The sequence below is a fragment of the Heteronotia binoei genome, chromosome 16, assembly GCF_032191835.1.
Source record: "Heteronotia binoei isolate CCM8104 ecotype False Entrance Well chromosome 16, APGP_CSIRO_Hbin_v1, whole genome shotgun sequence".
Lineage (NCBI taxonomy): Eukaryota > Metazoa > Chordata > Lepidosauria > Squamata > Gekkonidae > Heteronotia > Heteronotia binoei.
In genome coordinates this window covers 22674040-22805794 of record NC_083238.1, presented here as the reverse complement: position 1 = coordinate 22805794, position 131755 = coordinate 22674040, and the positions used below count along the sequence as shown (strand labels likewise).

The 131755-nt window shown below is 42.9% G+C and overlaps 2 protein-coding genes across 2 annotated transcripts in view; both read left to right on the top strand.

Annotated features, from left to right (window-relative positions):
* The first annotated feature begins 19926 nt into the window (after positions 1 to 19926).
* On the top strand, positions 19927 to 117117 carry LY75 (lymphocyte antigen 75). Its single transcript, XM_060256886.1, has 35 exons — positions 19927 to 20075; positions 32227 to 32598; positions 46028 to 46201; positions 46855 to 47019; positions 48949 to 49059; positions 50547 to 50690; positions 51725 to 51913; positions 54989 to 55146; positions 56184 to 56294; positions 57830 to 57918; positions 58400 to 58569; positions 58682 to 58878; positions 63876 to 64018; positions 65826 to 65907; positions 66940 to 67011; positions 67854 to 67974; positions 68706 to 68741; positions 71661 to 71836; positions 75385 to 75449; positions 78204 to 78280; positions 81142 to 81278; positions 82333 to 82438; positions 83929 to 84089; positions 85727 to 85856; positions 86717 to 86949; positions 90676 to 90844; positions 92572 to 92736; positions 94655 to 94777; positions 100813 to 101007; positions 101463 to 101683; positions 103733 to 103907; positions 104894 to 105058; positions 107670 to 107786; positions 115370 to 115537; positions 116755 to 117117. The coding sequence occupies exons 1-35, from the start codon at positions 19985 to 19987 to the stop codon at positions 116937 to 116939; spliced, it is 5193 nt and encodes a 1730-aa protein (XP_060112869.1). The 5' UTR covers positions 19927 to 19984; the 3' UTR covers positions 116940 to 117117.
* A 10955-nt stretch (positions 117118 to 128072) lies between these two features.
* Positions 128073 to 131755, top strand: part of CD302 (CD302 molecule) — a 19205-nt gene continuing 15522 nt past the window's right edge. Inside the window, exon 1 of the mRNA XM_060256884.1 lies at positions 128073 to 128243. Within this exon, the coding sequence (XP_060112867.1) occupies positions 128162 to 128243 (82 nt within the window). The 5' untranslated portion in view covers positions 128073 to 128161. The remainder of the gene's footprint in view (positions 128244 to 131755) is intronic.

Here is a 131755-nt window from a genome sequence, read left to right as displayed (position 1 = left end):
GGGGCTGTAGCTTGGCTCCCCAAAATCCAATTTTCATCAAACTTGGAAAGCATGTAGAGGAGAGTCCACTGAAGAGTTTGCCACAAGTTTGGTGTCTCTAGCCCATTCGGGGGCTGTTCTAGTCCTTCCTGAAATGAACCAACAAACCATGAATTGTTTGGGAAACTGAAAAAAACAAATGAAACGAACCACCTGACTAGGCAACCCAGCAAACCTGTGCCCGTCCCTAGTGTCAACCCAGTGTGCTGCAGCAGTGAAAAAGGCAATCTACATTAGGGATTATTAAGAAAGGTACTGAACATAAAACAGATGATATTGGATGTTTTTACACTGACAGTTTGTTGCTCTCTATCTCCACATTGGAAACTCACCTTTTACACTACAGAACGTGCTCACAACTGTCTTGCATCGTTGCTTCCCGAAACATCTACATTTGTTTAGGCAAAATGGGTGCTGACTTCACTGTTGCCTCGTTTTTCTTGAAACTAGTTTTGATCTGGACATTTCTCAAGAGGTGTATCAAATGAATGGTTGTAGAAGTTTTCCTCTGTATTTTCAGACCCCACTCCCTGTCCCTTCGAAAGCCACAAGGTGCCACCAATTTGCATGAAAATTGACAGCACTTGAAATTTTTACATCTCATTGCTTGCCTCATCATGTTATTTGCCTCAATTTACATTTGCATGGTGATGATTTCTAAGCAATTGTATCCCTGTAACTAAGCACTGATATTCTGGCTGCCCTGATCACAGCTCATACTGTATCATACTCACTTGGATGTATCTCACAAAGTTTAATTTTTGCTCACAATAATCCGCATCATAGAGTAATAAGGAAACTATGAACATTGGAAAGATCTGCAGAATGTAGCAATCAGGCTTCAAGATAAAATGTGATGTCTCGGAACCATATATCTGCAGTTCCTGTAACTGACATCAGCAGTCTGTGCATGAGCTGCAATACAGAAGTTTAGCTCCGCAAAATGAGCACAGCAAATCCATAAATGTAAAAAAGAAAATAATTAAAGTGGAACAGTGGCAGGCGATTCGAATACTCAATAACTGGATCAAAACTGAATGTAAAAACACCCATTGTAATGCTCATGTATAGATCTACAGTGCAGCCTCATTTGGAATCCTGTGTACAGTTGTGGTCACCGTATCTCCAAAAAGACATTGTAGAACTGGAAAAAGTACATAAGAAGGCAACCAAGATGATTGGGGGTTGCAGCGCTTTCCCTCTGAGGAAAGGCTGAGGAGTCTGGGACTTTTCAGTTCAGAAAAGAGATTATTATGTGGGGGCATGATAGGCGTTTATAAATTATGCATGGGGTGGCAAGAGTTGACAAAGACAAATTTTTCTCCCTCTCCCCAAATACTAGAGCACAAGGACATTTAATGAGGCTGATAGGCAGCAGATACTGCACAGACAAAAGGTAATACTTCTTTACACAGAAAACAATTAAAACGTGGAATTTGCTGCCAGAGGATGGCTGCAGATGGACTGTGGATAGCCACAGGAATGGACAGTTTTAAAAAGTAATTGGACGGATTCATGGGGGCTAGGTCTATCGGTAGCAGGACCAAGAAGAAGAAGATATTGGATTTATATCCCGCCCTCCACTCCGAAGAGTCTCAGAGCGGCTCACAATCTCCTTTACCTTCTTCCCCCACAACAGACACCCTGTGAGGTACGTGGCTCTGGAGAGGGCTCTCACAGCAGCTGTTCTTTCAAGGACAACCTCTGCCAGAGCTATGGCGGACCCAAGGCCATGCCAGCAGGTGCAAGTGGAGGAGTGGGGAATCAAACCCGGTTCTCCCGGATAAGAGTCCGCACACTTCACCACTACACCAAACTGGCTCTCCACACCAAACTGGCTCTCCAACACTGCCATTAGACAAACTAGGTGATCGCCTAGGGGCACTGGCCTTCTGGGGCACCAAATTGGGTGCCCCGGTGTGATTCAGTGATGTTATCAGTGCAAGGGGGGGGGCACCAGAAGTTAACCTTGCCTAGGGAGCTAGACAGTCTAAGGCTGGCCCTGATCAGTGGCCACTAGCCACCAGCTGATTGAGGGGAAGCTCCATATTCAGAAAAACTAATCCTCTGAATCCCAGAGCCAGGAGGCAACATCAGGGGAAAGTCTCAGCCTTTATGTCCTGTTGTTGGCTCTCCAGAGGAGGTTAGCCATTGTGTGAGACAGAATGCTGGACTAGGTAGACCAATAGTCTGACCCAACAAGGCTCTGTTGTTCTTTATGGGGCTTGTTCCCAGCAAAGTGTTTCTAGGAATGCATAGTACAATACTTTGTCCCAACCAAACTCCAAATGAAATGAAATAAGAAGAAGACAGAAGAAGATATTGGATTTCTATCCCGCCCTCCACTCCAAAGAGTCTCAGAGCGGCTCACAATCTCCTTTCCCTTCCTCCCCCACAACAGACACCCTGTGAGGTAGATGAAGATATTGGATTTATATCCTGCCCTCCACTCCAAAGAGTCTCAGAGCGGCTCACAATCTCCTCTACCTTCCTCCCCCACAACAGACACCCTGTGAGGTAGATGAAGATATTGGATTTATATCCTGCCCTCCACTCCGAAGAGTCTCAGAGCGGCTCACAATCTCCTCTACCTTCCTCCCCCACAACAGACACCCTGTGAGGTAGATGAAGATATTGGATTTATATCCTGCCCTCCACTCCGAAGAGTCTCAGAGCGGCTCACAATCTCCTCTACCTTCCTCCCCCACAACAGACACCCTGTGAGGTAGATGAAGATATTGCATTTATATCCCGCCCTCCACTCCGAAGAGTCTCAGAGCGGCTCACAATCTCCTTTACCTTCCTCCCCCACAACAGACACCCTGTGAGGTAGATGAAGATATTGGATTTATATCCTGCCCTCCACTCCGAAGAGTCTCAGAGCGGCTCACAATCTCCTCTACCTTCCTCCCCCACAACAGACACCCTGTGAGGTAGATGAAGATATTGGATTTATATCCTGCCCTCCACTCCGAAGAGTCTCAGAGCGGCTCACAATCTCCTTTCCCTTCCTCCCCCACAACAGACACCCTGTGAGGTAGATGAAGATATTGCATTTATATCCCGCCCTCCACTCCGAAGAGTCTCAGAGCGGCTCACAATCTCCTTTCCCTTCCTCCCCCACAACAGACACCCTGTGAGGTGGGTGGGGCTGGAGAGGGCTCTCACAGCAGCTGCCCTTTCAAGACAACCTTTGCCAGAGCTATGGCGGACCCAAGGCCATGCTAGCAGGTGCAAGTGGAGGAGTGGGGAATCAAACCCAGTTCTCCCAGATAAGAGTCCGCACACTTAACCATTACACCAAACTGGTTCTCCCTAGATACAAGCAAGATACAAGCAAGATACATTACACATATGACCTAAAGAAAAAAAGCCATTGTCCTTAGTAAGTGCCCTTTAGCATACAGGTTCCATGGATGTTTGTTTCATGGTTAATTTCAAACAGCTTGATGCTGGCAAGCTTAGCATGACTATCAGATAGCACCAAGCTGAAGCCTTCATAACTAATGCTGACACCTGGATGAAACATGAACATATAAACATTACATACTGCAGTGGTAGAAATGCTTCGTTTCATAGCAGCATCAAGGATAATAACAATTAGCTATACACAAAGTGCGCTACATTGGTAATTGCTCCTCTCATCCTATAAGAGTCACAATTAAAACGAACGCAAAAGGGGCAATTGAAGAGAGACAGAATGTTTTTTTTCAGTAATGCCAAAAATCTCGGTCAAATTAGGAGAATTGGAATATTTGATGCTAAAAGGGAACAAAAAAATATATTTGGCCTATTGGAAATCTGGTGGAACACTGGGCATCACTGGGATATGGTAACGCTACAGGAGAATGGAGAATGGTGGCTTGAGGGAGGAGAATTCTCTCTGTTTAAAGAATAGAATCCAACAAGTGAGGACCAACAACATCCTCCTCCCCCCACTTGCCTACCAGACCAACCACTTGCTAGGTAGAGCCGCCTGCCAGCAGTACCACTGCCTCCTCACATATGTGCCACCTGCCCAGTTCACTCATCCACTGACCAGGTTCAGGGGGCAGGAGGTATCTCCATCATTGGCTGCCTGTGTGGCTTACACAATGGTTGTGTTGGCCTGCTCTTGCACTTCCTCCATCCATCCATCCAGCTGCTTGACCTCAGTGGTGTGTTGAGGTAGCAGCAGCTCATGATCCTCCTGCCGTCCGGGGCAGAGTATTGAGTGGCAGTAGCTCCTGCTCCTCACTTGCCATTTCACTGGGTTTTTTGCTCCCTCCCCCCACGCATACCGGCCAGTCTGCAGAGAACCAGTGAAGGTGAGCTGAGTCAGGGCACATGGGCTCACCTGGGTCTTCCTCTTCTCCCCACTGAGGTAAGTTGCTATATTCTGCAGTTGCACAAACATGTTTCTTTATTGGGGGGTAACCTCCATTTTTGTAAAGTGTTCAAATTTGTCTGCAGACCTTGAGGTCCCCCAGGCTTGTACAAAAATGTTTGCACGCTTTTTGCATCTGTTTAGAAAAAAGGTTAAGGTCTGGCTTGCTCCCAATAACCACACTGGGCGTTTTCGCACAGACCTTAATCAGCAGCGACGCCCCTCTTCACCACACAGGATCGGCGCGGATTTCGCACTAATTGCCGCGGAGCACCCGGAAGAGCCGGAAAGTCCCGCAGCTTTTGCGGCGCAAACGGAAACCGCCAAAACCCAGTTTCCATTTGCACCGCAAAAGCCGTGGGACTTTCCGGCTCTTCCGGGTGCTCCGCGGCAATTAGTGCGAAATCCGCGCCGATCCTGCACGGTGAAGAGGGGCGTCGCTGCTGATTAAGGTCTGTGCGAAAACGCCCACTGAATTGTAACAAGAGGCTGATAACTTTGAAGTGAATAGGAATACTCCTGAGGAAGACTTTGACTAAATGAGCTTGTATCCGGGTGCTCACTGGATGGACTTTTCTTTGTGATATTGTAAGGCTGGACTTCTTTATATGTGACAAAAGATTTGTATGAGTTTTCAAAAAAAAATTTACTAAATGTGTTAGCCAGCATATCACCGTGTTTGTTTGTATTTCCTGTAATATGAACTGTGATCCCATGTTGTTGTTGTTTTTACACTCTGAACTGGCCCAATTTGCTGGCTGTCAATCTGCACAGGGGCCAGGTTGAGAAACAGAGATATTGATAGACCAGGTTTGGGGGGTTGGGCGAGAATAAACTCCCTCAAAGAATCGCTATGGTTGGATTTTTTGTTTTTGCTGTCAAGTCACAGCTGGCTTATGGTGACCCCATAGGATTCTCAAGGCAAGAAACATTCAGAGGTGGTTTCCATTGTCTGCCTCTGTATCACTGGTATTCACTGGAGGTCATGCACCTAAAGACTGGTAAGGCCAACTCTGCTTAGTTTCCAGTCCAGCAGAGGCTCATTTGCATATTAGGCCATACCCCCTGATGGCAAGCCAGCCATCAGTCCAGCAGAGGCTCATTTGCATATTAGGCCATACCCCCTGATGGCAAGCCAGCCGGAACTGCGTTCCTGTGTGTCCCTGCTCAAAAAAAGTTCTGACGTGCCCTATCATCACATTGACTCGGTAAATGTACAGTTGACTCACAACAAAAATGGCATTTCCAGATGTGATAAATCTGCTGTGCTTTGCAACTGTCAGGCATGCAGTTGACAAGAAGGGAAGCAACAGCTGGTTTAAGAAGAAGATATTGGATTTATATCCCGCCCTCCACTCCGAAGAGTCCCAGAGCGGCTCACAATCTCCTTTACCTTCCTCCCCCACAACAGACACCCTGTGAGGTGGGTGGGGCTGGAGAGGGCTCTCCCAGCAGCTGCCCTTTCAAGGACAACTTCTGCCAGAGCTATGGCTGACCCAAGGCCATGCCAGCAGGTGCAAGTGGAGGAGTGGGTTCTCCCGGTTCTCCCAGATAAGAGTCCACGCACTTAACCATTGCACCAAACTGGCTCTCCTGAATCCTGAAGAATGATTTGTCACTCTGAATGGGAACCACTGACATCAAATTCAGTATGCAAGTAAGTAGAAATGTGACCAAAGTTCAACACATTCTCAATTAATTTGACTGCCAGGGAACACAGAAAAAAAATGGCAGGGACACTCTGTGCTCTGTCACCGGCCACAGTTAGCTGATGCACCGACTCTCTTCCAGGAAGAAAATCTTAAGTAGAAAGCAGCCTGTCTTCAGCCAAGAACTCGCTAATGAGCAGCTATAGGTACTTTTCTTCGTATCTGCAATGAAGGTAAGTAAACAATGGATCTGATTGGGACTAGTGCCACTAAACATATTCCTGAACAGTCTGAATCCTGGAAAGAGCAGTAAATTAGTCAAGTTTAAGGATTACACCAAATTATCCAAGATGGTGAAAAATCCAACATTGTGAAGAGCTTGAAAAGAACTTCTGCAGACTAGCTGAATAGGCAGCAAAATAGTAAAGGAAATTCAGTGTTAATGTAAAACACATACTGGGGCAACAAAATCCTGAACTTTACCTACACATCAATGGTATCTGTTCTGAAGCAGCAGAGATTCTTTGGGACAGAGAACATGACATTGTCACACTTTATTTTTTTTTAATTTTATTTATACCCCGCCCTCCCCGCCGAGGCAGGCTCAGGGTGGCTTACAAGGTATGGCAAAAGCCATGTTGAACAATAAAACAGTTATACAATTCAATACAATTTACAATTTACCATTAAATTTTTACATAATCTAAAACAAGTCTAAAATCAGTCTAAAATAGTCTCATCTCACTGCTATCTCAGTTATATTAATGTTAATGATGGTGTGATGTTTATTTCAAGCTCCATCTTGGAAAGCTAGCCGGAAGAGGGCGGTTTTGCACGCCCTACGGAATTGGCTAATGTTACCTTTGCACTCATTCTGGCTGCATGTCAAGGTTTTCCAATGTAGGGCTACTTATCCCCTGTGCTGCTAGCACTTCTACATACAGAAGATCGGTGTTTTTCAAGGAGCTCTTAAACACGGAGTGATACAGGAAGCGAGTACTGGTAGGGCTTTTTTTGTAGCAGGAACTCCTCTGGATATCAGGCTACATCAGGCCCTACTGTAAACTCTTGGAGGATTGGCTACATCAGGGGGGTGTAGCTTAATATGCAAAGGAGTTTCTACTTCAAAAAAAGTCCTGAGTGCTGCAGTGGAAGAAAGCCTCCATAGCATCTGAAAAGAAACCTGTAGGGAAGGAGTGATGTCACAGGATCCAGGCCATTGTGTATAGCACAAAGGAAATACTGAGTGTGTGGCTGCAGATTAAAAGGGCATTCTGCACTACTGGTTACTAGGAAAAGAATCAAAAATAAAATGTCATCATATCTTTGCATAAATCTCTGGTGTTGCCCCATTTGGAATGCAGTGTACATCAGGATACCCCATCTCAGAAAGGAGATCATAGGGCTGAAAAGGTGTTGAAAAGGTACAGCCAAATGAATCTAGAGGTTGGGTCACTTTCCATACCAGGAAAAGGAAAAGCAGTTGGAGCTTTTTCGCTTAAAAAATATGACTGGGCAGCATGACAGACGTTTATAAAATATGAATGATGTGGGAAAAGTAGATGGAGAAATTTCTGTCTTTAACTTGCGGTCATTGAAGAACGATCGATTTAGCAGTTTATTGAAGAAACCATCTACTAAATGGCATGAGAATTGTTCGCTGGAGCACAGGGGGGAAATAAGCTGTTATGAAAAATAACAAGGCTTAGCTAAATATTGCATAAATATGACCATTTCACAAGAATATCCCTGAAGATAAACAAGTTTGTGTATTTACTTCATTTATATTCATTTTCTCCCCAATGTTTACAAGTTTCCAATATTCTCCTCACCTCTGTTTTAGCCTCACAATAACCCTGGAAGGTAGGTTAGACTGAGAGAATGTGACTGATTTGCCCAAGGTCACCCAGCTAGCTTCCATGACACAGTGGGCATTTGAACCTGGGAGTTGCCTTTTTTCAGATGAATCTTCATTAAATTCAAGCTGATCACATTTCGCCTCTAGAAACAAGTTGGGATTGGTTATGTTAACTGTGAGAAAAAGTAGGCTTGCCTAACCCTAACCCCAATGAGGGCAGGATATCCCCTACTCTAGCCCCCATTCCCAGTGCAATCTGCTGGCCAGTAGAGAACTGACTTTACTTTAGTAATTTATACCACACCTTTATCCCAATTAGAGACCCAAAGTGGCTTAGATCTCCTCTTCTCCATTTTATACTCACAACAATCCTGTGAGTTATGTTAGGATGAGAGTGTGACTGGCCCAAGGTTACCCAGCAAGCTTACCAACAGCAAAAGGAGGCCTATGCCTTTGTCACTGGCAATGTGGTAATGTCAGTGCACACCAGAAATGGCATCATCATGTCACCTGCAGTGCAAGGATGCTCTGATACTAGGGTTGCCAAGTCCAATTCAAGAAATATCTGGGGACTTTGGGGGTGGAGCCAGGAGACACTGGGGGCGGAGCCAGGAACAAGGGTGTGAAAAGCATAATTGAACTCCAAGGGAGTTCTGGTCATCACATTTAAAGGGACAGCACACCTTTTAAAATGTCTTTCTTCCATAGGAAATAATGGATAGGGGCACCTTCTTTTGGGGCTCATAGAACTGGACCCCTGGTCCAATCGTTTTGAAACTTGGAGAGTATTTTGGGGAGAGGCACTAGATACTATACTGAAAATTTGGTGCCTCTACCTTAAAAAATAGCTCCCCCAGAGCCCCCAAAACCTCCAGATCAATTCCCCATTATACCCTATGAGAAATATTCCACATAGAGAATAATAAAGACGTTTCCCTCTCCTCCACACACACCCCTTCTCGCAAATCTGATGTAGGGGATTGGCTCTCTACTCACCAGCCAGCTTCTTCACAGTAACAAAGACACAGACACAGACACAGAAAGTTGAAGCCTTTCACCACCTCCGGAGGTGCAAAGGCACATGGTCCTTTGGGGAGGGGCAGGAAGCTGCCTGGGAAAGCTCCGGCTGCTGCGATGGAGCTGGGTGGGAAGGGGAGGGGCAAGGAGAAGCTGCTGCGATCCGAGGTGAGAAGGGAAGGGAAGGGAAGGGAAGGGAAGAGGAGAAGCATCAGGGATTGGTGGGAAGGGGAGAGGAGAAGCTGCTGGGATCTAGGCTGCATGGGAAGGGCCGCCATTCCCCCCGCTTTCTGGATTTTTGCCGAGCGGGGGGAGGAGGCTCCAAATCGGGGGTCCCCCGCTCAGGCAGGGGACCCCCGCCTATCTGATTTGGGAAGCCTATCTGATACTTGGAAAAGATTCTGTTAAAATACTTCTAACAGAGTTTTTGCTCAAATACCAGAGGGCCCTGCATCACAATGACATCACTTCTGGTGCATACCAGAAGTGATGTCACTACTTTGCTGTAAATAAGATTGGCCTAGGCCTCTATTTGGTCCTGGTAACTCCCTACCCCCTCCACCTCCACCAGTTGCCAGGGGGTACGACTGCTTCTGAAATGGGCATCCCATAAAACCATTAATGTGTGGTTCAGATCTTTATAGAACATAATTCACAGTAAGGAGAAAAAACAGTACGACGCTTTACAGTCACAGAACCTTTATTGGCATAACGTATGATGCTTTACAAGAACAGTACATAAAACTCTTCTGTGGTTAACAGTAACATGTTTAGTAACACAAGAAACGACTAAAATGCTGGCAAATTTAGAATGTGCAAAGAAACTTAACGCTTATCTATAAGCTGATTTATGGCCTAGTTCCTCCTGATTCAAGAACCCCTCAGATGAACTATTGCAAAACTGAAAGCAGTTTGTGCCTGCTAAATTAGGGTGAGGCAACGGCTGGAAGACTTCCAAGAAGGAAGGCTGAAACTGCAGCAGCAAACCATTACAGTAGTCCGTTCCATTGTTCAATTTCTTACAGCACAATCCTAAGCAGATCTATTTAGAATTCTACTGAAGTCTACTCAATGGAGCTTACTGCCAAGAAAGCATTCTTATTTTGAGTTAATGAATTGTCCTTGTCCATTCACAACTTCATCTGGTTTACCAACAGAACTAGCTTCTAATTTCAATAATTTTGAAAAGCCTAAAAGCCTAAAAAAACCTCAAAAACCAATAATATCATTTATTATTTATACATTATTTATTAAGTTTCCTTAACTTTCAAGAACTCAACCAACTGAAGCATCATCGGCAAAATACTTTTTTATGACCCGTTTTCAACAGCAGTTTAAATAAATACATTAATTCTGGATTTTATGCTCTGTAATTTAGTGGTTTATAATCATGTTGTTCTTATTTAGCTGATTACTTATAAGATAAATGGTATTCTGCCCAGTTTATTTTTATAGATTCGGTATATAGATGTTCAGGGATCAGCTTAAAGTGTTAAATGCCATAAAAGCAAAATATATGAATAACAATGTATTCTGTTTACCAAAGATTTCAGGTTTTCACGGCTGGCATCATCATTAGGGTTTGTAGAATCTTTCGGGCTCAAGTGCCGTGTTCTACTGGAGAAAGTTTGGAAGAAACGTCTGGAAGAAAAACTTTCTCCAGTAGAAAACGGCACTTGAGCCCAAAAGATTCTACAAACCCTAATATTCTGTTTACGATCAGTTCATCCCACCTTGGGGACTCTGTGGGAAGGTGGCAAAGAAATGTTTTAAATGTAGATAGCCCTGCATGCTGAGAAATGCGATTGCCCAGGTAATGCTGGTACTTCTGAAAAATACATTTTGAGGAAAATAATTATCTGTGGACTTTCCTAAATATCCTCTATCCATCATCCCGTTTTGGCCAAATGCTCCTTCTATATTATATTTTGAACTTTTTATCATTTTCATCCTTTTCTCCTTCACATAAAGTTTCTCCTTGTTACCTTTGTCATGCTTCTCTGTAGTGCCTGACAATACCTATTCATGGTGATAGACTGGAGCAATTATATCTAAGTCATCTCAAGAATATGGAAATGACTCAGATTCTTCCTCTGAGTTGATGAAATATGGTACCATCACCTTTAATAATGTTGTCAACACTGAACAATGGAGGTTAAATAAGGATGATTGGAATCAGGCTCGGCGGGGGGGGGGAGGTTTAACTGTAAGACAGAACTTCCTAGAACCTGGTCTGAGGGCTAGGACTCTCAGTCCTAGAGCTTGACCAGAGATGTGTAATGGTTGATCTGTGCCACAGTAATCTCACAGCCCCCACCCTGCTGATGGGGGAGGCACAGGCTGCATACGCACAAGACGAGCATTCAAACTGCTCATGTGCATACCGGATGGGTTCAGGATGGGTGCCGCATGTGCTCAGCTGTTCAGACAGCTGGGAAATGTGCTCTGCGTACATTTTAGAGGTTTGCTACTGGGGAGTTCCTGGTAGCTATTTAATCTGGTTCCAGCCTGTCTTCAGACAAGGTAGGTACAGGTGGGACTTGGTGGGCGGATGTGCATGTGTAATTGCGCACATTAAATCTGGAGGGGAGGCATGGCTATGTCAGGCTAAATCTCTCATGTGACTGCTCCCACTGATTCTCAACCTAATTTACCTTAACAGGGTTTTTGTAAGGAGAAATAGTATCAAGCAGGGATTGAGTACCAATTCTATTTTTACTAAGTGCTAAGAAAGGGGGTCTGCCAGTAACATGTTTCTGAAAGACCATGTTACATCAAAGCTGTTTAAAATTTTGTGAATACCTAACTCAGTAATAGTCACTGTATTGTACAGGGTGTCAAACTCATTTGTTATGAGAGCTAGATCTGACATATATGGGACTTTGTAAAGTCAGGCCATGCATGTCATAAAATATAATGCCAGGTAGCAGAGATACAAACTTAATAAAAGCTACAGACAAACACAATTAAAGATATTATTTTTAACTTAAAATACAAACATGCTTCAAACTCTTCCAATATTTTGTTTTAAATGGAAAGATGGGGGAATAGTGGGATTTGGCAATGCAGTTCTAAAAATAAAATATAAAGAAAAAGCACAACGATCACAGCAGAAACTAAAAATATAAAATGCCTTGAGCCTAGGAAAACATGAAATGGCTGGGCATTGCAAGCTCCCCCCTCCCCCCCCCCCAGTCTACTCAGACTGGCAATGGCTCTCCAGTGTAATATATCCCTTTGGTTGTGGGTTCCCAGATTAGAATACTATCTAAGCACCAGTTCTCAGGTCCATTCAGCAGAGACAAGCTGGCTCAAAGCATCAACCCTTTATTTGCAAGGAGACATACATATACTGGAAAGTTAAACTACTTGAACTCCATTGAAATACACTGCAGCACAAAGTTGTAAGGAAAACATGGAATGGATTTTCTATTAAGGTCTTTGTACCCAGATAGACTATTGGCACAGAGACTTTAATGGAAAATCCATTCCACATTTTCTTTGCACCTTTGCAAGCCCAGAAGAGCTTCCTGCTGAAGCAGGCAAAGACAAGGCAGAAGGAGCTGGGAACTTCAGCAGCCTCAAAGCTTCAAAGGGTGAGAACAGGAGGGGGTGGGAGGGAGAAAAGAGCCGCTGACCTGATTAAAGCCCTGGCCATGCTCGTTGCAGCCTGCAGGTTGTAAACTTGACACTGCTGGTATTATAAGTACTATTTATTCCCCTCCAATCTGGAAGGTACATGATGTTGTCATTGACTGCTCACTCACTCCACTACTTGAAGAAGACTCACAAACTATCCACCTCTTGAACTAGAAATAGAAACATCCCATCATTTAGAAACAGGGACGGAACCAACAACTGGTGATGGGGAAATACATTGAACCAGAGAGAACCATGCATAGAATCAAGCATCTTCACATGGATCTTTTTCATGGATTGGGATCCGCACATATTTGGCTTGATGCCTTTATGGACACATGAAGCTGCCTTCTACAGAATCAGACCCTTGGTCCATCAAAGTCAGTATTGTCTACTCAGACTGGCAGCGGCTCTCCAGGGTCTCAAGCTGAGGTTTTTCACACCTATTTGCCTGGACCCTTTTTAGTTGGAGATGCCAGGGATTGAACCTGGGACCTCCTGCTTCCCAAGCAGATGCTCTACCACTGAGCCACCGTCCCTCCCCAAAAATCTTTTATGAACATATGAAGCTGCCTTATACTGAATCAGACCCTTGGTCCATCAAAGTCAGTATTGTCTTCTCAGACTGGCAGCGGCTCTCCAGGGTCTCAAGCGGAGGTTTTTCACACCTATTTGCCTGGACCCTTTTTAGTTGGAGATGCCAGGGATTGAACCTGGGACCTCCTGCTTCCCAAGCAGATGCTCTACCACTGAGCCACCGTCCCTCCCTAGCAATGAAAGCTGCACAAGCAGTTCCTATTGCTGGAATGCAGCCACATGCACAGCGTTGCCTAGATGGCTAGCGATCTAGGATTTGACAGCGCCTATCAAATCAAATGAGAGTGCTGAAACCAGCCACCACTTTCCCTGTCAAAGAAGGGCTGGCAATGGCTGACAGCACTGATTATCTACGCTATATAAATAAGCCTTTCCATACTGAACTTCTCTGTTTTGTTTATTTATATATCGCTTTTATCCTCATGGGGACCGAAGGTGGCTTACAATACAAAACAGAAAGGAGGGGAAAGGCTTCAAAAAGCAAAGCAGGTCTTTCTCTCCTCATCTGCAGGCAGACCTTCCTCCTCACTCTAGTCTACAACCATCAAGCTAAAGCGGAAGGACAAGAGCCCTTTGCAGAGGTGTAGCCAGGATTTTAAAAGCCGTGAGGCTTTTTTAAAAAGTTGGGGAGGGGGCAGCCTTTCCCATCCACTGTGGGGCTTGCCACTCCTCAGAAGCTTTCTGGGGCAGGGGCAAAAGCTGGAGGCTCTGGAAGCGGCCAAGTCAAGGCAGCCAACCCTAAAACTTCGGGACTGCACCTTGCATGCAAGCAGGGGGGTTTCCTTCCACTTCCCTCTCCCCCATCCCAGCACTTTGCAGCCAGCAGCTCCATCTGTCCCACCCTCCCTGGCCCATTCCATGCGGCTTCATCCGCCTCCCACTCCTCCACCCTCTTCTCTCCACCTGCTGCTATACTGCTTCAATGCACTGCGCCCTGCTCAGCTCTCCTGGCTCCAGCTGCCGCTGATGATGTTTCACTGGCTCAGCCACGACAAGAGAGAGAGAGAGAGAGGCAGGCTGCACCCAGGAGGCCCCCCTGGAAGTGCCCCCACCAGCCCACCCATTGCGTTGGTTTGCACCTCTGGACACCTTTGGCCATAGCCAGGCCTTAAAAAGATGTCAGAAATTGAAGAGAAACAGTGAGACGTTGTCCAGCAGCTGCTAGACAGCTTGCTAGTATGATCTGCCCCTGTAGTACATGTTAGGGGTGGGATTAAATGCTAATGCAGACACAGTGCAACAAATAAGTCAGTTTATGGCTAAAAGGAAATGCAGAGGTAGGAATGTCAACCTACAGGCGGGATGCCAACCTCCAAGTGGGACCTGGAATTGCAGCTCACCTCCAGACCACTGAGATCTGTTCCCTTGGATAAAATGGATGCTTTGGAGGGAGGAATCTATGGCATTTTACCCCACTGGAGCCCCCGTCCTGTCCAGGCTCCATCCCCAAATCTCCAGTAGTTTCCCAACCTTTATCTGGCAACCCTATTTTCCCATCCCCCACTGGTGGCCAGGAAGGAGCTGGCTGTTAAGTAGTGAGTTCAGCTAGCATAGCGATTCAGCATCTTTATTAAGTGACTACATCCTACTTACAAGCCCTCAAAACATGCAGCAAGCAATATATCCAGTTGTGGCAGGGCCATGCAGCAGAAAACACCCTGTGATTGCACCCTTTTTAGATCCTTCATTAGAATATGCATACCCACTGGCAGATCATAGGATTCCCTGATACTGCCTCCTGATTGGTCAGTTTGAATTCTGCAGCCAATCAGGATGCAGATCTTTGGATCCTCTCAGTCGAGCCTCAAGCTCAGGACACAACACTGGCAACCCTACTTCTTCTAAATAACTGTGAGTCAGGTTGGTTAGTTGAAATGAAGGGTTGATTTAGCATGGCTGCTGTCTCAGCGAGGCCCAATGCTGCACCTTTGGTGTATGGAACTCACAAGGCATTGCAGCAGAGAGAGAAAATTCTTTGTTATGCAAAGAATGTTTAGTAGATTCTAGCTTTTGAATTATTATGAGAGTAGACATGCCACACGTTATACCTGTATAAATGAACACCACCTTGTTACTGATAAATGGCATCTTCCTCTGAATTCTTTTTTAACGTGTTTTAATTAGATTATTTTATAATTTTAAATGCATTTTAATTGCTTAAGAGTTTTAATGTAATGTTCGCCATGACCAAGTGGAAAGGTGGCATTAAAATGTTTTTAATTAATTAATTAAACAACATAATCATCTGGCCAGAATATTCTGAGAATTCAGTTTGATTAAATAAAATCATTAGCTTAATGGCATCTTTCTTCCTTTAGATCCCAAATTTAAACAGCATAACCGTTTGGTTAGAATATTCTTAGGATGCAATTAAATTAAAATTGAAGCTTGTTTTTTGAAGTCTATAAGAATACACATACATTCTATTGAGGCATGAATCTCTTAAGCTTTGAAACGTTTTTGCAATACAGATTCCTAAAGCTTATCAAACCTGTTTCTTGCTGATGCAATAAACTGTACAGAATACAGCTTAATGTCATTTTACCTTCCTCTTTTTCCAAGTCCCAGTCTTATGCAACTGAGAAGTTATAGAGAGAACAGTCTGCAGAATCACTGTAGCACTGACAACACAAAAACATATATTATTCTGAAATGCATAAATCATACCACTGCATTTGTACTTTTCAGTAAGTTTTTGTATGCTCTTTTTCTCATTACTTACCGTACTCATATTAGTAAATGATCATCTTGTTCCTGGTAGGTTTAGCTGTTCCCCACCCCTACATACCACAAACAAAGCTTCTGCTTCAAAGCCCCTTCTGATTTAATTTTATATCAATGCAAATGGTCATTTCCGGGTTTGCATTTTATTACGAGCTCCACAAAGAATAGGATGTTTTCTCCATTAAGTGCACAGATTTCATTATTAGATTTTTCTTTTCCATCTTGCAAAACTAATTGTGAGTTGATTGTAGGATGGAAAAGAAAAATCCAACAGACTGCTGAATGTATTTTAAAATTATGGAGCTTTTTAAAAATGCTTATGTTGAGACCAGTGTTCCCTTCTAAGCTGAGTTAGCGTGAGCTAGCTCATAGATTTTTAGCCTCCATCTCACACATTTTTGTCTTAGCGCAGGAAGGATGGCTCCAGAGCACACTAATTTATGCAGCAGCTCACAACTTTAATGCCAGTAGCTCACAACTTTAATGCCAGTAATTCACAATGTAGAATTTTTGCTCACAAGACTCTGCAGCTTAGAGGGGACATTTGGTTGCGACATGTTGTCCTTTCAAGGTTTACGGTTTTAATTAAGATCCTGGATCAATAAGAGATCAATCATATTATCTATTAAATCAACCAATGATTTAATTCAATTAATTTTTCAGATAGACAGTTTATTCATAGCCTAAGTCTACATTTAAAACAGTAAAATCATACAAAATTAAAGCTGAATGACCATAAAATCATACATAAAAAGGCATGATACTGCTATAAAACTACAAATATAACAGAACACGGCAGTTACAGCAAACAGATTTGCAAAGGTGTTTAGCCATTTCCTGACTGAATTGTTAAGAGTTTTCCTTATTCTTGTGGCAGGTCAGCCCAATTTTGCAAATTTGTACGTAACCTCAGGGTTCTTATCATCAAGGAGTTGCAGTTTTTGACTACTGGCAAAAGGTATGGCTGTGGAAAATGGAAGTACTTCGCGATGATCATTATAAGCCAAGTCAAATATGACGTGGACTAAAGGTTCGATACCATCATTGCAGCAGGGACATAGTCGTTCTTGGAACGGCACTTTTTTGTACCTCCCCTCCACCGTCGCTGAAGGGAGAATGTCCCACCTCGTAAACGTTCTTCTATATTAACTATTTGTTAAGCGGTATAGGTAGGGCATTGGGGTCACTCTGTTGATTGGTTCTGTCAGAGCTCGCCATTTGGTTGTGCTATTAAGGTCATTTTGATTCAATAAAGTAAATATGTACAGTATATAATCCTGGGGGAGGGGAAATGGTAAAATGTTCACGGAGATGACCAGCTATTATGCCGGTGTAGCTCAATGATGTAGTACCCAGCAACAGTGGCCAGCCACCGGCACAACAATGTAGGGGGCCCCTACGGGAACGCCACCGGTGGAACTCTTTGTACCGGCAGGGAAGGGGTGGGCCTTGGGATGTGGCAAGAGTTACTCTTCTCCTAAGCCACCCCATCCTAGAAACACCCTCCAGAACTGCCAAAAAGGACTGGTGATGTGTAGGCCACTATGAGCATTCATATGTTGTAGACAGCTCCAACAGACTGACAAATTCCTTTGAAGTCCCCATCAGCTTCCCGCTCGTTCATTCTTCTGGCTGTTGTGCGCAGCTCGTATGGGAAGTGGGCTTGGGTGGTCTGGAGGGAAATGCACCCGCTCCAAAAGGGGGGTGGTCTCATTGGTGTTGTGGGAATGATGGAGGGAGAAAGACAAAGCTCCTTGGGAAGAGAGTTCCGAAGTTTTGGTGCCACTACAGAGAAGGCCATGTCTTAGGTTGCCACCTGTATAGCCTCAGATGGCAGCCACCAAACAAGGCCTCCAAGGATGACCAAAGTAGGCTGGCAGGTTCATATAGGAAAAGGATTTGTCTTTCGAATCCTGCTGGAGTTTATTACTCTTTTTACAGTTGCTCCATGTCAAATTGCTCACCTTCTCCTCCATATTCCGGCAGCAGCAACTAGGTCGCCATTAAGGCTTTTGTGGCTATTGGGGCTTCAAGACATGGGGAATTTCAGAGTCCACCACCACCTCACGCTGGCCTCCCCGCTTTCCCCTCGCACCCTCTGCAAGCAGTGCTCCTATCTGGAGCTCTGCAGAGTCTTCGGAAGTCTGGAGACCCCCCCGAAAGCGCCCAGTCCGGCTCACCCTCACAGACGAAGTTGCAGGATGCATCTGTTGGTGCTGCGCTGAAACTGGAAGTGGTCCTTCAGGTATGCCATACAGGGCATTAGAGTTCAATACCAGCACCTTGAAGCTGGCCTGGAAGCAAACTGATAACTACTGTAGATGGAACAAGACCTGAGTGATATGACCTACTCCAGACAACCTTCCGGCACTCTGTATCAACTATAGCTTCTGAACAGTCTTCAAGGGCAGCCCCACATAGAGCACACTGCAACAATCTAATCTAGATGTCACCGAGGTGTTCACTACATGGCAAGATCTGCAAGAAAGCTGCAGCTGGTTCACCAAGTGAAGCTGGTGAAAATCACCCTGGCTCCCACTGCCATTTATTTATTCAACAAGAGACCCAGGAACATCCCCAAGCTATCAACCTGCTCCTATAGGGAGAGTGCAACCCCATCCAGAAAGGAGATATACCAGATCCTGGATCAAACTTTCCCCCCCACCAGTAGTACCTGTTTTTTATCAGGATTGTTTCAGTTTATAGCCCTCATCTATTCACAAACTGCCTCCAAGCATCCATTCAGAGTTTCCATTGTTTCCCTGGGATCTGCTGGAAGAATGAAGCAGAGCTGAGAGTCATCTGCATACTTGTGGGTAACTCAGTCCAAATCTCAGCCCAAGCTTGCGTATGAATCATATGTCTAATACCCATGATGGCTCCACCATGAAGATCAAAAAACATGCAAGGGGGGAGCTGTGGGGCGATAAGCAAGTCATTTATACAAACTGGCAGAAAAATCTGAAAGTAGAAAAATGGGAGGGGGGGAGGTTGCTACAAAAGTACAAGGCTAAAGGGTGGACAGTGTTATTTCTTTGGTACTTGGGCCCCCAAATACCTGTTTTGTGAGAAATAGGAGGTAAAGGGGTATAGTCAGAGAGAAAATATGGGACTACAGTGAAAAGACAATGCAAGGAGAAGACGTGGGATTTTTTAGGGGAATGCTACAGTGCAGGCAACTAGGTATAGACTGTAAACTTACTCTGGAGAGAGTCCCACAGAACACAAGAAGATATTCTTCTAAATTAAGCATATGTGTAAATTGAAGTTTTTCCAGTTTAATTGAGTCGTAGCAAATCTTGAGTATGTTAAAGTAAAAACTTTACTTTTACTTTTAAGGTGCCATGGTGGGTGACCACCAAGGAAGTCCTGAGTTGCCACACAGGGGCAGGCAATGGAAGCCTCCAAAGTCTCCTGTCTGGGAAAATTCTTGGGAGTTGCCACCACTCTCAGTTCCTAGAGCACAGTTTAGATATGTGCTGTTGGTGTCTCAAAGCATTTCCCATGTCTAATTCTTTCCGTGAATGGCTCTGAACTTTGCAGATGGGTTAGCCGCCTTAGTCTATAGCTGCAGTAATAAAACCAAAGTCCACTGGGGCCTTAACGACTAGCCCATGTATATTTGATTAAGTGACTTTTGCCCAGGAAACCTTATGCCAAAATGCATTTTTACTAGCCTCTAGATTGCTGCTGGATTCCTGTTTTATTCTGAACGCTGCAGCAAGCGGTTGCCTCTTTCAATTCTTGCATCAAAAAGCCCTACTGCCCTGAGTGAGCTTCTACCACAGGAGCCGACCTGCGACCCAGTAAGGCCCCAGAACTGATGAGCTCGTAGGAACTCTGTCCCTATATTAAGGCAGGAACACAAACTCCTCGCCTGGCAACCGCCTTTCAAGACAGGAGCAAGGCAAAAAAAAAAAAATGATTGGCCCGCGCCTCCACCAATAGGCTGCGCTCGCTGTCCTCGGCACTAGAGCTGGCAGCAGGGAGCGTAACAGAGAGTCTGGGAAGCGCCCGAGGGGGATTTCTCTTGAGCAGGCGGCCGCCCCTGCCCTGGTGATTGCCGCTGCACACTGGCCCATCTGCTTCCCGAGGATGACGAGGGCGCTCCGGGGCTGCCTGCTCACCTGCTGGGCGCCTCTCCTCGCCACTTTGTGCTGCTGCGGCGCGCGCTGGGCTGCCTCAGGTAACACCTGCACCGCGCCTCGCGCGCGCACCGAACCGGGTCTCTCCCTGGCGGCCGAACCAGAATAGGGGCGGGGAAAGAGAACACCCCCCCCCCCCCCGAGTGAGTTTTAGACGGGATAGGAAGCCGTTCAGCCTCTGGGGTGGGGATGGGAAGACGTCGGGGATGCATCGGGGACGGGGATTGCAGCGCAAAGGAATCCGTCCAGGGGTATTGGCTGCAACTTGCAAGTCACCCCTTTGCCGAGGAGGCGCGACGCGTGGCTCCGGGCAGATGCCAGGAGGGTGGGGGGGGGGGGGGAGAGAAAGCCTACCGGAAGGTGAAAGTACGCATTTCCCCCTTATGCGAAAGTGAAACGACGCCCTGTACCCCCTTTGCAGGCGGCTCCAACGTCCCCGGGGGGGGGGGGCTTCATGGGCGTCCCGTTCCCAGGCGGCGGGAGGGGTGTTTCTTTCACACCTCCCCTGCAAAGAACCTCCCTTCTCCTGAAGCCAAGCTGAAACCTGGAATGAGCGGGGGGGCTTCTAGCGCCGCAACTTGGCTTGGGAAGCCGAGGCTCCAGCCCGGGAAGTAATAAAACCTGGGAGTGAGCAGGGCATGTGCAGAGTGCCATCGCAAAAGGATAGGAGCAGCAGCCAGCTCCGTCTGTTGAAGGAGCAGCAGCCAACTGCCCTGCCAAAAGAATCCCACCCACCCCGGGGCGAAGGCGTCGTGCAGGGAAGGAAGCGCCCGTTCACCTTGCAGGCCTTGGCGAAGCGCCTCCCCCCCCCCCCCCCCCGGGCTCCAAGCAACCAGCTTTCCACCACCCCGCTTGTTTATCTGGAAGGCGGGCAGCCTCTGGAGCCCGAGTTTCCTTGCAAGCGCCCGAGCAGAAGCTCTGGAGCAGCGCGGTCCCCACCCACCGGAGTGCAAAAAGGAAAGCGCGCGGGCCGTGGGCGGAGGCGGGGGAATTCCACAAACTGGTTTGCGGCCCCTGGCGCTGTCCGGGAAGTCCGACGCGGAAAATAGACAGGTGGAGCGCGTGGTTCTCTTCAAGGCCTGCCCAAATGACCCAGCACTCCTGGAGGGAAAATCGATACTTCCTCCTCCGGTTTGCGGTTAGGAAAAAAAAGAAAGCTGCGCATTTGGGCAGAACTTCAGGCGTCCCGTCCGTCCCCCCCCCCCCCCTTCCTCTAGGTTGCATTTCCCTACCGCAAATAGCTGCTGAGCCTGTTTGATTTCAGCCTGAGGCTGAATTTAGGGAGAGGTTGGTTGAAGAAGAAGAAGATATTGGATTTATATCCTGCCCTCCACTCAGAGCAGCTCACAACCTCCTTTACCTTCCTCCCTAGGGTTGCCAAGTCCAATTCAAGAAATATCTGGGGACTTTGGGGGTGGAGCCAGGAGACATTGGGGGTGGAGCCAGGAGCAAGGGTGTGATAAGCAGAACTGAACTCCAAGGGAGTTCTGGCCATCACATTTAAAGGGACTGCACACCTTTTAAAATGCCTTCCTTCCATAGAAAATAATGAAAGATAGGGGCACCTTCTTTGGGGGCTCGTAGAATTGAACCCCCTGGTCCAATCCTTTTGAAACTTGGGGGGTATTTTGGGGAGAGAAAATAGATGCTTTACTGAAAATTTGGCACCTCTACCTCAAAAAACAGCCTCCCCAGAGCCGCCGATACCTGCAGATCCATTCCCCATCATTCCCTATGGGAATTGTTCATAGAGGTGCCTAATGGCTGTGGGGGTGGGGCTTCCCCCGTCGGCCAGCTGACTGGGAGAGGGGGAAGCCTGTAAAACCGGGGGATCCCCTGCTGGGACCTGGGGCTTGGGAAGCCTATTCCTCCCCCGCAACAGACACCCTGTGAGGTAGATGAAGATATTGGATTTATATCCCGCCCAGCACTCCGAAGAGGCTCAGAGCGGCTCACAACCTCCTTTATCTTCCTCCCCCACAACAGACACCCTGTGAAGTAGATGAAGATATTGGATTTATACCCCGCCTGTCACTCCGAAGAGTCTCAGAGCGGCTCACAACCTCCTTTCCCTTCCTCCCCCACAACAGACACCCTGTGAAGCAGATGAAGATATTGGTTTATATCCCACCCGTCACTCCAAAGAGTCTCAGAGCGGCTCACAATCTCCTTTCCCTTCCTCCCCCACAACAGACACCCTGTGAGGTGGGTGGGGCTGGAGAGGGCTCTCACAGCAGATGCCCTTCCAAGGACAACCTCTGCCAGAGCTATGGCTGACCCAAGGCCATTCCAGCAGGTGCAAGTGGAGGAGTGGGGAATCAAACCCGGTTCTCCCAGGTAAGAGTCCGCGCACTTAACCACTACACCAAACTGGCTTCAGTGCACGGCTGACCTCTGCTGCTCCAGATGTTATGAGATCACAGCAGATAGCAAAAAGAGCGGGAAGGCCAAGCAATACTCCTGTATAAATTGGGGCCTGACATTTCCTCTGAGTGTCTCTCTCCCCCGGTGGTGCTGCAGCAGCAGAAACTCAAGAGAGAAGCTGTCCCGTGATTATGTCCAAGGAGAATGGAAAGGCAGTTCTTAAGCTTAGAAAGTAACAGGCCAGAGGGCAGGCATCCGACTTTGCATTTAGCTATGAATGTAAATGTGATATAATCTGAATGTATAGCCAGCTTTGGCAGTAATATGGACAGCAGGTCTTATCCAGAGTATATATATTTTTTAAAGACTCAGGTACATTCATGCATATTTAGATAGAGTCCAGAGGTACTCTAAAGGCCAACAGAATTCAGCCTAATATGATTTTTTTTTGTGAGTGAACTTCTGAAATGGATCCTGTCTAGGGTTGCCAATCCCCAGGTGGGGGCAGGGGATCCCCCGGTTTGGAGGCCCTCCCCCCGCTTCAGGGTCGTCAGAAAGTGGGGGGAGGGGAGGGAAATATCTGCTGGGAACTCTATTATTCCCTATGGAGATTTATTCCCATAGAAAATCATGGAGAATTGATCTGCGGGTATCTGGGGCTCTGGGGGGGCTGTTTTTTGGGGTAGAGGCACCAAATTTTCAGTATAGCATCTAGTGCCTCTCCCCAAAATACCCCCCAAGTTTCGAAAAGATTGGACCAGGGGGTCCAATTCTATAAGCCCCAAAAGAAGGTGCCCCTATCCTTCATTATTTCCTATGGAAGGAAGGAATTGAATAGGTGTGCCGTCCCTTTAAATGTGATGGCCAGAACTCCCTTTGGAGTTCATTTATGCTTGTCACACCCTTGCTCCTGGCTCCGCCCCTAATGTCTCCTGGCTCCACCCCCAAAGTCCCCAGATATTTCTTGAATTGGACTTGGCAACCCTAATCCTGTCTCATGAAAGCCTATGCTGGAATCAGTTCTTTTACAGTGCAGTCCTAAAAGCACTTTCCTGGGAGCAAGTCCCATTGAGCAGACTTTAATAGAATTCTGAGTAGACCTGTTTAGGATTGCACTGTTAATCTCCAGGGAGCCACCAGCTGATGCCGCTGATGTGGAATTCTATCATTCATGCATATGGCAGTTGTGCTGTTCGACCTGATGTCTGCTGGTTTCCAAAACAGATAAGGGAAATGTTGCACTCAGCACAGCCTGTATGAAAGAAGGTTCTGTGCTGCATGATCCCGGGGTGCCATTTTCTTCACTGTTGGATTAGTACTGAAGCACTGAATCTGCAGAGCATACTAGCTACTTCATAGTCATGCCCTGAGGGCTTATTTTTTTTCCTATTCATTTGTTGTTGTTGTTGTTTGGCTGTTATCCACACTTCAGGCATGTAATATGTGGGCTAGAACTCGATTCCTTTTGGTCTTTATAGTCTTAAAGCTAGGTTTATAGAACCAAATAATATGCTGCCCTGACTTGGATGATCCAGGCTAGCCTGACCTTGTCAGATCTTGGAAGCTAAGCAAACTCAGCCCTGGTTGATGCTTAAATGGGAAACCTCCAGGGAAGTCCAGGCTCACGACACAGAGGCACACAGTAGCAAGCCACCTCTTTTTGTCTCTTGCATTGAAAACCTTACGAGTTTGCCATACGTTGGCAGCACCCTCAAACGATGTGCCTGCAAAAATCCAGATGCAAGAGCGTGCGCGCAAAAATTGCCAAGCCAGACATCAAACTGGAGTGTGCCGCTAGTCCCAGAGCCACAGTCATACCACCTGGTAACAAATCAGTTGAATTTACAGCGTGATGAAATATCAGGCAACCTTGACAACTTCTGAGACTCTCCTCTATCCAAGGAGCTGGCAAATAACTTGCAGGACTGTAAGAAGGTCTGTATCATGGGCTGGTGTCTATCTTTAGGGCTTATAGCCAAAGGTTGTTTACATTTTTTGCTGTGCTGCAGTTGTGGGCTCTAGGTCCTTTGTTAGGTATAACCAAAACCCACATCCTGCTCTGGGAGAAAGGATGCTTTCTAGCTGAAAGTGCCTTTGAGCATGTAATGTGGTAGAAAGGGTGTGGGGGGGGGGGGGGGGGCTAAAGAAAAAAGGGACAAGGGGAAAAGACATGTTGACAGCTGGTGAATATGTACTCCCAAATAACTCCTACGGAAAGAAATTACGACGCTGTATCTCTGCATATATAAGTACAACCAAGGGTGTGAAGTTCTGCCTTGCAGATCTCACATGCAGATAAAACTGTGTTTGCCAGACACGGTTCTTATATTTGCAGAAAACATGCCTTTCTCTATATGACACATCCTAAAAACTAAACATGTTAAAAAGGGTCCTGTGTCTGGGTGTTTCCCCATAATTTCTGGCTGAAGTTCCCTTTGGTTGCAAAAATAGATAACAAGTATGCTAATCAGATACTCTGTTCTCTTTTCTTTAGATGTGCTGCTGCCAGTGGTACTAATTTTGACCACCAGGCATACCAGATATAAGCAGTGTTCCCTCTAAGCTGAGTTAGTGTGAGCTAGCTCACAGTTTTTTAGCTTCTGACTCGCACATTTTTGTCTTAGCTCATGAAAAATGGCCCCAGAGCAAACTAATTTATGCAGTAGCTCACAACTTTAATGCTAGCAGCATACAAAGCAGAATTTCTACTCACAAGACTCCACAGCATAGAGGGGACATTGGATATGTGCCTTTCCTGACTCATGGCAGACTGTGTAGCTACAGTCACATTCAGGGAACAGCTGGAGTGCTGGTATGGCTTACTGGTAGAGTATTTGAAAGGAGGTTAGACATGAAGAATAAGTCGGACAATGCCTACTAGCCATGGCAACTCAGGGGAACCTTGAGATAGAGTAAACCTCCAAATACCTTTGTCTTTGACTTTGTGCCCTGTTTGTTGGCCCACCAGAACAACTGGTTAGCTGCTGTTTGAGACAGGATGCTGAATTAAATGCACCGCTGGTCTGATCCAGCAGGGCTCATCTTTTGTGTTGCTGCCATCACGCTATATATTTCATAGCACAAAAAGACTTCTTCGTTAACAACCGCTATTTATACACCAACGACTGGTTCTCCTTTTAAGAACTTAGGGGGTGGGGAGAGAAAATTAATGAGGCTTGGTTGCAGGCTATGCTTTTGCACAACAGAAAGCAAAAGCTGCTGCCGGATATGTAGTTCTAAACAGTGCCAAAAACAAGGATGCTGCGCAGTTACCAAGTGATGTTTTGTTTACTGTTTAATGGATACATTTATTTATTTTTGCTCTGATAATGGCTGAAGCATCATGAAATCAGTACATTACAATGCTGTGGTCTAATGAACCATTTGACTGTATAGTAAAGCTGGTACAGCATAACAAACAAGCCATAATCTCTCTGCTTAGCTGAATCCACTGCCAATCAATACATTTCATTGTTTTATTCCATCTTCTAGAGTCCGCAGAGTAACATAATAATTTATTTCTTTGCACATCTCTCAAATGTTAACACTGGTCTCTCTAAAAATGGATGCATTGATTTTCAGTGCGCAGCTAAACTAATCTTTTCAATGAGCTTTTCACTGTGAGCTTAGGCTGTTCCCAGGGCTTTTTTTTTAATTGAAAAAGCCCAGCAGGAACTCATTTACATATTAGGCCACACCCCATGATACCAAGCCAGCTGGAACTGTGTTCCTGTGCATTCCTGCTCAAAAAAAGCCCCGGCTGTTCCTAAAGATCCCTTCTTAGAGTTTTTCAGTCTGCTTAGAGTAAACTTGGTTATTTTATTGTTTGCACCTGATATCAGATTAGGCTTAACAGCAAAGATCTTAACACGTATCCTTTGGGAATGCCCCTGTTTGCATCCGTCTTGCCTCCGTGAAAATTGGTTAAAATAGCAGGAGCAAAACAGACATAACTGATATGCTTGCTATGACTGCTGCCTTTAAATGAGAATCGATTAAGGATTTCGTTTTTAAAAACTTCTTTGGAAAATCCAAGTATATAAGGGAGACAGGAGATGACTCATTACCACAAAGGGTTGCAGGGGGGGGGGGCGGAGCGTCGCGATTTAATGGCGGACGCAAATTAGGCTAGCTCCAGCCTTCTCCTTCCCCAGATCGTATTTAACTCAACGATTTAAACTCCGATGCCAACCACAAAGGGTTGCCCACCTCCAGGTGGGAGTGGGGGATCCCCTGATTTGCAGGCTTCTGCCTGCTGCCAGCCAGCCTCACCCCAACAGCCATGACCTTTCTCAGCATCCCCCAACATGATGATCTCATGTGTAAGTGACATCATGCTGTGGATGTTGCATGATGACACTCTGGTATTTTGGGCAAAACACATTTTGGTTACCATAGAGTTTTGCCCAAAATACCAGAGCATTGATGCATGACATTGCTAGCTTGTTGGCATCACTTCCACGTGATGTCAGCATGCCAGCATCACCCCTTCCTCCCGGATACTCCCTCCCATCCACTCCCACCGTCAAGCAGGTAAGTCCTGGCAACCCTAGTCCTAGATTATCTATTTGGATGCAAAGGGTCCCATAACTAATCTCCAACTGGAGAGAGCCAGCATAGTATAGTGGTTAAGAGAGACAGACTCTAATCTGGAGAATTGGGTTCAATTCCACACTCTTCCACATGAAGCCAGCTGGGGGATCTTGGGTCAGTAACAGCTCTTTCAGAGCTCTCTTAGCTTGCCACCTAGTGTTGTATAATACTAAAAAGCTAGAACTTTAGGCTGCCAGACGATCTTAGGATCTCCTGACTATATTACACAGAATTCCATACAATAATTATTATATCCAGCTAGAAAAGGATCAGGTGGCAGGAAATGCAGAAAAACCTCTTCCTGGGATCCTGGAAAGCTACTGCCCTTTACTTCCACAGTTACTTGCAAAGGAGCAATGGCTGTGAGTCCTGTGTATGCAAATATTTATTTATAGCCTGCTTTTCTCCTCGATGGGGAATCAAGGTGCCTTACATCATTCTCCTCTCCACCATCTTATCCTCACAGAAGCCATGGGAGGTAGGTTAGGCTGAGTGCGTGACTGGCCCAGGTTCACTCAGCAAGCTTCCGTGGCAGAGAAGGAATTCGAACCTGGGTTTCCCCAAATCCTAGTCTGACACTTTAACCACTATACCACAGTGGCTCTCAAAGACAAATTGCTTGGTTCAGTAAAGAAGTCTTCCACCTCAATCCATCTCTTGCCTTGTAAACTCTATGGGGTCAACATAAGTTGGCTACGACTCGTCAGTGCTTTCCTCTACTGTTAGTGCTTTTGCATACTGGCTTAACTCTATTTTAATGCTTTATTGGTTTTAACTTGTTGCATACTTATGTGGTCTGCAGCTTCTGCTGTTTCATTAGTTGCCTTGAGTTTGTGGATATACAGGGAAGCCATACGTATTGGAAACAAATGAATAACACTTATTGGGTGACATTGGGCCAAACAGTGCCTCTCAGCCTAACCTATTTCACGGGGGTTTTGTGAGAAAAATGAAATAGGGGTTAGCAGGACTTTTTTTCTGTCAAATCCCACAGGAGCGGGGCTCTGCCTGGGCTGGCCAGGGCTCTGGCTGGCCCAACCCACCATGCAGCAGCCACGTGCTCCCAGGCCAGGAGGTGTGGCCTAATATGCAAATGAGATTCCGCTGGGGTTTTTTCCTACAAAAAAAGCACTGCAGGTTCACGAGCTCTTTGCAGGGACAACAACATAATAAATCAGAAAACTAGATTCTTTTGAGGCAGCAGAAATATCACAATGGTTAATATGAACTTGATGATGCTGTTCTCTGCCTTTGCGGGTGCCCTTTAATGATCATATTGCCAGCCGCAAGAAATTTTAGGAGCTGTATTGCAAATTTTTTTTTCCGTTTGCATTTTTTCTTCATTCAATATTAATAGAGGAAGCCCTTTTGTTATGCGCAACGTGAAGGATAGGATTGTGTAATCAATAAGAGGTTTTCTTTTTTTATTGCTTCCAAAACACATTCGCTTTCAGCTTTTTAAAAAAAGGAACCATCATCTGTTGCAAAACGGGAGCGATGTATCTTAAGTCAGTGTGGTTGCCTTGTTCCAAAATAGAAATATCTGATAGGCTGAGAACAATAAATCAGAGATAGAACTAACAAAATGGTTGCTTGCTTAATGAGACAGCACTAGTTTAAGCTTGTAAATTAGGGTTGCCAGTTCCCCCACACACTGCCACTGGAGGGGAGGTGGGGTGCCAGCTCCAGGTGGGGAAATTCTGGAAATTTGGACTGGAGCCTGGGGAAGACAGGGACCACAGTGCGGTACACCATAGAATCCATCTTTCAAAGCATCCATTTTCTCCAGGGAACTGATCTCTGTAGTCTGGAGATCTGTAATTCCAGGAGATCCCTGAGCTCTGCCTGAATGCTGGCATCCCTACTGTAAATGCATTTTGGGTTGGAAGGGCAAGGTAGGTGAAAGCAGTCCACCCTGGTCTCTTAGTTTTTTTAAAAAAAACCCGTCCAATTCCGTGCCTTCTGCATTTCAGTCAAGTTAACAGCCTGAAATCTGACCACTTTTAAACTCCGCAAAGAACTATCTATGAGGGTTCAATGGATGATGGGTTGTTTATTCACGGGAGTGTTTCAAGTGGCTTTAGCAGTGGGTGAAATTTTTCGCATTAAATGGAACTTGCATAGTGCATTTTAGCTGAACTCATTCAACAAAGCACAATTGTTTTCTTCCTGAAAATTGCCAGAGAGTGTGACTCTCGGGAATATGTCCTGAGTGGGCTGTGAACTCATAAACATCTCCCCCCCCCCCCCCCCCGTAGCTACCAGCTTTGTGTGCAAAACAGCAGCCACTGAGGCAATATATTTTAATATATATTTCAAACCCCAGTTAACTTTCTATTTTAGATGGTTAAAAGATGCCCTAGTTAATATTCCATGGCATCCTTTAACAAGGCAATTAACACTATTCATTGCATACATTTTTTTCTATTTAAAAACGAAAAATTTTAAATTATTCTTATGAGAAATTAGCAAAACCCACCTTTGATTAGTTTTACTAAATATTTGTCAAGCAGTGCTGTTTAAAACTAATGTATCATGCACACTTTTTGCCTATTTAATTCCCTGCCCTTCCATATAGCCCACGAACGTTTAACTCCTTTAAGAACGTTCGTCTTTACTAAAAAAAAAAAAATTTGCTTTTTGAGACTTTTTAAAATACATCCAAATGCCATGCGTACCTTGATACATACAAAAAGACAAATAAGCAGGACAGCAGAGTTGGGGAAGAAGAACAACATATGTGAGGAGGAGGAAAGGAAAAAAGAAAACAGCCATATGAGTCTAATGCCTTGTTATTTGGGAGGCATATATTTATAAAAGATTTTTTTAAAAAACACTCATGTCTTTATATATTTTTTCTGTACTTTGCTTTTAAATAATTTTATTTGCTGCAATACTCATAATTGTGATATCCCAGGGATTATTTCTGTTTCAGTTTTATCTTTCTGTTCCCAGACTATCTGCCTCTTTTACTGGCCAAAACTGCTCTTCTATTGTCCTTTCTTTATTTTCCAAGAGTAACAGGGCCACATTAAAGTTGTATTATTTATGTTAATGTGTAAGTTGTTGTTAGCCGCCCTGAGCCGCCTAGGCGGGGAGGGCGGGATAGAAATAAAAGTTATTATTATTATTATTATTATTATTATAAGACTTATTTATTTATTTATTTATTTATTTATATTTAGACTTATATCCCGCCCTTCCCACCGAAGTGGCTCAGGGCGGCTTACATGGGCCTTAAGCACTTTTGCCTTCATGGGTCTTTCCCACCAAAATAATATCAATATTAAAAATTATTTTGAAATAACTTTAAATACGTCAACATTTTTTTTTCTTGTTTTAGGCAAAATGTTAGATTTCCGTGAGCCCTAAAATTTCCTGTTTTCTGATGTGAGAAAAAAAACCCCGTTTGTTTGACCCTTAAAGTTCATTTTTCCCCCTTCTGATTTTAAAAGAAATTAAAACGCATTTGTGGGCTCTAGGCACCTAATGGATAAGTTGGCCCTGAATTGTATCCTAATATGAATACACTAAACACCATTGCCCATATATTCCTAGAACCAGATAAATATTTCTGTCTTCCCCTTCCCAGTACTGACAACTATTAAGCAAGCTCTACACCAGTGTTTCCCAATCTGGCTCACGGCCTAGAAGGGAATTGCAAAGCCTCTGGAAGTGTGTTGCAAGCAATGTTCCCTCTAAGCCAGGGGCCCTCAACCTTTTTAAATAGGGGGCCAGTTCACTGTCCCTCAGACTGTTGGAGGGCCGGACTGCCGTTACTGTACAAGGCCGCGGCCCGTCAGTTCTCCGTCTTCTGCATCTCTCTCCCTTCCCCACACCACACACCCCGGCCTGGGAACTCACCTCACCTCGGTATCGCCTCACACTCTGTCTCCGCCGCCTCAGCCCAGTGCCGGAAGGGTGCGTTGCTAACGCGAGTTTAGGTCGAACGTCACTTCCGGTCTGATTTTGCCATAACCGGCGGGCCGCATAAACGTCCTCAGCGGGCCGCATCTGGCCCGCGGGCCGTAGGTTGAGGACCCCTGCTCTAAGCTGTGGAGTCTTGTGAGCAAAAATTCTATTTTATGAGCTACTGGCATTAAAGTTGTGAGCTGCTGAATAAATTAGTTTGCTCTGGAGCCATTTTTCCTGAGCTAAGACAAAGATATGTGAACCAGAGGTTAAAAAACTGTAAGCCAACTCACACTACCTCAGCTTAGAGGGAACACTGGTCGCAAGGTAACCCCTCCCCCTTATAACAGCTCCTGCCTTTTGCATTGTTCTCATTTCTCATTGCCAACTTCTCACATTCTCATCTCCCCCTCGCTCAGTGTATTCCATGACGCTCTTTCTATTGTACCACATTCATACCTAGAATTTAAAGATTTTAATATTTGTTAGTGCTTCCTATCACGGTGAAGGAAATACTACAAGTTATTTATTATGCTTTCCTGTAACTAATTCGGTACTCACTTTGTTGTTAATCCCCAAGAATGTAATTTGCACAGATATTTACACATCACAGACTAGAAACTGATAATCTCAATATGGAGGACCTGTAGACATGTCCGCCAAATTTAGTAATTATGGGTCAAAACATCACTTAGAGATAGAGGTATGTTCTTTGATGTCATCTTGACATACATATATATATACCACTTTAGCATATGCTTGCAATATGTATTAACTTTTGCATCAAAGTGCTTGAGACTGTCTGGGTTAATGTCACAATTAATCAAGGGTTTTTTAGAACTACTTTTAATGCAAAGACAGTGGCAGTTTTTTCTGGAGAATCAAAGGTGCGTTGATTAATTTAAACTCTGATTTGGAAGGCTGCTTTACAGAATTTGGGTACTTGCCAATTTACCCTAAATTAAACTGTCTTTTGAATCAGAGTGTCAACGGTAAATGTACTCCAAACAAGAGCATGTTTAACTTGGAAGTAAAATCCTTTGACAATCAGTAGAATTTATTTTTAAGTAGCTACATTTCTGAAGTCAGTGAGCTTAGTAGGGAATAACTCTATTTAGGATTGCAGTGTTAGTGTGCTAAGGACTATTTGTGTAGTCATTTACAGGGCTAGGAGGGTACCTGTTATGTTGCTGAATACTGTGAACTGAAATGTCTTACAATACTGTCAAGTATTATCTGGAACGGTTTCACTATAATATTGTATGGTCTTAGCGCAAACCACAGAAAACAGATAGCTAATACATATTTCTCTCTTCTGTGCAGATGACAATGTCTTCACCATTCAGCATAAAAAGAGCAACAAATGCATCCAAATTAAAAACCTGCAGATATTGGCAGGGGAGTGCCAACAGTCAAAAGAGGCCTTATGGACTTGGGTCTCCCAACATCGCCTCTTTAACTTGGGATCCGGACGGTGCCTCGGGCTAGATATTACAAGAACCAGTAAACCTTTGAAAATGGTAGAGTGTGACTCAAGCCTTATTCTATGGTGGCGATGTGCTGATGACTTAATACTTACTGCAAATGAGAACAAATTGGCCTTAAAGGAGGAATACGTTACTGCAAGCAAAGATTCTTCTGACGGGTGGAGCAGAAACAACTCTAGTGACGTCGTTTGTAAATATCCTTATCATGGTATGTATTTCCTTTGTACTATTGGTCTTACTTGTTAAGTAAACGTGGTTAAACGTGGACTTGTAGAGAGTTCAGAAGGGAGAGACATTTCACACATTGCCCTTTGATAGTTCTTTTGCTATCAAATGTACATGAAATAGGGAACTGCAGCTAGTCATATCTCACTGGTAAGCCTAACTGCATTATGTTTACACTTGCAAACATGTTTGCTCACATTTTATGTACTTTAAAATACGTCACATATCCACTTTTTAAAAAGGCAATGTGTGAAGTGGCGTTAAGTCTAATCCAACAAAGCCACAGAATCTTGTGCTTGACCAACTTTGTGACTATACTGGCTACTTTGTGCTTACTGGCTACTGCTTCTCGTAACATCTAATTGGGTTAGGCTTCCCAATCCCCAGGTCCCACAGGGGGATCCCCCGGTTTTACAGGCTTCCCCCCTCCCCCAGCCAGTTGGCCGGCGGGGGAAGCCCCGCCCCCAGAGCCATCATGCACCTCCATGAACAATTCCCATAGGAAATGATGGGGAATTGATCTGCGGGTATCGGGGGCTCTGGGGGGGGGCTGTTTTTTGAGATAGAGGCACCAAGTTTTCAGTATAGTATCTAGTGCCTCTCCCCAAAATACCTCCCAAGTTTCAAAAAGATTGGACCAGGGGGTCCAATTATATGAGCCCCAAAAGAAGGTGCCCCTATCCTTCATTATTTCCTATGGAAGGAAGGCATTTAAAAATTTGTGCAGTCCCTTTAAATGTGATGGCCAGAACTCCCTTGAAGTTCAATTATGCTTGTCACATCCTTGCTCTTGGCTCCGCCCCCAATGTCTCCTGGCTCCACCCCCAAAGTCCCCAGATATTTCTTAAATTGGACTTGGCAACCCTAAATTGGGTCCTTTGACCCTCTTTTGGGAAGTTTGAGCTGGGAGATGCCACTGGATTAGATAGGGTGAAAGGCCCTTTTGGATATTGCCATGTTTCCCCCAAAGAGGGAAAGAAATCCATGCATTTTTAAAACAAAAAAGTAAGCATGTTATATAGATACCGTGGTATAGACCAGGAGTATTGAACACATTTGTTACAAGGGCCGGATCTGACATAAATGGGACTTTGTGGGGCTGGGTCATGCATATCATAAAATGTAATGCCAAGTAGTGGGGGTATAAACTTTATAAAGGATACAGAGAAACACAATTAAAGATGTTATTTTTATTTAAAATACAAACATGCTTAAAACGCTTGCAATGTTTTGTTTAAAATTGAAAGGTGGAGGAATAGTGGGATTTAGCAATGCAGTTTTAAAAATAAAACATCAAGGAAGAAGCACAAGGATCACAGCAGAAACTAAAAATATAAACCAAAAGTATAAAATGCTCTGGGCTTAGGAAAACATGAAATGGCTAGACATTGCAAGCTTCTTCCCCTGCCCCTAGGTCTACTCAGATTGCCAATGGCTCTTCAGTGTAATCTCCTCCTTTGGCTGTTGGTTCCCAGGTTAGAGTACTCATAAGGCACCAGCTTTAAGATCCATTCAGCAGAGACATGCTGCCTCAAAATATGAACCCTTTATTTACATGGTCACAACTTCAGCAAGGAACAGCTTCTAACTGGCCATATCAATTGCCATTTTAGCACTTACTGATGCTCTGTAATTTTAGATTTTATATATTTTAAATTGGTTTTTTACTGTTGATTGTTTTTATGATGTAACCCACTCTGAGCCTGTCCTATGGGAAGGGCAGGCTAAAAACTGAAATAAATAAATAAATGCTGAAAAATGAAACTGCGCTCCACCTCATTAAAATACATTGCAGCACAGACAAAGCTGCAAAGAAAACCCAGAATGGGTTTTTCATTAAGATCTCTGTGCCCGGATAGACTATTAGAGACCTTAATGGAAAGTCCATTCCACATTTTCTCTGCAACTTTGCAAGCCCAGAATTGCTTGCAAAGGCAAGGAAGAAGGAACTGGGAACTTCAGCAGCCTGTGAGCTTCAAAGGGTGAAGACAGGAGGGGGGGAGAATAGAGCCCCAAGGGCCTGATTAAAGCCCTGGGCAGGCCAGTTCTGTCCTGCGGGCTGGGCATTTAACACCCCTGGTATAGACATTGCGGAAGGCAGTGTCCTGCATAATACTGCCAGAATTAATATTTGATCTAATAGCTTTATTTGGGTATTTTTTTGGCACAGTGTGATGCCCTCCTCCCCCTAATTCCTGAAGCTGTTCTCTTTTAATCCTCCTTCTTCTGGGCTTGCCCAGTTCCTGCTGCCTGGTGCCGATTCCTAAGTAGGCGTTTTCTCCCAAGGAAGTCTTTGTTCTCAAGTAGATATTTTCCCCCTTGGGAATTATCTATTGTCCTTCTTCCTCTTTGGTCCTGCTGTGCCCTTATTGGACTCAATTCTCCTCCTTCTGCCCCATTACAATGCTACTGGCATGCTTAGAGCAGTGCACATGTTCTACTTGTCCTCCCTCAGGGCTGGGGTACCCTAGGATGTGACGCACTGCTTCTTCTAGTGTTTCTAAAAGTTATGGGATATCTCTGTCCCCTTTTAAATCAGCATAGATTATACCATTAGCTATAGAGAATGGAGGATTAATTTCCTCCAACACTATCAGTGATTTTTATATCTAGTTATTTAATGTGTACCCTGCCTTTCTCTCCAGTTGGTACCCAGAGCAGCTTACATCATTATCTTCTCCTATGTTGTAATCACTGCTACAGACCTGTCAGGTGGGATAGGCTGAGGGAGAGTGACTGGCACAAGGTCACCCAATGAGCTTCCATGCCAAGTGTGGGTTCAAACCTGTGTCTCCCAAATCCTTGTCCAGCACTCTAAACACCATACCACAATGGTCGTATGACTTTTGGATAACTCGTTTTCTTTAATGTAATATTATATGCAAAAGATGTTTTGCTCACATTAATTACTGGTTTCTTAGGAAATGTAGAAATGTTATCTCTGAAAACTATTTGTCTAATTCCCCAAAATGATAACTACAATCAACATGTAGGTCAATTTTAAAATGCTTGGGTTAATTAGGGCTAAACTAGATGTTGAATTTGTTTATGAGCTGTTTCTGGCTTCACCATTTTGATCAGAGTAGCATGTCATCCATTCCAGAAATGTTGCTTTAAAAGCTTCAGAAGCTGATTTTGCTGATGACAGGTGGTACAGGTAGAGGTGCTCCTGTTTCCCCCCCCCCCAAAGCCTTTTTCTTGGGCAGTTACAGGTACTAGTACTTGGACTACTCCCTGTGCAGCTACCAAATTATGTGAATAACTTCCCACTGGGGGATCTTCAGCTCAGGAAAAAGGTTTGAGGGCAGCAAGAGCCCCCTCCTCTACCTATGTCACTGTCACCAAAATCAGCTTCTGAGGCTTTTGAAGCAACTTTTTTGGAGCTGATGTATGACTTATCAAAGCAGTGAGCCCAGAAACAACTTGTAAACAAATGAATGATGTAGCTTAACCACAGGTCTTTTTTTGTAGCAGGAACTCCTTTGCATATGAGACCACACACCCTTGATGTAACCAATCCTGCAAGAGCTTACAGGGCTCTTAGTACAGGGTCTCCTGTAAGTTCCAGGAGGAATGTCTACGTCAGGGTGGTGCAGCTTAATATGCAAAGGAGTTCCTGCTACAACCCCCCCCCCCCGCTTAACCCTAAGACAGGGGTGGCCAAATTGCAACTCAGGAGCCACATGTGGCTCTTTCATATATATCATGTGGCTCTCCAAGCCCCCACTGCCCCATCGGCTGGCTTGGGGAAGGCACTTATTTCCTTAAATCACTTCTCTAAGCCAAGCTAGCCAATGGTTTGGAGAATGCAGTTAAAGTTGCTTTCTTTCCACCTCTCTCTCTCTCTTCCCTCCCCTATCTATTTTCCTTCCTTCCTTCCTTCCTTCCTTCCTTCCTTCCTTCCTTCCTTCCTTCCTTCCTTCCTTCCTTCCTTCCTTCCTTCCTTCCTTCCTTCCTTCCTTCCTTCCTTCCTTCCTTCTTCCCTCCCTCCCTGTCTTGCCGCTCTCAAACATCTGATATTCATGTCTTGCGGCTCTCAAATATCTGACATTTATTCTATGTGGCTCTTACATTAAGCAAATTTGGTCACTCCTGCCTTAAGATGATGCAGAACTAGTGACGAGAAGAGGAAAAGAGATTCCATTTTTTTTCTTATTCTAAAATGAGACCTAAACCGCTAAAGTTGTGTGCTAAGCTGTTGAGAGCCCAGTTTGAACTATTTGAAAGACTGCACAGGTAAGAACTTAACCGCCACCATCATCTTTGTGATACTCTTTATTTCAAGATATCCACAATTGCAGGGTTGCCAGATTCCCCCGGCCACTGGCAGAGGATGGGGAGTAGAGTTGCTAGATCCACATTGGGAAATTCCTGGGGATTTGGGGATGGAGGTAGGGAAGTGCAGGGACCTCACTGAGGTACAATGCCACCCTTAAATCATGCATTTTCTCCAGGGGAACTGATCTCTGTAGGCTGGAGATGTGCCGTAATTTGGGGGGATCCCCAGGTCTCACTTGTAGGTTGGCATCCCAAAACAATTATGCAGTATTTCCTTGTTCTTTTTAGAACAGACTTCTGGGTAATGCACATAGGAAAGCTGTTCTGTGCACTGGCATAATTTCAAATTGGTTAATAATTGTATGGAAGTTGTTTTTGCTTGTAATGTTCATGTCACTTTGAGTGAGAAGGCACTCAAAGGTTTTCACATGCAGAAAGTTATGTAAAGAAAGGGAGTTGCAAGCTAGAACAGATGACTATATGGTTGATTCAACAAAAAATATGTTGTGTTTGGTCAGACCCTGGAGGTCCCATTCAACTCTATGATTCTTTCTATGATTCTATGACACCTTTTATTATTTCAGTTATTCATGAGCAAAATGATTACGATTTACAAACTTTTTCACTTGTCCTCAGAGCAGTGCCGTTAGGTTCATTTATACAGTTCGCAAAGAGTGTGGCTCGCGAGCAAAGGAGAGCAACACTGCACATAATATTTTGCATGGCTCAGAAGTATCAGGCCTATAAATAATCAAGTCTTAAAGTCCTGTAAATCGTAGTTAATAAGCTTACTGGGATCTCAAAAGGAGGAATGAGATTACAGGCCCTTTCAGATGCAGTCTCAGGCTGCATTGAGATGTATTTCAAGCCCACATGAATGTACATAAAAACAGCTTGTGTGTGTGTCTTGCCCTTCCTTTCTGTCTTGCCTTTCTGCAGAGTGTAATGAAGGAGTCCTGGTTTAAAGCTTGTTTTGTTTCCCTGTGAAATAAAAATGCATTTGTATGATTTATCTAAAGTTAGTTTTCTCCACACAACCTGGAATTCTGGGTTAATCTCGGCTTAGAATCCTGGTGTAGGGGAGGAATGCCAATTCTGTGCACATAGGTAACAAGGATTCCTTCGTTCCACTCTATACAAGAAGAGTGAAGTATGAATGCACACAAGTCCAACAATGTACTGGATGCACACACATTCGTACTTAAAGCTGACTTGCAGTGATTTCTGCGTGCACTTTCATTTAACTCAAGTTGAACATGAAGTGACATGAACTGTTCAGGAGATGAGTGGATAAGGAAGAAACTGTACAGGGTTATGCTTGCCAAATCTTGAAATTAAAAAAGAAATCTTGAGTAGAGCCCAGTGGGAGTGCCTAATAGGTCAAGGAAGAATGCACCATGCTTCTTTAGGATGTATGTATATTGTTTAAAAATCCTCTTCTACAAAGCAATGCAGTTCACACTTGCTTTGAGAATACAGGGCATTAATTAATGTACAGAAGCTTTCAGAAGGTTGTTTGGGGGCCTTTTATAACTTGTTGTTCCCAGTTTTATACTTATCCTCAGTAAAAAAAACAAAAAGCTTTGTAATATGTCTGTGTGGCTGAGGCTAGCCTGCTTTTGTCATACTTTGGAAGCTAAGCAGAGTTAGTATTTGGATGGGAGTATTTGTCTAGTATTCGGATGGGAGACCTCCAAGACATACCAGGGTCACAATGTAGAGGCAAGCAATGGCAAAAACCACCTCTGAACATCTCTTGTCTTGAAAGCACCACGAGGTTGCCATAAGTCAGCTATAACTTGACAGTAGACACACACACACTCATCTTTGTACCACCTACTTCTTCTATCTAAGCATGTATAATCTACTAAAAATGTCACATGCGTAGTCCAGTGTCCTCAACATATCTTTCCTTATCAAACACTTGTGATGATTTTGTCAGGCTGGGCTGGCTCAAGCTATTGAGATGCCCCAGAGGGCTTCAAGTCAGGGTGCAGAGAAATACTGGGGTGGCATCCTCCGTAGGTGGAATGTGGAGGCATGCACCCCACCTTCCCACTTTTAGCAGGCGGCAACAGCATGAGAGAAAGGGAGAATGTTATGGAGGAGGTTATTCTGCCTGGTTCCCTTTTGTCACTGTTGTGCATTTTGGTTATGATGCTTCCTTGAGTATTTTGGAGACAAACAGCAGGCTGCTTGGGGAACACAAAGCAAAATCTGCTCTGGCAACATCTTTGTTTATTTAGGCAATTTAGCACTCCAGTTCTGCCCCCAGTGGGACCCAAAACAACGTAAAATAAGTATAATTTTAAGAAATAATTTAAACAAATAAAACACAATTCAGATTTTTTTTTAAAAAAAATTAAAAAGTACGACACCTCATCTTAGAGAAGTTTTGGATCCAGTGGGTTGCTTCTTTCATGGACCACGGGCTGCATGCCACATGGGTCAAGAGCCCTTTAGTTTTGCCCATTGACCTGCACTCTGCTCACCTCTCACCCCTCAGCCAAGAAGGGAAAGAAGTTATACAGCTGGTAGCTTTGTTCCCAGAGCCTCTTTCCTGTCCTCTTGAGAGTTTTTTGCTGCTAGATCCAACCTTAGTTGTTTTCATGTTATTTCAAGTATGAGGGAAAGTAGAAATCACAAGAGGAGTGCTGTTATTGTTGCGCCCCCCCCCTCCCGTCAGCTCCTCTTACCCAAATTTGGTACCCATGGAATTATTTTCTAGGGGCACTTGTTGCAAGTAGTATATCAGTTCCTTTTTACCTGTGCCCTCTTATACATCTGCATGGGAAGGGCCTGTTCTACTCAGCCCTAGTTATGCTCCAGCTCACAAGGCAAAATATTCTTTGAGAAGTCCTCTCGAAGGGGGAAAAATGAGCATGTCTGAACAAGTGAAAATTACTTTGTGGTTTCTTTTGTCTATTGTTGTTGTGGAGTAACTTGATTGAAAATCTTTATCAGGCAGGCATTTCTAGGCATGCTCTTTGTGTTCAAAGAGTCCTACTGAATTTAAAAGGGCTACCCATGTGTCCCAACCTACTTGATGATAGTTGCATTCATTTATAATAGCTTGAATCCTATTGTGAGGCTGGCAGATTGATGCCACTTTAACAGCAGCGGTAAAGTGTGAAAAGTGCACATATATGAAAAGCACTCTCAAACTGGTATATCAGGATTGCATTATCATAACATGCCATATCTGTATGCCTGCACAAAATGCATGGAAGACTGGAAACTGAAGACTTAAGTATAAAAGGCTGGCCAGTTTTGCATCCTATGGAACCGCCAGCTTTGATGATCCCCCATGCTGTTATCTGGGCTCTAAGGCTTCTTTTCTTCTCTCCCCAGTAAGATATATGAGGTTTTCTGATTTTGAAATGGAAATGTCATTTAATTGTGTGCATTTATTGTATGGTGGTTTGATTTTTTTTTAAAATAGTCATAATCATATACCAATATAGTAGATGCTTAACTGGTACACACTCAGACCACAGCAACGAACTGCACTGCCAGATGTTATTTTATTTACATTACAAAATCCACATCACAGTAAATGAGGATCTGGTAGTAAACTACATCCAGCATCAGATTCTTTAGCGTTGTGACAAAATGGAAAACCTGATCAGATGATTATCCATGAAACCTATAAAAAGTTCTTATGAGCAGTGAGGTTACAGTTTATGTCCTTTCTTATATACAAGCAGGGCTTTTTTTTGTAGCAGGAACTCATTTGCATATTAGTCCACACACCCTGATGTAGCCAATTCTCCAAGAGCTTAGAGTAGGCTCTGTAAGAAGAGCCCTTTAAACTCTTGGAGGATTGGCTACATCAGGGGTGTGTGGCCTAATATGCAAAGGAGTTCCTGTTACAAAAAAAGCCCTGTTACAAGGCAGAGTCACATATGTATGAGATTCCCTAGCTTCAACACTTATTATTGGAAAAGACTGGTGCAAAGTTATGGTAATTCACCCTCAGTGCTTGCATCCAGAAAGTCCACTAAGAAGCTACAGCATTTTAATACTGTGCCAAGAACAAGTGACAACAATTGGTGCAGGATTTACTAGGATTGCTTCTGAACCACCTCCTGGGTATTAGTTCTTTACATTTGTGCATTGGCACCAGCTATGCCTTGGCACCAGCAATGCTGGGATTTATACTGTGGATGGCTCTTTATTTTCTTTCTGTTAGCCTTCATTAGCCCTCAAAAGGCCTTGCTGGAGGTCACGTGGATGCAGGGAGGGCTGCAGTGAAGGGGGAATTAGCCAAGATCACTCCTCATCTGACACTGAAATTTTGGCAGAATACAAGCTACTCTGCCAAATCCTAGGCAGTGTTTAGCTGAGTGCCAGAACTGCTCTATAAGCCATTTCAAGATCAATATTTCTGTGCCGAGTGATGGTTGGCTTGTGCTAACCATATCATGAGCTTACATTGTCTTTTACTTTACAAAGCTAATTAATTTTACATGTGCATATAATGAGTGCATAGATAAGGAGAAGATGCCCCTCACCTCTACACATGAATCCAAACTCTTAAGTCAGGGGTGTCAAATTCATTTGTTATGAGGACTGGTTCTGATAACCCCACCCCACCCCTCCCCGCAGATCCAGCCCTGTGCATAGGTTCAGTGTCATCAGTCTGCAAAGGAAATCCATCTAAACTGGCTTGTTGTTATTTCTCATCTAAATAGTTCACATTGCTTTCCTACTGAGAAAGACTGGATCGTGAAGGCATAAAAAGGGGGAGGGCCAGTCCACGTGTGTCATAAAAAGTAATTCCAGTTAGTGGATATATAAACTTTATAAAAGACACATACAAACATAATGAAATTTTTTTTTACTTAAAATAAAACATGCTTAAAAGATTAGCACTCTTGCAGTATTTGGTTTATTTAATGGTCTCTGATAACTGACACCTCTTGTTCTGAATTATTGCTGGAGACAATGTCTGTGCTGTAGCAATCTTGAGTATGCTGTTCAGTGTTGTTCAGGTGTGTATCTGTAAGCTGCAAACCTACTTTTGATTTACTGACATTCATTACAAAAACCTCGTGGTCAGTATTTTGAGCCTTGAGACCCAGAGGAAAACATGGAATGACTGGGCATCGAGATATTTTGTACATAAGTTGTGTCATGTGCTGGTCAAGAACATGTGAAAGTACCATGACACGGACTGTAGGCTATATGTTTTTTGTCTAAAAAGCTATAGTCTTCCTTATAGAAATAACTACACCTCCTACAAGGCAGTGCAAGAATACAGAGACAGCAAATGTGTAGTGTTCAGTATCAGCCTACTTATATGGGATGCATAGGCAGGACTAGATCTACATGTTTTTTTTGGGGGGGGGGAAGTAAAAAATGGCGCCCCCTTGTGGACCATTCTATCTTATGGTCCCATAGAATACAATGGACTCCATACCCAATTTGGCGTGTTCCCCCCCCCCCCCCCCCCGTCAGTGCCCGGGGCAAGCATCGCCTCTGCCCCCCCCCCCAGATCCAGCCCTGTGCATAGGTTCAGTGTCATCAGTCTGCAAAGGAAATCCACCTAAACTGGCTTGTTGTTATTTCTCATCTAAATAGTTCACATTGCTTTCCTACTGAGAAAGACTGGATCGTGAAGGCATAAAAAGAAGGCGGCAAACCCAGTTGCACCCAGGAGAGCCCTGACATCCATCCATATCTCTCTCTCTCTCTCTCTCTCTCTCTCTCTCTCTCTCTGTGTGTGTAGCAAGGCAAAAAGCTTATACCTTGAATAAAACTTCATTGGTCTTAAAGGTGCTTGCTTTGTATCTCTCCTGTGGGATTGAGGGAACTGGATAAAGGAAGCTCTGGCTCTTTCTTTCCTTCCCCAGGAGACGAAGAGGGGAAGGAGGCTCAGCTAATAGAAGGAAGAGAAGCTTGGCTCAGTAGCTCTGCTGTAAGATTGAGAGAGCCTGACAAAGCAAGGTCTTCCTCCCCCCCTCCTCCCCAAGGGAGGATCCTCAGCCAACTGAGAAAATACAGGCTTTGCTCTGTAACTCCTGTGTGATTGAGCAAGCCTGGCAAAACAACCTGAGATATAGAAGGAAGCAAGAGAGGAAGCAGATGTCAGTGAGTTGCTTGCAGGCCTGAAAGATGCCCTCCATGGGGCCTGATCTGTCTTGCAGGCTACACATTTGACACCCCTGCTCTAAGTAGACCCTCCATTTATACAAGCTGTATGTGTAGGCCTTGTTGTTATGTTAACTTTTCATTTTTTGTGCCTAGCAGGGTGGGTTTAATTTAATTCACAATTTAAGACTTGATTTAAAACATGGTTTTCTGCATAAAGTCTCATTTTTGCTGGCCTTGATATGAAGATGAAGGTTTCACTTTAGTATAATAACCTTTCAGGTTCATTTAGTTATATCAGAAAATTAATGATTGGAGGAGAGAGACAGTGGCTCAGTGGTAGAGCATCTGCTTGGTAAGCAGAAGGTCCCAGGTTCAATCCCTGGCATCTCCAACTATAAAAGGATGCAGGCAAGTAGGGGTGAAAAACCTCAGCTTGAGACCCTGGAGAGCCGCTGCCAGTCTGAGTAGACGATACTGACTTTGATGGACTGAGGATCTGATTCAGTATAAGGCCGCTTCATATGTTCATATGTTATTTACCACCTGAAATAGATAATTATGAAATCATTGTAAGGTGAACTATCTCTGGTTTAATAGGTTAATCGTTCATATGTGGACAACTTTTCTGCTGTACTTTATTGGAAGGAGAAAAATAACCATTTAAATTGTTTTACCTAGAACGGTAACATTGTATAGCATATGTATTCTTGTATTTGCTTAAACATCAATGAGCATACACTCACAAAGATCTCAATATTTCTGCAGTATTCTGCTCAAAAACTTTCACTTTCATTTGTACTGCTTGTCTCTTCATCCTCATACTTAGCTCTTAACATCTCCTCCTTACCGAGACCTTGTTGTTCTTCAGTCACACAGTTGAGTCCAACTCTTTGTGACCTCATGGACCACATCACACCAGACCCTTCTATTTTGCACCATACGCCTAAATTCGCTCAAATTCATGTTTGTTGCATTGTTAACACTGTTTAACCGTCTCGTCCTTTGCCGTCCCCAGGCCTCAAACAATCTTACATTCGTTTAACTTCTAACCATCTCATCCTTTGCCATTCCTCCACCTCAAACCATCATATATTCATTGAACTTCTTGAAACTTAGCACTTAAGAGATAAGGGGTTGATTCTGTGTGCAGAGATTTGCAGAGGACCAATAGGACTGAGGTCCCTTAACTCTGTACGTTTATTTTATAACACTTTTGCTGTGAAAAAGAGGCATGTTATCTTTGCAGATACAAATTCACAGTTTTGAGAACTGCAAAACGAAGCATCTGTGATAATATCTTCCAAAATTGCCCAAAATAATCTTACAGAAATCTCTGGGAGAGCATGACACTTTGAATGGATTAATGGAATTAATTTACCAAAAAATTTAAACGTTGCATGAATATACAGCCTCATGCTATATAATTAAAATCCCTATTTCATAATGAATAACCTTTGGACTGTAACGTATCTTAAATAGAAAACTATCTTTAGATAGATTTTTCTCAAAAAGCGTTCTGTTTTTAAAATCTGATTTAAATTTTTAAAATCTGATTTTTTTTAAAAAAAAAATTATTTTTATCCATCCTGGTGCCTAGCCTCTGTTCAGAGGTCTAGATCAATACATGGAGGGGCTATATAGATATGATCTATGCATTCAGGCATGGACATCAGACATTAGTGAGGTGGGGCAGCTGCTGGGGGAGCCTTTTTTTTAAGAAGAAGATGATATTGGATTTATATCCCGCCCTCCACTCCAAAGAGTCTCAGAGCAGCTCACAATCTCCTTTCCCTTCCTCCCCCACAACAGACACCCCGTGAGGTAGATGAAGATATTGGATTTATATCCCGCCCTCCACTCCGAAGAGTCTCAGAGCAGCTCACAATCTCCTTTCCCTTCCTCCCCCACAACAGACACCCCGTGAGGTGGGTGGGGCTGGAGAGGGCTCTCACAGCAGCTGCCCTTTCAAGGACAACCTCTGCCAGAGCTATGGCTGACCCAAGGCCATGCTAGCAGGTGCAAGTGAAGGAGTGGGGAATCAAACCCGGTTCTCCCAGATAAGAGTCCGCACACTTAACCACTACACCAAACTGGCTCTGGCCTTCTGCCTCCCCATTACTACCCTAACAGCTTGGTCCAGAACCTGCACATTATAATGAGAAAGTATAAGATTGCAGCACAGCACTGCCCCATTTTCTGGGCATTTAGTTCAGTGGTTCTTACTATCAAGTACATGTGTATTGGAAGGCTCTATGAGTGAAGCATGAGCAAGGGTGGTGTCTCTTTGCATTTAGTGAAAGTTTGGTGGCTGCTGTGCTCTGCTGGGGAAGACAACCATAGCAGTCTGGGGGCCCGTCAGTGTTCTTTGCTCAGAATCCATCAAAATTTGGAACTGGAGAGCCAGTCTGGTGTAGTGGTTAAGTGCATGGACTCTTATATGGGAGAACCGGGTTTGATTCCCCACTCCTCCACTTGCACCTGCTGGAATGGCCTTGGGTCAGCCATAGCTCTGGCAGAGTTGTCCTCAGAAGGGCAGCTGCTGTGAGAACCCTCTCAGCCACACCTACCTCACAGAGTGTCTTTTGTGGAGGGAGCAAATATAGGAGATTGTAAGCAGCTCTGAGTCTCTGATTCAGAGAGAAGGGCGGGGTATAAATCTGCAATTCTTCTTCTTACTGCATACATTGATTTAATAGATATATTTTGCATGAGAAATATTATGGAATAGAGTGAAAATGATATAAAATTGTTCTGGTCAATAGATAATTTTAGATTAAATATATAGATTCATTTTTGTTGACTTTTATCATTGAACTGTTCATGTATGACAAGCACAAAGACTGGAAATTCTCCTATAGTGGCATGTTTTTGCTGTTTGTTAAGTTTACATTTACAACAGATGAAGACTATTTCAGTTTCTTCTATTAAATGCCTCCAAAAACTTTTTAGTAGAGTATGTGTGTGTGTGTATATATACTATATATAATTTAATTCAGATTTTATGTTTGAAACATTTACTTCTGATTGTTTTTCTACAGAGACATATACAAGGGAAGGGAATTCCTTTGGAAAGCCCTGCGAATTCCCCTTTCTGCTTAATAATACATGGCATTATGACTGCATACGCAATGACGTCTTTGCAGATGGTGAATGGTGCTCCACTACCTACAATTTTGATCAAGATGGAAAATGGGGATACTGCTTAAAACCAGGTGAGCAGCATTTCTAAAATATCATCCTCAGGATATTTTGATGTTAACTTGTACTGTTTATTTTTGTATATGCAAAAATCAGGTCCTGTTACAGCTTATGTGATTTAATTGTTCTATTGTTGTTCTATTACAGCTTATATAATTTAATTCTAGAAATACAATGCTCTGCTTTTTCTGTGTACTTTCAGCTTGCAGTGTAAAACACCTTTGGAACAACACAGCTACTGTATTAACATAGGGATAATGCCTGCTTGCAGCAGGCCAGACACTATTTGATAGCATTGTCTTGAGCCTCGGTGAGAAAAGTGAGCTGTAAAAAAATATGATTGCAGACCGTACAAGTAGGCATTGGAGGAAATAGGTCTGTGTACGTGTATCATATCTGTATCCCGATCTGCACGTATACACATACACCTCTCCAATTTGCATCCTGTAAAGAAGAGAAGCTGGATGTGGGTAGGGGAAGGGTGCATGGTCATCCCAGTCCCTGCAAAGCCAAATCCCCTCTCTCTGCCTTGGTGCCCAGTGAATGGACCATGACAGGAAAAAAGCATTTTGTTGAGCCCTGTGTATCGTCTCTATATGTGAAAGCTGTATATAGACACTGTGGCCAGGCTCGGCAGAATTGCTTCATTATTTATTTGTTTCATTAGAGAATGGTTGTCAGAACACATGGGAGTATGATGAAGCTTCTGGGAGTTGCTACCAGTTAAACACTCAGGCTTTTCTTTCTTGGAAAGAAGCTTACATTTCGTGTCAACGGCAAGGTGGAGATTTGCTGAGCATCACCAACTCATCTATGTTAAGCTACTTTAGAGGTACGTCTGGCTGTAATTCTTGGGACACGTGGGAATTGGCCTATCAGAAATAGGGAATCTGAGCCGCAAGAACAGCTTTCAAAATGGCTTAAAGGTGATTATTTTAAAACTCCACGTGGACGTTGAAATCTGAAGACTCCTTTGATTTATTCAGCTTTGTTAGGGAGACCAGGTGAAAAAACGTAATTAATGACAGTAATTCTACCCATAAATTAGTACAAAATGCTCCAGTGTCTGGATCAGCATTGTACATGGTATCCCATGCCCTGGAGGAGAAGAGAATGTATTGGACAAGTTCTTCGGGCCTTAGTCATTCTGAATTTTTGTAATATCTATATAACAACAATTTCGTTGCCTTTTGCTTTTCTGCTCTTGTCCAATGTATCCTAACCTGTCATCAGTGTTGAATTGTGCTGAATTTTCAATGCTGATTATCTTGCAGCAGCTGAAGAATACTGGGTCCAGCTGATCTGGGCCACAGCAGGGTACATAGGGACATGTTTCTCCCGCCTCATTTTCCCATCTTCAAGTGAGGTTTCCAGAGCTGCTGTTTGCCCCACATGGGGGACCATACAGGCAGCTGTTCACGGAGCGGTGGATGTTGGTAGGATCAAGGGCCCTGTTTTAGAGCTGTGCTGTATCATGCCACTGTTGGCAGTAATTTTTGTAAAGTGGAGTTAAATTAGCTTGGTTGTAGACACTGACCACACTTTTAAAAAGCCATTTTTTAAAGAAATTTTTATGCAGTTCTCAGAATTATACCATTACTTAAGGCTGATTGCTCAACCCTTTGTGATTCCCTTGCAATCACATTCTACACAGCACTCATACAATAAGTGGGAGTACCAGCTGTCTCTTCTTAACTGCAGAAAATATTACACTTTTGGGGAAATGTGTTACCCTAGCAACAAATAGTTGTCTAGAAAGTGAACATCCAGATCTAATGCGGCAGATTACAACTGGTAATGTCTTGCCTAGAAAGCTATATTTTTGAAAGCACAACTTGGAAGCTAAGCAGGGTCAGCCATGGTTAGGACTTGGATGGGAGACCAAGGGTGCGGCCAGACCTACCACTTAAAGCGAGATGGAAGAGCCTTTTTCTGGACCAGGGCAGAAAAGTCCGCCGTGGCGGCGTTCACATGAACGGTGGTATAAAGGGTTGGTCCCGTTAGTGAAAAGCAGTTGATCGATCACACGGTGATGGTGATTTCTGGGAGGGGGGGGGTCCATTGAACATGCGCCCAACTGTTTGGAGCTGGGAAATCAAACCTTGCTTCAGTGGCAGGGGGGAAGGGGGAAAGTTTCCGGAATTAACGTTGCCGATCCAAACCACGGAACTGCCAGGAATTATTTTCCTAGAAATTGGCAGTGACAATGATATCTTGAAATCCTCCACATTGAAAAAAAAGAATTTTTTCCTGTTCTGAATAGTGGGATAACGTTTCCCCCCCCCCCCCTCCGATCCTGTGTTGATTGGAGAAGCAGAAGCGTCACCTCAGATTCCCGGATGATCTGGCAATGCGCATGTCTGTGAGGCGAGAGGCAGTATCGCGCATGAGCTGTGCAAACAACAAAAGGACCGGACTTTTTCTACAGTCAAATTAACCCGATATACATGCGGAGCAAGTCGGGATGATAAAGACTCCACATCGTTTAACAGATGTGAATGTCTGAACGTCCGCTTTAACTCCGCATTGGGGGCATGGGTGAGTCGCGGTTAATGTTCCATCTGACCGCACCCCAACAAGCAAGATGGAGGTTCCTACACAGAGGAAGGCAACAGCAAACCAAACCATCTCTGCTTGTCCATTGCCTGCAATGCCCTGTGGGTGGGGTTACCACGAGTCAGTTGCAGCTTGATGACATGTGGTTCTTCTTTTTCCACCAGATAAATATTTCATGTATTAACTTACATTTTGTCATATATAGATAAAGATGGCATTGCAGAAATATTTTGGATCGGATTAAACCAACTGGACAATTATGGAGGCTGGGAGTGGTCAGATCACACACCATTGCACTTTGTTAGCTGGAGCCCCGGTAACTATATCATAAGTCTGATTACATTATTTTTATAACCCAGAGCAGATATATGTACTTGTCCTCCTTTATTGTGGTCTGTGATAGGGATGTTAGCTATGCTTATTTCTGTTGATTTGATGTACTTGGCTAGTTTTATGGCTGGAAGCTGCTCTGGGGAGGGTTCCCCCTGGGGCTGAAAAGCTGGATATGAATATTGTAATAAATAAACACAACATTGAATTTTCCTGGTGGAGATGTGTTGCAACAGGAGAAGAAACAATGATGAATACATCATCTCTTCTAGACCTATAATTATAAAATATCTATTTATGACATTTCTCTGTCACATTTCCACCGAACTTGGGGTCTCCAAGGATAGTACAGTTGTATTCAATATAATGCAGTACTAAACAAAAGCAAGTCCTATTGAATCCAGTGAGCTTACTTTCCTGTAAATCTGCTTTGGATTTCAGATGGTATTCTAAACCAGGGATCCCCAACCCCTGGGACGTGGCCCGTTAGCAACTGGGCCGCTACTCCCTGACCTTTGCCCCCCTGCCGCCGCCCCCCCACATGCCCTTTGCAGTGCTGCAAAGTGGCGCCGTACTCCCTACCCCACGCACAACTAGGCAGCACGGCCCACCCCCTCCTCTCCCTTCCCCAGCATCATGCCATGTTTTGCCCACCTCCCCTGCCAGCAGAGGAGACTTGGAGTCACCCCTACCTGCTTTGGCAGGGCCCAGGCTGATTCTATGGCATTTGAAGAGCAGGCTGGAGGAAGAGTTTCACCCCTCCCTCACTTCTGGAAGTGAGGTGGGGGGGGGAGAACCCTCCTTCAGCACGCTATTGAAATAACTTAGAATCAGCCTGGGCCCTGCTGAAGCAGTAGAGCTGCGCCTCATCGCGCCCCCCCCCCGGGGAGGCGGCGGGCTAGGGTTGCCAATCCCCAGGTGGGGGCAGGGGATCCCCCATATTGGAGGCCCTCACTCGCTTCAGGGTAATCAGAAAGCGGGGGGGGGGGAGGCGAGGGAAATATCTGCTGGGAACTCTTATTATTCCCTAGGGAGACTTATCCCCATAGGGAATAATGGAGAATTGATCTGTAAGTATCTGGGGCTCTGGAGGGGCTGTATTTTGAGGTAGAGGCACCAAAATTGCAGTGTAGCATCCAGTGCCTCTCCCCAAAATACACCCCCCCCCCCAAGTTTCAAAAAGATTGGACCAGGGGGTCCAATTTTATGAGCCCCAAAAGAAGGTGCTCCATCCATTATTTCCTATGGAAGGAAGTCATTTAAAAGGTGTGTGGTCCCTTTAAAAGTGATGGCCACAATTCCCTTTGGAGTTCAGTTATGCTCGTCACACCCTTGCTCCTGGCTCCACCCCCAAAGTCCCCAGATATTTCTTGAATTGGCAACCCTAGGGTGAGCCGTGGCGGCAAAACCAGTCCCTAGTGCCAAAAAGGTTGGGGACCACTGTTCTAAACAGTAGTCTTTCTTTTTCCACAGAGATGCAGAATTCATCGCCACTAGATGGGACAAGTTGTGTGGTTATGAATGCTGACACAGGCCTCTGGAAGAGTTATCCTTGTGAGACGGCACTTCCTTATGTATGCAAAAAACAATTCAACAGTACCAAATCAGAGTTTCCAGGTAAATCAGAAGTGCATTGTGGATTTGGTTCCTGGCAGGTAGTTATGTAGTTAGAGTGCAACCCTGTATACACTTCCTTGGGATTAATTCCCACAGAACATACAAGACCTACAAGTTTTTTACATATGTGGAGAAATGCCATTTTGGCTGCTCTTTCACTGGGAGTTAGCTGGAGGAGCCTATTAAACTCTAGGCAGGCTTTGGGCCTAGTCTCTTCCTCCTCCCCCCTCTCCTCCTGTCTGGAACCAGCAATTCAGTCCTTGAGGCCTGCCTCCCAGAATGCTGCAAGAGAGGTAAACCAGTTCCTAGGCAGGAACTGTGTTTTATATTGGAGATTTTGGGCAAGAAAACAGACAGTTAAAAGTTGGCTGTCAGGCAGTTCAGTCTTGCAACTATCTAAGTGAGGTGCCTGCCCTGCATGACATCCAGTCAGGGCAAGTAGTAGAACAGGGAGAGAAGGAACGTTTTTTCCTTACTTTGATTTATTTCTTCAGTTCACTTTTTGAAACGCCTGTAAATAGTTAAATACTGTAAATAAATATTTTGTTTGTTTAAAGTGAAGTCCCTCTGTGCCACATAGTTCCCACAGCTGCTTGGAACGCTGGGAGTGGGTTGGGGAATCCCTAGGGTGGAGAGAAGTGGCACAGCAGCTGGTTGCCAGCTCTCCAGGGGAGCCCCAAAGTTCCATGGGAAGCCCTGAACAGGATTCCTAGTGAGTCCAGAGGGAGGTTAGGAGGCTGTCCCTCCTAACTAGAGCCCCGGACAGGGACAGTGGTGGCAGCGAATACCCTGAGGCAGCGAAGGGGAACAGCCCTTTCAGGTCAGTATACTGGGAATTGCTGGGCAGGATGGGGTCCAGCTAGCAAACGCAGGACCAGTCCACCACAACATACATATGCATGTATACACACACAGAAGCACATACAATTTTAGTGATGCTCTAGTTGCTCCCTTTTAGAAGTGGGTACTTCTGTACGTGCACACAGCCCAACTTGCAAATTGACTGGCATGTAATTCATTTCTTCATCCTCCAGAAGTTCAAGACTACGTGGAGACTCAGTGCGATTCTGACTGGCTTCCTCACAATGGGTTTTGCTATTTGCCAACGGCCAACTCCGCTTCCTGGGAAGTTGCAAAGCAGTCATGTAAAGCCAAGAATGGTGACCTGATCAGCGTACATTCATTAGCAGATGTTGAACTGGTTGTTACCAAACTTCATAATGGTAAGTTTGGCTGGGCAATGGTCAAAGAATGAAAGTTTGCCACCATAAGGTTAATCACTTGAATCAAGAGAGGGTCATCAACTCATGTCTTGCGACCCTCCAGAGGGCTGGAGAGCCTCACATGCTGAGTTTCAAGTCCCTACAAAGTCTGGGGTGGGGGTGGGGTTGCTGGAAAATAGTCAGTAAAATCAATAAAACTTAGAGGTTTTTACCATTTTGGTCATTCATTTGTCAGTTTTTAAAGAATTGGTCAGTAAACTCAGTATTTCTTTGTTTTTGTGAATGCAATTTGTGGGGTTGTTTCTCTTATTGCATTTTGGAGGAAACTTGATGACTTTACAGTGGGAAGGCAGATTTTTTTTTTTTCAGTTCAACTCAGCAAAAAACCAGGCACCTCCAAATATTTTTAAATAGGTTTGGCAACAGCTAGGGATATTTACAGTAAACTGGATGAAGCTTTGGATTTGGCACAAGTTTCCTCGATCAAAATCGCTAATGCTAAGTAATGATGGACCAAATGTCAACAAGGCTGTCACAAAACTCATGAATGATTATCTTATTTTGACAGAGAGACAGCATATGGTAGATATTGGCACTTGTAACATTCATGTAGTCTATAATGCGTTTCTTAGGGGCATGGCAGAAATGGGAGATGATGCATCAAATTTTATTTTTCTTCCTCATGATTTCGTTTTATGAGTGGCCATCATGATGGGAGTATTTCACAAAAATTCAAAGTGATCTTGGCATCCCAAATCATTGTGTCTTGAAGCATGTTTCTTTACGGACTCTATTCCTAAGAGTAAAAGTGATTTGGTGAAATCTACCACAAAGTATAGAAACATAATTAACCTCTTAAAATATGAGACAATGAAAGCAGAAGTGATGTCTTGTTGCATGAGTGCCTGGTTATTTACAAAGTTCACTGGAGTGTTCCACAAAGGAGAGCCTTTGGTGCATGCAATGTGTAGTGAAGTAAAAACACTCACAAGAACCATAATGAATTGTGTTTGTAAGAGTGCAGCACCGCTGTCTCTTGAAGCCTTCAGTGATGAGCACTACATACCTGTGAGAGAAGTAATCAGCGAAAGTAGAATCTGTGACGAACTGAAAAACTTTCTGAAAAGGAGCAGCTACTCTTTTATAAAAGGAGCAAAAACATTTCATAGTAGCCTGCAAACACCTTTTACTTCAGTCTTCTTTGGACAACCCATCCTTCAAAATCTCCAGTGTTTAGCTCCAGCACAGCAAGTCAAGGAAGGAACCCACAATGAAGGCAGCAGAAGCTCTCCCAATGGATACTCCACTGGACATGATTGCAGAAGAATGGAAACTTTGTAGACTTGAAGATGAAAATGAATATTGCTACATAAATATGTATTGGAATCAGTTATTTGACAAGACATGAACATATGAAGCTGCCTTATACTGAATCAGACCCTCGGTCCATCAAAGTCAGTATTGTCTACTCAGACTGGCAGCGGCTCTCCAGGGTCTCAAGCTGAGGTTTTTCACGCCTATTTGCCTGGACTCTTTTTAGTTGGAGATGCCAGGGATTGAACCTGGGACCTTCTGCTTCCCAAGCAGATGCTCTACCACTGAGCCACCATCCCAGACAATACCATCTGGTGATCCAAAATACCCACCAGTTACCAAGGTGGTGAAAGCAGCATTATTGTTATTGCATGGTAGTGCAGACATAAAAAGAGGCTTTTCAAAATCTTTTCAAAATTTCTTTGATCAATAGAAGGGCCAGCGTGTCAGAGAGAATTTTGAATGCCCACCTAATGGTCAAAGAAATTTTATATCACGTATGAAAACAAGGTATACCATGTTAATATCTCCCAGGAGCTTTTATGGATGACAAGCAGTTCATGTTCATTGCAAGCAATATTGTGATGAACCAATAAAGAGAAGAGGCAGAAAGAAAGGAGAAAGGCAGAGGAGTTAGGAGATATCAATAGCCTGAATTGTTCAGTAATTTGCCAGTTTTTTGTCTATATTTGACCAGAGTTTTTTTTTTTTGCCGTTTTGATCAGTAAAATCAGTAATTTTGTCCCTTTGACTAGTTTCCACCCTGATAGGTCTTCATGCCTCCAGGTTCTCTTTACACACATTCTGAGAAGAAAGACAGGATGGCAAGCAGAGGTCATTCTTCACTGAAGAGGAGTCTTTATTTTTAAGCACAGATCAGTTCAGAGACAGGCCTTTCCTTTATTTACAAGATTTATATCCTGCAGTTCAGCCCAGTCAGGGCCACCAACCCAGTTAACAAGTAAAAACAAGAAAAATAAATAAGAAAACCATATATACAGGACTTTTTTTGAGCAGGAATGCAGTCCTGACTGGTTTGGGGTGTGGCCTAATATGCAAATGAATTCCTGTTGGGGGGGGTTTCCTACAAGAAAGCCCTGTGTGAAACAATGGTGACATCAGGGGCTGTGGCCTAATATGCAAATGATTTCCTGCTAGGCTTTTTCTACAAAAAGAAAGCCCTGCATGTATGTGTATATATACCGTGTATGTATAAACAAAGAAACATCAACTAAAATTTCAATTAAAACATATAGCAGGAAGGAGGTTTGCTGAAAGAATGCTGGGTACACACAAAAAAAGTCTTCATGCTCTGATGAAGTCAGTGATAGACGCGGACAGATGAACATCCCTGGGGAGAGAGTTCCACAAGCTTGGTGCCATGAACCACCAAAACTTACTTTATGCTTTCTTGCTCTCTCCCTGAGAGAGGCAAGACAGCATGGCAGGTATGGTCTCTCACGCTTTGCAGCTCAGTGAGTTCCATGCTGCTACCTTGCGATGAAAGGGGCTTGTGCCTCTGGAAAGTCTGAAGATCTTTGATGTAGCAGAAATTTGCTGCAGATCTTTGACCACTATCCTTTGCCCATGACCAAATGCCATCACTAGCGACGCATATAAGATTGCCTTGGTTAAATTGCACAGAAATATGGTAATTATGAGGAATTTCATGTTTTTTTTCAAAGCATCCTGAAAAGATCAGATAGTTATTCTCCTAACTTGTTTGATTACCGTTATGCTTCTGTTTGCTATTGAACTTAGAAACAAATGACAAAATGTGGATCGGTTTCATGAATACGGACATGCCAGCTTCATTTAAGTGGTCAGATGGTTCAGAAGTAGTATTCACTTACTGGGACCAGAATGAGCCAAACATTCCTTTCAACAGCACTCCTAATTGTGTGGCGTATTCAGGAAAGGTAAAATGTTTCTGTGGTGTTCTGGTCAGTTTTATAATTATAAAATTATAAAATGCCCAAAGAGTCTTTTGAAAGTTACAGAGCTTGTAAACTGTTTGATTCCAAATGTAAATAGCTGATTCTTATAGAGAAGGGTAAAGGTACTTAAATGCTAATGATCTTTCAGCTCTGACATTAATTGGAAGATAAAAGATACCACAATTGTAGTTTATTGTAATAACTAGGGGTCATTTTGTAGAAAAATAGGTGGTGGAGCTCATCCAGGGATTGTTATGCAGCTGCACCTACTATTCAGTGGACAAGGTGGAAAGGAGGAGGTGGAATTCTCAGAAAGGTTCAGGAACTGCGCTCCTGTGAGCTCCCGCTGAATCTGAGGCCTGGTAATAACAATTTTGTCTTAAAAGAAGAAGACAGAAGACATCGGATTTATATCCCACCCTCCTCTCAAGAGTCTCAGAGTGGCTCACAATCTCCTTTATCTTCATCCCCCACAACAAACACCCTGTGAGGTGGGTGGGGCTGAGAGAGCTCTCCCAGAAGCTGCCCTTCCAAGGACAAGCTTTGTGATAACTATGGCTGACCCAAGGCCATTCCAGCAGGTGCAAGTGGAGGAGTGGGGAATCAAACCCGGTTCTCCCAGATAAGAGTCCGCACACTTCACCACTACACCAAAGTAATAAAAGTAGAGTTTATAAAATCTGTTAGTGTTTATAGTTTAGCACAAAGTGATTTTTCAAATGGAACTCCAAAGGGAATTAAAAGTGTTGGAGGTACAGAGGGCTAGTTTAATTGAGCAGTCTGGGAGGCCTCTGGTCAGATCTCTAAGCAAAAGAATGAATATGTCTCATTCTTACTAGGTTTCCTTAGACTAGCTATCATTGCTTAGTGCTGTGTTATCAGTATGGGGGTAATAATGACCTACATTACAGGGCAGTTGCAAAGACTTCACCAAGATATGCGCAGAAGCACTATATATATGCTAAGTATTATTAGTGTTGTTCATATAACTTATCCTGCTTTTTTTTTCTGGATAACAGTTGGGACGATGGAAAGTCCTTCCTTGTGAAAATCAACTTAAATATGTGTGCATGAAAAAAGGAAAGATTTTGAATGAAACAACATCTGGTAAAGATTGTCCTCCTAATGAGGTAAAGTGCTATTAATATGTCTTCTTTTGTAGAAGAGTCCAGCAGGAACTCATTTGCATATTGGGCCACTCCCCCTAACACCACCATTGTTTCAGACAGGGCCTTTTTGTAGAAAAAGCCCAGCATGGATTCATTTGCATATTAGGCCACACCCCCTGTCACCAAGCCAGGTGGAACTGCGTTCCTGCTCAAATAAAAGCCCTGACTATTTTAATCATATCTGGTACCACCCAACATTTTTACTATTAAGAATATGGTTCAATAATAAATGAAGACATAACATGAACATATGAAGCTGCCTTATACTGAATCAGACCCTTGGTCCATCAAAGTCAGTATTGTCTTCTCAGACTGGCAGTGGCTCTCCAGGGTCTCAAGCTGAGGTTTTTCACACCTATTTGCCTGGACCCTTTTTTGGAGATGCCAGGGATTGAACCTGGGACCTTCTGCTTCCCAAGCAGATGCTCTACCACTGAGCCACAGCCCCATTCATGGCTCTCCAGGGTCTCAAGCTGAGGTTTTTCACACCTATTTGCCTGGACCCTTTTTTGGAGATGCCAGGGATTGAACCTGGGACCTTCTGCTTCCCAAGCAGATGCTCTGCCACTGAGCCACCGTCCCTCCCCTAGAGTTATTCAGAATTCAGAAAACTTACAATACTATGTTATGTGTTATTCAGAAACATGTCCGTGTTTGTGTTATTCAGAATTCTGATTTTCAAATTAAATATTGGGTTGGGGGTTTGTCTAGCATTTTTAGGAGTATGTTTCTGAATTTCTACATCTAAGTCAGGGGTGTTGAATTCATTTGGTAAGAGGGCGGGATCTGACATAAAGGAGACCTTGTCGGGCCAGGCCGTGTTGGGCTTTGCCATGTGTGTACCTATTTAAGATTAGGTAGCAGAGATACAAACTTTATAAAGGATACAGACAAACACAATTAAAGATTTAAAAAACAAACAAACCTTAAAACATTAGCACTTGTTGATCATAAAAGGGTGCGTTCTTTGTATTTCTCCCATGGGATCTAGGGAACTGGACAAAGGAAGCTCTGACTCTTTCCTTACTTCCCCCGGGGACTAGGATGGGGAGGAGCCTCAGCCAATAGAAAAAAAGAGGCTTGGCTCAGTAGCTCTGCTTTGTGATTGAGAGAGCCTGGCAAAGCAAACTCTCCCTCCCCCACTTTGTCCCTAATGGAGTAACCTCAGACAGTGGAGAAAATAGAGATTTTTCTCTGTAGCTCTTCTGCAGTTGAGCAAGCCTTGCAAAGCAAGCTGTAATGCAGAAGGAAGCAAGAGAGAGGGAGAAGGAAGCAGATAACAGTCAATTGCTTGGGGGCCTGATTCGGCCCCTGGGCTGCATGTTTGACACCCCTGATCTAAACTGTGGCCAATTTCTGAGCAGTAGTAATTAACTTAATGTGTCAGTCAACCATTCTTAATTTCACTGTCATGTAGTGACATTGTAGTGGAGGCAGATTGTATGGCACATATTGGTTCTACTGTTAAGTAAAAGAGTTGTCATTCTTTAAACTAGGAATGGAAGAGACATGGAAATTTTTGCTACAAGATTCTGAACAATAAAGTGTCCTTTGGAGCGCAGTGCAATCTCACTATAGAAAACAGGTATTGCATAGTATTGTAAGTTGTATGGATCGGATAGTTTCCTTGGTGTGCAAGAAACCAGTTTTCTTGGTGTGCAGCTCTTTTCAACATATGAATGTGGCTTCTTGTGGCGTGTAGTGTTTCTTATTCCCTTTCAGATGTTTCATGATTATGATAAAGATGAGAGCCAGTTTGGTGTAGTGGTTAAGTATGCGGACTCTTATCTGGGAGAATCGGGTTTGATTCCCCGCTCCTCCACTTGCAGTTGCCGGAATGGCCTTGGGTTAGTCATGGCTTTCGCATGAGTTGTCCTTGAAAGGGCAGCTGCTGTGAGAGCTCTCTCAGCCCCACCCATTTCACAGGGTGTCTGTTGTGGGGGAGGAAGATATAGAAGATTGTCAGCCACTCTGAGTCTCTGATTCAGAGAGAAGGGCAGGGTATAAATCTGCAGTCTTCTTCATAAAACATAATTGTCCCCTTATTTTCACACTCACTCTTACAGATTTGAGCAAGAATTCATAAATAGTTTGATTAGAAAGCATAGCAAAGTTGAAGAGAAATATTTCTGGACGGGCTTGCAGGGCCTCAACTCGTCGGGAGAGTACAGCTGGGGAAGTGCAGATGGAACTATTGAAAAGCTAACATATACAAACTGGGATAGCCTTCAGCCAGGTAAACACTCAAAATTGGTGAAGTATAAGTATTTATTTTATGAAACAGTCTTCCATTTCTGAAAATGTCAGATAAATACTGAAATCTTGGGAATCTGTGGTCAACATTCTAGAATTTTCTGGAGGATGTGTGGCGATGGCCAGTGGAAAACACCTTGGAAAGTGGAAAGTTCAGTCTTGCAGTACATTTAAAGCATACTCTATTTGCAAAAAATACACTGGGCCACCAAGGCCAACAGAAGTGCTGCCTAAAGAAAGCGACCCTTGCCCTCCAGGATGGCAGAGCGGATCAGGTCTTTCCTGCTATAAGGTACTATGTCATTCATTCTTGTGAAATGTTTTAATTGATCTAGTGTTAATGTGTTAAATACACATCGATGCAGACATGCGTGTATTCATAAATATGGGCTGTGTACAGACATGCTTGCAAATAAAACAGGTGGGTTTTTTTGCTATAGAGCGAATTCTACATCATCCTGTAATGTGAGGGGGTATGGCCTAATATGCAAATGAGTTCCCAGCAGGAACTCGTTTGCATATTAGGCCACACGCTCTGACGTCACCATTGTTTCACACAGGGCTTTTTTGTAGAAAAGGTTCCCAGCAGGAACTCATTTGCATATTAGACCACAACCCGGACGCCAAGCCAACTGGAACTGCGTTCCTTTGTGTTCCTGCTAACCCCCCCCTGTTTATTGGTATAACAGGACAACTCAACTTAACTTTTTATAAGGAAAAAATAATTTTAAAATATTGTTGCAGGGGGGGAAAGTGAAATTAGTCAATGAACAACCTTTTAAGAAGAAAAGATGTCAGCTGAGCCCGCTTTGATGGGGTAGGGCGGGATACAAATAAAATAAATAAATAAACATAATCCCAGATTTAATTTTAGTCAATCTTAGAGTGAGAAAGCAGAGACTTATTTTCAGGCTTAACTGAATTGCTGCAAAGTTCTGCATTAGTAATGCAAAAGAGGAATAGTACAGCAAGTTTATTCTGCAATTGTCTAGTGTTAATTAATATTTAAACAATAGTATTAAAATTGAATTCATGTTTTCCAAATCGACTTGGAATATATTAACAAAAAACCTCAAATCTAGTAAGTTTCAGGGAGAGGCAGTGCTACAGCTTGGGTTATAGTTGATTTTGCACACACAACAGTTTTCTCTCTCAAAGGGGAGGATAACACTATCATAATGGTGTGGAGAGCCAGTTTGGTGTAGTGGTTAAGTGTGCGGACTCTTATCTGGGAGAACCGGGTCTGATTCCCCACTCGTCCACTTGCACCTGCTAACATGGCCTTGGGTCAGCCATGACTCTGGCAGAGGTTGTCCTTGAAAGGGCAGCTGCTGTGAGAGCCCTCTCCAGCCCCACCCACCTCACAGGGTGTCTGTTGTGGGGGAGGAAGGGAAAGGAGATTGTAGGCTGCTCTGAAACTGTGTCCTTGAAAGGGCAGCTGCTGTGAGAGCCCTCTCCAGCCCCACCCACCTCACAGGGTGTCTGTTGTGGGGGAGGAAGGTAAAGGAGATTGTGAGCCGCTCTGAGACTCTTCGGAGTGGAGGGCGGGATATAAATCCAATATCAATAATGCTTGGGTTCATCTCCCTTAGAGGAAGGAAATTGATTGTGCTTCCTGATTCCTAGAAAAGAAGGAATCCGCTCATCAGTCTCCCCCTCCTTGCCTTCTCCCACGAGAGAGGTACCAAAGCCAGAAAGCTGCAGCAGGAAACTCATGTCCCAGGCAGAGTAGCATCTAGCCTCTCTCAGGGCAGAAAACATCAGTGGCTCAACAAATGTTCATACAGATTAACTCAGCAAGACCGGTGGGAGTGGCCAGGAAACATTCCAGTCCTTAGTTCAATATTTTGGTCTATCTTGTGTGGATCTCGTTACTCCTCAGTTAAAGCCAAGACACCCAGGTTCTTCTTGAGGCAACAAGTGAAGCAAGTGGGTGCTCTGATGTCCCCACTGCTTTCAAGTCTCCTATATGCCTCACCTCTGGTCCCTTTAATTTCAATGATTCTCAACAGAACAAGAGAAGGTAGAGTTGATATGCTTGGCTCCATATAGGAGACCATGGTTTTCCAGCTTGCTGAAGTCATCAGTTCAGTCCCCATGGGAAATTCCAATGTCACACACCATGTTAATCTAGGATCCCATTTCTCATCCAGATCCAGCCTGTCTTCTTCTGATATGATGGAGTTTGAGTTGCAACTACTGATTGCACAGGGTTTCTCTAATCAGGTCATTCAGACCATGACGGTGGTCTTGAAAAGTTCAGCTTCCAAAATTTACAATAGTTTTTAGAAGGCCTTTGTCAGATGGTGCAATGGGAAATGCCTGCAACCAGATGCCATAGATCTTCTTCAGTTATCTTGTCTACATGATGGGACTTCTCAAAGTCTAAGAGCAAGTACTCTGTCACCAGGTAGCTGCCTTGAGTGCTGTGTATCCATTAGTTTGTGATGTACTACTTCACAATCATCCAGCAGGGAAGAGATTTCCAATTGGAGTCACATTGTCTCAGTCTTCAACAGTCCACAGGCTTCCTTCTTAGAGACTTGGTGTACTTCAGGGTCTGAGTAACCCTTCTTTTGAGTGAGGGAGGTTTCCCTGAAGGTCCTTACCCTGAAGTTACATCTGCAAACAGGTCTCAGAGATGAGTACTCTTTTTATTAGAAAGAGTTTAAATATCTTCAATAAAGATATGGTGGTGCTGTGCATGGATCCCACCAAGATCAACATACTTTTTCCCCACTTCACAGAAGACCTCTGCCATTCTTCTGCCCCAAATCTCACCCTAGGGAGAACAGTTAGCATTTTCTGGACTTTTGCTGTGTTCTTCCCCTTTGTATCGGAAGGAATAAATCATTTTAGGAAGTCTGATTTCCTTTTTGCGGCTTATCCAGCAGTCAAGGGGAAAATATTTCCAAGGTTACACTGTGTAGGTGGCTGAAGGATTGCATCTCTCAAGCATATGAATCGGGGGGCTTTCAACCTCCAGAGGGGATCGTGGCTCATTCATGTCAAGCAGCATTTGACACAAAAGCAACTATTGCAGATGTGCAGTGCTGCTTTGATTGCACTTTTTGATTGCACTTTCTGTCTCTACAAGATGGAGTCTGAGGCAGCATTTGAACAAAGAGTCCTACAGCAAGTAGTTTAGTCTATTATCTTTGTGATTGGCAGTCATTCTTTCCCTCCCTGAATCAGATGAGCTTTGTAACATCCTAACCATATCAGTGTCCTCCTCTTCCTCAAGAGAGATCAGAACATTGGACTTTTGTGAAGGTTCCTTCTTCTAAAGAACGAGGAGAACACTGTGGACCTACCCTAGTTGGAAGGTCACTTTTACACGTTATGCTTCTCTAAAGGTGACTGACTGCCAGTCTCCTTGTTTGTTGTTTTTGCTCTGTTTTTACAGTGTATCATTACCTGAATGGTTTGTTTCAGAGGGTTCTGTAGACCTTGTTTATCTGTCTGTTTGGTACACATTACAAACTTTGGTCAGCCATGGAAGTCTCCAGACTGATGAATAGGCTCCTCTTCCCATTGGAGATGGAAAGTGTAATCAAGTTTCCTGCCTCCAGTTATTGTGGGAAGAGAAACCCAGTCATATCAAGAGTATCTTAGAGCGGTTCCTCAGTGGAGCAGGCTTTCTCAGGAGGTGGTGGGCTCTCCTTTGGAAGTTTTTAAACGGAGGCTAGATGGCCAACAGAGGCTAGATGGCTAAATCAGCAATGCTGATTCTGTGAACTTAGGCACATCATGAGAAGGAGGGCAGGAAGGGTTGCATCAGTGCTTAGTTCTTACGGCCTTTTCTTACGTGCTCAGGGAATGCTGTTCACCACTTTGGGGTCTGGCAGCAATTTTTCTCCAGGCCAGTTTTCCTGGAGGTGTTTTTTGCCATCTTCTAGGCATGGAGCAGGTGTCACTGGGGATGTGTGTGGCGGGGAGGTATTTGTAAGTTTCCTGCATTGTGCAGGGGGTTGGACTAGATGGCCCTGAGGATTCCTTCCTGTGATTTTCCTTGCCATAGAAAAGAAGGAACCTGCACGGTAAATCCAGTATTCTGTTATAAAATACTAAATCCACTATGCTGCTGCGTGAAATCAAAAAGAAAAACCTCTTGTACAGTATCAGAAAGACAAGTAGAGCAATGCCTTAAAGATTTGAGTATATATGAATCATTGAACTGATCCAGCAGTGGTGGCCTTATGCTTTTGCTGGGTAGTAGAATATTTTGCCCTGGAATATTTTAAGCATGGAGCAATTAACCCCCTTTTGAGTAAAATAATTTTAAAATGGCTCCTACTGAACAGCCAGCAGATAATGAGATTACATTAAGGTGTGTCTTCCAAGACAGAGATTCCTGAAATTCAATGCCAAGATATTGAAAAAAGAGCATTGTTTTAACAACTGGGCACTCATAAACCATCTATACTTAATTCCTCTATTACCAAAAATTGCAATTTAGTTTTATAAAGTCTTAGTTTCTCTCTTTAACAATAAGCCGGTTTTGACAGCATCCTTCTAAGTCCCATCTCAGCAGAAGACATAATTGCCATATCATCCGTGTATAACAACACTGAGAATTTATACTCCCAGAGGGAAGGAGGGAAGAAGTTCTGTGACTCCATAGCTTAAACAATACAATTGGCAAAAAATGAGTAAAAAGAGGGCCAATAAGCAACTGTGTTTGGTAGTATAGGAAAACTAGTACTGTGCACAGCACCGCTCTGGTGAGGGGGGAGAGGAAATTGGCTTTGTGACTGACACAAAGGCCAACCCCTCGAAATAATGATGACGATTCCATAAATGGGCTTCAAAACTGCCAGCGCTATCTGTACACACGCCTATAGATACATACATATGCATGTTCTGGATCAAAGCAATAAAAGACTTTTAAAAATATATTAATACTGATGTTCTTGAGCTAATTTTGGTTTGAAGTTGTTATTCCTGAAAATGCTGAGAATTCTCTCATGTACTTACTTTTTTTTCCAGGCAAAAAGTCAAGTTACATTGTGTGACTTGAGCATATGATGCTGTTATCCAATCAGATTTTTTACCAGGGATTGACTTTATTAGACTTTGTTATCAGAGTAAAAATACATGTTTGCTGTCATTTAAGGTCAGCTTTTTGTTTGTGAAAATGATAATTTTTGACATATGAATATAGAATGAGCAGATTGAAATGGACTTGCATTATTAGCCAACCAGGTTCTTTGAAGTAAAGTAGAGCTTCAGCACAAAAATGAAAAATTGATGAAGAGCTGAATTGTTCTTTTTAATTTTCTTATTAAGTTATTCCATAAGGAAAGAGTGCTGAGAACCAGAACCTGGGAAGAAGCAGAAAGGTTCTGTGAGGCTATTGGTGGACATCTTCCTAGTTTTAGCCAGCAGAAAGAAACAATGGACTTCCATAATATAATGAGAACTATCATCAGGTAATAGCTTTGCATTGCAAGAATTCTCAACCTGATTCTGTCTAAAATCTATCTTCATTGTTGACATAAACATCACAGCTTTATTGGGTTGGATGAAAGACTGATTTAAAAAAAAAAATAGAACGCCAAAAGAGCAATCCTCAGAATCTTACTCCAGTCTGTTCAATGTGGCTTACTTCCAGGAAAGTGTACTTAGGATTGCACTGAAATTGTATTATACATTTCAACTTGAATAAAAGATTTTAGCATGCCAGTACTCTTGCTTCAGCTTGGATCCAGCAGTGGATTTCCACAAATGGAAAGGGAGAGCTATTTTTGCTGATTCCCCCACCTGCCACAGTCTTCCCACTCTCACCTCATGCTGTCCCTGCACCCAGAAGCAGTATTTGAGGTGGGAGTCTGCAGGTGGATGTCTCCTGACTCAAATCCTTTCTTCAATAGAAATTGCTGGTGGATCCAGATGTTTGTCTCTCAAGAGAGAGAAGATTGTGTCCTGGGCAAATTCCCTTGTGTGGCAAAGAGCAGATTGTGATATTTTAATTTTTTTAATATTTAAGTTAATGTTCTTTAAATCTACAGAAAATACAACACAAGGAGTACTTCAGACAGTTATCAATCGCTAAAAATTTCTTTTCTTTCTTTTTTTAGTCTTGACTTCAGTGATGAATCATTATGCTTAAATACTGTTTTCAGGCCTTTTGCAGTTCTGAGTTCTACTTAACACTGCATAACAATTTCTATATGACTAGGGAGCTTTGGACATGTTTCTTAACATGCAACCCCTTGCAGTTACTGTCATACTTAGTCGACTTTTTTCAGCCTGAAATAACTGTCCTATTGATTGGTCTTCACAGGATTGTACTACTAGCGTGCATTCAGACTTTACAATAAACCAGAGGCTGATCAAATCCTGTTTTGTTATGACTTCTGAAAGCAAACTGTTCCAACAAATTGAGATTACTTGACTGGTACAAAACCTAGATTTGAAACTGTGGTCTGTTGCTGGTTTGTTATCTGCTGCTTGTATTGGTGCTTTGTTGTGATGTGTGCGTTCGCAAACCATAATAAATTGAGGACTGATCCTTGTGGCTGGCTGACTGCAGAGGCAATAGGATACAGCAAGGGCGGCCAAACTTGCTTAGCATAAGAGCCACATAGAATGTTAGCTGTTTGAGAGCTGCAAAACAGGAAGAAAGGGAGGCAAATAGATGGGGCAGGGAGAGGTAGAAATAAATCAACTTTAACATTAATTGCATTTTCCAAGCCAGCCTGTGGGGGCTTTGAGAGCCACACAATATGTGTGAAAGAGCCTCATGTGGCTTCTGAGCCACAGTTTGGCCATGCCTGTGATACAGGAGATGTTCTCCATGCTAAGAGGTGGGTAGGAGACAGAAGCAGACAAACAGAGGTTTATGCAGGGTTGTTACTTATGGCTGGGAGGCTAACTAGAGTTTAAACACAGAAGGGTTTATTGTGATGTCTCAACGCTGTGTTTACCATTCCGTCATGCCATAGGCTGACCCACTTTTAAATCTGAGAGGACTTTCAAAATCAGTTCATGTTCAAAGGGAAAAAAATCTGGGTATACTCAAGCTTTTGTCTATGCCTAAAAGTAATGTTTTGGAACTTGCCCTATATTAACATGTTTAATAATAATAATTGTTATTCAGTCTCTGTGGTCAGTGAAATCCCTGTTTCCTTACCATGTGTACAGCTTGAATATATGTACCAGTCTCTAGCTTTACATTTGATGATCCCGGTAAAAGGATGAAGCTTTTATGTGACTGAAATGTTGTGTTCTTTTCAGTGATGACCGATGGGTCTGGGTTGGGCTAAATAAGAGGAATCCAGAATATCTGGGATCATGGCAGTGGAGTGACAATAAGCCTGTAAGTTAAACTGATTACCAAAACAAACACAAAAAAAACCCCACTGTATTCATGCTGGGGAAATTGGACAACTTTTTAAAAATCTGGTTTGCATATAGAATGCATAAACAAGATACAGTGAGCTAATCATTTTAAAGAATGAACTTCTGATATATATATATAAACCCAAGTATATTGGCACTTTGCCTCTCCTCGATACGCTGTGGTGTGCATTCCATCAGCCAGTGGCCCATCAACTGCCACTCAAGTTCAATTGCATTCCATTGGTTGAGTCCACTCCTCTCTCTTGCCCACTATCACCTACCTCACAATGGGCCTTATTCCTAGTCTAAACATATTTTGCCACTGAGTTTTAAAATCTCTGAATGGTTGCCATTTTATTTGGCTGGTATCCAGTTACTAGCATACAATTAAGCATTTGTTTTGACCTGTCTAGAATTAATCTCCACAGACCAGCCATTTGTTACATGTGAAGGGGCTGCCATTATCAAATGTGGAACTTCTCCATCTGCAAGTGGTGGTAATGGTGGAATGTGCTGTCAAGTCGTATTTGATTTATGGCAACCTCTCTGTTCATCAAAGCTAGAGCTGAATAGGGGTGATTTGCCATTGCCAGCCTCTGTGTAGCAACGCTGGACTTCCTTGGTGGTCTTCCATCCAGGTATTAACCAAGGCCAACCTTGCTTAGCTCCCAAGATATGGCAAGATTGGGATAGCCTGGGCCATCCAGGTCAGGACTACTTTGCCGTTTATTAGTACTGCCCTAATAATTTCTGTAGAGAAACTGTTGTCATATGAAATGACTATTGCACTTGCAATCATATTTTCTTCTGTGAAGGAATACATCAATACAGGATTTCAAAAGATGATGCAACACACTGGGTTATTGAATGCAGTGTTTTTTTCAGATTTTTACCTTATATCTTGAGGCTGCTGTCTACTGCATCAATTGCTGTTACAACTGCTACTTAGTAGATATAAATCGCAACTCAATAATAATTTCTGCCTCTGCCTCCCCATTTCCTTCTTTAGGTATCTACTGTTGTTATACCCCGTGAGTTTCAAGAAGATGACTATGACGTTAGAGACTGTGCTGCCTTCAAGGTGCATAAGTAACATTTTTACTAACTGCTTCTGAAATAGATTTACAATATATGGAAATACTTTCTGATGTGTTTTAAAAAAATAATTCAAGAGATTATGTTTAAATTTAGAACAAGTGAATCAGTCAGTAGTGTTGATATGATACAACGTTAGAAATTGCTAGCTTATTAAAAAATTACCAGTGAATTCTTAGCTGGCAGTAGTGATTACAGAATCATATTGCATTTCATGGCTATATTCCATACAATAAGTTGCATTTGATGGCCACTTCAAAAGCGACCACATGCCAAAACTTTATTATAGAGGGCAATAATTCAGGGTTTTTTGTTGTTGTTTTGTTTTCTGCTGTCAAGTCATATCCTGCTTAGCTTCCAGGATCTTATGAGATTGGGCTAGACTGGACCTTCCTGGTCTGTAGGTATGCCCTAATGTATCATTTGGCTCTTTAGGTTGTAATTCTATACTTAGGAGCTCCATGGGATTCCTTCTGAGTAAAGATGCATTGGATCCAGGATCTGATGAGATTGGGCTAGACTGGACCTTCCTGGTCTGTAGGTATGCCCTAATGTATCATTTGGCTCTTTAGGTTGTAATTATATACTTTTGAGCTCCATGGGATTCCTTCTGAGTAAAGATGCATTGGATCCAGCTGTGCGTTTTGTTTCTCTAATATATAACCCAGGAAGCAGCTGTATTTCTTACCCATTAAAAGTTTACTATTTTTTTTTTTTAAAAAAAGGGGAATAAGAAAGTACCTACTGTGTACTAACTCTTGACTGAATGCAGGAACTGGTGTTGAACACAATTATGTATTTTTTGTAATTTTCTTTTTATCTGCGCAGTCTCTTAGAGCAAGACGGAGACCATACTGGCCCCCTTATCTTTTTGAAGATAGAGAATATTTCTATTTAAAACCTTTCCGTTGTGACGCTAAACTGGAATGGGTCTGCCAGATTACTAAAGGTAAAATTGGCACTAGTGTTTACTTATATGATGTTTTGGTTCTCACTTCGTTCAAGTTTTTTTTTAATTTACTATGCCAGCATCAACTGCTGATCAAATCAATCTTTGAATTTTATGACATATGTGGTGTGAATTCCATGTTAGAACTTCATTCTAGGTTGTGTATATACCTAATTCATCATGCGTCTGCAGGAGAAAAGGATCTTATGCCTTCCCAAGCACCATTTTCCTGACCAGAAGACACCTTGGGAAGCCCCTATTCACTCTGTTGAAAATATTTACTTTTGGCTAAGTGTGGCAGATAGTATGCCCGCTCCAGAGCCATTTTAGGTTGAGAAAAGAGTGGGAGCAGAGGCTTAATCCCACCTCCGCAGATTCTTTATCTAAATGGGGGCCCCTCATTCCAAGCATGAGATCCCCTGAAATTCCAAGCATTTTTGTGCATATAATACTTGTGCTGCCATTGTCATGTATAAGAATAAAGAAGTATCTTTTTCAATTACATTCTTATTTAAATTGCAGTTGTAATTACATTTAGAAGCTGTCTGTGATATGATTGTATTGCTTGGACGGCTTTTGTCACAAAAATAAAATCAAACTCTATGTTTAATTATTCTTTTGAAAACTCCTCTCCCCCTACCCCCCAAATTTTCTGTGTCATTTGAAAGATAACTTGGTTCAGTATGGTCAATGTATCTTATTATCTTTATCCTTCCCTCTGTTATGAACAGGCTCTAAGATAAACTATCCAGAGTGGTACAAGCCAGGTAAGTTTCTATTTATAGCTTGCCTTCCTCACTGAGACTTAAGGTGAATTACATGGTTTAAAATACAGTCCACTAGCCTAAAGCAGGGGTGTCAAACATACGGCCCGCGGCCAGATTACGCCCGCAAAGGGCTCGAATCAAGTCCTCCAGCAACTGGCTGTCATCTGCTTCATTTTCCCTTGCCTGCTTTTTCTGGTCACCATTTTGTGTTTCTCCCCAGATAAGCCAGAGCAGCAAAGCAGCATTTCCCTCTTCCCCACCCTTTTCCCAAAGGGAGGAGGAGGGAGGGCAGCCTCAGCCAATGAGGGAGCTTGGCTCTATAGCTCTGCTGGTTGATTAAGTTTGCCAGGCTCAATTAATTACTCTGCAGAGCTACTGAGACAAGCCTCTGTTCCTTCTAATGAATGGCTGAGGCTCCTCCCCCTCCTGCTGCCCTGGAGAAGGAAAGAAAGAACCAGAGCTTCCTTAGCCCAGTCCCCACCATCAGGAGAGCTACAAAGAGGGCTTTTAAGACTAGCAATGTTTTAGTGAAGGTATGAGCTTTTTGCCTTGCTACAGAGAGAGAGATAGAGAGTTTTGTTGGGCTTGTAACTGGGTTTCCCTCCTCTTTTTCACTGTACTCATGCCCTCCAGTCTTTCTCAATAGGAAAGCATGTGAACTATTTAGAAGAGAAATATCAGCATTAGGTTGAGAGTGTGTTCCACCCCAGGTTTACCGAGCAAATTTTCCTTATTTTTTCTTTCACATTTTCCTTTGATTCGGGGTCTTGAATTTAGACTTCCCAGATAGTAGACTGACACCGACCACTGTACATGGCTGTCTCTCTGTTCTTGTAGTTGTTTTTTGGGGGGAAGTTGTATTTTTTTTTTTAGTTGTAGTCATTTTTCTGGGGAAAATTATAGTTTTGTTGACAAGCACGGAGCCCTCAGTCTGTGCCATGGTGCCTTCACATGTTCTTGACTAGTACTTGAAGCAACTTCTGTACAAAAGCTCACAGTGCCCAGCTGCTTCATGTTCCTCTGGGTCTTAGGCTCAAAGCATTGACCAAGAGATGTCTGTAACGAACGTCAATGAATCAAAAGTAGGTTTGCAACTTACAGATGTGCACACCTGAACAGCACATATTCAAGACTGGTACCACACAGAAATCGTCTGCAGTTTTTGACGCAGTAATTCATAGCAAGAGGTGACATTTAGCAGAGGCTGTAAAACAAAATATTGCAAGCAGGCTAATATTTTAAGCACGTTTTATTTTAAGCAAAAAAAAAATCTTTAATTGTGTGTCTGTGCCCTGTATAAAGTTTATATGTCTGCTACCTGGCATTACATTTTATGATACACATGGCTCGGCCCGACAAGGTCTCATTTATGTCAAATCTGGCCCTCATGAGTTCGACATCCCTGGCCTAAAACATCTAATAACATTCTGCCAACTGTAACCTTAAATCAGAATTGGGACCACACACCACTGTGATCATTTGCAAGTGGAGGGAAAAACTGTTGGCTTATCTTGGCTACACTTTACCATTGGCCTTTCAGATGGACAGAGATGGTACTGCAGCTTTCAGCTCCCAGTGTGGATCAGGTTATGTGGTGGGCCAGGAAGAGCCCATCTGACTTTTTGCTGCTGCTTGATTCTGGTCAGCTTAGCAGAAAACAAGCCAGATTTGTTCATGCTCTTTTGCTTTATTCATCATGAAAATACCACCAGAAGGAAGGCAATAAACCTAAAACCACAACATGCCAAATAGTGAACCAAACAGTTTGGGGAACAGATAGATAGTTTGAAAAGCAAAAACATAATACTAATAAAACGATTGTAATAAATCCACCACAACTGTTAATACAAGGATCATAAGATTGTATCACTGGTCACCAAAGCCAGCTAAACTTCAAAATAATCTTATAAAGCTTTGGGACAATACTTGGATGTCCTGTTTTGAAATCCTGGGTTGGAGAGAAGAACTTAGGTCATATTTTGTGGTTCATGTACTCCAAATATGGGTTACTGTGAAGTCTTTCATTAAATGACCATTAAAAAGCAGGGAGGAGAGAGTGAGTTTAGAAAAATGGTATCTGAGAGGGGTCATCATAACCAGTACTCCCTCTAAGCTGTGAAGGCTTGTGAACAGAAATTCTTCTTTGTGACCTACTGGCATTAAAGTTGTGATCTACTGCATAGATTAGTCTGCTCTGGGGCCATTTTTCCTGAGCTAAGACAAAAATGTGTGATCAGGAAGCTAAAAAACTGAGCTAGCTAGTCAGCTAGTCAGCTTAGAGGGAACACTGGTCATAACTAAAGTTTATATAGTTATGCTGAGTAGAGAAAGTGGATAGAGGAGAACTCAGTGAAGCTGATGGGCAGTAGATTCAAGACTGGCAAAAGACAATACTTCTTTGCTCAACATGTATTTTGTGAAATTCCCTGCCAATGGATGTAATGTTGATTCAATGAAGGTCTTGAGTTTTGTCCTTGGGGACACATATATGAAAACCTGGCATACTACTTTACCATTCAGTGTTTTTTTCCAAAATGTATTTTTTTTATTTTAATATAAATCTATGTTCTCCTCCAAAAGGAACCTAAATTGTGCAGTTCTGCTAATTGCAAGAACAAGTCTCAACGAAGTATTTGAGTCTGTGTGTTCCCAATCCCCCACACCCTATTTTTTTTGTTCCATGGCACTGAAGACTTCCAGGTTCAGAACGAACCACACCTGGTTATGAAGTCAGAATTAGGTGAAATGGAACTCTGGTTTGTTCTCTTGCATGGAAACTAGGATGACCATAAAATAATGGTATAAAGTCTTCCTCTGTGTTGGAGGTGATCAGGTATACTAAATAAATGTTCTTAGACTGTTGAGCTTAAATGGTTTATCTCTGTATTTGTAAATATGTATGGTTCTGTTTCCTTGTAGATGAAGATGGAATTCATGGACTTCCACTGGTTATTGATGGGTCTGAATTCTGGTTTGTGCCAAATAAGAACCTGAGCTATCAAGAAGCTGCTCTCTACTGTTCTAATAATGGAAGTGATTTGGCTTCTCTGACCTCATTCACAGAACTAACTGGGGTTCTACACAGACTGGAAAATGTAATTTATTATATTGTATCTTTTACTGTGAGAAATACCTGTGCAAAAAACATTAATGCCTTCTCCCTTAATATTATAAACTCATTAGTAAAGCATCTGGGAAGCGTAGTGCTTATATTAGAGCACAGACAGAGAAAATGGAAGAAAGTATCGCCTTTAATCTGTCCTTCAGGTTTTTTTATTTTTAGTATGAGAAGGGACAGAATAAGAACAGAGGGTATAGCATATACCTAACTCACATTGATTAACGTTCAGTTCAAACCATTAATTTGTTTGTTGTAACAGCAGATCCTTGAGTCTGTGTGCTGTCATCCCTCTGTGTGTGTGTGTGTGTGTGTAAAGTGCCACCAAATCTAGGGGTATGAAAAATACTTTGTCGGAATTTGGGGGGGGGGGGGGTATTTGTTCAGCTGAATGCAGATTAGACAATCTGATTTGGCTGCTGATATAGCTGGCCCGAATAAAAGCTGATATTGTTTGGCTTTTATTCGGGCCAGCTATATTACCAAGTTGTGCAACTGCTCCTGTGAGGGCATGGCTTGGTGAAGGCATTCCTTTCATTTGTGGAGGCATGCTGCCAAGGCAGTGTGACTCTGGAGAGTGAAAGGAAAGCATTTAAAAATGACTTCCCTTTACTTGCAGAGTCATGCCACACCTTTTTCTCCTATCCTCCAGACACTTCATGAGTTCCCCTCCTCAATGGGACACCCTGGTAGTCCAGGATCTAAAGAAAACCTGTAGGGTGCCATCTGCATTTTATGAATTTTTATAATTTTAACTTAATTTGTTTTTGTTTTTTTATAAATGTTAGGTATTTTTAATCATGTACATCGCCCAGAACCTGGCATGATCAATTAAAAATAACAACAACAATAATTTGTAAATTCCTTCCTGGCACAAGTCAGCAAATGAAGGGAAGGCAAGTTTTACAAAATGTTTGTCACTTGAAAAAGAAGCGCTACTTAAAAGTTTTCACAAATATAGTGATGCATATGCAGTGCACACTTGAGCTAATGTAATGTAATGTGAAAATTATTACTTTTGTAATAGTGATTTAGTAAAAGTTATGAGCAATTTTTTTTGCTAATCAAGAAAAGCTAAATACTACAAATACGTTACGTAACATAAGCTCCTATGATGGAAAGATCGTATGGTGCTAAAGGCCTAAAATATAGGTAGTAACAGATTGTTATTTTAAATACATGGAAATATGCATCTTGTTTGACAGGATGCAGACTAAATTCTCTCTTTTGTATGATCTTAGCCAGTAACTTAGAGGCCAAGTTTGTGTGTGTTTTGTTGATCTCTGCACAACACTATCTCTGAATGGTATTCAATAATACCTGAAAGTATTTTCTAGAGATTGCCAAGGCATGTGTGTGGTTACTAGGAAATGAATCTAAACAAGGGTTGTCTGGTAGAGTAGGTGGAAAGAATTCTTTGCCTCTTGCAGTGCCTTCAGTTGCTCGAGCAATTCCTTTAATTCTCATAAGCACGTGTGACCCTCATGGCCAAAGGTGTCCCTTACGCACAGGTGGAGGAGGAGGGTCTGATGACAGGGAAGGACAGGGGTGGAGAGGGCAAGGCATGTCACCCTGAGGCAGGTGTTGCAGCTGCTAGTGGCCCAGACAAAGGGGGGTGGGGTCTGGTTCCTTGGTTGGGCCTTGGGCATGAAGTCCACAGGTGGTGTAGGCCATCCTTCCCACCATCATCCATGGGGGTGATGTTTGAGCAGAAGCAGCTAGGGAGCACACACATTGGGTGTGTGGCAGAAAGCCTTCTCCAGGGGCCAGCAATGAGTAGAGTGGTTGGCAGCATCTGTGATGGCAGCTCCAGGGCACCTGGAAGGGTTTCTTGCCATCACAAGAGATGTCAGTGAGGGACAGGGGCACACCGAGAGGCTGCTGGGGAATGTGTCAAAGGCCTTCTGTGCCCGCGCAGCCCTCCACATCACCAGCACCCCCGCCTGCTTGTACTCTAAGAAGAAGATACTGGATTTATATCCCACCCATCACTCTGAATCTCAGAGTGGCTCACAGTTTCCTTTATTTTCCTCCTGCACAACAGACACACTGTGAGGTAGGTGGGGCTGAGAGAGCTCTCACAGAAGCTGCCCTTTCAAGGACAGCACTAAGAGCTATGGTTGACCCAAGGCCATTTCAGCAGCTGCAGGTGGAGGAGTGGGGAATCAAACCCGGTTGTCCCAGATAGGAGTCTGCACACTTAACCACTACACCAAACTGGCTCTAGTGGTGATGCCACAGGGATGCCCTTGACAGTGTGGGCACCCTGCTGGACAGCACATCCACCGGTGAGCAGAGGGCACCCGCAAATCCATGCTGTTGCAACTATGGACCACCCTCTTTGTTGTGGCCCTCAGAATCCATTTGCTCTCTGTGTTTGATGCAACAGCTTAGGTGCCTGTTGGGTGGATGGGTGTCCAGGGCTTCTGATGGGAGCTGGTCTCTTTAAGGGAGGATGGCCTACTGTCAGGCGCATGACTCCTCTGGCTGGTTCCTCCCCTTGCCTGTGACAGATGCTTGGCTTGACCCCCTCAGCACATAACCTCTGATTGGTCCTGTGTGCCCTGTCTGTCACATTGCTTATACCTAGCAACACCACATGAAATGCTGCAACAGAAATTTCATGCATTCTACCACAGCAGTGCCTGGCAAAAAAGTAAACTCACTTTTTTCTCCTGCAGCCAGCCACTGTATAATTTTCTCCTTAAGGAGACTTGGCAGTGCCACAGTTGTGCCGCAGCTGGCCGCAGGAGCACAGACGTACCACAGGATTGCTGTCCATGTGACCAAAAGAGGCCACATCTCACTGATAATGTTTTTTTGTATCAAAGAATGCAAGTTGTTTGCATTCCCCAATATGATCCAGGTCAAAGTTCCTCCGAAGGCTGTACATTTCAATTAACTCTGCTGTATAAAAAAATTCAGTATTATTGATTTCCATATATTATGCTGCTACAAACCTCATATTGATTTTTATTGAATAAAACAGTGGGAATTGTATCAGGATTGAGCTTGAAGGCCAGAATTTCTTGTACATTAGAACTGGAAACAATTCTCTCATCCCTTTTCACATGCTACGAACAGATATAAACGTTCCACTTTGCAATTTAATTAGATCCGCACTCTTATCAGAAAAATCTTTTTTCTTAATGCAAAAAAGATGACACACCTTTTGGAAAAAATTTTTGTTCAACTTTCTATTATAATTAAGAACCTTTTTCCAACCCTTGGTCTGTGATGGAGGCTGTTACACTGATGTTTAATAAGTTATCCAGTAGCACCTTTAAGACCCAACAGAACGTAAGCTTCCGTGTGCACGCACACTTCTTCAGACAAGGGATGAGGTACAGTGAGCAGAGCTACATATAGCTGGTGAGCAGTGCTTTAGAATTCTAAACCACAAAAGTTTACATTCTGAATAAAACTTTGTTGGTCTTAAAGGTACTACTGGGCTCTTACTTTGTTCCGTTGCTTCAGACTGCCCACCTGGTTCTATCTTAATAAGTTATCCATTTGCTTTTGCAGTTATCAGATACGAGGCAGCACTGGTGGCTGAAGTCTGTGGCTCCTGCAAGTCGCTTCCATTCATGGTATGTAAAACCAATCAAAGTAAATGCGATGCTAAATAGTGGGGGGGGCGGGGTTTAACACAGCATAAAACGCATGAAGCCAAATGCCCTTTAACTGTCAGGATCAATTTATTCAACCGCTAAGAAACGGCTGCTTTTAACACAGCCTTACGGAATCCAATCCATCTATTCAAAGCAGCTTACATTGTGGGACCTCCAATCGACAACGTGTCACGGCACGCACTAGAATGATTAAAGGGCTGGAACACTTTCCCTATGAAGAAAGGTTGAAACGCTTGGGGCTCTTTAGCTTGGAGAAACGTCGACTGCGGGGTGACATGATAGAGGTTTACAAGGTAATGCATGGGATGGAGAAAGCAGAGAAAGAAGTACTTTTCTCCCTTTCTCACAATACAAGAACTCGTGGGCATTCGATGAAATTGCTGAGCAGACAGGTTAAAACGGATAAAAGGAAGTACTTCTTCACCCAAAGGGTGATTAACATGTGGAATTCACTGCCACAGGAGGTGGTGGCAGCCACAAGCATAGCCACCTTCAAGAGGGGTTTAGATAAAAATATGGAGCAGAGGTCCATCAGTGGCTATTAGCCACAGTGTGTGTGTGTGTGTGTGTATGTGTATATATATATAAAATTTTTGCCACTGTGTGACACAGAATGTTGGACTGGATGGGCCATTGGCCTGATCTAAAATGGCTTCTCTTATGTTCTTACACTCTCTCATGTATGCTTGTTGATAGCAAAGGGGAAACGATCACGTTTTATATTTCCTCCAAGGAGTTCAGGGCAGCATACATAGAGTTGTTTCATATTATTATTATTGAAACTGCCTAAAGCAGGGGTGTCATGAGGGACGGATCTGACATAAATGAGACCTTGTCAGGCTGGGCCGTGTGTGTCATAAAATGAAATGCCAGGTAGCAGAGACATAAACTTTATAAAGGACACAGGCAAACACAAAAAGTTTTTTAAAAATAACTTCAAGACATGTTTAAAAGCTTAACACTCTTGCAGTATTTTATTTAACAGTCTCTGATAATTGACGGAAGCAAGAGAGAGGGAGAAGGAAGCAAACTTGCTCACAGGCCTGATAGAAGCCCTCCGTGGGCCTGATTCGGCCCTCAGGCTACATGTTTGACACCTCTGGCCTAAAGAGACAAAGAAGTAACCAAGGAATTGGGCTTGAATGTGGGAAATATATGTTCAAATACATTATCAGCTTTTGGGGTAGCCTTAACTAGATGATATGCTGAAAGTACCGCGGTAGGAGATTCCATTGTTGCTTATCAGGTTTACAGGGACCTGCTTTGGATTAGGACCCTGCACAAGGCAAGGATCTAAAACGACAGGAAGAGTGTGGGCACTCTTTGCTCTTTTACGAAAATCTGCATGAAACGACTGTGTCGTAATGGAACAAACAGGAACCATTGAAGCCATTTTAGATCCAGAAAATGTTGCAAGTAGAAGACTTGCACCATGGTCCCAGTTTGAATTGGGCCTAGTGCGCCTTATAATGTTTTAAAAATACAGTAGCATCTGACATAAAACTCCCACATATCGACGAGTTAGGCCCTGAATCTCAAAATAAACTACACTTCCAATTTTTTGTTGGACTGCAGTATCACTCTTGAATTGCTCAGATGAAGAGCTGGATGCAGCCAAAAGACGGAAGCAGAAATGTTAGCATGAAAATAGTCTGCCAAAAAGCTAGATCGCAGGCTTCATTCCACTGCTGGTACAGAAGGATTCTCGTTGGGTGAAGAACGGATAGCACATGTAAGCTCAGCTAGTGACAAGCTAGATACAGAAATGAAAAGTATATTCATGAGGGCAAAGCAATGGATATGCATTTCTGTATCAAACATAGATAATGGATTAGTTCTCATGCGGAATCTCTGCTGACAGTTTGCCAAAGCAGGGTTTTTTGCTGCAGCCCCAAACAATTTTTTTCAGTTATGCTGCTGTGGTAGAGAACCCTCAGATAGTATGAAAGAGGAGTCAGAGGTCTAGTGCAGGAAGGGAAGCTTGGTAAAAATCACTGTCATCCTTCTTCAGTGGAAATTTTCTTCTGGATCCAACTCAATTCAAAGCCAGCAGAGTACTAGTTCCAAAGAGGTTTGCTGTTGCAGTAAAACTTCTATAACTTTTACACTACTTCAAACATTTATTGTTGAGTAATCTTTCATGAAATGGAGCCCACAATCATTTGACGAAATGGCCTCTAATTCCTGAAAGTTTATGCCACAATAAAAATCAAATCAAATGCATAAATGCAACCAAAAAGAAAAGGATTAGTCTTTGCTCCTTTGAGAGTTTCTTAGCGTTGTATAACTTGTCTTGCTGTGTTGTGCATGTGGCCTTGAAGGATGCTTGAGGACAGGAAAATTTGAAAATGAATGAAATTCAGGATTCTAGACTTATCATAAGCTTAATGTTGGTTGGTTTTTGGTTTGTGTTTATCAGTGCACTGAGAAATAATGGTAGCTGCAGAGACAGAGATGCCATTATCTATTCTCTTCACACTGTCAACAAACCGCCTTTACAATAGATAAAAGCTATAGAAGACTGGGTATATAGTTTCTTTTCTTACATCAGTAGCTCAGTGTGAAGGTCTGGAACAAAATGGGAATAAAAGTGCCTATACTTTGTTTTTCTGTTTTTTATATCCTTTCCAACAGCTGTTTGAATTCTTGTGTTGTAGACTGCCTTTTCTGAGGCAATATGTGTTAGATGTTTTATTCCTTCATTATGCCTAGGTTTCCAGTATATACAGATTTTCATGACCGACATGTCACGGATTGTTGGCATATTTCATATCATACGTGGTACAAAGGTAAGATAGTTCTGCTATATCTAAAAATGCTAAACAAAATTTCTTACAATTCTTAGATTTTTATCTTGCAATCCTTAGAATTTTTTTTATCTGAGAAGAGCTCTTTAAAATAAAGGAATATGCAAATACTTTCAAACTTTATTTTTTTATTTTATGAAAGTGGAGTACTGCTTCAGATGTCAGATGACAACAATTGGGATGGAAATGGTATTCGTTAGCGTTTGGGAATGTTAGAGCATCAGCAGGGATGTGCAATCTGTAGATACAAGCACAGGGCACAGTAAGAAAATAGGCCCACAATTGCTGTGCATTTTCAGTTGGAAATAAATGTGAACTACTTTCATCTAACTGCATAGAAAGACTGAGTACATTCCTTGCTAAAAGCAACTTGCATTTTCTACTGCAGTAACCCAAAAATCCTGTGCCAGGAAAAACTGAATTATGACTTGCACAAAGTGTGCAAATTAAAGATTAATATGCATATAGTGCTTTAAAGGTAAAGGTAGTCCACTGTGCAAGCACCAGTGTTTTCTGACTCTGGGGTGACATGGCATCACAACGTTTTCATGGCAGACTTTTTTTATGGTGTGGTTTGCCATTGCCTTCCCCAGTCATCTACACTTTACCCCCAGCGAACTGGGTACTCATTTTACCGACCTCAGAAAGATGGAAGGCTGGGTCAACCTTGAACCAGCTACCTGAACCCAGCTTCTGCCAGAATCAAACTTGGACTGCGGTATTGCAGCTTACCACTCTGCACCACGGGGCTTCTTACATTTGTAAAAATCTCCAAGTCAAGGGGTAAAGCAAGGAACTATATAATGAATCCAAAGACTGCCCCCTCATTACTGACGGCCCTACTGTGAGTGCCTTTTTCTCTTCAAATGTTTTTACAGATGTGACCCCACTCTTTCCCAAATATTTTCAAACATAATACCGGCAACAATGAACACTGGAGGTTTGCTTTTTTTAAAGAAAGGAATGTTGAAATTATCGGGATGCTGAATTCTTTGTCCTACTTTAGAAAATAATGGCTTAGATACAGAGCAGTGTTCCCACAAGCATAAGGATTTCCATCTGCAGCATTCTGAAATGCCCCCAAAATCCTGTTCCAGAGGGACAGCGGAGACCTCAAGAATAGGACTGGATGGGGGGAGTGTTGCTTCTGGAAGGGAATGGTGAGCAAACTGTGCTCCGTAGAAAAACTGTTATGGACCCAACCTGTTTGTATGTATAATATATATATATAATTTCCCAATCTCTGTACAGCAAGCCAAACACCTGAGGCCCAGGCAGCGCATACTTTTCCAGCAGCACCTAACAATAAACAAAAACGTAAGAAGAGCTCTACTAGATTACATTAGTCCAGCATGCTGTTTTACACAGTGTCCAACCAGTCACGTGTGTAGCTAACACATAGAACATAGAGGTCCAGGTCTTCCGTTGACACAGCCACCTAGTACTGGTATTGCTGTCTGACTGTGGAGGTTCTCTTTAATTCCTATGGCTAGTAATTGTTGCTGGATCTTACTTGCCCAAGGAAATGCTGATTGCCACTTTGGGATCAGGAAGCAATTTTTCTCCAGGCAGAGTTTGGCCATGGATCCTGGAGGTTTTTTGCCATCTGGGCATGGGTCACTGGGGAGGTGTGGGGAGAGGTACTTGTGAATTTTCTACATTGCTCAGGGGGTTAGGCTAGATGACCCTGGAGGTCCCTTCCAATCCTATGATCTCTCTTCCATGAATTATTCTGGTTATATCATTGGTACTAACACCTACACCTTCCTTTTCTAAAGCAAATATTGTGTTTTGGTTTTTTTACGAATATATAATACTTATCAGGGCAGCTCTCTCACAACATCATGAATACTACTAATCGGTAGTATCAATTGTAGAAGCTTAGCCCAGTCGCCTCAGAATCTGGAAGCCAAGCACTAGCGCTCTGATTGGTCTCATTAAAAAAAAAAACGGAAGAGCTTGGGATGACTTAACAGCTCCAGACTGCCAAGTCACCTCACGTGCACCCTTCCTTATCCAGACGGCAATCCGGCGACTGACGGCTGGCTCAAATATTTGCTACCACTTTCAAAGTGGTAGCTTTTTGAGCCGGGTGGAGCAACCGGAAGGACGGGGTGAGTGCGGGATGGGGACGCCCCGCAGATGTTTGCGTGTGGAGGGATTTTTTTGGGCCGACTTCAGAGGCGTCTCTGAGTTGGCCCAAAGTGCCGGTCTGTAATCAGCCTCTGTGTCCTTTATAAAGTGTATATCTCCACTACCTGGCCTTACATTTTATGACACACATGGCCCCGCCCAACAAGGTCTCATTTATGTCAGATCTGGCCCTCATAGCAAATTAGTTCAACACCCCTGAGCTATACTATGCTTCCTTCTTTTGGTGTAGTGGTTAAGTGTGCGGACTCTTATCTGGGAGAACCGAGTTTGATTCCCCACTCCTCCACTTGCACCTGCTGGAATGGCCTTGGGGCAGCCATAGCTCTGGCAGAGGTTGTCCTTGAAAGGACAGCAGCTGTGAGAGTCCTCTCAGCCCCACCTACCTCACAGGGTGTCTGTTGTGGGGGAAGAAGGTAAAGGAGATTGTGAGCCGCTCTGAGACTCTTCGGAGTGGAGGGCGGGATATAAATGCAATATCTTCTTCTTCTTCACATTTCTATTATAACAGCAATAAATCTCAAGGGTCTTGGACAGAGAAAGGTGTTTCCAAGTACCTGCAAGGGGACCTTCTTACATGCAAAGCGTGTGTTCTTACAGCTGAACCAAAGGTGGTTTTTTTGGGGGGGGAATGAAATGAATGCTAATATAAATATTATCCGAGTGAATTCGTTTATTTGTGACTCCCACAGATCCCAGAATAAACTGTAATTCGAAACTCCCATTTATCTGTGAGAAATACAACACGTCACTATTGGAAAGACATGATCCAGATTACAAACCACCTAAAAAAATGTGTCCTGATGGTTGGCAAGTATTCCAGAATAAGGTAAAAAAAACAAAACCCACAAACCATAGAGACAAGTTATTTTTTTGTGTTTCAAAACATATTAGAAACTTTGTGAAGTCGTTATTGTGGATGAGAAGCAGATAGGCAAATACGCTTTAACAGTTATGGTGATGGCAGTGTGCGTTGGCATCTCTGTGATGGGCAGAGTGTGGTAAAGTTGCAATTTTCTGGATAGAGGGGGTCATTTACAACCTCGGGGGAAAATGCACTGGCTCTTTAACACCTTTTGAGTGGAGGACTCATGTTTTGGCAGTCTTGAACCCCAGGAACTGGCACCTAGCTTGGCTAAGGCCCTGTGAGTCAACACGAGGAGGGGTCTGAAAAAGGGAACTGTTCCTTCGTTTGGGGGCTTTGGGGTTTATTGTTGCTGAGAGAAGCACACTCTCTCATGCACATGTTGCAATGAGGGATGATAGAGGGGAGTAATGCTGCAGGATGCTTGCAGGTATGCCCTGAGGTGGGGGCACCATGAAATCAGCAAACACCTGGTGTCCAACGATTGTAAACCAGTAGCTTTTCACCTCTCTGTTTTGCTTATATGCAGCTACAACCTGTCTTGTAGCTACTTAAAGTCTGTACCTTAAAGTAATAGAGTTGTTTAATTAAAGAGCCACACACTGCCTTAATCACAACCTTGCATTCCGTTGCATGAGCGAAACATTCCTCTTTCATGTTGACTTTGGGTGAACATGGGGCGGGGGTGGGGGGGACAGATTTTACCTGGAGGTTGTGGCATGCTACCAGAAAGGGACAAGTAGTAACTTTTTGCCACAGCTTCCTGACTGAGCTGCAGGGGAAATATACTTGCATTTACAAGGTGGTAGGACCGTCATGCCACAGTCATCAAATCAGTTTGATGAGCGTTGGCAGAAGTGCAGTGACTTGTAAGTGTTAGATTTTGGAACAGAAGTTTTTTTCTTAATTTTGCGCTATGTTAACTGCATATCAAATTAAGCATCTAAGTTAATAGTCAATACAAAAAAAATACCATATATACTGTGTCTTTTTAAAAAAAATAAACAACTTCTTTCAGTGCTTTCAAACAATAGCTCCTCAGAATGTCACATATAAACAAGCAAATGAAAAATGCGAAACACTTGGAGGCTTTCTTCCTTCAATTAAAAGCCAAGCTGAACAAGGTAAGATGAAAAGTCTCATGTTCCATGCTAAAAACCTAGGTATGCATTTGGGTATTTTAAATGTTATCAGCATTCGTTAAAGCTTTCTTAGAACTACCACTGACCCTGAAGAATAGAGAATGCTGTCATGAGAATGGGATTGAGCATATCCTTGTGAACCCAGTAACTTAATGGCTAGTCTTGACATGAAGTATATGTTCATCTAAGAGCTAATTCATATATAATCACTTGTCTTTTAATCATGATAATCTGAAGTTTAATGTTACCATTTGATACATCCAGGTAGAAGATGATCTACTGTTCTTATTTTTAGTTTTATGATCATCACTACCTCCACAAAAATCCAGTGACACTGGTGATTTGTAATTCTCATTTTAAAGGCTAACAGAAAGTTACTTGCCCAGAGAGTTCTTGCCTCAGTTGGTATTTGGCCCAATCTTCTCACAGTATGTATTTAGCTTTTTGTATCTGTCGGAACTGGACTTAAATCTGGAGAAGTCGGTTTGAAATGCCCCATTTAGCTGTGTGGCAACTTAGTGGTCTTGAACAAATCCTGGGTCTTCGTCCTCCGTAAAAAGAATCGTAACACAAAGGGTCATTTGTGAAGCAAATGAGATAAGTGTTCATTTTGTCCATTTCCAAATCAATGAAATAGTAGAGCCGCCATTCTTTGGAGGACACAGCTGGGGATTGCAGTACGGAAGTATGGTAGTGTAGGGGTTGAGAGAAAGGCAGATGATTGAGGACATAGAGGCTTATGGGGAAAAACTGGGAAAAGGAGACGGGCATTCCCTCTCCCCCCCCCCAAAAAAAACCCCTTGTTTTTCAGTTTTACCAATGAAGATACTGAATTTTTTTAGGAGTATCAAGGGGGAAATTCCTTTGGATTATTTTCTCTTTTTTTGAATATGTGAAATGCTTCTTAAGACAAGGTTCTCCATATGTGTAATATGAAGAAAAGTAGGTTTCATTTTTACCTTCAGATCTGTTTTTCCTCTCCCCTGGGCTTGCAAATTTCTAGAAAGTTTCAAAAAATTCAGAAAGAAGAGAAACGGGGAGTAGCTTAGTTCCTCTCTCCCTACCTCTTCTTGCAAGTTAGCTAAATGTGGTCTTGAAAAGTTGAATCCTCGTTTAGAATCAGTTACTGGAAAAGGAATATGTCACAATGGCAAAATTGGGCATCGCAAGAAATGGGAGACAAGACTGATGACTTTCTAAACCAGGAATTTCTTTTATTATGACTTTCTCCATTGAAGGGAGGGAAGAAACCGCATGAACCTAAGGGTTTGAAGCTTGTTCCTGTTACAAATAAATTTGTTTGGATCCTGCTAGAATTGCCATAGGTACAAGAGGGGAGCAATTTTCACTGATTCCTCTCTCTGCAAACATTGCATCTCCTTGTGCATGCAAAAACTCTAGACAGGACCCAAAACACTGAGCGTAGCCTTTGTCTGCGTTATACTAATGTGCGGATCTGTTCCACTCAACAGATTTTATAACATCCTTGCTTCCCGGTATGCCAAAAGACGTTTGGATTGGTTTGCAGTTTCTGGTGAATAAACAGGAAAGCAAGTGGGCAGATGGCAGTGAATTACGGTATATCAATTTCCACCCATTGATCCGAGGAAGAGTAAGGAGGGTTTTAGTTGATGTAAGTTGTTGGGGTTCTGGTTTGGTTTTTTTTTCATTATAATTTGAGTAAAATAACTACCCATATGCTTGCATTCTCTGTGGCCCCTCTGTTGTAGAATGGCCTGCCTAATGTGATCAGGAGGGCTCCCATGCGTCTTTCGCGCTGCATACTGTATAAAACAATTGTTCAGGAGGGCCTTCTTAATGGTAATAGGGCTTCTTTTATTTATTATTTGTTAGGTTCAATTTCTATCCCACCCTTCCCACAAACAGGCTCAGCATTGGTTTAAAACAATAATCACACACTAAAAACTAATAAACCTTGACCCCTAACAAGATGGCATTCCAACGATTTAGGCTGTTTCTGTGGTGTCCCAGCAATATTCAATAAAGAAGAGATGGTAAATATTCTGCTATCAGCAGTAACAACAAGACCGTATAAGAGATGGTAACAGGCGGTAGCAGATGGTAACGGGGGAGGCATTTGATGTCTGCTGCCTCAGCCAAAAGCCTGAAAGGCTTCAGGAAGACACTTTTATAAACGGAAGGACACTGTGAACTATACCTCTGTATATAGTATGTGTTGTCTGTTTGCTGTTTTTATTACCTTGCTCCGCTTTGTTTTATACTCGCATGATACATTTTCTGCATTAACATACCATTTCTAATACTTAGCACTTTTTCAGATTTATGTAACCCTAGTCCTATTATATTGCTTATCAGACGTTTCATCCTGTTGATTGAGTTGTATAATCTGCCTTGAGTCTGAGTGAGAAAGGTGGACTTTAAATAACGTAAATAAGTAAACAAAAATAAATTTGTTACTGACATAAGGGAAAGAAAGTACAAGTGCAAAAAAAAAATCAAAAGTTAAATCTGTCCAACCCTCTTCCATATGGTGTGTAGCTAAGTGCTTCTTAAGCAGAAACATATCTATAAGGATAACATTGTGCTTTCTATGTTTAATGTGGGAGGGGGTTTTGCCGCAAGCGCTGTATCTGCAATACAATGGATGATAAGTTAAGACATGGATTTTGTTAGATATGAATTTTTGAAAAACTGCATAGGAATAGCAGGGCAAGGGATACATCTGCTTGAAGAAGAAGAAGAAGAAGAATTGTAGATTTATACCCCGCCCTTCTCTCTGAATCAGAGACTCAGAGCAGCTTACAATCTCCTATGTCTTCTCCCTCCACAACAGACACCCTGTGAGGTGGGTGGGGCTGAGAGGGCTCTCACAGCAGCTGTCCTTTCAAGGACAACCTCTGCCAGAGCTATGGCTGAAACTTATCTAACCACATAATACTGTCATACTGGATTCATTTCTCCAGTATCTGAACACCTTATACTGTTCTGTTTCTTTGGCTAAGTCATAAATATCACTGTAATTACATAGGGCTCTCTCTGTCCAAGTCTTCTGCTGGTGAAAAAGTAAGGTGGGAGGTCCCCTTTGACCAACCAAAAGTCTATGCTGGAAACATGGATGAAAGCCACATGGCATTGGGAGGGACTGTAATAAGGAAGGGAATTGGGCAAGCTTAATAAAAAATGTTGGCAGGATCCAACTCATAGTGCGTAATGAATGCAATGGCACGTCACCATATGGTTATGGCATATGCTGAAATTGTTGATAAAATGTATTATATTCCCCTCCAGCTGTTTAATGAAGATGTGACCAACCAATGCGGTGTTTTGCTGAACAATCCCGACTCTTTGTATATTGGGACCTGGAATTTGACTTCTTGTGCTGATACTCAGGCTGTGGCTATATGCCAGAGGAAGAAAGGTGAATATTCCTAATGAATGTCCTGTGTAAGGAGGAAAGAGAAATCTGTGGTGATTTTGGAGCAGGGGGTCACAATCCCTTCATTACATATACGCAGTACATACTTAGTGCTCAGTATGATCAAACAGGATATGAGAACAGAAAATCCAAATATTTCCAATTGTTTTTTAAAGTGCAAATATCAGCTCCGGGGCAGGGAGGGGGAAGGTTGATTGGAATTGGAAGGCAGGGTTAAACCTTTACCCTATGCAGTCTCTCCCTGGGTTTGCTGCTTAACTTGTGGAGAAGAGCATGCAGGGGCCTGTACAGTACCTGTGTGTTTCTCCTATGAGGCACATAGGCCCAAGATGGTGTCTGAGCTTATAAGTATGTTGTGGGATAAATGTTTAACAAAGGGATCCTAGAACTACAACACCAGTCCAAAACTGGGTGGAGTTTGTGAGGGGAAAAGGAAACACCACAAGCCTCAGTTATGTAATGTCAAACTGTGGTTTGGATCCAGCCAGCCTTTCCATGTAGAAACAGGGCTTTGAATACTTTTTAAAAGGCTGTCCTGAGGTCATGGGTCCATGAACAAAAGCCATGTGGGACAGGAGCTGTAATAAGGAGACAGATTGGATGAGATTGAGTTAAAAAAGATGATGGGATCCAACTCTGTATATTGGCATTTAAAGAAATCAGTTGAGAATTTTTTTGCTTTGTATTTGCCAACAAAGTAAATATAATGCGCACTGACTTTTCTCACACTTCCGGATAATAAAACGTACTGCTATAAAGACCTTTAAAACCTAACGCACCACAGAAAACTGTGTGACAAATGGTGCCATTTTTCTTGTTCACATGTCTGGTTTTTGTATTAGATGCTGTTTCTGCTGACAACCAAACAGAAGAGATGTCTAATATCACCACAAGTTACTTAAACATTAAATATATCATAATTCTGAAGAACTTGACTTGGTATGATGCTCTACAGGAGTGCCAGCTGAACAATATGCAGCTGGTTAGCATCACAGAACAATACCAGCAGGCTTTCCTTGCTGCTAAAGCTGCCCAACATAACTCTCCGCTCTGGATTGGATTCTCCAGCAAAGATGTAAGGTTTATCTCTTCCTTTCAGCCTGTGTAGTCTAAATGCTAAAGGAAACATTAGGTTGTGTCCAGTGATCTGCTTATACAACAATCACAGATATTCTCTACTTTCCCCTCTCTCCTCCACCACCTTTTTTTGTCCTTGGGAAAGTTGATTTTTGGCGTTGAAAGACCTGCATGGAGTCCAAGTCATGCTGGTCAGAGGGAATGGGAAGGGGGTGAAACCAGCTTTCCAGCCTCTTTCATCTGTGGACCTCTACTGAGTGATTTTAGATCCCTTTCTACTCCTCAGCGCATCCTGCTGACCAAAGTGACTATTACTCCATTTAAGTCCTGCGACACTGGAATTAACTTTCCTGGACTCAGGACTGCTGAAAGGAAAGAAAAGCAAGGGAAATTCATCTCCCAACAGACTGTTGGACCCAACCTATTGGGAGAAGCAACATGTATTAAGATTTTTTAAATGCCAGCTTCTTGCGGCTGCTGCTGTTTTCTATTTTTAAAATGTGCAGTGTTGCTAATTCTAAATGTGTTGTTCTTTTTGATAATCTAATGGCTGCAACCCAGATAAAGTTAATTCAGTCCCATTTAAATTAGCACTGAACAATCTCAAGACACTGCTAATTGCAGGTGGAAAGCTTGCATAACCATATGTTAGGAAAAATAATAATAATAATAATAATAATAATAAAAAAATTATTTTTATATCCCGCCCTCCCCCGCCAAAGGCGGGCTCAGGGCGGCTTACAGACATGGCATTCCATGATTCAGATAAAAAAATATACACAACAATTTAAATATAATCAGTTACATAAATAATTAAATAAAGTAGATAAAATAGGTGCTATAAATACTATAAGTTATGATGTCCACAAGATGGCTAGGTAACTACACGTCAGTTTAGCCGGGTTCTATTTCAAAGGCAAGCTGGAAAAGAAATGTTTTGCAAGCCCTGCGGAATTGGTTCAGGTCCCGCAGGGCTCGTATCATCTCTGGAAGATGGTTCCACCATCGAGGGGCCATTACGGAGAAGGCTTGCTCCCTGGTAGTCTTCAGTCTAGCCTCTCTTGGCCCAGGGATTGTTAGCAGATTTTGAGAACTGGCTCTTAGTGCTCTCTGGGGGATATATGGGGAGAGGCGGTCCCTTAGGTAGGCAGGTCCTCGGCCATATAGGGCTTTAAAGGTAATGACCAGCACTTTATAGCGAACACGGTACACAACCGGCAGCCAGTGCAGATCCCGCAGCCCAGGCCGCACGTGTTCCCACCGTGGTAGTCCCACTATAACCCATGCAGGGCTTATAACCAGAGACATGGTACGCAGCTGTATGGAAAAACAGTAGTGTGACCCAGCAGATCACTGAAAGAGTGGCAGCAACCCCTGAAGTTTGCCTTTTAGACATACATAATCATAACTGGCTCCACACAAACACGGATTTGTTAACTTATACCTACAAGATTAACTATAACTTTACGAGAGCTATTGCGAACAATATAATTTTATAGATACGTTCAGTTTGCATGCCTCTCTTCCCTCAAGAGGCTCATACTGGATTGGATGCAGCCAGCGTTTGTTTTTGGCCTCATTGCCATTCCCTTCATCACAACCTCCACCCTGCTTTATCTGTGCAGGCCTTGTGTCTTCTAACATAGCATTCTTAGTGATCAGAGGAGGCTCCTCCTCCCTTTTCACCACTGGGAAGCCAGTTGGAGCCTGACCATGGTGGTTTTAGTTTCACAATAACCCTGCGAGGTAAAAACAGGCTAAGGGCATGAACAGATAGAACACCAACTTCTGTAAAACGTAAAGTGTACGTGCAGCTATGATTCTGATTTTGGCTTTCTGAAGAAATAAAGCAGGGATTTAACCTGAACCCCCATTCCCTTCTTGGTTCTGCTACTTGAAGCCAGCTTTCCCGCATTCATCGCCATCATAATGATGGAGAGCTCAGTTAGCAAAACCTAGCAAGTATTGAAAGATTATATCTTCTCTTCCTTTCTAGTGTAACCCAGATCTGAATTAGTGGCTTATCCATAGCTGTGGTCAGACAACAGACTTAGTGCAATCTGGCCCTGCCTCTAATTAATCCAGGTTTTTTAGTAATGGAGAGTTTTGATCAGATATCCCACTGTAACCTGCTCCAGCATGCGCTCACTCCGTGGTTGATTTATCAGATTACTGCTGTGCGGCAACCATGAAGTGGGTGGTCAGCAGGAGTGGAATTCTAGCAGGAGCTCCTTTGCATATTAAGCCACATCCCCTGATGTAACCAATCCTCCAAGAGCTTACAAGGAGCTCCTTTGCATATTAGGCCACACACCCCTGATGTAGCCAATCCTCCAAGAGTTTGCAGGGTTTTGTAAGCTTGGGGGACTGGCTACATCAGGGGGTGTTGCTTAATATGCAAAGGAGCTCTTGCTAGAATTCCACCCCTGGTGGTCAGGCAGCTTTCTTTTTCATCATTTGTTTTCTGAGCATTCACATAAGTGTTTATGGGAAGCAGTGCTTCAAACTCCTGGCAGGATGGTGGCAGCTGGTGGCCAATGAGATCACTGGAGGAGGCTGCTGGGATATGTAGTATAATGTGGGGAAAGTGTTTTTGAAACTGCCTTGGAGGTTTTCTTGAGAAGCCCCCATGAGAGACACAGAGAGAGGAATGTCTGTAAACTGTAAATAATAAACACACAAGCAGCGATTTATGACCCAGGGGCAATTATGTGCTTATGCACATGCCCCTACCCGATTAAAAAAGAGGGATGGGAAAATGGAGGAGACAGTTCACATTTCCCAACCAGCTTCAGTTCGCAACAGGTGAGTTCTGACAATCCAGAAATGCGGAATGAAAGCGCTGACATCCATAAGGACCAGATTTTCCCCGGTACCTTATAACTCTGCTTTGAAGGCGCATCAGAATGGGGTGGGGAATGGGAGCCAGATGCTGCTGTCTGATCATGCACTTTAAACCTGGAAGGGAACAGCAATGGCTTTAGATCAGAGTGCTTGTCTGACCGCAGCCTAAGTGATTTATCTTTTGATGATGGTCATCATGTTGATGGTCATCTTTTGTTGATGGTCATCAAACCCCTTCCAACCTTCCCAGCAATTAACACAGAACAATGGTCGCTTTCAACAGCCAGTTTCCTTATCACTACGCTTCCAGGAAGCCCCACCAAACAATGGGCACATCCACAAACCAATTGCCCTTTCATCACACCCCCTCCAGCCTACAAATAGCAGCTCTCCAGCAGCCCCAGCCCCACTCAATGCACAGCAGCCAAGAAGGTCTGAGCTCCTGCTCCGGCTGCAACGCCACTGAGGATGTTCTCCGCAGCTGAGAACGAAACGTCTGGAAGGAAAACTTTCTCCAGTAGAACACGGCACTTGATCCCGAAAGATTCTACAAACCCTAATAGTCATCATGTTTATTTATGATGTAATCGATTGAGAGTTGCCTAGGGCCACTGTGTAAGCTTCCTACCTAAGCAGGGCTTTAAGCTTGGATCTCCTGTGTTCAAAACCAGTGCCATTCACAGCACCATTGTAAGGTCCCAGCGTAATATGTCCCTGCTGTAGACTTTGACTGGTCTTTGTTGCAGTGTACAGGTGACAGGTTTTTTCAGATGTCTGGCTTGGTCTACAGTTAATGTCGCTTGGTATGAAATAGTTAGCTTGGGTGTAAAGTTTTGTTTTGCAGCGCTATCATTTTTGTCTTTGTGGTTTTTGCCACTAGGATGGAATTCACTATCAGTGGTCAGATGGAAAACATGTTAGTTTAAGTTACTGGTCTGAAGAAGAAGGTGAAGATGTAGATGACTGTGTATACTTGGACAGCGATGGATTCTGGAAAACTGCTGACTGCGATGTAGAAAAACCTGGAGCTGTTTGCTATTCACCAGGAAGTAGGCATTGTCCGATTTTCGATTTGTGTTATTTTAATTTCGGTTGTTTTCGCACTCACCTTAATCAGCAGCGACGACCCTCTTCACCGCGCAGGATCTGCGCGGATTTCGCACTAATTGCCGCGGAGCACCCAGAAGAGCCGGAAAGTCCCGGCTTCCGTTTGCGCCGCAAAAGCGCCGGGACTTTCCGGCTCTTCTGGGTGCTCCGCGGCAATTAGTGCGAAATCCGCGCAGATCCTGCACGGTGAAGAGGGTCGTCGCTGCTGATTAAGGTGAGTGCGAAAACGACCTTCGTTTATACAACAGAAAGTACTTTTGTAGACAGATGATGTAGAAAAACTGTGCATTAAATGATTTCATTATGTTCTCTAAAGCTAGATATAGAATATGTGGATGTTATGTGTTTCTAAAATGCCCATACATAGGTTCCACTGAGATCAAGTTCTGGCTTAACTCTAGTTCTGCAGATCATGGTTTGCAACTCCATTGTGTACACTTTCCCCCTACATTCTCTGGATTGAATTCTGATTCACCTTTCCTGGTCAGCATTAACCATAGTTCAAAGTTGCATGTGTACATCAAATCATGGTTTCCTCAGAAAACATGGTTGGAAATAGATTTCGTCTACATTCCTCCATTTCTCCTACTTTCCTGCATCTCAGAGACTCCTGTCACAGCTAGAATATGTATGAAGGGGAGAAGGTAATAGAAGTGTCAACTACACACATTTCCTGGGTTTAGACAGAGTGTGTATTCTTTATGTCTCTAACTTTGCATTCCTATTCACCACACTGACTGAATATCCATTGGCCAGCAAAGACCGCATAGTGCCTAAGATGACACTAGTAACCTCACTGACATCAGTGGTAAAAATCCCTAGGCAAGCATATTCTTTTTGGCATATACTCAGCTGTTAAAAAGTAGGCGCACATGGCAAGTGGCGGCAGTGGAAACAGGGAATTTAGGAATGTAACTGGCTAAAAAGAGTGCCTTGAGTCACCATCCAAAAGAGCAGAAGAAAAGCAGGAAATGTCCAATGTGAAAAAGAGGGACAAAAATTGGCAATGAATGGCTTTACTCTACCACCTGTAAAGATGGAGAAAGCCTGCAAGTTTGTTGGGGTTGCACCCAGACTAAACTGTCCAGCAGCAGAATAGAACTTACTTACTTCCCTCCTCACACTATCCAGCCCACTGATCAGGGACCCCAAGGAAAAAAGGGGGGGGACTACAGTGAGGAGGGGAAATTTGTTGGAAATTGCCAATTATCCTGGACCCAACCCTTGGTGTTACATGGCTCTTATCTTTGAAGAAGAATTAAATAGTTTGGAGTGATCTTACCGATCCAAAAAGTACTACCATGTTTTTGTGCACACAAGTTGTGGCATATCTGAAAGCAAATAAAGCAAATATAGTGTCACAGTGAAAGCAGGACAGCAAGCCCTTCAGACATGCAAAAAGTTCCTCTAGTACAGTTGGCAAACATTTCTTAGTTCAAAAAAATTGGACTCATAAGGCATTTTGAGAGCTTCTGTTCTCTGAATTTAACTTTGCATTCCTATTCACCACACCAACTGAATTCCCGTTGGCCAGCAAAGACCACATAGTGCCTAAGATAACAGTAGTAACCTCACTGACATCAGCGGTAAAAATTCCTAGGCAAACTTATTCTCTTCAGCATATGCTTCAGCTGTTAAAAAGTGCTTTAAATAAATGTTCCCCCCCCAGATGAAACAAAGGAAGCAGAAACATATGGATCTATTAAATGTCCACACAAGGTTAAAAATACACCATGGATACCATTCCAAAACAGTTGTTATACGTTCATAATAACAAAGGATAGATGGAAGGAAATGAAATCAAATGAAGCCCACCATTTATGCAAGGCGATGAGTAAGTAGTTCCTAATTAAATTCCTTCTTTTGTACTTCTGTAGGTTGTATGATATTTTTAAATTGCTTTTAGAGGATACTTGCAAACCTGCTTATAGTTTGGATGTGCTCATGTATTCAAATATAGGACTCTGTACAGAATAAGGGAGGCAGCAAGCAACCAGTTCTAATAGCCAAACCTTTTTTTTCCCTCCTTGAATCATAATCATGGGGGCTCTTGCAACTATTTCAGTGAGCCCTTTGGTCACACTACTGTTTTTCCACACAGTTACGTACCGCATATGTTGGTTTGTAAGCCCTGCATAGATCTCTTTTTTTTAATATATGGCTGTGCCATTTGTTGTAAGATAGCTGTGGCACTTCAATTTTTAGCTTGTTTTTGTTTTTCAGCTTTGCTTGCACTCCATATACAGGCTCAGTTCAGACAGTGTACAAAACCATGATTTTTTTTATTAAACTAACTATGGTGAGTGTTATTAGTCTGTGGAATGGTTCTTCTGAGACCTAGTTAGGATCTGAAGTTGATTTATTAACCTTACTGAATTTTAACTGCAGTTACATAGGATATATGAATACAGACATCCTGGCTTGTTCTCTAATGATGGACTCCTAAGCTACAGGGAGAAGGCAATGAAGCCAATATTTGCTGAGGCAAACCAGCATTTGAGTGATTGAGCTGAATCCTGCGCTCACTAACTAACCGTAGTTAACATAGATCGGGGTGGCCAAACTGTGACTCGGGAGCCACATGTGGCTCTTTCACACATATTGTGTGGCTCTTGAAGCCCCCACCGCCCCTTCAGCCAGTTTGGAGAAAGCATCTCTTTAAATCACTTCGCCAAACCAGCCAGTGGCTTGAAGAATGCATTTAAATAAGTTGCTTTATTTCTACCTCCCCTCTCTCCCCCATCTGTTTTCCTTCTTTCCTTCCTTCCGTCCTGCCTGCCTGCTCGCCTGCTCTCAAACATTTGACATTCATGTCCTGTGGCTCTCAGACATCTGCCATTTATTCTATGTGGCTCTTACATTAAGCAACTTTGGTCACCCCTGACATGGACTGACATGATTTTTGAACCGATCCATAAACAGGATTACAAGAGCAATAGCCAAGAGAAAGCTACAGATGTGACTGTCGAGGGAAAGACTAGGACGGTAGTCAGAGGCCATTGTGTTTGGGGAATTTGGGGTCCATATGAGAGAGAGGTTCAAGATGGCAGCCGGATCAGAGGGCAGCTGTCAGCAGCAGCAGTCAGCAGCGATGGTTACTTTGGTTGCCTCCCCCCAGCATTGGCTACTGCTTTCTAGCTTCCACTGGTAAGGATATGGAACCCTTCACCTCTCTGTTCCCTTCACCACATCCCCAGCAGTTTTCATATGAACATATGAAGCTGCCTTATACTGAATCAGACCCTTGGTCCATCAAAGTCAGTATTGTCTTCTCAGACTGGCAGCAGCTCTCCAGGGTCTCAAGCTGAGGTTTTTCACACCATTTTGCCTGGACCCTTTTTTGGAGATGCCAGGGATTGAACCTGGGACCTTCTGCTTCCCAAGCAGATGCTCTACCACTGAGCCACCGTCCCTCCCCATAGCACGGTCCTCATAGCAATTTTAAAAGGGGCGGGAAAGATCTGAAATGGTGACACAACCCCATGGTGAACTCGGGGCCACAATGTCTTCTAGTTTGGCCCTTCGTTATCTCCTCACACTTCCCTGGTAGTTTTCTTTAGGTTGGTAGTTGGGCTACAGCCACAGAACTGAGAGAGAGAGAATGCCGTTCTAATATTTTTGTTTCTTTTTTTGAATTCATAATCACTTAATATAACAACTAAATAAAGGATTAGGTCAGTTAACTTTATAAATTGTCAACAAATTCATTGTAAACTATTCAGCTATTGACTTCTTTAAAATTCCTCCAATAGATACCGATGCCTCTGTCTTGAGTATCAAGAATGAAAATGAAAATAGTTTTGTTGTCGAGCAACTTCAGACATTCAGTGGCCTCGCTCACTGGGTGTGGTTGGGGCTGATTTATGATGAGAATGGTAAGTTATTTGATACCTGTTGTTATATGTATGTAAAGCATATCGAGCCTGAATTGCAATAAAATTATTTCCAGCCAGCTTCCGTTTGTAGTGAGAAACTGCTGTATTTGGTTTAGCTGAAATAAATAAATAGAAATAACAAAAATGGCTTTTTAGCAGGGTAGAGGCTGTGCGCTCTCTGAAGTGCTTTGAGAAATTTCCCTTTCTTCAAGGCTATCTGAATTATAGCTGAAATAGTCCTTATAAGAATTTGACATCCCATAGCTGCACAGGACACAGTGATAGGACTCTGATTTCTGCTGTTCTTGAGTTCATCTGATGGGACATTCCACATTGCTTTGTTAGAAATGAAGGGTTTTTTTATTTTTTTAGTTTCTAACTAATTTACATGGTGGAGTAACTCTTTTTTTTTGTTTAAGATATTTCTGACCTGCCTCCAGCCACCAAGGACTCAAGGGTGGGTTACAATAACAAACTGAAACCAAAATAAATGCAATTCAAAAAACAAAATAAAACCTGCAAAATAAAATACTGCAAAACTAACGGCAACAACATCCGACCTTCATAAAAATGCCCCTTTAAGTAAATGTTACATAAATTCTGGAACAGTATCAGCATAGGCACCTTCCTGACATCAGCAAGTAGGTTATTCCATCAAGTCAAAATACAGCCAATTCAGTCTAGGAATCCCAGCCTCCAGGTAGGACCTAGGGATCCCCTGAGTTTACAGCTCATCTCCAGACTACAGAGATCAGTTTCCCTGGAGAAAATAGATAATAATAATAATACTTTTTATTTATATCCCGCCCTCCCTGCCAGGGCAGGCTCAGGGCGGCTCACAACATAATAAATACAATATACAATAAAACCATACATAATAAATACAATCACAATTGTAAAATCAGCATTAAAACATCAACAACTTACATTAAAATTAACACTGTGGTGCTATAACTTAGGTCTTTAGTAAAATTCAGTGACTAAAATATGTCCAGCGAGACTTTCTTGACTCGGCATTAGGTGATGGCCATTTTGAAGAGGTAGGTCTTACAGGCCCTGTGGAATTGGTCTAAACATCGCAGGGCCCGTACCTCCTCCGGGAGTTGGTTCCACAGCAATGGGGCTACAATGGAGAAGGCCCGATCCCGGGTGGTCTTCAATCTGGCCTCTCTTGGCCCAGGGATATTCAGCTGGTTCTTTCCAGCTGACCTCAGCGCTCTCTGTGGTTCATATGGGGAGAGACGGTCCCTCAAGTAGGCAGGTCCTCGGCCATATAGGGCTTTAAAGGTGATAACCAGCACTTTGTAACGGACTCAGTACACCACTGGCAGCCAGTGCAGTCCGCGTAGACCCGGCTGTATATGCTCCCATCTTGGGAGCCCTAACAGCAGCCTAGCCGCCGCTTTGGAAGGTGGATTGGATGACATTGTACCCCACTGAGGTCCCTGTCCTCCCCAGGCTCCACCCCCAGATCTCCAGGAGTTTCCCACCCTGGAGCTGGCTACCCTACCTCCCCCCCCCCATCTCCCACCAGTGGTCGGGGAGAACCATGCAGTCCTACAACCTACTGTACAATATCCATCCCTTAGAGCAGCACGGTGTTCTTTTATTTCAGGGCACAGCTTATTTACTTTTCCTACATCAGACAAAAGGAATTTTCTCAAATGCAGTTTGTTTTTCAGAGGATTAAATTTGAAAATACTCAACCTTCCAAATTTTCTTTTGCTGCAGAATGTCCTAGTCACTATTTTTTTAAAGATAAGTATGTGATATAAAGTCACTATGTGCAATTCTAGCAGGAGAACTCTTCCAGAAATAGTAACAGAAGCTGGAGATTTCAAGTTAAAACTGTTATAGATTAAATGCTTCTTGCTATGAAGTTAGCACTAATTTATTCATTACAGAGAAATCTGAGTTTTATAGTTAAAACTTGGCGTAGTGGTTAAGTGCCTGGACTCTTATCTGGGAGAATCGGGTTTGATTCCCCATTCCTCCACATGCACCTGCTCAGTGTGACCTTGAGTCAGCCACAAGTTCTCACAGAGCTATTCCTCTCAAGAGCAGTTTCTGTTAGAGCTCTCTAAGCCCCACCTATTTCACAGGGTGTCTGTTGTGGGGAGGGGAAGGGAAAGGAGATTGTAAAACACTCCTTTGGATAGTGAAGGGCGGGGTATAAATCCAACTTCTTCTTTTCTTCTTCCAGTCCTGTGATAGTTGGAATAAAAGGGGGTGGGGGTTCCTTTCACAATACAAAAAGAGATTCCAGCATCCAAACTGCACTCATAGCACATTATCTACCATTTCTCACAATGCCAATTATCTGTTGGCGGGAAGAAATGAAAAATTTACTAATCTTGATATAGGATTCCTCTTATTTATCTCCTGGCTTGGTAGTCAGTACTGTCATAGTTGACGGCACTGATAATCTGTTCAGTGGGTTAGGAAGAGAGCCAGGCCTGTCCCCAGCAGCACAATCTGAAAGGCCCTACAGTTAAACAATGTTCTGCTTTCTCAGGCTTTTCTTGGAAACTGGCCAAATGATTCATGCTATTCTGTGTAATGTTGAGTTTAATCTGATTGCTGTGTTTGAGTGTTTTATTACATTTGTTTGTGTTTTGTTTTACGATTATATTATTTAAAATGAGGAACTGAATTCTATCTTGGGGTCCATGGTCAAAAAACTATTTTGAATAAATAAATGGTTTGCTGCTCATGAATGAGTCTGGGAAACCTCTCCACTTGTGTAATCTGCTCCCTTGCCCTTCTCAGTTTATGTGCAGCCAGATAATTAGATATATTTAGGTTGTAGCAAGCTCATATTTTGCTGTTATATCTAAATCTGCAAACTATACTTTGCATTTCCCCTGCAAATTAGATTAAGACACTGTGATGAATTCAGTTAGCCTGGTAGCTGGAAACAGCTTGCACTGATTGGCTGAGCAGCAGTCATGGTTACCAAAATGTATCAATTTCTTGAATGCTGGGGGAGAGAGAAAAAAGCCTCACAGAGTTAGTTCTGCTTTGGGACTGAAGCAGTGCAGAGCTGGGAGATAGCTCTGGTGTGAGTTCAGTCTGGAGATTGAGGAAGACAGTTGTGAAGATCATCTGGAAAGGGGCTGAGACAGCCTGTAGGCTGAGTTCCTTGAGAGGCAGAACTGATTTGGGAGTTCTGTCTGAGAGTATCATGAAGTAACTCTCTGACTGGAAGCTGAGGGGTTCTGTCAACATCAGGGCAGACTCCTGGTACAAATTAAGAATACCAGCACACACATGAAGTGAGAGACTAGATTCTGGTGATCAGAGATTGTCTTCTCAATTAGCTATCTGCCTACCAACTGATTTGTTTATAATCAAACTAATTAATATTATTTCATCCCAGAACCAGAGTAAAAACCAGAGAGGATTGTGAGGCATTCCAAAGGGATCTGTTGAGGCTGGATGAGTGGGCATCAACGTGGCAGATGAGGTTCAGTGTGGTCAAGTGCAAAGTAATGCACATTGGGGCCAAAAATCCCAGCTACAAATACAAGTTGATGGGGTGTGAACTGGCAGAGACTGACCAAAAGAGGGATCTTGGGGTCGTTGTAGATAACTTACTGAAAATGTCAAGACAATGTGCAATTGCAATAAAAAAGGCCAACGCCATGCTGGGAATTATTAGGAAGGGAATTGAAAACAAATCAACCAGTATCATAATGCCCCTGTATAAATCGATGGCGTGGTCTCATTTGGAACACTGTGTACAATTCTGATCAATGCACCTCAAAAAGGATATAGCATTGGAAAAAGTCCAGAAAGGGGCAACTAAAATGATTAAAGGTTTGGAACACTTTCGCTATGAAGAAAGGTTAAAACGCTTGGGGCTCTTTAGCTTGGAGAAACGTCGACTGTGGAGTGACATGATAGAGGTTTACAAGATTATGCATGGGATGGAGAAAGTAGAGAAAGAAGTACTTTTCTCTCTTTCTCACAATACAAGAACTCGTGGGCATTCAATGAAATTGCTGAGCAGTAGGGTTAAAACGGATAAAGGAAGTACTTCTTCACCCAAAGGGTGATTAACATTTGGAATTCACTGCCATAGGAGGTGGCGGCGGCTTCAAGCATAGCCAGCTTCAAGAGGGGTTAGGATAAAAATATGGAGCAGAGGTCCATCAGTGGCTATTAGCCACAGCATATTATTGGAACTGTCTGGGGTAGTGATGCTCTATATTCTTGGTGCTTGGAGGGGGGGGCAAAGTGGAAGGGCTTCTAGCCCCACTTGTGAACCTCTTTTTTTTGTCACTGTGACACAGAGTGTTGGACTGGATGGGCCATTGGCCTGATCCAACATGACTTATCTTATGTTCTTATCCCCTCCCTTGCTTTTTGTGATCCAATAAATATTCTTTGTGGTTTTGACTTTAAAACATCTGGTGCCTAGTTTATATTTCTGACTGAATTTATGTGCGTACACCTGTGGTACTGGGGGAAGGTGACAGGAAAAATTAATAGTGGTCACCCTCCCAAGCTGACCCTGACTGGTTCCTCACAGACACTATTTGGAATCTTTGTTTGCAGAGAAGGTGCACGTCATAGGTTGACAGTTGGTATGTAAAAAGAAAACGGTGTTTTGCTGAAAAAGTAGAAATTTATAATTTTCGGGTGGGGGATGATGGTTCTCCAAAGCAATATTTTGCTGGTATGTTGAATCAGCAAGCCTTGTTCTTCACTGTTCTAATGTTGAGAAGGAGAGTGTCCAATCAGAAAGTATCTTTGGTTCCTTATTGCCTTTTTCTAAGCTTTATATAATTTAAAATTCTGATATAAATTGATTATGAGTGTGTATATGTATATATTGATAGACTTTAAATAGAATTTGCTCTGGAGTTGATATTTTGTCTCAAAAATAACAAGCCTTCAAAAAAAAACAACATTGCCACATCCAAATTGCAGACAACATGAGCACCCAATGGAATTGATGGGTAATAAACTCTGGATAAGCAAAAGGAATTATTCCTTTACTCAGCCGGAATTTATATTGTGGAATTCATTGCCAGTTGACATGATTGCCACACACATAGGCTGCTTTAAAAGGGCTTTTTCGGTGGCAGCACCAGAACTTTGGAACACTCTTCCAGAAGCCATAAGGGCCCTGCGGGATCTGTCTGCATTCCGCAGGGCCTGTAAGACCGAATTGTTTAAACAGGCTTTTGCTGTTTGATTGAAAAAGGGCTGCCACCGGACATCTTATAGAATTCAATACCGCCGATATTGTACTGAAACAGCGCCATTCAATACCGCCTATATTGTACTGAAACAGCGCCATAGAATGGTTTTAAAACTGATATAAGTAAATTATTGTTTTATATGTTTTATTGGACTGATTGTATTTTATGATGTTGTGAGCCGCCCTGAGTCCACTTGCGGAGAGGGCGGGATATAAATTGAAAGTAATAAATAAATAAAAGGGGCTTAGACAGATTTGTGGAGGAGAGGTCCATTGGTGGCTAACTAACCAAGATGACTAAAACTTCCGTATTTAGAGGCAGTAAACCTCTGTACACCAGTGCTAGGAGGCAACATCAGGGGAAGGCCTTGATATGAATTCCCTGTTGTGGGATATCCCGGGCAAGGAGAGATTCGCTGCTGTGTGAAACAGAAAGTTGAATTTGATTGGCCACTGATCTGATAACACTAGGAATCTGCTTTCCAGTGTGATGGAGCAGTTTCAGATGTCAGATTGGGATCTGAGAGACTGAGCTTGGAATCCCCATTCTGCCATCGAAGCTTGCTGGGCCCAGTCAAACATTCTCCAGCTAGCCTACCTCTCAGATCGTTGTGAGGATAAAATGAAGGAGAGGGGAACAATGTAAACTGCTTTCAGTCCCCATTGAGGAGAAAGGCATGGTATAAATGAAGTTAATTTTTTTTTTTAAATCGCTCCTCTTCTGAGCTTAGAAATCTGTTCATACTAGGGAAATGTGTGTTATTTGCAGTGTTGTAATTTTTTTAAAATAAAATCTGTATACAGAATCTCTATGTATTTTCCATAGATACAGTTCTAAAGTGGTATGATGAATCATACCTGTCTTTCAATAAGTGGAGAGAAGGGAGACCTTACATAAGGAGTAATAATTTTGTTGCTGGTGTTAACTTGGATGGATTATGGGATATTTACAATTACACTGACAAGTGGATACCCATGCGATTTCATCACTACAGTGTCCTTGTCTGTAAAATAGAAATGGGTAAGTGATATGCAATGGGTAATTGCATTTCAGATCATCTACTGAAATAACATGAGGCCAGCTGTGATCATTCCCTCAAGTGGTGGGTTTGGAGGGCAGCAACCCATCTGCCCATCCATACGAGCCTCCCAACTACCCATCTCCCAACTACCCATCTCCTCTAGTCCTCCTCGCTTCCTCTTTCCTGGCCCACAGAAACAGAGTGACAAGCCACACATGTCCTTTCGTGAGAGCTTGGCCCTCATTTTGGCTACCAACTCAATTAAAAAGACAGCCAGTCTTGCAAGAAGGATTTTTTTAAGAGATCTGGAAGAGAGAGGAGGTGAGAAAGATTAGCTGTCCCACCTCTTGCAACCAGGGTCCGACGCAGAAGTGAAATTGGCCGCAAGCAACAAAACTTACTGATCAAGCACTGGGGAAATGTAACATTTGTTATACTTTCAATATCAAAACAGGGCCCAAGGAGAATAAATCAGCACTGCCTAAGAAGCAACAATATGGAAACAACACATACTGGATTCTTCAAAAGAAGCTCACTTGGTACAAAGCATGGAAAGAATGCAAGCAAAATGGAAGCGATTTAGCTAGTATACAGAGTGAATCACAACAGTTGTTTCTAGAAGGCATGGTAAAGCAGGATGGATTTTCACTGTGGCTTGGCTTATCCAGTCATGATGTAAGTTTAGCCTGTGCTAATAGATGGAGAGTGGGAAATTTGCTGTATGTGAGGGCTAAACTACATGCTACATTTTTGGGCGAGCTAGGTTAAAGTTCCTGGGGCCTGACAAAGCAGCTGCAGAGAAAGACATTTTTAAAATCTGCAGATTATTGAACATCCCCAGTTAAAATCAAAGATAAAATAGCAAACCCCAAATCCCTCCCCTGTCCCCCCTACCATTAAAAGATGCCTGCTGTTTAAAAAAGCCTGGGAAACACCAAGCTGTGTGCTAAATATGAACTGATAAGCTTCCAGGTGTCCAGAGTAAATGCTTATTAGTACCCCCCTGTATCTCTCAGCTGTTGAGAGAAGTAGCCAGTTGTTTTTAATGTCAGCATCTCCAGAAGGCCACTCTGTCATATTCACGAGGTCAATTCAGTACAGCTAAAGATAAAATAGATCTAAATAGGACCTAAATTACCAAAATAAAACAGAGGGTTTGGAAGCAAGACAAGCAAACACTGTTAGCCTGATGCCATCTTGCCAGCTTCCGATATACAAGCCCTGACAAACAGGCGGGCATTGCAGCGCCTCCTGAAGATCTCAGGGAGGGTGCCCCCCTCACTTATTCAGGGAGCCCATTCCACAAAGCTGGAGCCACAGCAGGAAACCAGAAGCCCAATTCTGCTTAGAATTGTCGTGTCAAGTGAGGAGAGTGTCTTGCCTTCCCTCTTAGTATTTTTCAGAGCCTAAATGGCCCCAGCAGGGTTATGTGCATATCTTCTGAAGTTATAAGTGGAGTATTATGAGCACATGGAGCTCCACAGTTAGGAATATAATTTCCAGGTTTGGGGTCCTTTTGCCTTGGGAAAACACCCTTCTCCTCCACTCACAATGCAGTTCTGAGCAGAATTGAGCCCTGTGGACTTATAACAATGACTTTTCCCCCATAGCTGCTGTGTGACTGCAGAGAAAGCATGTTGGATCCAGGGAACCTCAGCTTAGCTTTTTAAAAAATGTACTAGTAGATTAGCCCTGAGGTAGAAATCAACTCAGTTTTGGTTGGTGTTTCTCCCTGCTTTTACCCTTCTGTTTCATCCTTACATCGGATAGCATGGTAATTAAGCGGTTGTGACTGTGATTTAAGCATGTTTGCTTGGAAGCCCCTGCACGATCAATAGAATTTAGTAACAGTGCCCAGGACTGCAGCCTGAAACAATATCCCCCTCACTATCACCACTACTACCCGGCCTGTGTAAAATAGGAAGGAGGATGGAACATGCAGATGATGAGAGCTAAAGCCTGCCTTCTTACAGATTGCTTTGCTACATTTTGGCGCTTGAGACTTGGAGGGCAGCTAAAGGTAAACCACCTCTCCGAACATCTCTTGCCTTGAAAACCCTACAGGTTGCCGTAAATCAACTGTGGTTTGACACCAACAACAACAACAAAAGTACTCTACCCAGCTTGGATCTGATAACAGATGAGAGCCAAACTGGGAAGAAAATATTGGAAAGAATGGCCCAAAGCAAGATATTAGCTCCCTTCAAGCATGTTCTTTATTTAAACTTAGCCTGCCGCTCCTGTTTTCCTTCTCTGTTGAGGATATTTGCTTTTTCCTCTTCCAACACTCAAGGGAGGGTGGGATTTTTGTACAGGAAATGTTACAGGAGGAATCCCCCCCCCCCAAATTAATGTAATACCTTTAAGGAATGATTAAACATACTGAGAGATTTAGGATTCATCCTTCTTGCTGTATCTTGTCTTACAGACCCTAGTCAGTCAGTCATTCTGCAATTTGAATTAGTTATAACAGCATTAAAGAGTGAAGTATATTTGGTTTGGGTTTTAATGCATTATCCCTAGACTGTACGCTACTTTGTGCCCATCTCTGAATCTGAAAGTGAATTTGACTGTAACAAGCAAGCCCTGCATGATGACAAGCTCCGGTCTCAGTGATACCAATTCAATAATACTAGCCACGCTGCCCATTTATTTCTAGTGCTTCTTAAAAGGAAGAGTGACTTCAACTCTCATTCAGTCTGAATTTTACTACCTCTTTTCCAGATGAATGAATCTGATTTTGAATGGTCTGATGGAAGCACATTTGATTATAAACCTTGGGAATTTGAGGTCTCTCGGCTTCCTGGAAACTGTATTTTTTTAAACATTAATGGGTTTTGGAGTCATAAGAAGTGCACAGATGTTCTTGATGGAGCTATTTGCTACTCCCCATCAGAAGGTAAGTCTGCATTCAGTTCTGGGTTGTTTTTTTTGTATCATGATATTCACAAGACCAAAATGAAACATTCTTTCACTTAAAGCATCCTTTTCTTCTTTGTGTAGCAGAAGGGTTGCTTGGTTTCTTGCAGACAGATAAGCACTTTCACACATGCTGAATAACACAGTTTCAAGCCACTTCAACGATTGTTGGCAAATGGACTTTACCACTTCACATGGTAAAATCCAGCTGAACAGTGCATTGAAAGTGAGATTTTTGTGTGTGTGTGTGAAAGCACACTGGTGGGAGGCATCATTATATATAATTCCCCTGCGGTGGTGGCCAAATGGAGCTCTCTCTATGGGTGCATTCCAAATAATTGGCCCATCATGCCTCACTCAGCGTCTCTGGCCTCTCATTGGCTGACTCCCATGCCCTCGCCTACTGCAGGCCCAGAAATGTTGAACAAACTACCAAAACAGTCTTACCTCAGAGACAGAAACATCTCCAATGCTTCTCTGTGTCCTCTCTGTCAGTTGGCCTCATGAAAAGCATTGCCAGCAACAGACCTCTGCTGCCCCCATCACTGGCCCACATAGGCGGCCTCCCAGCACACACAGCCTCCAAAGGCCGCAGAAATAACCAGGGAACTGTCACCACTGTGCTGTGACTAGGAAGCAAAGCTTGGCCCCGCTGGGAGCGTTTCCTTACAGGCCATGGCTGCTGCCTTTCTTCAGTGCTTGCCTTTGCCTTTTTTACCTTTATTTATGGCTGCAGAAACTCCTACAAAAGTCTATGTTGGTAAGTGGTTCCAACTGAGAGAAAAAGCATGTCAGGATTTCCTAGGATGCCGTCATACGAAGTCTCAGAGGACTTGACTGTAGCTCATCACAGGTTTTTTTCCATTTATTTTAAGGCTTGAACAATAATCCTTAATCAGTTAATTGGTGACAGAGAAGTCTCATGCATGATGGTGGTGAAAATAATAGTATTTGTATTTCACACAGAAAAACAATCAGTGCAAATTGAAGATTACACAACATGTCCAAAAACAACTAGCGGCTCATCGCAGTGGATACAATATAATGATTATTGTTATGCATTCAATGTAGAATTTTACAATTATTCAATATACACTGCTGAAGAGGCTGAAACAGTCTGCCGGAAGCTTGGTACGTTTCAATTCTGTTACCTTATTTGTTTTAGAACATCCGTCGTTTCCTTTAGAATATTTGTTCTGATGTATCCTTTTGATTCGGAGCTGCCTCCTGTGGTAACCATGCCCCTTGGTGATAATTGTAAGGATGTCAGACAATAATCAAAAACCGAAACAAATATACTCTTACTCATTAATATAGTTATACAGAAATTTACTTCCAAAATTAACAGCTTTAAAATTAATGGCCTTTCCTGTTTATATCCGAAGTATTCTGCCATCTCACTGATGCAGGTAATGAATCAACAAAACAATACAAAAGTAGGAGGAGAAAAGGGTGAAGGGTGAGTCAGCTGATAAGACAAGCAACAAAACATTGGGTATAATCAGATGGGGTGTTTCCCCTGCCATAGCCACTCCCACCTCTGGATTAAAGAGGTGCATTCATATCTGCACATCTGGCCCCTGACACACTGTCGCACCTACCTAATCTTCTGATGGCTCAGCTCCACGTTTAATAGCCACCAGGTACTTCCTGATGGAAAATTCCTCGCTGTGCCTCCATGGTGCATTTCCGGCTGTCTGAATGGTCAAGGCATGCCATGCATGCACTGCCCATAAGTGATGTGAATGCTCCTTCGTTGCATGCCTCTCCCAACAGCCGGTTAGGCAGTGCCTGATTGCCGCAGCACGCCTCAAACAGCACCACAGCAACTTTCAGGTCTGATCACACCCACTGACCAACCAGCAGTCTACTGATGCTGACATAAAATGAAGTCAGCACTGATAATGTTTCTGTGTACAGTGTTTCCAAAGATCATTGTACTGGAAACACACACAGCAGTGTTGTTTTACTGCTCATGTTGAGTTAGTTTCAAAAACTGGATGATTTATTTCCCTTTCTGTCTTCCTCCTTCAAAGCACTGGTTCTTACCTTTATGGCCTGAAATGGCTTGGGACCAGGTTTTTTGAAGGGCTGCCACTTACCATAATATTCAGCCCATCAGTTAAGATCTGTCTCCCAAGCCCAGCTCTCTGTGCCCCCACCCTTAGAGATGAGGTGGGTAGCAAGGAGAAGGAGGGCATTTTCAGTTGTCCCCCCCCCCCAGCTATGAAATGTCCTCCCCCTTGAAGCTTGCCTGGCACTCACCATGATGTATTTTAGCCACAAAGCCAAAACTTTTCTATTTACCCCAGACTTTTAACTTAGAGATTTTATCTTTGTAACTGTTTTATTATCTGCTTGTGCTTTAAGGTCTGTTTTATGGATAATGTCATGCTGTTTTTATGTCTCTGGCCTTTATTGGCATAACGAAAAGATTTGGCCATTTTTCTGGCCATCTGATCAAGTCCAAGTGAGGCAGGAGAGCAGGTATAAAATTGGACAGGACACAGTTTATGAGATTCTAGATCTAAGATTCTCTGTTTGATAAATCTAAAATTATAAGATTCATCAGATAAAAATAGATCGTCAATTGCAATTCCCATGTCTTTGAGCTTCGACATGATTCCAACTTGCCAAGCAGCATTATAAGGGTCTCTTTTTAGGTAGTTGAGCAAGCTAGCTGGTTCAGCCCTATAAAATATCCGTAACCAATATTTAAAAGTTAGAGTCCAAGCTTTTGTTTCAATCAGAGATTGGCCTGTTTCTGAACAGATTACAAAATAAGGAACACAGTTGGGGATTCCTAAAGGTTGTCGCAGAAATGCAGCCTGGATATTTTCTATTTTTTGGTTCAGAGCATTAATCCACAGAGGGATGCCATACAAAATTTGTGATAGTGTTTTAGCATTAAAAGCTCTGATTGCAGCAGGCAAACATTGGTTACCTTTTTATAATAAAACTGTTTAATTTGAGATGAAGAGCTATATTTATTATTCTGCCACCGTGAACTGCTCATTTGAGATTGTAATTAAAGGTTATGCCCAAATATTGAAAGCATTTGGATTGTTCAATTTCCTGCTTGCCTATATACCATTTTTGTGGTCACCAACTTTTAGAAAAGACCACAACCTTAGATTTGGAATAGTTTATAGCAAGTGAGTTAAGCTGGCAGTAGTTGTTAAAAGCTTTCAGGTATTGCTGCAGGCCGACTCTTGTGCAGGAAAGTATAGTTGTATCATCAGCATACAATAATATTGGGACTGAGAGATCATTTAATTTAGGTGGGTGCCCATTTATGGAACTAAGATATTGTGCCATATCATTTAAGAAAAGATTAAAAAGATGTGGGGCTAACACACACCCTTGTTTAACTCCTTTACAAAGCTACATAGAGCTTCCCCTTTCTTGTATTCATGTATTTGTCGGCCAGTTTTCCTAAATAAATAAAATCTATATGGAATTGAAATTTTAAAAAAAAAACCAGGAATGTGTGTCCATTGTAATAAAAGGAAAGAAAGAAGAGAATAAGGAAAATGAACATGTGTAATAGCTGTTTTAAAATAAACAAAAATCTTAAAAGGGAAAACATGAAAACAAAATGTTGATTAACACTCCTGCCGATAAATAGATTATTTCAGTGTATTTCAGTCTTTCTTAGATTACTTGCACAAATATTTTTAAACATTTAAATATGGGATGGCTCTAAAATTTTGTTTTGTTTTGAATTATATTCTACCTTTAGACCGTTCTGCAACACCTTTGACTATAAAGGATGAAAAAGAAAATGCATTTGTTTCTACATACTTGAAAAAACATTACTTTGTCACCAAAAGAGTATGGCTTGGAATTAATCCTAAAGGTAAGGAGAAAATAACTATCAAAGTCATGTAATGTTAAGCCATGTTATGCAATTCAAATCAGATCAGGCACATTTAGATCCATTCGAACCAATGAGATTTAACTATGTTCTTAATTCCATTGCTTTCCATGAAACTGAATCTTATGTAAGTTGTCACATTTTAATTACCACAGTTCACACTGATAACATTTGTACATTATCAGCAATTTAGATTATAGCGCTAACAACGGATTAGAACTAATTTTTTACTTTGGTTGATTATTAGAAATTCTTGTCTTTGAAAGACCTAGCTATTAGCAGTTCTGGAAAGCCCGTTCTCTCTCCTAGTTTTCCTTTTCGTTCCCTGTTCCTTTCTCTTACCTACTAAAGTAATAATATGAATATGTGAAATTGCCTTATGCTGAGTCAGTTTATTTGTAGTCACTATCATCTACCTTTAATGTCAGCAGTTCTTCAAAGCTTCAAGAATATGCTTCCTGTGAAATTATGGCTCAATGTGCTTCCGTTCTGTCTTGCCAAATATACCCATCCCCCCCCCTCTTTTTTATTGTTTGCTGGCACACCAACTCCTTCATAGGTAGAGATTGTTTTATTGGCACTCTGGTCAATAAAAGGAATTTGCCTACTCCTGCCCCAGGCTTCCCTTCTTTTCCCTGGCCACCAGTTTTTTCAGGTTATTGTTCTCACTGTGTACGCTCTGCTTGCACCACAATTTTCTAAGTACCTATGATGAGGACAGATCTGTTGAAGCTCCTTAATACTTAAAATTAGGCAGCAGAGTGATGTAGCTACATTGAGTTGCATAAAAATGGCTTACATCAACTTAGCTAAACTAGCATCTTGTGGACCAGTGTTGTCCTTGCTTTGCACTTTCACAAATCGCTGGATCAGAATGCTTGAATGGGTGTGGCAAGTCCTTGCCCAAAAATTCCTGCTTTGTTTATATCTTATGCCAACAGCTACTAATCTCAACACCTTTTGTTCAAAGTGTAATGCCAATGAGTTGCCATTGACTGCGACTCCCTTTCTGAGAACGTACCGCTGTTTTGGCTCACAGTTCTTTCCAAAATAATCTTATGCCTGCGAACATCTGTATCTTTACAGGATTGATGTGATATACACTTGCCTGACTTCATTTTGATTTTTGTAATTTTCTCAATGTGTCTGATTTTATACAAGCCATTCAATACCTTTTTTATGTGAATGGGTTGTGCAGATAGTTAACTCAAGAAGAATCAGACTTTGATTTGTTTCACACTTCAGAGTTCTTCAGGCAGAAGGGGTGGGGGGACAATCTTTGCCAATTTCCCTCCAAATACTTCTTGTTCATCACCACTGTTCTCTGCAGTCCCACATTGGGATTGTGCATGCACAGGCCAGCCACCGGGAAGATTTCTTAGCTTCTTTTTAGCCTAGAACAGAGCATCTAGAGCAGGGGTCCTCAAACTACGGCCCGCGGGCCAGATGCAGCCTGCTGAGGACGTTTATGCGGCCCGCCGGGTTATGGCAAAATCAGACCGGAAGTGACGTTCGACCTAAACTCGCGTTAGCAACGCACACTTCCGGCACTGGGCTGAGGCGGCGGAGACAGAGTGTGAGGTGATACCGAGGTGAGGTGAGTTCCCAGGCCGGGGTGTGTAGTGTGGGGAAGGGAGAGAGATGCAGAAGACGGAGAACTGACGGCCCGCGGCCTTGTACAGTAACGGCAGTCCGGCCTTTCAACAGTCTGAGGGACAGTGAACTGGCCCCCTATTTAAAAAGTTTGAGGACCCCTGATCTAGAGCTTCTCTGAGGCTGTTTCTCCGCTCAAATGGTCATATGCTCCAGAGGAGATGCTCTCCCTTTCCCTCAACTCACTCTTTGCTGCCACTCTGTGAAGACTGTTTCTCTCCTTTTGGGCATAGATTGTATATTCTTGTTTTATTCTGGCTGAAATTATGTCATAGAAATCCCCTTTTCAGAAAATGTTCATTGTATGCCACCAAAATGACATGCAGAGATGAGCACTTCTTGTGTCTCAGCCCCCCTGAGTCCGCTTGCGGAAAGGGCGGGATATAAGTCGAACGTAATAAATAAATAATAAATAAATAAATTATGCCTGAGGGAAAGCCATAATGTGGCAACCTGCAGGGTCTACCAGCAGTTCACCCCCAAGGCTTTGACAGATTGCACCTTTAGCTCACTTTATGGGAGAGCTTTATCGGGTTCCATTGACCCAGCAACTAAATCATCTGCCCCAGTGGATTTCAGGATCTGCTATATGTGAGCACCATCCTTCCGATCTGACCTCCACGATCTCCATTCTGTTGGTTCCAAGATCAGATGAGACATGTAGAAAATCGAGGTCCCCTGAAGCAGGCCCAGAAAAGTCCTTGTTGGAACTACCGTCTAAGAAGCTTAAAGCTAAGATGAAGCATAAAGAAAGGCATTGTTCAATTTCAAAGGATCCAACAAGACCTTTGAAACCACAGTATCAGTCAGTTTCAATGAAACCGACAGGACCTTCGGATCCAGCACTTCCACACGATCTGACTGAGCTGCCCATACTGCATACACCCTCACCAAGTTTACACTCTTCAGCTCCATCACTCTCCAAATGCAAAGTGGTTGTGGAACAAGTAGATTTACCTGAGAACCCACATTTGGTTCTCTTGGTTCGAGGTCTGCCTCCATTGTGGCCACAAGCCTTTTCACCAGGACTTTGGCAGCACTATTCCTTCTTTTATCCTTCCCCATTCCCACAGCAGTGGGTCAACCAGTATCAACCTTGGTCGGAACCATTCCCCATTCCCACAGGAGTGGGTCAACCAGTATCAACCTTGGTCGGAACCAAGACATTTCACAGGGGAGGGACGGTGGCTCAGTGGTAGAGCATCTGCTTGGGAAGCAGAAGGTCCCAGGTTCAATCCCTGACATCTCCAAAAAAGGGTCCAGGCAAATAGGTGTGAAAAGCCTCAGCTTGAGACCCTGGAGAGCCGCTGCCAGTCTGAGAAGACAATACTGACTTTGATGGACCAAAGGTCTGATTCAGTATAAGGCAGCTTCATATGTTCATATATGTTCATCCAAAACTAAGGACAGGTCGTCAGCACTACCTTGGTATATGTCTCCTGCCCAGCCTTCTATATCAGTCTCCAGTTCTGAAGAGGAGTGTTATTCAGCAGCCAGCTTGGGTCTACTGTCTAAATCCTCTCCAGATGATAGTTGGGAACCATGATCCTGTCTCACCAAGTGAAGACCTCTGACTTTATTTGGAAGAAATAGTCGAGATGGCCGAGTCCTTGGACATTCAAATTACCTTGATCAATACAAGGGACAAAATCCTAGGCCATCTTTATTCTGGTACCCCTGGGAGAGTTGCCTTCCCCCCATTGAAGGATATTTTGGACATGGGCAAGTCCATCTGAGACAAACTTTCCTCCCTCCCTGCTACCTCTCTCAAGGTGGAGAATATGTACAGAGTTCAATAGGAGGGGTGCCCATTCCTGTTTACCCATCTTGTGCCCTCTTCCTCAGAGCTGAGGAAATGCAAGCAAAGCAGAGGGTGGGCTCGCATTGCACACCAGATGACAAAGAAGGCAGGAAAATTGATGCTCTGAATCATAGGACCTACTCCTCTTCCTCTCTCAACTTAAGAATAGCCATTTGTCATGCATTCATGGGAACATATCAGCTTCTTTTGTGGGAAAAACTCCCTCCTTATCTTGAATAGCTGCCTGAAGAGAAAACATCTCTAGCTAAGGTGATCCAGACTGAAGCCCTGAGTTTGTCTAAACGACCAGGAAATGCTGCCAGACAATCTTCTGAGGCATCAGTTCGTTTTATGGTTTATCAGCAGTGTTACGGAGACATGCCTAGTTCTGCTCAACTGCTTTTTCTGCTGACACAATCCACAAGAGAGAAGGTTCTTCATCATTCCGTTGAAATTGAATTTTTTTTTTACAACAGATCAAGAAAAATTGGCAAACCACACGATCTTTTGGCATAACTCAGGGCTCCATTTTGACCTACAAGTCTAAATACCATTCCAAATATCAGTCCTCTTAACAGGGCTATCAGCGCCCTTTTCACCATCAGTCACACTAGTATCCTCAAATATCCTTTCCCCTATCGGCGTGTGTGTGTGTGCAGAGGGAGGAATAGAGAACTGTACAAGAGTATATTCCGGAAAGAAGGTGAGCCACACACCAGCACCTAGTATAAAAGTAGTGTATTTACAATCTATATACAGTACAACTAGTGCGGTGAATATTCTTAATCTGAGTGACAAAGTGCTCCGCCAGGATCCAACTCTCGACTGAGAGAAATATAGACTGGCATTACAATCCTTATATATACAAGTCAGCCAATCACGGCAGTCCATATAGTTGCTGACTTCAGCAGGTACTTTCCCTTAGTCACAGTCCAGCCAGAACCGGCTTGCTGACAAGGTTAATCTGACCTGACCTGTCAAGATAGATCCACCTGCTTCTTTGTTGCTCCTGTCATGCTGTGGAAGGAGGACTCAATACATCAACATCCCCAGCCTCCTTGACATAAAAGGTGCAGATCAGGATCAAGGTCCAAGACTAACCCTCAACAACAGCACTCCTCTAAAGAGTCTGCAGAAATAAAAGTTATCCTTTCTGACTAGCATTTGATCCTATTTCATCTGTCCTTTTTGGACACACTATCCCAAGTTTTTGCCATGGGGACGACAGATCCCATCAGACTTGTGGGTGTTGTCAATTTTTGAGAGAGACTGTTGCCTTGAATTCTGTATTCTATGGCTATCACAATTGACAATGGGTGTTTTCGCACTGACCTTAATCGGGAGCGACGTCCCTCTTCACCGCGCAGCATCTGCACGGATTTCGCACTAATTGCTCCGCAGAACCCGGAAGAGCCAAAACCCAGTTTACATTTGCGATGCAAAAGCCGCGGGACTTTGCGGCTCTTCCGGGTTCTGCGGAGCAATTAGTGCGAAATCCACGCAGATGCTGCGTGGTGAAGAGGGACGTCGCTCCCAATTAAGGTCAGTGCGAAAACGCTCAATGTTTTTCCAGAGTCAAGTTCAGAGTTACAGATTCTAGTAGAAAAAGAGGCAGTTCCAGGGCCTAGGCTCTGATTATTCTACTTACAGTTATTATTGGAGGGTTTTTTTCTTATTAATAAAAAGGATGGTGGGTTAGAATCAAATTTGGATCTCAGAGGTCTGGATTTTTTTCGTCATAGTTCAAAAATGTGCATGGTTTCTCTGCTCTCTGTGCTACCAAATGGTTAGTTTTGCTGTCTTTGGTTTACAAGATGTGTACTTCCCTATACCAATTCACATAAATCACAGGAAATACTTATGCTTTAAGTTCCAAGGGATATCTTACAAATTTACCGTGCTGCCCTTCCATTTAGCAGCCACCCCTCAGGTATTTATGAAATGCGTGGCAGTAGTGGTGGCTCACTTAAAGTCCTAGAGGTGCTCAGTATTCCTTTTCTTAGATGATTGGTTGTTCACTGCTCTTTCAGAGGAGGACTTGCAGAGACAATTGTCATTGGCAGTAGATATCTGTCAAGGGCTAGGTCTTAATTGGAAGAAGTCAAAATTCTCCCTTCACAGCTGGCCTCCTTCATTGGAGCCCACTTAGGTTCCACTGTGGCCTGAGCCATTTTGCCAAGTGACAGGGCCCTACAACCTAAATGTCTTATAAAACAATTCACCATAAACCATTTTCAGAAAGCTATAGCCATGTAGAGAGGCTGTTAGGTTTTATGGTATCTACCACTTTTACAGTTCCTTTCACCTGTCTCAAGATGAGGCCATTACAAAATTGGTTGGTATGTGTGTTCAGTCCCTCTGTGGACTCTCAGAACCAGAGGTTTTCACTCACTAGATTAATACTGAAACAGTCGGGCTGATGGGCTCTCGATTCCAACTTACTTACAGGGATACTTTTCAATTCCCTATCTCCCCAGGTTATACATAACACTGATTCTTCTCTGATACATTCTGGTCACCCCTTTTGTGGCACTGACAAGTATGGTTTCAATTCCTCCTTGAAAGTCCAGGTGCAATTATATCCATCTGCCAGTGGTTCCAGACCTATTGCAGATGGAGGTCACAATTTACCACAGTGTCAATTGCCTGCATCTGATTGCCTGACTGGAATAAATTTTTCTGAACTGGTAGCTACTGTTATTTTGAATGCCCACTAGAGTCTTCAGATATCACAAATGGAGACAGTTCGCCTCATGGACCATTGCCAGAGATTTTCCCCCTGCTATTTATCCCCTGCCATTAATATTGGAATACCTATTCATTTCAAAGACCACTGGTTTGGCTGTTTCTCACACAACTCTTCTAAGATGTTCCTTGAAAGCTTAAACAACTTCTTTCCTCTGAAGGTTCCTGCTGTTCTCCAATAGGTCCTTGTTGCTACTTCTAGCCCAATTAATGCAACCTCCATTCGAACCTCTAGCTATCTCTCCTTCAAGGTTTCCTTTTTAGTGGCCATCACATCAGTCAGACAGGTGGGGAAATAACGGCACTTAGAACTGACCACTTAGTCATCAAATTTAATGACCAAAAGATAGTACCCAAAGTAGTTTCTGAATTTCACTTGCATCAAGACATTTTGCTCTTCTTCTTGCAACCATCCCTCTACAGCTGAAAGAGAATTGCATATATTAGTTGAAAACATTATTAGTCTTTCTGAAAAGAACAAGTCAGTTCAGAAAGGTCCCACAGTTGTTCATTTGCTTCACTGGTCCCTCTAAAGAAAAAATAGCCTCATCGCAGACTATATCTTAATGGTTCATCTCAACAATTAGAAGGTCCTATGAGCAAGTAGGACAACTATGTCCTCTCCAGGTTAAGGCACATTCCACTAGGGCACAAGCTGCTTCCGCTGCTTTCCAGCAAGGCAATCCCATTGGCTGACATCTGTAAAGCTGTGACCTTGTCATCTGCCAATTCATTCATCAGGCACAACTCCATGGACATCAAGACCAGGAAAAGAGACACCACTGGGAACAGCAGTCTTACATTTGCTTTTTCAGTGACTCACTCATCCTGTCTCCTAGTAAGTTAACTTGTTAAGTCTTTCAGTGTAAGACTGCACAGAACAACAATTATGAAAACAGGGTTGCACTTACCTGTAATTGTTGTTCATTGAGTTGTCTCTGTGCAGGCACACATCCCTCTCTCCTGCTCTGCTTGTTAATATTATCTGAGACTCATTGCAGCAGCTCAGAGGAGAACTGAGGTAAAGGGGGAGCTCCTCCCCTGGAACACGTGACTGTTTGAGCAGGAAAATGGCTTCCAAGAAGTTTCATATGGGCTCCCCCTGCTCTGTTTCTAGGCTAAAGAGAAACTAAGAAATCTCTCTAGCCAGGTGGCCTGTGCATGCTCAGTCCTACTGTGTGCCTGCACAGAGAAAACTTGATGAACAGTTACAGGTTATAGGTATGAGTACTGGCTAGACTTCTATATCTAGAATTAACTGTTCAGGAGCTGAATAAATAATAAATTGCTTTTTGTGTAATTTGAAGTAATTACAACATTTTTTTCCTGATAAACAGAACAATATTCTCATGGCTTTTATTTACAGCTATATCTTTGAGATGGCTTGATGACTCTGACATTAAATATACCAATTGGGAAAAAGAACAGGAAAATGCCAATGATAAATGTGGTGTTATATTGTCCACAAGCGGAAAATGGACCAAAACTGACTGCTCAAAAGGCCTAAGCAGAGTTGTTTGCAAGGTTCCTCGAGGTATATATGATTTAGCTTTAATAGATTTTGCTTCTTTAAGAACACACCAAACAGTGATGATATTAGCAGGATTTGTATGAAATTTACAGAAGATGGGTCTCGCTGTTAGGGTCAAACTACCACATTAAAGTATTTGTGAGGCTTCAAGTGAGAACTGCTTTTTAAAAAAAAGATAATGGGTAAGTTTGGCCCAAAATGGGACTGAAAAGTGCAGTTTGGTACTGATGCTTTTTAGTCAGCTGTGTTGAGGCCTAATTAAGTCAAACAGTAGCTGAGAAAATTAATAAATTTAATACAAAAAGATAATTTCTCACTTTTTGCCTCTCTCCCTCCGTCTCTCATGAGGGGAGTTTTGACTCCCAAAGCCTTATACCCTGAAAAATCTTGTTTGTCTCTAAGGTCCTACTGGACTCAGATCTAGCTGCTGCAGACCAACATGGCTGCCTTCTGACACTCTGTGTTCTCTGTTGGACTTCCTTTGTGGGCCTCTAGGAAGAATCAGATGGTACAAAATGATGTGTTAAGAATGACAGGGAATGCCATAGTGATCATATTATTTCTGTGTTTAAAAAGCAGAATTAATTGCCAGTTTGTTTATATGCCCTGATCAAGTGCTAGCCTTTACCTTTAAAGCCTCGTATTCTATGGCCTCAGGGTGCCCAAAGGGCCCAATTGTCCCCCATAAATTTCCCTATTTGTTAATAATCTTATTGTGAGGCCTTTTTTTCTGAGACAAGGCTGGTAGTGATTGAGAAGATAGATAATATGATTGCCATATTGAGAAGATTGAGAAGAAGATAATATGACTGCCATCCTTTGGACTACACAGAAAGTGTTCCTAAGGTGGAGTTAGTATCATGCCGTTAATACTCTTTTAAAAATGTAGCTTGCTGTCAGTATTCTCAGAATGGTAAATGAAGGATAAGCACTCTTTCAGAAAAGGCTTTTACAGAGGTGTCAGGAATCCATCTGCCTGCAGAGCCTTCCTTCCATTCATAGTAAGGGACTTTGTTGTAAACATCTTTGGAAATGAAAGGGAAGGCTTCTATTTTCAGGGTGTGGAAGAACAAAAGAGCTTTTGTTGCTAAAAATAAGTTTTGGGAGGAATGCTTCCTTTAGCAGCTAATATGAAAATAACCTCGTGTCACCCTGTATAGAATGAGAGATTTAGTCAAACTTCTTATGGTGAATGATACTTTCCCTTGTTCTCCTTACAGGTTCCAATAAAGTAGGAGTGGTGATAGCTTTTGCTGTTATACTTGTTCTGGCTTTTGTTGTTGGATTGGTATGGTTCCTATACAAGAAAAAACGACTGCAGTGGGGTGGCTTCTCCTCAGTACGTTACGAACGAGGGATATACGAAGATGAAAGTCATAGCATGTTTACTAGAGATGACAACTGAACAACTGTATCTGCTGGCTGCATTTGTACGATTTCTGGAATTGGTTATTTTGGCATCTTGTTCTATAGGTTTTGTTTTAGCAAGCCTATGAGGAATGTATTGACTTGGAGCTAAATTGTGACTTCTGGGTGCCATGTGCATTTTGTTCAGAACATGTTTTTTTCGACAGCAACCGTCCTAAATTTAAGAGCCAAATGTTCCTAATACACGCATCTAATCAAGCTTGGCACTTTTCACTGCCTTGAAATTTGCACATGCACCGAGGCACAAACCCAATGTTATATCCTAATGTTAACACTGGGATACGGATGAAGAAAGATAGTAAATGCCCGGTGGTTTTTGTTTTAAAATTAATTTATTACACAGAAAATGTTTAATATGACAGCTTGTAATCTTGGCCTTAGTCTGATTTATTTGAGAACTGTTGGATACAGGGTTTTAAATAGTCTTCTATAGAAATTGTGGCCTTTTGATAAAAGTTCCAAAGATTTCCATCTAAGATAGAATTTTATCTTTTTCTCAGGTACTTTACTTATAGACAATTTGAGGGTCTTGATTTTTTTTTTAAAGCAACATGTTATTATCAGTATAGATTCATCTGAATAAGCCATGTATCCCATTCCTCACAGATAAAAATGGAAGCAGCCAAATTGAAATTAAGGGCCAAATTCAAGGTTTGATTGTCTAGTAAAACACTTTGTAGTCAATGGAAGGCAACATGACGAAACGGAAATTGTGCTGCATGATGAGAGCGCCTGATAGCTGTGTTTATTTTTATTTCTTCTGTCATATTTTCACATCCCCCCCAAAGAGATACTAGAAATATATTTGCTAAATGAGTTGTCAGGGATTGAAAAGCTGCCCTGCATGGCTTCCGGCAGTCCATGGTCCTGCTAGAGAATCTGTAAAGGGGTTTCCTTGAACTGTAGCTTCATATATTACATCAGATAACATTCTGGAGGACCCAATACCTTCACTGTGGGCTTTCGGATTTCCTCCCACAAAGTATGGCTTTATCGTCCCCCTGCTGCAGCCCAAAATGCCCCCCAAGGGCCCCCAGAACAGGATGAGGGAGATGATTGTTGAAACATCATCCCTTCTCTTTTTAAAAAGGGATTTGTTCAACTCAGTGACTTTTAGAACAAACTTTAGCAAGGGATAGTTGTGGGAAAGGGAGGCCTTTGGCATCATGCTTCTTGTGTGGAAGTTTCACTTACTTGCTTTGTGATCCTTCCCTATTATGGTTACTGGAAACAAGCTTACATTTCAGGTATTCATATCCATGTGGAGCTAATTTTTAAATTGCTCCACTCTTTGCTTATTGTGCAGCTGACCTGCATGAGAATTGAGTGATTCCCCCCCCCCCCCAAAAAAAAAAATCTGTGTGAGGATCTGCTTTGCGCTGAATCAGACACTGATCTATCTTACCCAAAAATGGCTGTTTTGCTTGGCAGCAATCCTGCAAGGTCTCAGCCTCAGGTTTACTATCTGATATCCTTTTAACTGGAAACTGAATCTGAGAATTTCTGCATATAGGATTTGGTCTGCTGTTGAAGTATAGTATACCACTACTATCACACATCTTTTTTTCTTTAAAGTCTGCACGACTCTTTCCATGTTTTGTCAGCTGTCACATGGAGCACTCTGAAGTCATAATGTGTAAACAAGCCTTTGAGCATTCTTTGGAAATGTATTTGCTCTATTTCTTTCTTTCTCTCTCTCTTTCTCTCTCTCTTTCTCTCTTTTTCTCTCTCTTTCTCTCTTTTTCTCTCTCTTTCTCTCTCTCTCTCTCTCTCACTCACTTTCTTTCTTTCTTTCTTTCTTTCTTTCTTTCTTTCTTTCTTTCTTTCTTTCTTTCTTTCTTTCTTTCTTTCTTTCTTTCTTTCTTTCTTTCTTTCTTTCTTTCTTTCTTTCTGCAAAAAAGTAACACAACACTAAGTTATGTCCAACATGAGATGGATTGATTCAATAAAGGAAGCCACTGCCCTCAGTTTTAGAAGTAATTAATTCATGGGGTCTCCATAATTTGGAAGTAACTCGACAGCACTCCACACACACACACAAGTTAACTTAGTTTCCATAACATAAGGAAAGGAAAGGTCCCCTATGCAAGCACCAGTTGTTTCCGACTCTGTGGTGACGTTGCTTTCACAACGTTTTCACGGTAGACTTTTTACGGGGTGGTTTGCCATTGCCTTCCCCAGTCTTTTACACTTTCCCCCCAGCAAGCTCGGTACTCATTTTACCGAGTCAACCTTGGGCTTGCTACCTGAATCCAACTTCTGCCGGAATCGAACTCAGGTCGTGAGCAGAGAGTTCAAATCGCAGTACTGCTGCTTTACCACTCTGCGCCACGGGGCCGCTTTCCATAACATAAAGGACAGCCTTAATCTTACTATAACACTCCCATTTGATAAAACAATCCAAGAAGATATTTAATACATAATAATGACTTTTTTTTTAAGGAACCTTCTCACAGATAATAGGCAAAACTGGTTGTCTTACTGTTATCAGTAAACATAGTTTCTGGAGTTCTCTTTTTAAAGGCTGTGGAAAAGTCATGGCATGCAGTGTACAGTATTTTTTCTGAAATGTCATCATTTTCTTTTTTCTTTGGGACCTATCTGTATGAGCTCACATACCTTTTAGCCATTGAAAAATATATCTCTTAAGAGACAATGGTACAAATATATATTTGTATATATCTATACAATTACGAAAATACTAATGAAAACAGATTGCTTGCTGTGACAGGCAGGCATGTATTCTTTCTCCCCTTTTAAAAAATATCCAGGGCCATGTGGTCAGGACTTATTTATTGAGGAAGTTTACATCTTCCAAAAAAAGTAAGAATTCTAAATAAAATTTCATGAAGAAATGCAAGCAGTATATTTGCTGGTAGGAGGAAATACATTTGTACCCAAGATACAACTATCACTATCTGAAACTGTGATAATTTGGTAATAAAAGTGCTACTGTCAGGGACTATGTGCAACAAGTGGGCCAAGAAAGGGGTGACAGTTATTGTGTAAAACCTAGTTGTGTTGAAGAGCTTTTAGTGTAGTGCCCACACATGAATAGCCTAGGTCAGAATAATGGTGTAGATTTGTATATCTGTAGTCAAAGAAAAATATTATGCACTTTGGATTTGTTGAAAGCGTGATTAAAAGAAATAAAACGCCCTGGCAGCCTTCCTTATTCTAAATTAGTAATGGGTGGAATCTATTCACTGTTCTGTCTATTTGTATTTGATAACAGCCTCACAGGTCCCAATCCACAGATGCTCGCCAGTGTGATGGTTAATATTGTGAACTTTTGAGAGTGAGCTACTCCTTTGCAGGTGGCAAAGGGAAGACATGGAGCTGTACAAATAACTGGCAGTGGAAAACTAGACAGTGGGCAAATGCAAAGGATTGTGGGAAGTTTTGTCCCATGCATGCAGTAGAATGAGAGTTTCCTATTATTTTGAATTCTTTAAGGCCATGTGCTCTGCCTTACTGATTTTATGACTATTTGCACTTATAGGCTCCTTTTAAGGTGACTCTACACACAGCAAGTTTATTTTGAATATTCCTAGGGCTATTTGATTATGCAAGATAACAGATAAATATGCACAAAATGTTCCAGTGTTTCTCTAAAGTGTTTATTTATATAATGTTATGAATTACACTGATTTTGTGAGTTAATGGTTTTGAGTCTGTGGGGTTTTTCTTTAGCAAAAATACCTGTCCTTAGACATGTTGAGAAATGATGTTATGTGAATAAGTGCAAATGCCTTAATATAACTATTAAGCCTTATTGTTGGGAGTTCACACTGAAATTTACACTGGTTGTGCTCTTAGAAACAGCAGATTTATTTTTTAAAAAGTCAGATTAGTATGCGTGGAAAAAACTAAGTCAATTTGGTTGTTTTCACCTTATTTAAATACACGTTTTTCAGAATTCTGAATTGTTTTCAACCTGAAAAGTTCTGTGTTAAAGCTAGAAAAAAAGTCGAATGCATTCTTGTATTCTGATGCATTTTCTTCGCTCGGCTGGGGAAAAGAAGGGCATTAAGCAGATCACAAAGGGAGAATAAAATAAAAACTGTATTAGCATGGCAGGAGACTGTTGCACTGCGTCTCCCCATTCTTCCTCTGCTTAATAGATGAGAAGCCCTGTTGACATCAGATATCTTTTTAGGTAGGAAGGGGAGCACTTGAACGGAGTCCAGTACTTCCTGCCCCTTCATTTGTTTAACAGGTAGCCATTGTAGTAAGAGTTGACAATTTGTAATTATCTATCCAATGGCAGATTCTTTACAGCAACACCATACTACCCACTTTACAGGTTCTGTATGCCTTTCTGCTCCCCCCCCCTCTCCAGTTTGTTTCCTAGAGCAGTTCTTTTGCACATATTTTTAGCAGGAGGCATCCAAAAGCAGTAACTTCTTTTCAGCTTTCACTTTACAAAACTGGGACAAATGTTTACACACCATGAACAATCAAAGGGCCGTGTTTGGAAACTCTTTTGTAAGACTGTAGAATACAGCAGCTGGAAGATACCTGTATGTGAATGGATGTAAGCTTAGAGGTATGCGTGTTAAAATAAAAGGATGCATTTTTTTTTATTTTACTTGTAAAATAAAGCTGTACAATGTTTTGACTGAAATGTGTTAGTGTTGGGTTATTTTTAGTTTCGGAGCAGCCTTTTCTGCAGAATGCAGTGAGATGTGTCTGTTCGCATCTGCCTGTTATTTTTGTAGGATTAGATTTGCACTTTATTGCCATCCCTGACTCCTCTTTCAGAATCGGTGGAGCTGCTGCAGCTCTGGGACATTTAGAAACATAAAAAATGATGGTGTCTTTCCTTCTTTGGATGGGTAGTTCCAAGTAACTGTGGGGAACTCTGCTGTTCATCACCGTGTCTTCTGTGCGGTTGTGCATTGGAATGGAGTATGTGTATAGGCCTGCCATGAATAAGCTTCTGATGGCATGTGGTTTCTTTCCCACCTTCAACTCCTATAAAAGGGGGAAGAGCTCCCTCAGTCAGCTCTTCTTTTGCCACTGCTGAAGGAGGATGTCTTCATTTCCTTTCTCTGGTGATGAAGGAATCAATACAGAAGAAATCTATGCCTCTTATAATAAGGCCATATTGTGAAGCTTGTACACCAACCCTTGTACCCTGGAAATTTTTGTTGGTCTCTAAGGGCCTCCCTCACTTTAATTTTGCTTTGCTGTTACTGACCAGCATGGCTACCCACCTGAAACTAATTCAAGATGTCTACCACAATACCTGTTTGGTCACAGAAAAGTGTGCTATTTCAGACTTGCAGAGGAGAAGCCCAGATGTGGAAGAATTCTTGTGGGTCACCAATTACAACTTACCATTTCTTTACCTAATGTAGAGGTCTGTCTCAAGCTATTTTAAGCCACTAAAAAAGATCCTACATGTGCTTAAGAAATCATGTTATTGCAGAATGCTTTTTTTTACTAAATGTATTGATTCAGGTTGCTAAGAAGACAGCTGAATAACTGACTAAACCTGGTGCTTCGTGATGTGACAGAAATGTCATGGTTTATTCAAGGCAGCTTCACATATCAAATAATTTAGATGTGCTTGTTACACCTTAGTTCTCCAAAAACTAGAATTCCTTGAATTCAACTCACTTCCCACATCTGATATCACAGATATTCTCTCTTAATCCAATTGCACACCTTACATTCTCTACTAGTGGATAGCGATAAAAGTTTCAAACCTTTTATCTGTCTAACTAAAAGGTTCATCTATTGAATACATATTAAGAATTCATTAGCAAAGCCATTTAATTCTTTGAACAGGCAGGAAGAAAACCTAGAATTTTGAGGCAAAAGCGGAAGGGCAATATGACTATACAACAGGCAGTATTCCAACAACAGTTTATTAACAGCTGTCCTTGATGGTTCTGTACAATATAATTTCAACATTCATCTGCCTTTTTACCAAGAAGATTCAAATACTCATAATCATTAACAAACAGATTGACATCATGGCCACATTTAGAATCAAATTGTATAAATTAATGGTGGGATTTTAAAGTCTGATTGTGAGGCTTTCTACTGCATTCATATATTTCTAATGGACACACCCAATTATCACATGAGATCCCAAAGGTACATGACTTCAAATTCTGTATCCTGTAAGACTGCCAGCTCTAGAGTGGAAAATACCTGGAGATTTACCTTTGCAAGGTACACTCCAGAGCAGCCATTTTCTCCAGTGGAACTGATCTCTGTTGGCTGGAGATCATTTGTAATAGTGGGAGTTCTCCAGTCCCCACTTGACAGTTGGCAACCCTAGTATCCTCTGAAGGAGTGGAGCGCAAATTCAAATGAGAGCAATATTTGATATTGTAATTGGGGGAAAACACTCTAAACAGAAACGGGCTAAAACGATAGAAGCTGTCAATAGTATTTTAAAAGCAACCTCTAAACCAGCATAAAAGGAGAGTCAGTTTGGTGTAGTGGTTAAGAGCAGCGGGGTTTGATTGCCCACTGCTCCACGTTCAGCCATCTGGGTGACTAGGTCAGTCACAGTTAGGGATGCCAGGTCTAATTCAATAAATACCCGGGGACTTTGGGGGTGGAGCCAGGAGACTGGGAGTGGAGTGGGGCACCTTTGGGGGCTCATAAAATTGGAGCCCCTGGTCCAGTTTTTTGGAAACCTGGGGGTTCTTCTGAGGAGAAGTACTGAATGCTATGCTAAAAATGTGGTGCCTCTACTTCAAAAAACAGTCCCCCAGATACCCACAGATCAATTCTCCATTATATCCTACGGGAATCAGTCTTCATAGAGTATAATGGAGTGCCCAACAGACATTCAAAACCCATCCCCCGTTTCTGATAACCCTGAAGCAGGGGGGGGGGCACCAAACTGGAAGATCCTCTGCCTCCAACTAGGGACTGGCAACCCTACATAGCCCTCAGTCTATGTCATGGTGCCTTCAGATGTTCTTGACCAGCGCACAAAGCTGTGAGCACCTTCTTTGGGGGCTCATAAAATTGAACCCCCTGGTTCAATCTTTTTGAAACTTGGAAGATGTTTTGAGGAGAGGTACTGGGTGCTATGCTGGAAATTTGGTGCCTCTTCCTCAAAACACAGCCCTCCCAGAGCCCAGATACCCACAGATCAAATCTCCATTATACCCTATGGGAATTGGTCTCCATAGGGAATAATGGAGTGCCCAGCAGACATTTCCATCCCCCCCCCCCACTTTCTGGTGACTCTGAAGCAGGGGAGGGCCTCCAAACTGGGAGATCCCCTGTCGCCAACTGGAGATTGGCAACCTTAGTCACAGTTCCCTCAGAGCTGTTCTCTCAACCCCGCCTACTTCACAGGGTGTCTGTTGTGGGGAAAGGAAGGGAAGGAGATTGTATGCTGCTCTGAGACTGTGTGTGAAAGGTGAGGTATAAATCCAATTCTTCATTTGCATAAAAGAAACAGGAGTCAGCCCTTGTACACCAATGAATGTAAAAGTATGTTCATCCCCCCCCCCTTTGGGCTTATTTCCTGTATCAGCCTTTGGGCTTATTTCCTGTAAGCCTTTGGGCTTATTTCCTGTATCAGAACTCAACAGGGAAAAGAATCACTGGGGGCAGAGGAAGCAAAAGGAAGAGATCATTCATTACTTTTCATCCTACATCCTCTTGCTTTCCAAACCTCTGGAAGCAGCAAGCACTCCAAGGCAAGGTTCCACTATCTATTGACCTTGTTCTGCCCTAGGATTGTAGCCTTAAGTCCTATTGATGTCGACTGCTTTAGTCTCTTCAGGAAACCAGTGCTTAATATCAGCTGGATTCTGCAATTCCTTCTTGTTTTCATTTTTCTAAATCTAATTCCTCAAGCAGCTTGCCCCTAAAATGATTTCCTTCTTCAGATCTAGTAAATCACTGATCTTGTTTAGTGGAGAAAAAAAAATACTGATATAGGTTGTTCCGCGTAATTAAACTATTTACAGGGCCTGTAATACAAATAACAGAATTATACAGGTCCGAGAAGGTCACTCTAATCTCCCTTGTCCGGGGCTGAGTAATTCATGTGTTATTTCATCTAGCCTATGCAGTCCAGGCTTTAATGTGCCACTAAGAGAGCAGGTGCGCCTCACATCAATGCCTGCAGCACAAATAACCCGTTTGTAAAGCAAGTGACACAAGGCTCTGTAATAATCAGCCTTGTATAATGGGTAGAGGTAGGCCTTATTCACTGTGGGCTGGTTCATATACTACCCAGAAATAAGAATGAAGTGTGAGAGTCTGGCACTTCTTTTGTTACTTCTGTTGTAATGGTGATAACTGATAGCATTCTGCAAATAAATTATCCTGCCTCCTTGCTCTCCTCCTCCTGGGTATGTACTGTATGTGTTTGAATCTTTGCAACTTTAATCCTCTTACAATTCATAATTATTTGAAAGCACGGCACAAAACGGGGAAAATATTAAACTAATTTTGCACACGACAAAAAATGGATCAGGGCCATAGAGGATAATGCCGTCACACACCTTTAAATCTCATTTATGAAAAGGTAACAAAAATAATCAAAACATTTGGCTTGATTGTGCCCACTGAAAAGGTGTCACATGCTCTATACTAGTGGTACAACACTGATACCCTCTGCTGGCCAATGTGTGTGTGAGTGAAGGCTCTTTTTGAAGAACAAGCCTAGCAGGAACTAATTTGCATATTAGGCCACACACCCCTGATGCCAAGCCAACCGGAATTGTGTTCTTGCTCAAAGCAAGCCCTGAGTGTGAGTGTGCGTGTTAAGGAGCAATGTATTTTAAATATACCTAACAAACATAGGAAGAGCCCCGTGGCGCAGAGTGTTAAAAGCTCCAGTACTGCAGTCCTAAGCTCTGCTCACGACCTGACTGGCATGACTTAACTAGGTCTGGCTGCTTGCTCAGCAGCAGCCCCCCTAGGACAGCCAGTGTGAAATTCCTGGTAATCAAGGATCAATTGTCCAATGTATTGCTGTACATGACTGGTTTATTTTGTTATTTCTGTCTCTCTTTTTTGCCTGTTTATAATCTGATATATGCCAATAAAGACTTGTGTTCGTAGCCTGGAGATTTGAGAGATGATGGTGGGTTTGAAAAAGGGTGGGACCTCAGACAGGTACAATGCCATAGACTCCACCCTCCAAACCAGGGAACCACTGCTGCAATCTGCAGGTGAGGGCTGGAGATCACTTAGAATTACAACTGCTCTCCAGATGGCAGAGATCAGCTCTGCTTGAGGTGGGGGGGAGTGAATGCCTTCACTAGTCCGGTGGGTGAAAAGACAGTAAGAGTGGGGGGATACTTGCCCAGAGCCTCTTTCTGGAGCCTATTGTATTTTCCTTCACAACAGGTCTTACATAAAATATGTAACATTTTACAACATAAAATATACACATAATCTGTTCTTCAGTACTTTTAACATTACACTTTCTTATTGCTGACCTTTACAATAGTAAAATAGCACCATGTACTCTTAAAAAAAAACAAACCAATGACTTAGACTCAGGATAAAGCACTCACATGACCACTTCCTTCATTGCGTATCCAAGTACAGCTCTCGTTTATTCATCTTACATACCATCTCACTTTCAAATTGGCTAGGCCAATAATTCTTTATGTGATAGTTACTGGGTCAGTTTTTGACAATGCTGCCTATATTGTATTCTAATACTACATTTGTATCCTGCATTATGGACAGGGCTCATTTCTGGCAGCCACGAGAAAAACGATGTTTGTAGTAATGTTCCAAAAGCAGAATCCTGTACATGCTTCCGGAGGTTCTGGGCTTTCAACTAGCTACTAAGCAGTCAGAAGCTCACCGGAGCCGGCTCTGAATCAGCCCTTCAGCCAAACGACACTTGGATAATTACTTTGACAGATTGAAATCTTTAGTTTTTTCTCAAAAAGGTGTTTATGTGTGCTTACTGAGCCATCTCCTGATCTCCGCAGGTGCACGTGATAATTTTTGTACTGGTGTGTGTGTTCCTCAATGGATGGTTACTAGTCTCAGTGACTAAATAAAACCTTCACATCCAGGGCAGTAAAATTCTGAATTATGCCAGGAGGCAACATCAGACAACCCCCCCGTTTGTTGACCCCATAGGGTCGCCAACCATGGCCTGGGAATTTCCTGGAGATTTGGGGGAGGAGCCTGCAGATGGGGGAATTGTGGGAGGGGTTTCACCTAGAAATTTACGATACACCATAGTATCTGCTTTGGGAAGCTGCATTTTCTTCAGGAGAACTTATGTCTGTGGTCTGGAAACTGAGTTGTAATTCCAGGACATCTCCAGGCCCTACCTGGGGACTGCCAACACTGGTTGGTGCAGTGTGAAACAAGACTAGAGAGCCAGTTTGCTGTAGTGGTTAAGTGTGCAGACTCTTATCTGGGAGAACCGGATTTGATTCCCCACTCCTCCACTTGCACCTGCTTGGGTCAGCCATAGCTCTGGCAGAGGTTGTCCTTGAAAGGGCAGCTGCTGTGAGAGTCCTCCCAGCCCCACCCACCTCACAGGGTGTCTGTTGTGGGGGAGGAAGGTAAAGGAGATTGTGAGCCGCTCTGAGTCTCTTGATTCAGGGAGAAGGGCGGGATATAAATCCAATATCTTCTTCAAAACTAGACATTGGATTGGATGGACCACTGTGTGGTCTGATCCAGTAGGACTCTTCTGATGTTCTCTCCTCAGCACACTATGGAAGGTTGCCAGGTCTGGATTGGAAAATACCCAGAGACTTTGGGGGTGGACCCAGGAAGAAGGCTGGGTTTGAGGAAAGAAGGTGGCCTCAGCATGGTACAATGCCCTTCAAAGCAACCATTTTCTCCCGGGAAGTTGTTCTCTGCCAGCTGGAGACCAGTTATAAAAGCAGCTCTCCAGGCCCCACCGGCAACACGATCTGAATGTCTGCTTGCCACAGCTGTGAAAGGTTCAGAAACAAGGACCCTGACCCTATCCTGCAATTGCAGCGCCTTCCAGCTTTCCTTTCTCTCCTTGCACCCAGGGACTCTCACGGAGCTTTGCTCAACTTTCTCTTCTGCCTTCAAAAGCCTTTTAAAGCTGTCATTAAAGGCCAGGGCTTGCCCAGCCCCCTCCAGGCCACCCCCCCCCCACCTCCCAACTAGCCGACAGTGGGTGGCGTCTGAAAGCTGCTGGCGGCTGCCGAGTCCTAAGAAGACGCGTTAGCGGCCCACGCGAAGCCTATTTGGGCCATGGGCGGCCCTTGGGCCCCTTCCTCCTGCCTCATGGGCGGCCTTCTGCTGGCTGCTGCGTTGCCCTCCCTGGGAGCAGACGGTAAGGCAGCTCCTCCTTCCCCCCCCCGGGAGGGGGGTGTCTCCGCCAGTCCGGGGAGTGCCTGGCTGGTGGCCTCTCTTTCTGCCCCTTTGGCACCTCGGCTCCCTCCCCGCGTTGCAAACAAGCGCCCCTTCTGAGACGGGACCGTGCCCGCCTCTCTCTCTCTCCCCGCCGCCTTGGAACATAGGGAGTGGCTGTGTACTGCAGGCAAGGAGTTAGCATTAGAGTCTGAAGTACGCATTGCTTGCTCCGTTCACTGATTTGAGAAGGCTTACTCCCACCAAGGAAGCATTCCTAGGACTGCAGCCTTAATTAGAGCCAGGGTTCTGCCCTAGAATCTGTGCGTGTGTGTGTGTGTGTGGGTTTACATCGTAATTAGGGTTGCCAAGTCCAATTCAAGAAGTATCTGGGGACTTTGGGGGTGGAGCCAGGAGACCGTGGGGGTGGAGCCAGGAGCAAGGGTGTGACAAGCGTAATTGACTCCAAAGGGAGTTCTGGCCATCACATTTAAAGGGACTGCACAACTTTTTAAATGCCTTCCTTCCATAGGAAATAATGAAAGATAGGGGCACCTTCTTTTGGGGCTCATAGAATTGGACCCCCTGTTCCAATCCTTTTGAAACTTGGGAATTATTTTGGGGAGAGGTGCTGGATGCTATACTGAAAATTTGCTGCCTCTACCTCAAAAAACAGCCTCCCCAGAGCCCCAGATACCCACGAATCAATTATCTATTATTTCCTATGGGAATAAGTCTCCATAGGGAATAATAGAGTTCCCAGCAGACATTCCCCTCCCCTCCCCCCCACTTTCGGATGACCCTGAAGCTGGGGGAGGGTCTCCAAACCGGGGGATCCCCTGCCCCCACCTGGGGATTGGGAACCCTAATCGTTAATTATTATACAGTTTTGTGTCGCCGCAATATATCTCTCGTCCCACCCCCAGTTTCATGATAAGACTCTTGGCTGTAATAGTTGCATGCCAGGCAAAAATTCAACAGTTAAAATATTCCCAGTCTTTTTTTTTTTTGGGGGGGGGGGGGCTTTGCCTGCTGGGTATTTGCCTCACCTGCCACTGTGAACGGTATGGTAATCTGCTCAGTAACTGAAAAATAATGTGCATCTTTAAGCAAATGCAGCGTGTAATGAGTAATTATTCATAATCATATTCCCCTTCCTCCTTTTTTTTTAGGGTAAATTCCCTTCCCCATTGAATGCTGGCACCCCTGCCATTAGAAATCAGGTAGTGCCCATGAAGTATGAGTTCAAATTCACCGTTATTGGTATAAGAACTGCCCATGGAATGTGTGTGTGTGTGGGGGGGGGGGGGGGTTAAGCAGCAACAAGGTCGTTGGATCAAAATATCACAGAAACAATGGATAATTTCTGCTGTGTGTTTTGTTTCCTCTGAACTCTTATCAAAAGATGTCTGCTCAAACTCTTACTAGACCTCTAGGATCTATTATCACATATAGTCAATAGATAAATTAGCCTTGTTCTGTAATCTTATTCCACTCCATTGATTTTTCTCCTTTGAGGGCAAAGCAGGCCCATTGCAAAGGGAGGGTAGCGTATGTATGTTTAATACTTTTAATGTAGAATAATATATCTGTAATTTTGTCACTTGATAGCCTTTTGAAAACTTTTATTATGGTCAGTATAAAGGAATATTTTTTAAAAAGAAACCCATGGTTTCATAGGTCAGACTACCAGCAACTGTTTCCTGGGGGGAGGAGGTAATAGATCTCATTCATCTGGCCAAAGATGAGCACCGCCTGGAGTTAACACTGATAAGCTAATGAATGTTAAAATGTGGCATGTGATCTCATTATGGTTTTTTTTTCCAGGCTTCATCATTCTAGAAATCAAATCAAATAGATCATGGGCAAATTAATTTCCTGGGGGTTTTTTTTCTCCATAAGGGGATAAGGAAGTTGCATTATGCTGGGAAGTCATTTTGTTTGAAGTCCATTTGGCCAGTGTAGTGCTGTTAGGAAACATGATGCAAAACAAACAAAGCCTCCAGATACATGGCAAAAGCCTGAAATTCAGTTTCGTAAGACACATTCACATGAATTCTCAAATCTAGATGTTGAGTGGGAGCATATATACAGTCCAGTTTTTATAGCTCATAAATGTGATGTGTACATTTTCAGAATCACAGTCTAATTATGAAATTGTTAATCGTTTTTCATTTTATTTGATTTATATCCCGCCCTACCCCACCAAAGCGGGCTCACAAAGGTGAGTTCAATTAGAGCAAGCACAGGTGATCATTTATTTTTTAAAACAAGGGGGGGGCACAGCTAGTGTGAATGTACATAACACTACGTCTGAAGATCTGGTGTGTTCCTAACTGCAGTCCTTTGTTGATAGGCATAGTGCAGACTCCACAGAAATATGGAAGATTACCAGCGCTAACTGGAAAGCATGTTTTGAACTGGTCCTGTAGCATAATTTGAACATGTTTGATCTTCAGCAATTAACAGGTGATAAATCATTAGCTCCACGCTATGTAAAGCTTCAGCTGCTGATTTCTGCAGCTCATAAAGGCCTGAGTCATTACTGACAGTTTATACCTCAGTTAAAATATTTGTAGGAATAAGAGGCCAAGCGCCACCCTCTTTCTCCTGCCCTGTTGTTAACTCTATTGTGAGAAGATGCATTTTAAGGAGCAGTTTTTAAAATGTTGTGTGAAATTGCACTGCTACAGTAGACAGCAAAGCCTTGCTAGTGTTTTCCTGTTGGTTCCCCCCCACCCGGTTCTTTTTTCAGATTCAGGCCTACACAAATACCCATATGGAACAAACAACATCAGAGTTTTCAGCCACTGTCCCTGATAAAGTATAGGGGCAACAGGGGCTTTGGCAGACACGCCGTACTGTTTGTCACCAGCTCAGTGGACAACTCTGATCCATTACCCGGTAGAAAAGAAACAGCTAACCCTTCATCCCTTTGAGATGAGTCCTCCCGAACCAGAGACATTTCATCTCCTGTCGGGTTTCCCCCAAGATTTAGTTTAAAAACTGCTCTGCCACCTTTTTGATTTTAAGTGCCAGCAGCTTGGTTCCATCTGGGGACAAGCGGAGACCGTCTCTTTTGTACAGCTCCCGCTTGTTCCAGAAAGCATCCCAGTGCCTAACAACCTTAAACCCTTCTTCCCTACACCATCGTCTCATCCACACATTGAGACTTCTAATTTGTGCCTGTCCCTCCAGCCCTGCACGTGGAACAGGTAGCACTTCTGAGAAGGCTACTTTGGAGGTCCTGGCCTTAAGTCTCCCGCCTAGCAGCCTAAATTTTTCCTCCAGGACCTCACGACTGCATTTCCCCACATCGTTGGTGTCAACATGCACCACGACCACTGGCTCCTCCCAGCACTGTCTATCAGCCTATCTACTACACGCGTAATGTCTGCTACCTTCACACCAGGCAGGCAAGTCACCATATGGTCAGTATGCGGTTTTGCTACCCAGCTGTCTACTTGCCTAAGGATCGAATCACCAACTACCAAG

Coding starts and splice junctions, on each gene's coding strand:
- LY75 (XM_060256886.1), top strand. CDS start 19,985: ATGACGAGGGCGCTCCGGGGCTGCCTGCTCACCTGCTGGGCGCCTCTC. Junction 32,599..46,027: donor TTGTAAATATCCTTATCATG/GTATGTATTTCC, acceptor GTTTTTCTACAG/AGACATATACAAGGGAAGGG. Junction 65,908..66,939: donor AGTGGAGTGACAATAAGCCT/GTAAGTTAAACT, acceptor TTCCTTCTTTAG/GTATCTACTGTTGTTATACC.